Source organism: Callorhinchus milii, unplaced genomic scaffold (assembly GCF_018977255.1).
Source record: "Callorhinchus milii isolate IMCB2004 unplaced genomic scaffold, IMCB_Cmil_1.0 Scaffold1, whole genome shotgun sequence".
Classification (NCBI taxonomy): domain Eukaryota; kingdom Metazoa; phylum Chordata; class Chondrichthyes; order Chimaeriformes; family Callorhinchidae; genus Callorhinchus; species Callorhinchus milii.
In genome coordinates this window covers 14,845,661-14,989,839 of record NW_024704742.1, presented here as the reverse complement: position 1 = coordinate 14,989,839, position 144,179 = coordinate 14,845,661, and the positions used below count along the sequence as shown (strand labels likewise).

Below are 144,179 nucleotides of genomic sequence, written 5' to 3'. Positions count from 1 at the left end.
ATGAGCTTTTCAGGTTGTGTGTTCATTGAGCTATTGGTGCATTAGAAGTGAAAATTGACTCAATTTCCTGCATGGTTACAGTGTCTGTTTGTGTATGATAATAATGGGTGCTGGTTTTACACAGGAAATTAATGCCGATTGATGGATTCACTTATCAATAATTGCCATCAGTGAAAAGATTGCATGACATCTCTGTGAGTCTAAATAAATGAGCACAATAACCACAAGAGTAGGCAACAACTAGACAATGTGATATGGTCTGCATCTGAGGTGAGGACACTGATCGGAGAGCTGAACAGGATAGCCTTAGTTTTGTCAACATTTTTGTCAACTCATGCAGGAACAAGATGTCTGACAGGCTACTATCCCCCTACCTACCTGCCCGTACCCTCCGTTCCTCTGGCTCTGGTCTGCTCCACATCCCCCGCCCCAACCGCCCTACCATCGGTGGCCGGGCCTTCAGCCTCTCAGCCCCTAGGCTCTGGAACTCTATCCCCCAGTGCCTTCGCCGCCTCCTCCCTTTCCTCCTTCATGGCCGGTCTCAAGACCTTTCTCTTTGACCGTGCCTTCAGCTCCCCTCTCGACTCTCTACCCCCTCCTCGCTCCCTCCCTTCCCTCTCCTCACTCTGACCATTTCCCCTTTGCTCGGGTCCTGACACAACTGTACAGCGCCTTGGGACATCCTCCCGACGTGAAAGACACTCTATAAATGGAATCTTGTTGCTGTTGTCTGTTGGGTGTCATTTATGTAATGTATATCAGAGTAGAGTCAATAGCCCTAAAAGATTCCATTGGCTCCTAAATCAAGTCTGCATTTAAGAATTTGTCAAATTCTAGATGCTCTGAAGTTATGAGAAACTCGTGTTAGTCTTGACCAAGAATTTCAACCCATGTCTTCCACCTGTGTGCATGTTAGGCATGATGCAGAACACTCGAGGATCTGCCTTGGAAAGAGAAATAGTTAAAAATCTGCCAAGTAAAGTAATTAAACTAAGAAAGGAAAGTAAAGCCAAGAGAGGCGTGAAAGAAAAAGCAGCAAGCGAAAAAAGGCAAGGAAAAAACAGCAACAGAAGAGGCAATCTCAGCATAAACACATACAAACACACACACAGAAATTGAAAGCCAAGAGACATAAAAGTGAGGCACAAAAATGTGACATTATTGCATGTCAAGAATTCTTGTTTGTTAAATTATGCAACAAATGTCAGGAAATTCTCAACATCTAAGGAAGACATTTCTCTTACGGTAGTGATTTTAATGATGTGCATTTATTACAGGATTATAAACTCCTGTAAAAGTCACTGTACAAAGAAATTCCTGTCGTGTCTGTTCAAATGAGACTTTGTTCTAAATTACTTATAGATGTGGAAGCATGGATTAGTGATATAATGGAAAAGAGGAGCAGGTTGGCTGTGAATTTGTTAATCTAGCTTGAGGAGATGTAGGTCACCTTGTTGTGCGTATATCTCCAATAGTCCAGTATCTGGTGTTATTAAAATACCTGATGAAGGAGGAAAGTGAGGATGTGATGCTTACATATTGAACCAATCTCATATGAGCTTCTTAATGAAATCATGCATTTGTGCAATTCTCAGCAGTTTGGTTCAGAGACTCTTAAGCATGCACTTAGCTTCCAGCTCATGAACAGAGGCATTCAACTATTGGCCAATGGAAAATGGGTTTTTACTAAACAAAACCACAGAGCAAAGCTGGGTTCCTGTTAAGTGAGAACCAAAAGCTGCAATTGGGTTCATAGACATTGGCATTGAAAAAACAGTGTTAACAGAGTGATGGGGGAGGTGGGGGAGAGAAGTCTGCCTGTGGCAGATGCCAGCCATTCCTAATCGATACATTATGCATTTCTGAGTTTAAACTGCATGTTAAACTCTAATGTAATAGCAAATGTCAGCATCATTAACAATTTGCAAGGGGATGCAGCTCTCTGTCAGATGCCGATGACATGACCACATGACTCTACCTTTTCTCATTGGAGCAGATGGACAGTTTAAAGGTTGCAGCTGTGTTGAATTCTAAAGTTAGTTGAGGATTTTGATTAAAAAATGATGTTTGCAGTTTCTGGGTGAATTCCATGGCACCATCCACAAATGCTGATTTTTGTTAAAGTTACTGTGTAAGCCTGTTGCTTCTCAACCATGTAAATCAGTAGCATGCAATCCATTGTGTGTGGACTATTGTGCCTGTAGGAATGAGTACCAAACATAAGGGCGAAACATTGGGCAAGTTTCCTTACTCCACACACCTCTGTTTACCTAGCTTTAACCAGGAACTCGGTTGTTAGTCAATTGGCCGATTGCTTTTCCGGGGGTGATAATTTTATCAAAATAAATAGAAAATAATTTGGCCACTCAATCCATGACTGTTTGTGGGACAGTGCTGTGCTGCCGCGTTTCGCCTGCAAAATATACAGTCAATTCACTTTACAGTAAGTTCTGTGTAGCGCTTTGAGATATCTCGAAGATGTGATAAAGCACTATATCAAATGCAAGGATTATTATAACGTGAACGGACTACAAAGCTATTTGAGATTTATTTATAAACAAGATAAACTGGCCGAATCAGACAACTTAAATATCAGACACTTAGACAATTTTAGCACGCTACTCATGCTGAAATTGCAGTGAAACCTAAATGTGCATACAAGACAGCAGTTTGGTACCTTGCTATTGAAGTAACCATACTTACTGTCAATGAAGGAAGATAGCTTTGTACACTGTTGTGAGGACCTGAACCGTGGAGTGGTAAGAAGTTGGTTCATCAACATGGCTCTGAGATCACAGACAACTGACAGATCCATTTCCCTCTCACAGCTATTGGTGACAAACAGGGAACTGGAGGAGGGAGCCCTGTGGGTCAGGATGTTAACTATCGGTTAGAAAAAGATGAGTATTGAGGGTTGGAGAAAAAAGGAATAAAAACCTCATCCCTGATGGTTTACTAGGAAAAGATCACCGATTCTTAATATTTTAAGGGGTATCATCTCAATGTCCAGTGAGTCTTATAATGTACCGCTCATCGCTGCTGACATATCCCTTGCTGCCGATTATGACAGATGACAACTTGTCACAAGCGCTCTGAGGCACTACCCTGCATGGAGGGCACTATATAAATGCAAGTTGTTGTCCCTCAGAGTCTGAAAAGGCATGTCAATGTTTCCTTGCACTAATGTACTTAGTGCATGACAAATTTCATTTAATCTTAGCCTGAAATACTTCTCTGTGAAATTTAAGTCGAAATTTGGAAGCCTGTTTTCCACAGTTCTTAAAACGAATTTCAGAATTGTCCAGTTCTGTGTGATATTAAATGTTAAGGCAAAATGGTCTTACTGTCTAAGACTAGGTGAAATTCCAGTCCCATCTGATCCCTGGAAGTCTACTGGTGTTATACTCATAGCTTTAGACTCTGTAAAGACCAAAACTGAACCTGAATACTGCAGCAGCACGAACATCATTATCTATAGTTACTAATAGAGGCAGCTTGGCTGCCACTTGCCAGTCATATACAACAAGGTCAATGTAAATTCCAATCATTTGATGACAGATCATTTTTCCATTAGAAAAAGCATCAAATGTTGTGATCATATTACTCTGCAGCCATTAAAGCAGCTATAAAAAAAAGTCATATCATTACAAGTGTTGTCAAAAAAATAAATCTTGAAAACTACCAACGGGCTGTCAATAAACATATTAAGAGTTTATTGACCTGAAAATATTAGCTGCACAAAAGAGGCAAAGACAGGAAAAGCAAATCTAAATTGGCCCATGGGGTCTTATCAAAATTAACAGGATGGGAATTCTGAATGGCCCAACTATTCATGTTAGGTTAAGGAAAATGGGCTATGGGGCAGAGAACATGGAGAGTTGGAAAATATATGTATCAAAGGAGAAGGGCAGTACTTTGGACTTTTAAAGGATATAAAAAATAAATTCATTAGAATCTTATAAACTAAATCCCAGATGTTCATCTAAGAATTTATGGAATTCACTACCCCAGAAGGCTGTAGATGCTCAGTCCTTGAATATCTTCAAGGCTGAGACTGATAGATTTTTAAAAAAACAGAGGGATTAGGGGATATGGGGTTAGGGCAGGTAATTAGAGTTAGGTCTGAAGATCAGCCATGATCTTATCGAATGGCGGGGCAGGCTCGAGGGGCCGAATGGCCTACTCCTGCTCCTAATTCTTATGTTCTTATGTTCTTAACTCATTAATTGAGGTACAAATTGATTGGAGAAGAGAAGGTTACCTGCGTGAAGGTACTCACCCGCTCAATATAAAAGAAACAGGAGGAAAGGTCAGGAAGACAAGACATGGGAATGTTTAGATGACATCAACCAAGGAGAAGCCAAAGAAGGTTGCTGGAGGTCTTGGTTATCTACACATTGGTAACATAAGAATGGATGATATTTGGTAGCAATGTAATCATTGTTGATAACCATGCTTAATGAGGGCAGTTAAGAGCAAAATAAACATCTGGTCTCAGCTTCAGCCCACAGCTGACTATGGACTACCAGACTGTAAGAGAAACATATTAAATCCCTAGAATACAATGGTTGATCCAAGGATGCACACTCCACCTTGCTGAGTCAGTCCAGAACCTTGGCGTCTTGTTTGACACTCAACTATCCATCGGTGCCATGACCCACTCCGCCTTTCCCCACCTCCGCAACATCGTCCGGCTCAGCCACTGTCTCACACCGCAGGTCACTGAGACACTCATACAAGCATTCAGAACATCAAGGCTCAACTACGCAAACTCCCCGCTTTTCGGCCCCCCCAACTCCTCCCTCCATAGGCTGCAGATCATCCAGAACTCTCCTCTCCCGCACTCAGAACTGTCCTCTCCCGCACCACGCTCCATAACCCTATCACCCCCATCCTCGCCCAACTCCACTGGCTTCCCATCACACAGAGGATACAGTCTGTGATCCTGGTCCTCACCTTCAAAGCCCTCCATGACCTAGCTCCTCCCTACTTCTGCGACCTTCTAACCCCCTACCAACCTGCCTGCTCCGTCCGTCAGCGGGCTCCAGCCAGCTTCATGTCCCCCGCTTCACCTTCCCCACCATTGGGCGGGGCGAACATTTTGTCACTTCCCCACCCTCTGGAACTCCATCCCCACAGTCCCTCCGCCTCGCCCCCTCCCTTGCCTCCTTCAAGACCATCTCAAGACCTCCTCTTCGACCGTGCCTTCGGCCACCCTCCTTCCCCTGCTGCTCTCCACCCTCCGTCATCCCAACCCCAAGCTCGGGTCTGAAACACCTTGGAACATCCTCCCGACATGAAAGGGACTATATAAATATAATTTTGTTGTTGTTGTTGATCGACACTGAAACCGTTTACTGTTCACAATTAAGTTATTCAATTCTAACAGCTAGTCTTTCAATAAATGTGTTTTATTCTGATTGAAATGGAATGTAGCAGAGCTGACTACAGTTCCAGTCAGCTGCACAAAAACACCCCAGGGGCTGCACATAGGAATCAAAGATGCTGATTCTCAGTGTTGGAGGGATAAGCTATGAGGAATGACTACTTCTGCTGGGCTGGAAAAGTGATGTGGATTTTATTAAGATGGATAAGATGCTGACTGGAATAGAGAAAGTAAAGCCAGAACAATACTTTCAAGTCTGCCAAGCCAGTGAGACAAAAAGGCATAGGTTCTCCCACAAAATATACAGTCGATTCACTTTACAGTATATTCAGTGAAGTTCTTTGAGACGTCTCAACGATACGATAAGGCACTATATCAAATGCAAGGATTATTATTGTTATTTTAAAAAACAGCTTGATGCTGTAATGGAAAGATGGTATTCGGGAAAGATGAGGTTAGGTGAGTTGAAAAGTCTTTATCTACACCTCATCATCCTCTAAATATCCAAAGTACTTATATTCTCAAACAAAATCTTCTCTGAATTTACTGATGCATCTGTAATTTATTAATACAGCCACAGGTTTCAATAATTAAGAGAGAGGGTACTATATTAGTGATGAGGAAATGTTTTCCATTGCACATATACTGTTTCAATATACTGTAACAAAGGCATTGTTACAGAGATCTTTGAATTGAAATTTATGTTCTATTCTGCGTTGCATTATTTCCTATGACTCATATTTTATTCAAATATAATTTTAACCAGTACTCAATGTTTTTAAAAATCTAAAAAAAAAGGTTTGTAATGAGAACTAGCAAATGCTTCCTTTTCCAAATTATTCCTGGACAGAATATCAAGCTCCAGCATATATTTGATCTTGTCTAGGAATGAAGTGTTCAGTAACTGAACAGACTAGCTAGTTCTAAAAGTAAGTTCATACATTGTGATAAGACAATGTAAAGGCCCCTTTAGACTGTATTATTGATTTATGTTATGGCTTTATTAGGCGATTGTGTGTTTTGTTTGCACATTGGATGCCATAAGAACAGGGTCCAACTGGAGGTAAGTGTAACAACAACAAATAATATTTGTATAGCACGTTTCACGTCAGGAGTTACATCCCAAGGCCCTTGACAGTCAGGGATTTGGACCCAAGCAGGGAGTTGGGATTGGGAGGGGTGGCCCGTAAGGAGGGCAGGGAGGTTAGAGTTAGAGTTAGAGTTTGGAGCATGACCAAAGGCGCGGTCAAAGAGGAGGGTCTTGAGATGTGCCTTGAAGGAATTGAATGTGTATTTCACCCACAAAATATACAGTCAATTCACTTTACAGTGTGTTCTGTGAAAAGCTTTGAGACGTCTCGAAGACTTGATAAGGTGCATCAAATGCAAGGATTATTATTTATTATTTTGAAGGAGGCAAGGGAAGGAGCAAGGTGAAGGGACTGCGGGATGGAGTTACAAAGGATGGGGGCAGAGAGGCTGAAGGCCCACCTGCTGGTAGTGGGGCGGGCTGACGGGGCCTGCAGAGCAAGCCCGAGCCTGCTGAGAGGAAGGAGTGGACAAGTTGATAAGGCATTAGCAGATCACAGAGAGAGGAAGGAGCAAGTTCGTGGAGGGCTTTGAAGGTGAAGACTAGATGCCTCATGACCTTGACCCGGAATAACTGCCAGAGATTTTCCATAGCTCTTGTTTATCTCTGCACAAAAGGGATGGGTTTCTGGTCAGTGATACCTAGGAGGAAATTCCACAACCAGGAGAATTTGTGGGTGAAGCTTTGTCACTGGTGACCATATTGATCTTTTTGGGATTGATACTGAATGACAGCACTTGACAAGCATGTTGCATCATGATACATTTCATCTGTTTAGAACAAATCTAATCATCATTCCTTGTAGAGGGTCAGGTAACAATGCTTTGTTAACCATATGAAAAGTGAAACCTTGACTGTTACATTGGTGCAATGTGCTTTAAGCTGACAATCTAATAATAAGTCACAGCACTATCTTACAAAATAGGACATATAAAGGAACAAACAAGTTTAACTGTTTCCTATAAACCAGACAGTTTTGAATGAATGTATCCCTGAGTAATAATTCACTTCAAATCAACATTCCTGCTAACTGCATGTTTATCATTGGGTGTTGTAACTATAACACTGGGCATCTAACTCCTCACTTGGAGCTACAAGTTTAAATCATACGTTTCATTGATATGTCTGTATTTGAGCTTCCCTTCAAGGGGGAGATTTATCAGATTGTGTTACTTTTGAGTAAGAAGAAAGGAAAACTGGCCACAAGCCATGTTCCCTCTGTGTTGAGCCTTATTGCAGTAGAAATGGTATGTATGGATTCTATATTGTTCTTTGCTGCTAAGGATGGCAGTGCGGGGTAATGTGGATATTGAAAGATTACCATTGTAGGGAGAAAATAAGCAATAATTACAGACACCCACCCTCAGCTTACTGTTTGAATCAGACATCAAACTGTTCTTTGGGTGGATTTTAAAGCTTATTCAGCAGTGTCAGAAACTGAATTGAAACAGCAAAACAATATACTAAAATGAGAGGGAATGCAGACTTGCATTGTGATTATTAGGATTAGTCTGGACCTCAGTCTGATCAAGAATTAAATGACTACAGTTCCTCTGGGTTCATTGATAGTCCGCTTTGAAATCCATACTTACTAATCAATTTCACTATAATTTTATGGATATCTTGTTTTACATAGGGGCTGGTTGGAATGTGGAATTCTCTGCCGCAAGCTATTGCTGAAGCAGTCTATGAATCATTTTAAGAGGGAATCAGACAAACAGGTGACACGTGTGCAACTGAGCAGGAGAATGAGATCAGATTGTCTCACATGGAGGAAAATATCTGGACGGAGAGATGAGTGACCTACTTCTATGCTGTGTTTTACTATGAAACGTTAACCTGCATCAAATCAAACAAGGAAAGGAGCAATGATCAAGACAGCTGAGCAGGTATGAATACAAGAGGTATGCTAAAATAAAATTGGTTACTCATCCCATGGCTGTTTGTGGGATATTGCTGTGTGCTGCTGCTTTTCGCACACAAAACTCTGTGGAGCGCTTTGAGGCGTCTCAACGACGTGATAACAACATCGTTGAGACATCTCAAAGCACATCACAGAATATGATAAGGCGCTTTATCAAATGCAAGGATTATTATGATTATTAAGAGTAGTTTCTGAATAAGTTTGGCCCAGGTTGGATATGTTCTGAGCTTTCTAATTTGTTTGGGTTTGGGTCCATTTGGCATCTCCACTCCCCACCTCTGCCCCTCCCGCCCTCCTCTCCAGTCTGTCCATTCCACATACATCCAATGACAACAGCTGTTACAACAGATCACATGTGAAGTTGCATATGCAAACAATTACACCATCAAGAAATCACAATATTAATTCAAATTTTGCTTTTGATTAAAGGAGATCAGAATCCAAAGTAGGATTTGGATTGAAGCAGTTGAAGCACTCAGCCCTACAGCTGAGTCAATATCAAATAACATGCAATTCTGTTCATTCATCTCAAATAACATCACCATGTGGACATGTCAGGAGCAGTTGTGTGTGTGATGGAGATGTTGAGGATACTGGAAATAATCCCATATGTGCTGGAAGCATCTTAAGTTTACAGTCAAATCCTATTGGGCTTTTGTGCATCAAAATAAATTCCAAAACATTTCAAGTTTGGATATTCACAAATGTGTTTCAGGGCTTGTGAAGATTATTTGGGAAAACTCTTATAAATGTGACACATTGAGATATCAATAAGTAATCAACATCAAAAGGTCCAGGCTCCAGTTGAAGTATTGCACCAGTTAGTGTAATCCATTATAGAAGGGACATGAAGAGAGTTCAATGGATACTTACAGCATAGAAGAAGGCCCTTCGGCCATCATGACTGTTTAAGGCAAGCCCATAGCAATGACTTATAGAGAGGAATACTCATATTAAAGTGCATGGGGAAAGAGCAGGAAAATTGAATTATAGCTCCAGCAGGGGATCAACATCACTAACAATATTTTGTATTTGTACAGTGCCTTTCACATAGATGGCCTTAAAGCGTATTGCAAGGATGGAGGGAGCCTCAAGCTGGGAGGAAGATAGGAGTACAGGGAGGTGGCTGAAGGTGCGGTTGAAGAAATATATTTTTCGATGGGTTTTGAAAACAGAGAGGGAAGGAGCGAGGTAGTAGACTATCCGAAGAGCAAAGTTGCAGAAAATTCACATACTGAAGGTGGGGCAGAGCAGCTGAGGGACATGAAGTAGGCCATAGATTAGATGTTGGGGTGGAGGGGTGAACGGAGGAGTTGGACTGCAGGAGATCACAAAGTTAGGATATGGCCAGGGCACGGAGGCATTTGAAGGTAAGGTGAAAAATCTTTAAGTCAGTCTGCTGGGGGATAGGAATACAATGGAGCCAGGAGAGGATGGAGATGATGGGTTCGCAGAGCTTAGTGTGGAAGAGAATGTGAGCTGTTGAGTTCTTGATGATCTGGAGCTTGTGAAGAGCTCACCTCCGCTAAATCATTGTTCTACTCCAAGACAATCTTGGAGGCTAAGGACAACCCTAGGTTCATGAACTGACTCCTTCACCCACCCTCTCACGCCTCACCCATCCTCACCTCAAATGCCAACTGTGAGGCGATGTTGGACTTACTCGAATCCAAAGTCAACGGAATCCATTCAGCTGCCTCTGCCACTGCAACTATTACCCCTTCCCCATCTCCTCCCACCCCAGCCCGTACACATCCCTCCCGCCACATCTTTGATCCCGTATGAAACCCACTACCTGCTCTCTGGATACCATCCCTACTCCCTTCCTTACCTCCCAGCTCCACCTCCTTGCCTCTCTACTTACTAACATCGTTAACCTCTCCCTGTCCTCTGGTACTGTTCCCCCCCCTTAAAAAAATGCTGTCATCATTCCTATCCTTAAAAAACCCTCCCTGGACCCTTCTTTACTCCCTAACTACCGCTCCACCTCTAACCTCCCCTTCCTCTCCAAGGTCCTGGAACGAGTTGTTGCTTCTCAGCTTCGCTCCTTCCTCTCCCGCCAATCCCTTCTCAAATGACATTCTGTTCATCTGAGACCAGGGCTCCCTCTGCCTCCTCAACCTCCTTGACCTCTCTGCTGCTTTCAACACCGTCGACCACTCTATCCTCATCTACCACCTCTCTTCTTATCTCAACCTACTCGATGCTATCCTTGATTGGTTCAGATCGTACCTCTCACACCGCCTGCACTTCATCTCCTCAAATGGCTTCTCCTCTAGCCCCCGGACTGTCTCATGCGGCGTTCCTCAGGGCTCTGTCCTTGGTCCCCTCCTTTTCATCTATATGCTCCCTCTTGGTGACATCATCCGCAAACATGGGGTCAACTTCCACATGTGTGCAGATGACACCTAACTCTACCTCCACCCTTGACTCTAGGACCACTGCTGTGCTGACAGAATGTCCGTCAGACATCAAGTCCTGGATGAGAGCTAACTTTCTTCAGTTGAACGTCAACAAGACCAAGGCTCTCCTGATTGGCTCCCGTCAGCGCCTCCTTACCTTAGGCGCTGACAGTATCACCGTCCATAGTTACACACTCAACCTTGCTAAGCCAATCCCGAACTTTGGAGTCTTGTTCAACCCTGAACTATCCTTTCTACCCCATATTTGCGCCATGACCCACTCTGCCTTCCCCCACCTCCGCAACTTCGCTCGCCTCCGACACTGTCTTACACCGCAGACCCCCGAAGCCCTCATTCACGCTTTCATGACATTGAGGCTCGACTATGCAAACTCACTGCTTGTCGGCCTCCCACAACCCCTCCCTCCACAGGCTGCAGATCATCCAGAACTCTGCAGCCCGTGTCCTCTCCCGCACCAGGCTCCGTGGCCCTATCACCCCCATCCTTGCCCAACTCCATTGACTTCCCATCACACAGAGGATACAGTTCAAGATCCTGGTCCTCACCTTCAAATCCCTCCATGGTCTTGCTCATCCCTATCTCTCCGACCTCCTAACCTCGTACCTTCCTGTTCATTCCCTCCGCTCAGCGGGCTCCAGCCTACTTCATGTTCCTGCCTTGCTTGCCCCACTATCGCTACGCTGCACCCACCCTCTGGAACGCCATCCCACAGTCCCTCCGTCTCGTCCCCTCCCTTGCCTCCTTCAAGACCCATCTCAAGACCCTCCTCTTCGACCGAGCTTTCGATTTCCCTGCTTCCCCACCTGCCCTCCGCCCTCCCCAACCTCTACACTCAGCTCGGGTCTGAAACTCTGTCTGTTCACCGCCTTGGGATGTCCTCCCGACGTGAAAGGCGCTATATAAATGTAATTTTATTGTTGTTGTATAGATGAAGATTTCTGCTATGTTGAAAGTTAATGATGGAGGTGAATGATAGAAATGATAGATACCATAGACACCAATATATTCTTAGAACCTTCAAAATTTACAGCACAGAAAAAGACCATTTGGTCCATCGTGTCTCTGCTGGCTCCTTTAGCAGTAAACCTTTCAGCCCGATTTATCTACCTTTGCCCATATCCCTGTCGCTTACTCATAGAACATGATACACTACATTGCAGTTTTTATTTATTTAGCACCTTTCACTGCAAGAGGATATCTCATAGCTCTTCATAATGGGCTAATGGCTTCCTTTTGTTAAAAACATTTTGTGATTCAATCACCGTTTTTCTTGTGAGCATTTTCACCAGGATGAAAATGCTGGGCTTCATCCTTCTCTCCAAAAGCAAGGGCAAGTCTTTTTACGCATCTTTATTTCTCAAATCAACGCATTTGCTTGCAACTCCTTTAAACAACTCTTTTGATCCTGCTCTTTTCTTAAGCACGGTCACTGTTTTGCTAATTCCTTATGTCGCTATTGCACCGAGGGCAGGATTGTAATCTTGCCACAGCAACTATGCCAGTGTGTCTCCACCAACACACACCAACATTTGGTTTTCATGTAGCTACACATGTTGTGCATTGAGATATAGAGTGAACGGAATCATTTACTACATGGAGTTAATTAACCCTGTGCCTGATTTAATGAGACGTGGCTGATTATTTTAATTGTTGATTAGAATTGGGCCCCTGGATAGAATATTAAGAACCTACATAAGGAGCTTGACTAGCTTGTACTTAATGATCCAGGGCTTTGTCTTCAAAAGGAAATTCACTAATTGTGCAAGATATAAGCAATTAAATATGCAAACAGAATATGCAGAAAATTTCAAATGAGTTAGCTAAACCGAGCCAAAACTGCAGCACATCAAACTAAATTGAAGCCAAAATACAGAAACTGATGATCCCTTTGGATCTCTCATGAAGTTTGATAGGAAAGATGTGGATTGATCTATATAAACATAGTTACAGTCACGCTTTGGCTTATATTTCAAAGCTCCTTTTGATCTTTGATCAGTTGGAGAGTTTGTCAATTTTCAACAATTATATTGCGTTTTGTCACTGAAGTATTGAAAGTGTAATTTGAAACAACCAAAATCAAGTTACCATGAGGAGATCTTTCAAATGTGGCCAGCCTAGCAAAACTGTTATGGAGATAGAACGATCAGTAGAAATATTACAACGTCACTTATAATCCACCTTTAGTTGTGTGGCAGTTTTTGAGATGTACTCCCGATGTGAAAGGCGCTGTATAAATGTAAATTGTTGTTCTTTAACTGCTTCAAGGAAAGTAGATTGAATTTCTTCATTATTCAATTTTCAAAATGCATAGCTTCATGGCTTGGTCACGGCAAGGTCAGAATTGTGGTGTTTTAAAACACATTCCATTGCTTAAGTATCATCACCAACAATTAAAGAATGGAATGTGTTTTAATTAATCAATTTTGAACCCTATAAGTAAAGATTAATGAGGCAAATTTCATGATTTTCTTATGTCAATGTAACTGACTATGATAATTAGTTTTGTGCAAAACACATTTTTGGCAGTGGAAAACAAGATGATTTGAGAGACTAATCAAGGTGGACATTTTGAAATCAACACGTTATTGAATAATTGAATCACAAATCAATGATTAAAATTGCCTTCATTGAAACATTTAGGAGTTGAAAATCTATGTCCCAAACATAGATACTGTGAAGAGATCACAACTGTGGTGTTCGAAAAGCTTTTAGCGCCGAAACCTCAACGCAGGAAACTGTGGTTTGTGAGTGTTAGTCCAAATTTAATCTAAATTTGCTCTTTAAAATAAGTAGTACAGACATGAGCGGCCAAATGTGCTGCAGAACATTTCTGAAACTAACAACAATCCCATAGCATAAACCAACAAGGCTTTGGTTTAATATCCGAAGGACCTCCAACAATGCAGCACACTCCAAGCAATATATTGAAGAGTCAGCCCAGACTATTTGAATTCCAAGTCACGATATGCCACTTGAAACCACAAACTTCTGACTACCACATTATCCAGCTTGATACACTTAAAAAATAGTAAACTATAGGTAAATATTTATATATATATATAAACATCCCCATCAATGTGTATCCTATCAGTGAGCTTTGGTGTGTCTTCCTAGCTACCAAATGGTGTCTTCTCATTTGTGCTCATTCATTTGACTTAATCGCACATCACCATTTCAACAACAACAACAACAAGATTCCATTTATAGAGCGCCTTTCACGTCGGGAGGACATCCCAAGGTGCTGTACAGTTGGGTCAGGACCCGAGCAGGGGGGAAATGGTCAGGGTGAGGGGAGGGAAGGGAGAGAACGAGGAGGGGGTAGAGAGTCGAGAGGGGAGCTGAAGGCACAGTCAAAGAGAAAGGTCTTGAGACCGGCCTTGAAGGAGGAAAGGGAGGAGGCAAGGCGAAGGCACTGGGGGATAGAGTTCCAGAGCCTAGGGGCTGAGAGGCTGAAGGCCCGGCCACCGATTGTAGGGCGGTTGGGACGGGGGATGTGGAGCAGACCGGAGCCAGAGGAACGGAGGGTACGGGCAGGTAAGTAGGGGGATAGTAGGTCAGAGAGGTAGGAGGGAGCAAGGCTGTGAATGGCCTTGTAGGTGAGGATGAGGATCTTGAATTCGATCCTCTGGGGGATGGGGAGCCAGTGGAGGCGAGCGAGGGTGGGAGTGATGTGGTCCTGAAGCCTGGTGCGGGACAGTACATGAGCTGCAGAGTTCTGAATGACCTGCAGCTTGTGGAGGGAGGTGCCGGGAAGGCCGGCGAGGAGAGAGTTCCCATAGTCCAGCCTTGAGGTGATAAAGGCGTGGACCAGAGTTTCAGCAGCGTGAGGGGTGAGGTAGTGCCGTAGTCTGGCGATGTTCCAATGTGAAACAGCACCACACAAATAATGTATTTCAGTGGAACAAGTAGGATGTGGTGAGAGAAGCTGAGAAGCTGCGTACATTGGTGCTGTGATCGGTTCAGAACATGTAATGGCTTTCCAGCACAGTCTTTGTGGGGCCTGTGGCACTGTCCCAACATTTGAAGTCCTTTAGCTCAGTGGTTAGAGCACTCGCCTTGCAAGTGAGAGAACCTGGATTCGATTCCCGGCAGGGCAAAATGTTGAGCAAGTTTCCTTACTCCACAGTCTCTGTTTACCTAACAGAAAGTAGGAACCTGGTTATTAGTCGATTGGTGGATCGCTTTTTCAGTGGGTAATGATTCCTTCAAAAAATAATAATAACAATAAATTGGTCACTTCAATCCGTGACTGTTTGTGGGATACTGCCTTGCGCAATTGGCTGCCGCGTTTCGCCTACAAAATATACAGACAATTCACTTTGTAATATATTCTGTGAAATGCTTTGAAACATCTCGAAGACGTGATAAGGCTCTATATCAAATGCAAGAATTATTATTATGCCTTAGCCAGCTACTATGGGATGTAACAGTATAACATTCCAGTACCTCATCAAGTATTCAATTGCACCACACCACACCACACCAAACAGGTAAATGATGGGACCACACTTAGTGGTGCACTCAACATTGCAGAGTTGAGGAGGAATGAGGGTGAGAAATGTGGCTGGGAGAATGGGGATATGAGGGGTGACACCATGGACTTTTGCCTCCTCCTAGGTCTGCATCCTGTTTCTACTCTTTTTCCCGCGCACATAGGTTTCAGATGCATTAAGTCAGGTAAGTGAGCACAAAAGTGGAGTCCTGTAGCTCAGTGGTTAGAGCACTCGCTTTGCAAGTCAGAGACCTGAGTTCGATTCCCGGCATGGCGAAACCTTGGACAAGTTTCCTTACTCCACACGCCTAATAATAATCCCTCCAAAACAAAAAAAACAATAATAAATTGGTCATTTTCAATCCACGACTGTTTGTGGGACATTGCTGTGCGCAATTGGCTGCCGCGTTCGCCCACAAATATACAGTCAATTCACTTTACAGTGTGTTCTGTGAAGCGCTTTGGGACGTCCTCCCGACATGAAAAGCGCTATATCAAATGCAAGGATTATTATTATTATTAAAAGAGAAGTTACCAGTTCGGAGCTAGGAAGAAGGAATAGACAACAAAGCTCACTGATACTACTTATGTTGATAGCGATATATGTAAATATGTATCTTTATTTCATCACAAATATATTATTATTTGGATCATATCATTGTTGTCCTGATTTATTTTCTTAAATTGAACAAATATAACTTTTCCAGCTTCTGCGGCAGTCCCTCATCAAGAACATCATAGTACACATTGCTCAAAGAAGGCCTAAGACACGTGGTTTTGTCGCTGTCAAAATAACTCAATTTTTGATTCTTAACAAAAGTGATAGACATTTCAATAACTTTGCTGGCTGGATTCACTGGAGCTAATATATTCCCCAAAAAATCCATGTTTACTTTTCACAGGAATTTTGGATGTTATTTAACTATGATCATTCTAATTTAACTCTTCAAATCTCACATCTTAGTTGATCCAGCTGTCTTATATCATAGAATCATAGAATCGTACAGCACAAAAAGAGGCCATTCGGCCCATCAAATCTGTGCCAGCTCTTTGAAAAGAGCAATATAATGTCAAACCCACTCCCCAGACCTTTCCCCATAACCCTGAAAATCTGTTCTCCTCAAATACTCATTCACTGCGTTTTTAAAAGTTGTTATCCCAGAACTGGGCACAGTATTCCAACTGAGGCCTAACCAATGTTTTATATAGGTTAATCATAACCTCCTGACCCTTGTACTCTATGCCCCTATTTATGAAGACAAGTATCCCATATGCCCTTTTTACAGCTTTATCTACCTGTCCTGCCACCTTCAAGAACTAATTTACCTGAACCCCCAGGTCTCTTAGTTCTTTTACACCCCTTAAGATTGTATTACCAGCCTATATTGCCTCCCCTCATTCTTTCTACCAAAATGCATTACCTCGCATTTCTCCACATTGAAATTCATCTGCCATGTGTCTGCCCATTTTACCATTCTGTCTATGTCTTCCTGTAGTTGGCTGCTATCCTTCTCACTGTTTTCCACCCTACCTAACTTTGTGTCGTCTGCAAACTTGGAAATGGTACTTGCTATACCAAGTCCAGATCATTTATGTATATTAAGAAGAGCAGTGGTCCTAATACCGATCTCTGGGGAACACCACAGTACACTTCCCTCCAGTCAGAAAAGCAGCCATTCACCACAACTCTCTGCTTTCTGTCTCCCAGCCAGTTCTGGATCCATGCTGCCACTGTCCATTTATACCATGGGCTTCTATCTTTCTTACAAGTCTTTCATGTGGCACTTTGTCAAATGCCTTTTGAAAGTCCATATAAACTACATCAACTGCACTACCCTTATCCACCTTCTCCGTTACCTCATCGAAAAATTCTATTAGATTTGTTAAACAAGATTTGCCTTTAACAAATCCGTGTTGGCTGTCCCTAATTAACCCATATTCTTCTAAGTGAAGATTTATTCTGTCCCGGATTATAGTCTCCAGGAGTTTCCCCACTACTGATGTTAGGCTGACTGGCCTGTAGTTCCCAGGTTTGTCCTTCTGTCCCTTTTTGTACAGGGGAGTCACATTGGCCACTCTCCAGTCCTCTGGCACCAACCCTGTGTCCAATGAAGATTGAAAAATTGTAGCCAAAGCCTCCGCTATTTGTACCCTTGCCTCCCATAGTACCCTTGACTGCACCCCGTCCGGACCGAGCAACTTATCTACCTTCACCCCAGTCAACCTTTTCAGTACTACCTCTATGTTTATACTTATCCTATCCATTTCCTCTACCCTCTCCTCCGATACTGCAGCATTTGGTGCATCCACTTCTTTTGTGAAGACAGATGCAAAGTACTCATTCAGTACATAAGCCTTGCCCTCTGCCTCCACAATAAGATTTCTGCCTTGGTCCTTAATTGGCGCCCCCCTACCTTTGACTAACCTTTTTTTCTTGATATGTTTATAAAATATTTTAGAATTCCCTTTAATGTTACCCGCTATCCTTTTTTTGTATAATCTTTTTGCCCCTCTTATTTCCTTTTTCAGTTCTCTTCTGCACTTCCTATAATCTATTTGGTTGTCTTCTGTATCTTGGTTTGACATATAGTATTAAATAATTTCTAGGCTTCAGCCACTGTGGAAGAAACACAGTTGCTATTCACTATTGCAATAGCTAAGGTGCAATTTGAAGGTGCAATGAGACCTTTTGACAAACATATGCCAGGCAAATGCATGAAGTTCACATTAGAAAACCTGCCACTGTCCAATCACATCCTCCGCTGAGTTCCAAGTCCTGACCCACAGCCTGTAGGACTATCGTCCTAAACTTATCATCTATAATTTTAATGACCATAGGCCAAACAGCAGATCTGTGCAGTGGCCCTCAGATCAACAGAGGAACATAGCAATGTGCAGGACCAGAAAAGTTCATTACAGTTTATTTGGTTGGTCACAAAACAACAACATAATTCAAACATAAATTCTATCTTTTATGCCACTTGTTGGCCAAATAGCTATTTAATTCCTTCCTGAATATGCTGACTCAATCTGCTTCCACAGCCTCCCTGAGTAGTCCACTCAACACATTCACCACTCTTTATTTAAACAAAGAAAGCTAAACTATCTACTCACCTCCTCTCTTCTAAACGTAAGTTCATGTATTCTTGTTCTAGATTTGTTTTCTATGGTAAGTAAACATAGTATTAGAGTTCAACTTATCCATCCCTTTTAGAACCTTGAATACCTTAATAGGATTTCCCCTAAGCCTTCACTTCTCCAATTTGAACATTTCCAGCTTCTGCAGACACTCATTTATTTATTTGAGATTTTTTAGCCAAATGTCTGAAGAAGTGGCGTGACTCAATGAGATTTATGGCCCTCTAATATGGCTATATGTTACCAGATGCAAATTTTCTGCTCAGATCACTCTCACTGCAAGCTTTGGGGAGCTCCACCCATAACCACAAACTTTTGAAGTTCATTTTCTTTTAAGTTGAAAGTTTGCTTGAAATTGGCTGCAATGAGCTCCAATTCATTTCATGGCCAGGTTATCTATTTGTTTCATTCCAAAAACGTTTTGATTAAAATGTACTACTGTTTCCTTCGTGTTAAACCTCTTTACTTGGTTGCCTAATATCAAGGTGGTCAGCCCAGAGCAGTCTGAGGTGGCAAATGCCAACGATCAGATTCTCCCAGTGGTGAGTAAACTTAAATGCAACTTTTTTTTTAATTGTTTATTTTATTCTCCAGTGCTATATTTACAGGTTATTTGTACAATACTGCATTACTATTCCTTTAACCTGCTATTTATGAGCTAACTCAAACCAGCAAAAAGCCCTTTCCATCTGTCTCCTATCCCAGGTAGTACTTCCGTAGACATTACCCTCAACTGCCAAAGATATTGTTGATGAGATCCTGTCGGGTAGTCCAGTTCCTGAGTCAGCCAAGTCCACAGTACTACAGAGCACTGCTGCTGACAGACCAGCTAGTCTGACTGTTCGGCAGGACTAGGAACTAGGAGAGCACACCCAGTCACTAGGGGTAGGGATTCTTCCCACTCAGCTCTTGCAAGTCAGAACTGTAATGCATGGGATGGTCCTAGTGAACAGGCAGTGGGAAGCTTGCCAGTTAGTGCTCTCAATGACAAGCTGTGCGGTTTTAGTACCCAGGCACACATTTTGGAGGCCCCAAGCTTTGGCTCTTGCCAACCTTCTTTTTTTACCCTCCTTATTGGGTGCACATTCCATTCAACATGAAGGGAAAAGGCATCATGTGATGTAATAATTATCACGGTAATATTACCACTGCTGATAATTAGCACATCAACCAAAAATCCTGTCAAAAACAGTCAATAGTTATCAGTAGTCTCTGAGGTATTCCATGCATTCCACCTATATGTGGAAATCCCAGAGATAGATTGTTGTAATGGAATGCACACTCTCTCCCTGGAGGGAATCATCCTGTTTACCTAATTCCGGAAAGCATTAGACATAGGTTTGCAGGAGTCAAGGCTTGGGGATGCCAGAGTGTGCTTTGGAGTACTGCTGGAGTATAACTAAATAAAACTGCATAGCTTACCATTGTTTGGCAAATTTTCACACTGCTTGATCAGCTAGGATCACCCTACCAGTTAGGGCTTTGGCTTGCAGAGGTAATAGGAGCTGCGTGAGAGGATTCCCTCCCCAAAATGACTGCTCTGCCCTTCCAAGTCCTGCAACGAGCTAGGCTGGCTGTGCTGTCATCAGCAATGTCCTGGAGTATGGCAGACCCTCCTGGCTCAGGAACCAGACTATCGAAACTGCCGCAGAGGGCTGGCTCGATTCCGATATTCCAAACATGTCACTTTGGAGCTAGTTCAGATCCAAAGAGATCCCGCTTACCTCTTTATGAACATTTTACTTTGGAGAACCTGGTACAGACTGCTTTCTGAATGGTCTCATAATGCCCTGATGTTTATTGTGTGGATCAACATTTCCTTCTCCCCAGCTGAAATGCAGAGCTCCCTGGAGCTTACAGCCCTCAAAAGCTCCAGCAAGGTTCTCTGGAGCTACAGAACACTTGTAGCAATTCGATGGATTCACTTCACTTGGCACTGTTTTTTTTATCACTTTAACGCACCCCTCTTAACATCTTGAACTCCCAGGGTCTTTGTATATTTGATTTGTGAGAAGAAATTACAGCAGTTAATTAAAGGTTTCAGTCTTCAGTGACTCTGGCACTCAATGTTTATAGGTTCCTGATGTAGCCAGAGTGGTAAATGAAGTTGATTTGTACAACACGTGTTTGGATAAAACCACTTAATGCGAGGGGCTGGAACCTCTCTGGTTTAGCAAAAAATGTCACTTTGATGAAGGGGATTATTAGCTGCATTCTTCTTTGACTTTTTTGTATGAATTAGTAGCGGCTACCAAATCCTGTCTAATGTCCTTATGTGCCTGTCAAATGATAGTCCTTACAATTGATATAACGCCTTGTTACATCATTGAGACTTCTCAAAGCGTTTCACAGCATTTTACTATAAAGTGTAGTGACTGTGCGATTGCAGGCGAACACAGCAACCAATCTGCTCACATGGAATTTCTATGGCAATCATGAACTCTCAGTTTGCTTTGGATACTCTTAAGCAAGGCGATTGGTTTTCACATGTGTCAGACACTCAGCTGACCAAAAAAAGGATAGTAATCAGAGAAGGAACTATGGCTGATACTCTCCTAGCCTAGAAACACTGATGATAATTGTAGTGCCCACAGTTCTCCTGGCTAAGATCAGCTAACTCAGCAATTGGTGATACAACATGCATAAAAAAATGGACGGATGAGCGGGGCAGAATAAATAATATAATCCCTCCAAAAAAAGTAATAATTTGGGATTCAATCAATGACTGTTTGTGGGACACTGCCATGTGCAATTAGTTGCCGTGTTTCGCCCACAAAATATGCACTCAATGCACTTTACTTTACTCAACATACTTTACAATATATTCTGTGAGACACTTTGAGACATCTCAATGACCTGATAAAGCGCTACTAAATGCAAGGATTACTATTATTATTATTATTCAAAGCTGCAACCTTCTACCCTCTGGAGTAGAAATTCCACCTGGGTCCAGCATTCAGAATTGGCAAATTCGTAAATCCAATTTTAATTTTGAAACTGATTTTCTGTAAATTCATTTTAGAATTACAGAAAACTGACTGCAAACTGACTGCCTGAATTCAACAATTTTGCTGAATTATGGATGCCCTGAAATGCTATGTAAATAGAGTAAATCAAGTTGCACATTGTGCTTTTACACAATGGAGCGTAAGGGAACTATACAGTAAACTTTGTGGTATTCCTGACCACACTACCATTGGTAGAAACAACAACTTTAGCCCCTCCCTGTTGAACTCCTTCCCACAATCCCTCCACTTTCCTCTTCCCTCTCTGTTTTTAAATTTTATCAGAAGACCTATTTATTTGACCACCCACCTCCCTTCAGTTACCTCCCAGCTCGGGGTCCCTCTCAGTCTTTGTAAAGCACTTTGATGTAGCGCCTTATCCTATCGTCGAGACGTCTCAAAGTGCTGCAAAGCATAATGACTGTGTAACTTGTACACTAACTCAGCAGTCAATTTAGGCAATATATAAGTGTAAATTGTTGTTGTGTTAATTTCATAAATACATATGAATACTAGAAATTGTGTTCTTATGCATTACATTTCTGGTAGAGGTCTGTCACTGCTACATAAAATTGTACTTTGTCATGGATATTTCTGCTATGTTTACAGATTTATGGGTGTTGTACAGTGGCAATTCATAAATAAAATAAATCCTTACTTTTGATATTGCCCCTTTCAAGGCAGGAGGACACCCCAAAGTGCTGCACATGGTATATTGTAAAATACAGTGACTGTTTTGTGGGTGAATGCGGCAGCCAATTTGCACACAGCAATGTCCCCGAAACAGCTATGGAGTGAATAACCAATTTTATTCAGGGAATTGTTGGCCAGGCCACCAGGAGAAATTTGCTTCTCTTTTCAAATAGTGCCATGTTATTTTTAACATCCACCTGAACACGCAGGTAAGGACTCGGGTCAAGTCTCATCTGAAGGACGGCACCTCTAATAGTGCAGTGCAGCCCCCACCCAGTACTGCATTGGAGTGTCAGTTTAGGCTATATGAGTTCCAAGTGATCTCATTTTATTTCGGATATACTACATCATTGAACAAGTGCTCGGTTTGGAAGAGTGAATAAGGATTGTAAATATTAGGCAATACACATCTAAACTCTTTTTGGAAATCACTTGATCTTATCTTTGTTCTCTCACAGAAATTCAATTTCATTAATTAATGGAAAGCCATTTCCACCCACATTACTTCCTCCATTGTTTGTATATAGGGATGTTTGTGCTCAATGACAAGGTGAACACAGGCAATGCTTTCTGGTTTTGGCACCAATGTAGCACTGTAGAACAGCAAAGCTTCTTCTACTCAGCCCACAACAGAACACTTTAACCCCAACCTCGGAGCAACAGTACCCATCTGGACCAGTGTGAATGTTTCCACGTCCCACGTCAGCCATCCTCATGACCTCTCTGAATGAGATTACCAAATAAATGACAATTAGGGGCAGTGTGGGCTGTGGACCACCCATCTCCTACAATTATTTTAATTATGTTTTCTTGCTTTGCATTTTTGTTTGACAGGGTGTCTGGGATAGGACCGCAGTAAATTGTATCCCAATACAACTTGTATCAAAGCACCCTGCTCATTTAATCGCTGCATTATTATGCAATTTTTATTCATTTTCCAGTTGCCATCTGCATTCAATTGAACCTCAGAGGCCTGTGGTGTGATGCTTGCTGGTTGCTGTTTTCCTGGTTGTTAACCTGAGAAAGTTTCATTCCAAGCTGGATTACTTTATATGAAAACCTACCCTTGTTCTTTTTTATTGTCTGCAGAAAGGACTCAGGAGGGTTAGGAACAATTGGCTCAAAACTGCTTAGACTGCATAGACTCTTATTTTACACTTAATATCGCACAGAATTGAAGAAAATTCTTAAACTCAGTCTTAATTTGGATGTTGGTTTACTTTTAAGAAACCCAGCTTCAAAATTAAGACTGAATTTAAGAATTTTCTACATGCAATCTTAAATTTTAAGACAAAGTGGTCTGACAAGCTGACATTGTATGTGTATGTGTGCATGTATATATCGATATGGAAAAATCACTAAATTGTAAACACAAGTTTAAAATAAAATAATAATAATAATAATAATCCTTGCATTTGATATAGCGCTTTTCACGTCGGGAGGACGTCCCAAAGCGCTTCACAGATCACACTGTAAAGTGAATTGACTGTGTATTTGTGGGCAAACGCGGCAGCCAATTGTGCACAGCAATGTCCCACAAACAGTCGTAGATTGAAAATGACCAATTTATTATTGTTTTTGGTTTTGGAGGGATTATTATTAGGCGTGTGGAGTAAGGAAACTTGCCCAAGGTTTCGCCCTGCCTGGAATTGAACTCATAAAAATAAAACGTTAAGATTTTATAATTTAATTTAAAGATTAATTTTAATAAGAATAATCCTTGCATTTGATATAACACCTTATCACATCATTGAGACATCTCGAAGTGCTTCAATAATTATACTGTAAAGTGAATTGACTGTATATTTTGTGGGGGAAATGCCACATGAGGAGAAATTGCCAAAGTACCCTGTGCTTTTCTGCTCTGTTCACTGACCTCCTGATGTGAAAGGCACTATATCAAGATTTTTTTCAACTTTAAAAGCAATTTCAATGATACATAAAATTGGGAGTCCTGAAGCACATTGGTTAGAGGATTCGCTTTGCAAGCGAGAGGACCTGGGTTCGATTCCCGGGCAGGGCGAAATATTAGGCAAGTTTCCTTACTCAACACGTTTACCTAGGACTAATTAGGACCCTTTACTTGGCTGTCTACTTTCAAGGTGGTCAGCCCAGAGCAATCTGAGGTGGGAAATGTGAACTATTACATTCTCCCAGTGGTGAGCAAGCTTAAATGCAAGTTATTACTTTGGAGTTGTTTATTTTATTCTCCAGTGCTATATTTGCAGGTCATTTGTGCAATACTGCAGTACTATGCCCACAAAATATACGGTCAATTTACTTTACCTGGAGTCCTGTAGCTCAGTGGTTAGAGCACTCGCTTTGCAAGTGAGAGACCTGAGTTCAATTCCAGGCAGAGGGCGAAACCTTGGGCAAATTTTCTTACTCCACACGCCTAATAATAATCCCTCCAAAAAAAAAAAAACAATAATTAAATTGGTCATTTTCAATCTAGGACTGTTTGTGGGACATTGCTGTGCGCAATTGGCTGCCGCAGTCGCCCACAAATATACAATCCATCATGGACATTCACTTTGTGGCTGTGGGTGGGAGATTGCAATGTACAAATTGATTCACCTACAAAATACATAGTTATTATAATTTACACTAAAATCTGGGAAGTGCTTTGAGATGTCCTACCAATGTTAAAGTTGCTATATCAAATGTACAGACTATTATAAGGAATAATTAGTGGAGATAGCACCTGATCAGATTATTATCTTTTTCACAAACGTTTCAGCAATCACATGCTGTTAAGTGTGATGTGCATTGCTCAAAACAGTTTCACATGCAACAGTTTCTGCAAAATTGTGGTATAATTTGGCATCTTTTATAAACGGTGTAATTTTCAAGTGTTTTTTTAAAATAAAGGCATGGCAAAGAACAAATGTTGTCTTAAGTAGCGTTGAAATCTGAAGGACATCTTTATGCCCTGAAAATGTGATAGCCTGATTTCCTTTTTGTGCGTGCGTAAGGAAAGAGCTGATATTGATCTGTCCAGCATGTGCAAGTTGAATCAATGTAATATAAAGGACCCTTAAACTGGCTTACATACAGTGCAAAACCTTTTATCAAGCAGCTCCATCATCTATCACAACGCTGAGAACAAAGCTCAGTATACACAAGCTAACTGCTTGATTTCACATAAAAATATTCAGCTGAATTAATGTAAAATGAAAGGTGGTTAAATTGTTTCAAGGGCCTCTGCAACCTTTTAGATGAATGCTTGTACAATCCATCATCCTTTGAAGAAAGACGTTCTGTTTATGTTGTCATTGATTACAATTTTGTGCAGAAGAATAAAAATGTATAAATGTTGATTTTAACTTGCTAAATCACTGTAATGTTTTTAATTCACATATTCTTCTGGGTCTGATGTATGAGATTTGCAAAGGGTTTTGTAGTTCGATAATCCTTTGTTGGAGGCTGGCACATTGGAATTCCATTTGGATGCTGATCTCAGTCTTGGCAATTCTGGCTGAGCACAGAGGTTGAGGGCAGGAGATGAGGGGCGTGAGGAAGGGAAAGATAACTGCAAGCACTGTCAAAGAGGTACATTTTGAGAACTACCTTGAAAGAGGGGAGGGAAGGAGTCAGAGGGGACTTCAACACAGATCAAAGTTGAAAGAGCCTCTGAGGCTTCTGGTAAGAGATTATACACAAGAGTTTCAGATGAAGAAGGCTCTTCGATGTATTTGATCTCATCCTTCACAATTACCACTCCACCACCCTCTCATTACAACATTTTTTAAATTAGTCCAGCATCCTGGCTTCAAACAGCCTTCCTGGTAACTCATTCTATTCATTAATTATTTTGTGGGGAAAGTTATACTTCCTGGTGTCTGTCTGGAAATTGCCCTTTGAAACCCTAAACCTGTGTCTTCTGTTGTTCTGTTGGCTACATGCATTTTTGTTGGGCCATGTTAGAGCATTGCAGCAAATGATTATGTAAACATTTGGTACCAATCATCTCAGCTTGCTTTCAGGCAGATGAGAAATTGGAAGTTAAGCAGAAAGCTGGGTTGCTGATGAATTTCTCCCAGTTCATGTTTCACTGATGAAAAATCTTTCCCACACAGTTTAGCAATTTATCCATTGTTGAAGGTACATCAAATAAACCTGAGTCAGCTACTTGTTCTCCAGAATTACAGATATTCACAATGCACAAGATTTCAAACTATTCACAGTAGGTTTCTGAAAGTATAACTGTTTAGTACTACTCCTCTGCCTTTTGCCCATAACATTTTATATATGCTTGACTACAAATATACAGCCATTACATGTTAGAGTAAAATATTGTGAAGCGCAATGAGAACAACAACAATAACTTGCATTTATATAGCACCCTTCATATGGGGTAGCATCCCAGAGCACTTGAGATGATACAATGACATGATAAAGTAGCATGTCAAATGCAAGAATTATTATTATTTAATATTTCCTTTCGAATATTTGTCTCATCCCATTTTTAAAATTATGCTGGATTCTGCTTCAACCATAACTTTTCGTAGACTTTTTAAAAAAACGTACTCTAACCTCTCCCTTTATGTTTTTCTTTGGTAGTGATGGCAGCATGATTAAAAGAATACTATGATGTTGATTTTTACAAAATACCTTGTATCCATACGTTATCCCTTTAATCGGCACCCTTCATGTGCACCAGTAGGGAATTTACTCGTACACAACCAAAAATATGGGGTGAATCTTTGATTAATGTTGGGACTTTGAAGCTCATCAATCAAGCAGACTCGAGCAGTCAAACACATAATAGAATTGGGCCGATTGTGCAATCTGACTTTGGAATATGAAAGTGAAGATGGATAGAACATGTGAAGTTGTACAAATCCTCACTGTGTGGTGGATGATACGTACATCATTTCGAAAGAAGTAATATTCAGCTACAAATCTACAATTTTTTTTAGTCTGACACATGCAGAAACCCATCACCGTGCTTAAGAATTTGCAAACCAAACTGAGATTTCCACGCATCCCACCTACACATGGAAATTCCAGAGATAGATTGTTGGAATGGAATGTGGACTCTTTACCAGGAGGGACATTTCCTGCTTACCTAATTCCTGAAATTATTAAGCGCAGGTTGGCAAGAGCCAGGATTGGTGCTTCCAGAGTGTGCGTTGGGGTGCTGCCAGAGTTTAACCAGCTAAAACAGCATAGCTTGCCATTGATATTACCGTCTGGCAAGCTTTCCCAACGCTTGTCCCCTAGGACCACTCTACGTGTTGGAGTTTGGTTTGCAGGTTAACAGGAGTTGAGTCAGATGATTTTCTGCCGCAACAAGGAAAATTTAATCCAGTCCAGACTAAATTAGTTCAAAGTCCCAATGTGTGGCTTGAACCACAACCTTCTGACTCGGAAGCAAGAGTGCTTACCAATTGAGGCAGGCTGACAAATACATGGAGAAGGAGAGAACAAGGAGAAAAATAACATGCTCAAAAGGATGACATTCTGGCATTGACCAGAGATTTGTGTAATATAATTTTAGAGCAGGCTATTGAATCAACTCATCCTCTGATTTTTTTCCACATGTCTGATCCTTGTTAAATTGGAGCTGAATATTCCTTCTTCTTTTCAAGTTGTGTTTGGAGCAGGAGTACAATGGATACTATCTGTTCCATCGCGCTTTGTGTGTGTGCCAAGAAACAAAAGCTTCCACTGCTCCACCTCAGGATTCAGTATCAACACAAAGGTTCACATTGAATTCCAGCACATGTGAACCTTCATACCTTTGCAGTTGTTCTCTCATGTTCACACCTGGACCTCTGTCCATTGAACGGAGATGTTTAAATAAACAGGCAGGACAGTACTCAGACACAGTTTAGACATCATTTGCTGCATGTAGTTACTTGGAGTCTGAGTTTGTGAATGCACTGATACATCCAGGATTTGGTGCTTATCTTGATTAGCATGTAGTCTGGCCCATGGACTTGGAGAAACACACCATGACAGTAGGCTGGGATTTTTCCACACTTTGCTCCTGATAATTCTACAGGACAAAGTGTTTGCAAATAGGGTAGTAATAGCTGGGAAGCTTACTAGTCAACATCAACAACTTGCATTCATATAGCGCCCTCCACGCCGGGCGATGTTCAAGATCCTCATCCTCACCTACAAGGCCATTCACGGCCTTGCTCCCTCCTACCTCTCTGACCTACTATCCCCCTACTTATCTGCCCGTACCCTCCGTTCCTCTGGCTCCGGTCTGCTCCACATCCCGCGCCCCAACCGCCCTACCATCGGTGGCCGGGCCTTCAGTCTCTCAGCCCCTAGGCTCTGGAACTCTATCCCCCAGTGCCTTCGCCGCCTCCTCCCTTTCCTCCTTCAAGACCAGTCTCAAGACCCTTCTCTTTGACCATGTCTTCAGCTCTCCTCTCGACTCTCTACCCCCTCCTCGCTCCCTCCCTTCCCTCCATTCATCCTGACCATTTCCCCCCTGCTCGGGTCCTGACCCAACTGTATAGCGCCTTGGGACGTCCTCCCGATGTGAACGGTGCACTATAAATGGAATCTTGTTGTTGTTGTTGATGTATCAAAGTTTTAGCATTCGCCGGAGCCCAAAGCCAAGCCAGGGGGAGAGGGAAGGTGACATTATAATAATAATAATAATAATAATAATAATAATAATAATAATAATAGTAATCCTTGCATTTGATATAGCGCTCTTCACGTCAGGAGGAAGTCCCAAAGCGCTTCACAGAACACACTGTAAAGTGAATTGACTGTATATTTGTGGGCGACCGCGGCAGCCAATTGCGCACAGCAATGTCCCACAAACAGTCGTAGATTGAAAATGACCAATTTATTATTGTTTTTGGTTTTGGAGGGATTATTATTAGGCTCTGTGTGGAGTAAGGAAACTTGCCCAAGGTTTCGCCCTCTGCCTGGAATTGAACTCAGGTCTCTCACTTGCAAAGCGAGTGCTCTAACCATTGAGCTACAGGACTCCACTAGGCGCAGTTGAAGAGGAAAGTTTTCAGGCATGACCTGAGGATGGGGAAGGAGGGGGCAAGGTGAAGGGGTTGAGTTCCAAATTTTCAGGGCTTAGTGGCTGAAGGCACGGCCGCTGATAGTGGAGCGGAGGATTTGGGGATAAGGTGGAGGCTGGACCCTGTAAAGCGGAGGCAGCAGGTAATGCTGTGGAGAGAGAGGAATTGATAGAGATAGGGGGGTGCCAACGAATGGAGGAATTTAAACACCAGTCCTCTTCAATGGTAGCCTGAATGGGAATAGCAGGTTAAACTCCAGTATACCTGATATTCAACTCTGAGGTCTCCAATTCTTAGATCTTGCCAATATGCACTTAAATTCCTTGGGATTAGAAAACAGATTGTGTCTCTGGGGAGAGAGTATGCAGTCCATACTTGACAAGTAGAAATCAACCACATGTGGAACTCTCAGCAGTTTGGTTTGGAGATTTGTGTACATGGCGATGGATTTCCATGTATGGCAAATACAAATCTGACCAAAAGAAAATTGCTGCATGGATACAAGGCACTTGAACTACTCCAAAAGCATTCTGCAGTGAGCTTGTTAGAAGCTTTGATGAATTATGCTTGATTTCTATCCAAAAAAGTCAGGGATTTCAATGATTTACTCTGAGTAATCATAACTAATTTTGGTTGCTTGAAATTATGATTTGTTAGTAAACTTAGACTGCTGTTCCAGTACATTAGTTTTATTATGTCTGGAGTTCTTAAGTTACCATTTCTCTTGCATGAACATAGGGTAACTATTGAAAAATGAAGAACCAGGAAGCTTTTTAGAATGAAGAGTCACCCGAACATATCCACATAATAAACTTACTGAAAATCCATTTAGAATTTCTTACATTCTTGAAGATGAAAGCACAGATTTCACTGCTTCTGGCTGCTTTCTGGCAGTATAACTGAATATTATGTCTTACTGAGAAAAATCCCAAGGGGTATTGTAACTGTAAGACCTTTCGCCCACAAAATACACCGTCACTACACTTTACAGTATATCCTGTGAAGCACTTTGAGACATCTCAATGACATGATAAGGCGCTATATCAATTGCAAGGATTATTATTAAACACCAAAGAAGGTGTAAATACACTTTGTTAAATAGAATCTCAAATACACTAACCGAATATCTTCATTTTGACTCTGTTCCTTAGTATCTATTTCATTGCAGCATATCACTCTCTGGCCCTCCACATTCTAAGTATACGTCAGTCTTTTCTCTATCTGATACCACACAATATTTAACAAAAATACCCCTTGACATGTTACTGATTTTCTGGTACAGTAAAAGCCATAGTATTCAATTAAGGTGTCATGTGCTCATTTATCCTCACTGGCAGATGTGCTGCTAAGCTGAAGGCTCCTTGTTGCCTCTGCGTAAAAGAAATGCGGTGCACGTTTCACAGCTAGAAGCAATGAAAGATTGGAAAGGTGATCCAGCTTTAGTGAGCAGTGGCCTTACACACTGAAACGTAAATCAGACAACATGAGGCTCATAATATCGAGTGAGTAACAATGTGTTATAGAAGCATTACTCCTTCCACCCTTCCCCCACATCCTTTCAAATGGATTCTGCCTCTAATTCTATTATTACCTGACACTTAGTCAAGAAACTGAAAACTATCATTCATTACCTTCAGATTTAGGGTCTCTGGGTCTGTATAAGATGCAGCAATGCTTATGATTTGTTTAACCCTAGTGAAACCACCAGTCACTGATGGTGACCTTTTGGGTCAAATTGGACTCTGATCATAAGAGAGTTCAAATGTTAAAGAAAAAGGCAAGATCAGACCAGATCGCCTGAGTGTATTTTTTTTAACCCCTATCCCTTTGATTTTTTTTCTCTCTCCATAAGTATAAAAAGCAAGGACCATGCCACTTGTGACCCTATAACCACACGCCCTTTGAAAACTTTAGCTCCAAATGCCCACAGGATATTGTTCTCACTGACATTGCAGTTAACATGAAAAACTGAAAATCTTCATTATCAAAAGATCTAACACTGTGGAGGTCAAATCAATGTGATAATTATCATATTAAATGTATTGTAAAACATTGCTGAACAGACCCCTATGGTTAGATAGGGCTTGTTATTGTTAGAAGGAGTGGTATGGGCTTGATTTATTCATACAATATGATTATACAATTTACATTTATGTAGCGTCGTTCACATCAGAAGAACATCTCAAAAAACTTAACACAGCTGGATAGGTACCCGAGCCTGGGTGGGAGGGAGAGGGGGAAGAGCTGAAGAGGATGGGGGGAGAAGAAAGTGACCCACAGTGCAACAAAGAGGTAAACTAATATCGTGAATATGGAATGAGTTTCAATGGGCTGTAAAACTTCCTCTGCTGCTGTGCCATTCAGATTGTTCCTTACAGTAAATGCATGCATCCATTCTGTTGCTCTGCACAGATTTGGTTTAAAAGACAAAAAAGCAAACCATCACAAGTCTTTACTTTTAAGAGAAACTGCTTGCTATGGGTTCTAGATTTATGACACCCGTTTAATCATTTAAGGAGTCTTTCATCATGTTATCATTTACAGAGGTGCTGATATCTGGATCGCAGGCCTGGTGGCACCTGGGTCAACATACTTTTCTATTTGCAAAAGGCATGTTCTGCACTTACAGCACTAAAAATTGTGAATAATACCCTAAATGGCACTTATATTGCTGGCCATTCATCATAATTACTTACGATCCATAAAATCTGGTCTGAAGTAACAACAGTTTTTAAATCAGTTATTTCAATTCCTAATTAGCCAAGAAGCAAAGAAGCATCTCAACAGCAACTGGCAAAGGATCAATTTTCTAATGAGGTCCGAAAGTGTTCCGAGGTTAAAAAATCTATTGGTTATTTCTCTGGCTTAAATGTGTGAAATGGTAAATTTGCAGAAAAGACTTTCAAAGAGGTCACTCAGAGGACAAATGTCAAGGAGCAGTGCTTTATTGACAAGCCACTGACTAGTATCAGGAAGCACGTTAGACTCGGGGTTAGTTCTTTCCTTGTGCCATGGACAGTTCTACATTTTGGTAATACATTGTTCAGAATAATTTGCTTGATTTATAACCCATTATTAAGCATTAGGAACAAAGGTATTTCACTTTTATACATTTTAGATTTTAATTATTTTCATGACATCAGGTCACTTTGAGTCCTAGGACTCACTTCTGGGTGGGGAATAAATGACTATAAATAACCCAGCATCACATAAGTCATGGACCTGGTACAGGCAGCAGAGACCATGGTTTTAAGAAGCGTGGTGGACATCGGGGTCAATGTAAATCTGGAACTCTCTCTCCAAAAGACAGTGAATGCTGGATCTCTTCAAATTTTCAAGACTGAGTTGGATATATTTTTGTTAGGTCAGGGCATCAAAGGAAATGGGGCAAAGGTGGGTATTTGGAATTGAGGTACAGATAAGCCATGATCTAATAGAATGGCAGAACAGGGCTGAATAGCCACTCTTATGTTCCTATGTCCCCACTGTTAAAAACTTAACTTGTAGCCAAATTATTACAATTGACCTCAACCCATCCTGATCTGCAGAGGGGGAAAATCAGTCATGATTTTCAGTCATTAGTGATTTCTATCCAGTGACTCCCAAGAAAGTATGCATATGGGTGGCCATCTGAGACCTGACATTGCACCTAGTCAGCCTAGCTCCATTGGTTGTTGCACTCTCATCACTGAGCCAGAAGCTTGTGGGTTCAAGCCCTATGTCAGGACTTTGAATTCAAAGTCTACAGCTGCATTGTTGGAAGTGTCACCTTCTGGATGAGATGTTAAACTGAGATGAAGATTAAAGACACTACTCAAGAAGAGAAGGGGGTTTCTCTTGGAGTCCAGCCAACAATCCTGCAGATAAAATATTAATTTGTAGAACGTAATTGTGTTCAAATTATCTGCCATGTTCATCTGCAAATACACAGTAACTGCACTTTACAGTAAATCCTGTGAAGTGTTTTGAGATGTTTCAATGACATAATAAGGAACGATATCAAATACACAGATTATTATTATTGATGGTTGATGTTACTGTTCTAACATTTCTGTATCACTCCTGTGCTTCTTTTTGTTTAATGCTGTTGCAGAGTGTCCGTGTCTGGCACTAGTCATTTCAAGAGCTATTCCACCAATATTCTTTATCATTTGAAGATAATTATTATCAAAACAAAGGCCTACTAAATGCTTGAAATGGTTCTTAATGCACCAGTGGGAGGAGGAATCCCTTCCCTTCTCCTGTTGGCTTTCATATATTACACAGGAGTTTGCTGGTGTAGGGGATTTATTGCACTGTGTTTCAGTTCACTGTGATCTGATCCCTTGATGACTCATTTCATGCACAATACAGAATCGCTTGCCACACAGCCATGTTCAGCATTTGGATAGTATCACAACTCTAGTAGGCTGTACATAGAACAGCAACACCATCACAGACACATTACGGAGTGAAATTTGCAGCGTTTCATAGCAGATTCAATGTCTGATCACATCTAGTTCATTATGAATTCTGCAAGTAACAGTACCAGTGTCATTTTTGTGGACATAAAAACAGCCTTCTAGCCATTTTCACTGATAACACCAGTAACTGTGTAGGATCTAGTCAAAAGATGGACATATCACAAGCTGATCTGACTAGGTTGTTCTGGTTGGCAGAAAGCAAAACGATGCCCTTTGGTGTAATGCACCTCTTAGCATATTTCACTTCCAGTACTTGGTTTCATCGTTGAATATGTAAAAAATGTTGGAAATCCACAATAAAACCAGGAAATGCTGGAAATCTACAACTTAAACCACATCTAACAGAGAAAGACCGATCAAAGTTTTGGGTGGGATATTTTATCAGGAATCAGGGTCACAACCGAAACTGATTCCATTTCAATCAAGAACGTCCCTGTCCAAAAATGTTTGTATATTTTCAATATATGTTGTGCAAATCTTGTGGGTTGTTCTAATTTATCTTTACCTCATAATAGACTTTGATGTCCCTCAGTGTCATGGCAGATTATTCATTTGAAACAGTTCTGAAGCATTGTTTTATATGAATGGTTAATGGTGCTGGACTGCTGGCGTGACCTGTGACTGGCCAGGCTCCATGCAGCCATTTCACCCTCATGGCAAATTATTACCACACACCTCCTTCTTTCTGCTGGATCAAATAGATCATCTAGAGAATAATCCTTCTCAAATTAGACTTAAAGAGAGTGTGGGAATTGATTCATGTCAAAATGCCTCTCTGTGTCTGTGAAGCATCTGTTTCAGATTTTCCTTTGACATCTCAGGCGGTCTGAAGAGGCGAAGAAGTGAAATGTTATTGGCACCTAAGCAGGAACTTTTAGTAGATTACACAAGATTGAAACAATTTTCAACTCGAACACTGACAATGTAGAAGGCCAACGTCCCCCGGGTATTTAGATACCTCGATAATGATATGAATGTATTCAGATTTTTCTCCTTAAACACTTCAGCTGTTTTTTTAAGTTGTTTCACCAAGTATGTAAGTGGTGTGTTTTCGTTTAACAAAGTGACTCTGGTAATCTCATTTGGGAAATTTCTTTATTTTATTCCTAATGTTTCTCTATTGCCAGTCCTTTTACTGCTCCCAAGGCTTTACTAGAAACATATTAAAATGAATATTCTGGATAATAATAATAATAATAATCCTAGCAGTTGATATAAATAATAAATAATAATCATTGGAGTTGATATAGCGCCTTATCACGTCTTCGAGATGTCTCAAAGCACTTCAGAGAATATACTGAGTGCGTGAATTGACTGTATATTTTGTAGGCAAAATAGCGTTTTATCATAACTTTGATGCTAATCAAAGCATTTCACAAGAATCACTGCAGTGTTGGTGTATTTGTAGGTGAACAAGGGTGCCAATTTTCACACAGCAATGTCCCATAAACAACAGTGAAGTGAATGACCAATTTTATCTGGCAGATTGTTGTCTAGGTCACTGGGAGAAACTCCCTTCCCTTTACAAATAGTGCCACAGGATTTTTAACATTCACCTATAGTGTTTTTGGTTTTGGAAGGATTATTATTAGGCGTGTGGAGTAAGGAAACTTGCTCAAGGTTTCGCCCTGCCTGGAATTGAACTCAGGTCTCCCGCTTGCAAAGCGAGTGCTCTAACCACTGAGCTACAGGACTCAAGCAAGGCATTATAATTATGGAAATAAATGAAAGAGATCAAATGTTAAGTTTTCATGATAATCCCCAGTTTTCCTTCCTAAACATGTTTGGCTGTAACCTGTTAGGGTTTGGCTGCTCAAAATCAAAATCCCGTCTTAACCTTTTGTCAGCAGCAGCTAGAGAGTCCAATGGAAATTTAGTAGAAATTATTAACTTATTAATTATTATTACCTCTTTAACAACTGGAAATAAACACCTTGATCTACTGAGCACATTGTTAATTTCAAATCTAGCCACAGGCAAGCCCTGCTTCATGCATTTGTCAGCTCAGCATCAGAAGTGCCTGCTGCAGAAATCCAGTCAAAGACTCAGATATCACAGTGCATGAAAGTAATCCAATATATGCAGTTTTTGTGAAGCAGAGAATGGTCTTGACGGGACACTCAAAACCTTTTGACTGAAGAAAAGACCAGACACTTTGGCTATGTTTTGGTGAGGAAGACAGCTTCTCTGATACGTGCTTAAAGTTCTTACTGCACTGATCACTGCACATCAAAGAACAATGAGAATCCAACAATACGCGGGAAGTAAGTGAGCTGGCTGGGTGCAGGCACAGTGAACGAGGTCCACACTACAACTGGGATATAACCAAATGAGTTATAATGAAAAACATTATAATGGGGGCTGGCTGCACTACAGTATATTAAAGGGAATAGTAAATAAAGATTAGAATAGAATTTACATCAATAGCAAAGCACCAACACAGTCACTATGGTCTGAATGACTTTTGTAGTGCTGTAAACTTTCAATGATTCTACTTACTAATGCAGTTTCTACAAATCATCACCATTTAATGTAAACGCTCTGAATATGCACTTCCATTGCTGCTCGCTTTTGAAGCCAGTGATTCTCCATAGTATAAAACAGCAGGAAATTATACATGTTTTTACCATGTTCCAGTGAGGATCCCACACATGGTAAGACTTGGATTCAATAGACTGGGTTTGTCAAAAAGCTGTACTTGTTATCCATGCATAAGATCAATTGTGATATTCACAGCAATAAGGATGAACATACACAGGTCAAGAAAATTACTGCTCACGCTGGATAAGAATGCTTTGTGGCATAAAATTCTTCTCTTCTCAGGAGCCCCATGAACATCACACAGATCTGAGAGAAGTTGTCTTCATAATCCAAGAAAATAGTAGAGCAGTTTCAACTGCAAGTAGACTACTCCTGTTAAGACCATAAGACCATAAGACATAAGAGCAGGAGTTGGCCCCTCGAGCCTGCCCCGCCATTTAATAAAATCATGGCTGATCTTCTAATCTAATTCCATTTACCTGCCCTATCCCCATATCCTTTAATCCCTTATCCTTTAGAAATCTATTAACCTCTGTCTTGAATATGTTCAAGGACTGAGCATCCACAGCCTTATAGGGTAGAGAATTCCACAAATTCATTACCCTCTCAGTGAAGAAATGTTTCCTCAACTCAGTTCGAAAAGGCTGACCTTTAACCTTGTGACCCCTAATTTTAGATTCTCCAACCATGGGAAACAGTCTCACGGCATCTACCGTGTCAAGACCCTTAAGAATCTTATAAGTTTCTACAAGATAACTTCTAATTCTTCTATATTCTAGAGAATATAGGCCTAGTTTACTCAACCTATCCTCATAGGTCAACCCCCTCATCCCAGGAACTAACCTGGTGAATCTACGCTGCACCCCCTCTAAGGCAAGTATGTACTTTCTTAAATAAGGAGACCAAAATTCCACACAATATTCTAGGTGGGGTCCCACCAAAGCCTTATACAACTGCAGCAAAACTTCCCTACTTTTGTACTCTAACCCTTTTGCAATGAACCCCAACATGCCATTAGCCTTCCTAGTTAATTGGCTGCCGCGTTCGCCCACAAATATACAGTCAATTCACTTTACAGTGTGTTCTGTGAAGCGCTTTGGGACGTCCTCCCGACGTGAAAAGCGCTATATCAAATGCAAGGATTATTATTATTATTATTATTATTATTTATAGTTGCTTGCTGTATCTGCATTCTAACTTTTTGTGACTGGTGTACAAGGACACCCAAATCCCTCTGAACACTAACACTATCTAGTCTCTCCCCCTCTAGAAAATAATCTGCTTTTCTATTTTTACTTGCTAGGTGAATAACTTCACATTTCCCCACGTTATACTCCATCTGCCACCTTCTTGCCCACTCACCTAGCCTGTCCATTTCCCTTTGCATTCTTTGTGTGTCATCCTCACAGCTTACTCTCCCACCAATCTTTGTATTGTCCGCGAATTTAGATATGTTAAGTTCTATTTCCTCATCTAAATCATTGATATAGACTGTAAATAATTGAGGCCCAAACACTGATCCTTGTGGCACTCCATTAGTCATATCCTGCCAATCTGAGAAGATTTATCCCTACTCTCTGTTTTCTTCCTGTTAGCCACTCTCCAATACATGCTAATATATTACCTTTAAGTACTTTAAGATATTTGTTCCTATATCCCAAATATCACTCTTAGTCAGGTTCTTGCAGATCAGCCTGATGAAAGTGGGCTTTCTTGCAGAAGATACCTTCTATGAGGTACTTTTTCAGGTGTCCAGAAACCATTTACAATAATAATAATGATAATGATCCTTGCATTTGAAAAAGTGCCTTATCACATCTTCTAGACGTCCCAAAACGCTTCACAGAATATACTGTAAAGTGAATTGCCTGTATATTTTGTGGGCTACAACAAAAACAACAACAAATTACATGTGTAAAGCGCCTTTCATGTTGGGAGGATGTCCGAAGGCGTTGGAAAGGTTTACGCCACTTTTTCCCAGTCAATGTTTTTTAACCCCATTGAGGAAGTCAGAAATAACATCTGACAGTTACATATGAAGTAGTACACACTTGGAAACTTTGCACATATTCCTCAACTGTTCCCTCCTGGTGCTCTGTGACCTCTGAGGAAGACAGTAGGAATTCACACTGTGCACTTCCCCTTTCACCAGCAGAGATAAATATATCAAGAGAGAAATAAAAACACTTGCTGCTCTTGACACAACCGCATGGACCTAATTTCGAACTGACCACTTTCTGTAATTACTTTTGAGTTATTTCTTTTATATGAAAGGCACAATAAATGTAAGCATAGACTCAACATTTTCAGAATTTAACTAAAATAATAATAGTCCTTACATTTTATATGGCGCCTTTCATATTAGGAAGACATCTAAAAGTATTTCATTGGTTTTACTGGAAAATGTAGTGACTGTGTAAACTGTAATATAATCTTCATTGTATACCATGATACATAGAACATAGAAGTTTATTATTTTGTCAACAAATGTATTGTAGGTGTGCACGGCAAATATGTTTGATTGTTGTTGATACAGAAGGCGCGTTTCTGTGTCTTGGGATTATTTGCATTGCTTCCTTTCTTTTCCCTCTCTAGATTTCCTGGTTCCATTCATCACTCCCCATCCTATAAGACCTGCTCCTAGATGAAGTTCTGCTGAACAGTACAAGGGAGCAGTGTTGGACAACTCTCCATCCAATTTTCCCTTTGTTGCTGGGAAGAAATACTACATGCTTATTTGGCGCTTACCGAAAACAGTATTGCTGAGATCTGAATCTCACTGTACAGTATATTGAATTGCAGAGGAAACAATAGGTGGTACAGCACCATAGAGTTTAAACATGTTGCACTTTATATACAAAGGTGCCCTAAGCAATACATTTTCTATTCTACTGCCAGATGACTGAATAGATCCCAATTCTAAATAGACACTAATAAGTATAATAGACTTTGCCTAATGTGCCTTCCCCTGCAGTGCAGAATCCTTCAAATTACCTGGAATGTGAGTAAAGAAATCCAGCCTTTTTTTTGCGCAGAAAATTCTTCTTTGTCAAGCATCTTGTCACAAGATGCTAACAAATTCACTGCAGCCTGTCACGGTAATGTCCCAGTAATTGCAAGCCCTTGGGTGCAATTCAAGTCACCCCTTTGTGCACAAATCAAGATTGTATTTGGGTGTGGAGTTTGTGCCACCTGCTGGTATGTTAAAGGTATAGTTTGCACGAAGAATGTCTTTTCACCTTAACCAAGATTAAATGTGGAAAATTTCCACACTTAATCTATTATTCTAACCTCAGTAAATGGCTACATTAAACTCTAGCCACATTTTCACTGTAAAAATAATGTGTTTACCTTGCGGGTTATTGCAGAATTGGTTCAAATGAAAGTAGACTTCACAGTGCAATGCAGTATACTGAGGAAATGCTCCATTGTCAGAAGCGCAACTAGATGAAAGTAAATTAAGCGCTCATTCTGTCTGTTTTTCTGTTAAAACATAAGGAGTTTCTTGCAGAGTCTTGGCCACCAGAGAAATTGAACATTCTCTTCATGGCTGTTTGTGGGACCTAGCTATATGCAAAATAGCAGCAGCATTTGCCTACAAAGAACAGTCATTACACTTGAAGGTAATTACTATAAGATGTTTTGTGAAGTTTTAACATGATAAGGTGCTGTAGGAAAGTGCTGTAGGAAGAATTCTTTTGGAAGATACACATGCACATTTGTTTCCAGTCATAAATTGATTCTTTATCTTCTGCCTTCAGACATTCCCCCTTAAACTGCAGGGGCAGCCTGAGGGCACATCCCTTGAGATAAACACTGCTGCCGCCTGAAATGGAGAGAAGACCTGCCTCTGAGGTGATAAGTCAGCCTCACAGGTGGTGCGTCTCTCTGCCACATTCCCATTGCATCATTGCACAAAGCTTCCTGTTCAAATCTGGTCATGACAGCTGAATTTGACAAGTCATTAGTGGATTTTCCCTGCTTCTAGACAGTTTATCTAAAATCCATACTGTGTTCCTGACTTAGTTTTATAACCCGACTAATGATTGCTTGTACAGTAGATGTGGCCTCGAGAGCAAAGTGTTAACAACATTGTGATTGCATTTCTCCATCATACACCTTTGGACCATTTACAAGCTGCAGTATGTCACTGGCTATCACACTGTTGCTGTCACTCCACTCAAACTTCACCAGAAAAATAACACATGGGAAAAAATCTTAACTTAAAAAAAATACTTTGAAGCACTCCAAAAGTTCTTAAACATATGAAAGCATTTAAAAGATTTTAAACCCCTCAGAAATACTGAAAACCGCCCTTCACAATCCGCTACACATGATTCTCAGCACCACAAACCTGGATTAAAGGGCTTCTGATAATTTCATATTTCTGTTACCACAATAGAGAGCAAGTGAGAACCAGAAATAACATACACATATAGCAAACACAGCCATAAAATAAAACATAATCACGGTCCAGAATGGAATTGATCTTAAATTTTAATTTAAAATAGTCAATGCTTATTTGTTTCACGTCAGGGCTATTTGTGGGATATTGTTGTGCTCACATTAGATGTTGCATTTAGCTACAAAATGCACAGTCACTACACTTTATAGTAAATTCTGTGAAGTACTTTGAGGCATGATATGGCATGCCTTGCTTTCTGACAAGAAAGATGCCATGCCAAATGTAAGGATTTAGTATTTCTTGGACAATTGGTGTGGAGTAGTCAACCTGAACTAGCTTTAAATTTACTTTGTACTTTATTCAAAATAAATGTGTTTTTTTTTTCAAATGAGGATTTGAAATAGATAGTCTACTCAGATCCCTTTCCCCATCTTGTGGTTCAATAGAGAGGAAGGTCAAACATGCTTACAGGGCATCACCCCTGTGTGGTCATTGATCAAGTGTTTGTTTTCTCCAGGGAATCTCCTGTGTGGCATGCAGGGTCACAAGAGACTTCTGCCTGGTCCTGAGATCTCATTGATGCAAAAGTCTCGTGACTGCAAAACATACAGGGGATTATCTGGAGAAAATGCTGTGTGGGATTGTTGGCCAAGACAAGGCAAAACTCCCTTTTGTTTTCAAATAATGCCATCAGAAATGCCCATCAGAACATGCCGGTGAGCATGAAACGATCGTGCCTCTGGAAATAGTTTGCCTGCCATTGTACTGGTCTCGCACATCAAGGATTGTCACTCAGACAAGATGCTGAAGCCCTATAAAATCCATGTGTCAGGAGACGGTAAAAAGGAGTCAACAAATCATGGGAGACGAGGGGAGAAAATTGGAGGGAGAAATGAACAATTGTTGCAGAACACAGTTATTTACATCTGTAGCACTTCTCAAAAATAATTAACATATATTTATAAACAACATGTGATTTAATTTCTGATACACAATATTAATCTATGCATTTGATATTGTCCCTTATATCATTGAGATGTCTCAAAGCACTTTACACAATTTACTATGAACTGTAACGTCGCTATTATGTGGCCCCTTGGGAAAGACTGTGTTGGAGTGGGGCCCACACAATATGATAGTTGTTCTGCACTAGGATATTGTATTTGTCTAGATTGAAGAATGTAATATTTGTGGGTGAATGAAAATTCAGAGGGTCATTTATCCTGGATTCCTCCTATGCAATTGCTGGCAGCCACTTGGCAGGGGAATATTGTATGGTGCTAAGACAAGAACTTAAAACAAAACCTTGGCTGGGTAAGAGAACATTTCACGAATATCAACAGCGTAGCATTTTGCATTTCCTCCCCCTCCTTGCTCCCAATCTAATCCTCCTCATCAGGTGGGATGCATGGAATTCTCAGTTTGGTTTGGATACTCTTTAGTGTGAAGATAGGTTTCTGCATGTGTCAGACACCCCTCTGAGCAAAAAAATTATCAGAGGATAGCTCATGAAACCAAGGTGAAGGGATAAAGTACTTTGAAAAGAGTAGGAGAGAGTATGAGACAAAGAAAGAGAGTGGTGAGATGGCAACACGGGCGGGTTTGAACTTGGAGGTTATAGGAGGTAGGGAATACTAAAGGAGGAAAGGCATGTCATAGTTTTGAGGTATCTTGGAAAAGACTGTGTTAGAGTGGGGCCCACACAATTAAAACATAATAGGGATCTGTACAAACAGATTTAAAACAATAGGAATACATACACAATTACAAGTAACAAAACAAGAAAAAAGAGATCACTAAATGGGGTTGACTGTGTTAATAACACCCCAGAAAAGATTAACTTGAACCGCTTAGTTAATAATAATATAATAATAATAATCCTTGCATTTGATATAGCGCTTTTCACGTCGGGAGGACGTCCCAAAGCGCTTCACAGAACACACTGTAAAGTGAATTGACTGTATATTTGTGGGCGAACGCGGCAGCCAATTGCGCACAGCAGTTAAATGAAATTGTGACATTATTATCCATGTTGTGTTGGCAGAAGTCACTATAATTTCTCACAATTAGTCTCAGAGTAGTTATTACTCAGAGTGTATCCAGCTGGCTGATTACTTGGCTGTGAATTGGCAGCAGCCACTTCATGATCCCAGTGCTCCCCTTATCAGAACAATGATATTGTTCTTGGCTGTGATGGATGATTTCTTACCAGAACCCTAATCACTGCAGTTATCTCAGTGGAGTATGGAAAAAAGCATGAATACTGTACGTGATCGTGCCCCATTAATTCTGAGCCAAAGCAGTCTGGTAATCTGAGGCCCCAAAATCCTAATAGCTTCAAAGAAATCTTAAAAATGGTGTGCAGATTTTGGAATTGAGTCTAAATTTTGGACGCTATTATGCACAGCCTTTATTAATGCCTTTATTAAGAGTATCTTAGATATTTACAGATTCAGCAAGGTTTTCATAACTTGCAGATCCCCTCTTCAATGGGATCAGCAGCAAAGTAAATCTAGAGAAGAAATGCAATTGGGCCACTTTGCCAGATACCTGACTGACTCTTTGTGTTTCAGCTGTGGCTTCCATTTAAGAAAACAATGGTGTACCTGTAAGAGAAATATGTTGCCTTTCCCCTGCAAGTTGATTCATTAATTACAGCTCAAGTGCAAAGGAACATTGGTCTCTTTATGACTGGAGGTTAGCAATCTTGTTAAAAGCCTTAGAGTTCGTAGACTAGGCTGATACTCCCAGCAGAATTGCTGGGGGAGAGCTCCATTGGAGGCACTGTCCTTTTGATGAGAAAATAAACAGAGGTTTTCTCTACCTGTTCAGGTGGATGTTAAAGATTCCGAGGCACTATTCAAAATGAAAAGGGAGTTTTGCCTGGTGTCCTGTTCAAATATTTCTAACACTTTATTTTCACTCAGCTTCATTGGCTCCCCAAATCCCAGAGGATCCAGTTTAAGATCCTCATCCTGACTTTCAAAACCCTCCATGGTCTTGCTCTGCCTACATCTGAGACCTACGAGACATTCACCTGTCCACTGCCTCCACTCGGAAGGCACTTGCCTGCTCCACATCCCCCGCCATGCCCTCTCCACCAATGACAAGAAGGGAGTTAAGGAGTCAGTCTGCCACTGCTGGGCACCATCTATGATCAAAACTTAAAACTTTAGTGGTGATGTGTCCAGATTATAACTAAATCCACATGAGGTCACAAGCTGGTTTGGAAGGAGTGCAATACAGCTCGCTCAAAATGCATTTTGAGTTGTATCTTTTCCCTTGTCCTGAAAACCATTAATATTAAACATATTTTGGCAGCATCACTTTTTCTGAGATACAGTATTTAAGCGTTCATATACCTAGGAATAATTGAATCTATTTTTATTCTTTATTTATCATTATTATTATTTGCCATGAAGGTAAGTTTCAGTAAACCATTTCCTTCTGAAGCAGTCTGGGTAGCTGTAGATCTCCGCTGAGCTGGGATGCACAGGACTGACAATAAGCAGCTTTCAAATCTTTATTCACCTCTTCTCAATTTATACCACCATACATGGCTTTGCTTTTCCTTTGTTTTCACTATTGTCACGTAATTAAAGAAACAATTACAGATGCCTCAGTGATTTAAATTCAGAAATCAAACAGTCAGCTAAATATATGCTAAACAGAATTGTCCAGGTGCAGCTATCTGCTGCATCTGCCTAAATTATTTCGCCATTGTGAAGATGGGTCATATGTGAAGGATTTCTTTAACCATCCGCTGCAGATGGACAATTGAACTTTGGATGTTTCACTACAAATTTTAGTTACACCTTAAAATTAAACTCTTTTAGTGATTTCATATTCCCGTCCTGTTCTGCTGAAGGTGCTGGCTCATTCTGCTGTGTGATTCCAAGAGGCACCAGAATCCCTCCAATAACCTTTCAAAGTGACTGTTCTGCATCATAAGCCCAAACATGAGTAAAAGCTACTATGAGTTTCAGCTACTATGCTCCAAAACTCTGGAATGCTCTTCCTCTATCCTTCCTTCTTGTCACTTCCTTCCCATTTTAGGTCACGCCTGAAGACCTTCCTATTCAATTGTGCCTACGGTCACCTCCCACTGGCTTGGCGTGTGCTCCACCACTGTCAAACATTCTGGGACGCTACCCTTCATGAGGGGCACTATATAAATGCAAATTGCTGTTGTTCATTCAACAATACTAGTACTAATAATGCTTGCATTTGGTACAGCGTCTTATCATGTCTCAAAGCACTTCACAGAATGTACTGCAAAGTGGATTGATTGTGTATTTTGTGGGAGAAACACAGCAGCCAATTGCACACAGCAGTGTCCTATAAACAGCCATGGAGTGAGTGACCCCATTTTTTGGGGGGCAGGGGGATTAGTACTTCCGGGAAGCAATGGCCAATTGAGTAACAACCAGGTTCCTACTTACTGCTAAATAAATAGAAGGGTGTGGAATAAAGAAACTTGACCAAGGTTTTGCCCTGCCTGGGAATTGAATCCGGGTCGTCTTGCTTTAGAGGCAAGTGGGGTAACCACTATGCTGCGGGACACCACCTTAATCAATCCCACTGCCCCACCCTATCCCCATACCTCTTCAAGCCTTTATGCTATTGGGGCTACTTATCCACAGGGAGAGTCAATGTTAAACCTGATCCTGTCCTCACAAACATTGACATATTTCAGTTAGTTTGTATTAGGGACCACCAGATAGAGATCATAAGAGTGGAAGCTCCAGCTCATTTTCCCCTAGTCTAATGCTGTATGATGATTATTGTAGCATCCCCACTGCATCTTAGCTGAGATGAATGAATTCAGCAGGGATCCAACCTCAAAGCTGCCTGGTTACTATGACTAAATATCACACTGGGAAGTAACTTCACGAACTGAGCCATTAAAGAAGCAAATTGTTAAAATATCTACTGTAATGTCCTGTACTGTATAATAATAATAATCCTTGCATTTGATATAGCACCTCATCGCGTCTTTGAGATGTCTCAAAGCGCTTCACAGAATATACTGTAAAGTGAATTGACTGTATAGTTTGGGGGCTAAAAGCGGCAGCGAATTTCACACAGCAGTGTCTCACAGACAGTCGTGGATTGAAGAGACCAATGTATCATTGTTATTTTTTTGGAGGAATTATTACCCCCCGGAAAAGCGGGTAATAATTCCTTGAAAAAAATCATCCAATCGACTCACAACCGGGTTCCTACGTACTACTAGGTAAACAGAGTCGTGTGGAGTAAGGAAACTTGCCCAACATTTTGCCCTGCTGGGAATCGAACCAAGGTCTCTCATTTGCGAGGCGAGTGCTCCAACAATTGAGCTACAGGACTCTACAAATATCATTTGTTGGTGATCAATCAGGTATCTAACACATGCAAAAACCCATCACTATGCTTAAGAGTGTCCAAACTAGACTGAGAAGTTCACATAAGTATATCACCTACAGGTGGAAAATACAGTTCAGTCTGTATTGTTGACTATTATTGGCATAAAAACAGTTTCTCATAGAAATGCCCTCTTGTCCAAAATTCACAATATTAAATATCAGAGACAGAGAAAGGATATTCCTGAAATACTGAAGTTTCAATAGAAATGTCTACATTTTGCCAGCTTATGTGAATAGCCTTATACAGCTGTTTGAGATTGTCTTCAGCAGTCACATGCATTTCAATTAAGATACCAATAGAATTTGCTATTTTAATTGTATTTGTTATTTCAACCAAGATAGTTGTTAGCTTGGCTCAATCAGTAGCACCCTTGCCACTCAGTCAAAAAGTTATGGGATCAAGCCCCATGTGAGGACTTTGAACTCACAATTTAGGATGACATTCCCAATACAGTGCTGGTTGAGTGCTTCATTGTTGGAGGTGCCGTTTTTCAGATGAGACATTAAACTGAGGTCCTTTTTATCTGCTCAGGTGAACATTAGAGATCCTATAGGACTATTCAAAAAATGAGAGTTTCTCCCAGTGTCATGACCAACCATCCTCCAGATAAAGTTGGTCATTCATTTGATCGCTATGTGTGGGGCATTGCTGTGTGCGGATTGGCTGGTGTGTTCATATGAAACACTTTGAGACGTCCTCCTGACGTGAAAAGTGCTATCTAAAATGCAATGATAATTGTTAAAATCAAACATGCGAAAAAGCTTATTGTAAGAATGCTGTGCATACACTGAAATCTCTTAGCAGGTAGTAATGTGGTATTGAGACTGCAGGGTTTTACATAGAGCTGTGGGAGGAATGAAATTAGTGTGAAAACTCCTAGCACGGTTCTAAGTGTCTCCAAAGCCAATAGGGTCACCTCATTTATATTGTGTTGCTGCTGTCTGGACCTGCTCGGAAATATAAGCTCAATATTAAAAACAGCACCTCTTTAAACATAGATGCAATATGCATTCTGTAGTTAAAGTACCTCCCCTTTAATAACATAATGTGCTTTCCAGCAGTTAAATGACTTATGCAGTTCCCATCAAAAGGACTTCATACAAATCAGATGTTCAATTAAGAGGTCTATGTTTACCCTGGATCTAATTGGAGAAAAATCAAGAATTTATCCCCTTACACTCTTCAGAATTAAATACTTAAGTAGGAGGTACTGGAATCATAGCCAATAACCTATTATGTGCATTACTCAGCTGCTTCTGTCATTGGTGGGGTACAGTATCTTACTTACATGACTATTTGATCAGTCATTGTAACCATGCAGCATTAGATCATTTGGATCAACAATTGCATCAGAATCCAGAAACACTTCTGAGACTGGAAATGTAATCTGAAGCAGTGATACAATTGAAAAGGGAAATGAGACAATTAAGTAAAGGACACTGTGTGTGTGTGGGTGTGTTTGGAGACATTTATGGCCAGTTTAAACAATCTCTAAAATTAGCATTTTTTTGATGATAAGATTAGAAAGAAGTAATGAAAAATCACCGTTTTTATGATCGGCCTGTGGTAAACTCCCTTAACAAATCTAATTAAACGATAAGGTTCTCATTTACCCCCATATTACAATTAACACCAGTAAAAGCTAAAAGTTTGTTCATATTTGACATTCAAGTGACATGTTTCATATCAATTCCTGTGCATCCATTGTTGGATAAGATTGCATAAGATTGTTGAACATAGCTGGTATCTGAGAACAAGGCAAGCTGTGAACTTCATAGGATGCATTTGTCTGGTGCACAAATAGTGTAGCAGTGACAGCTTCCATATGATAAATGGTGCACATTTCACATAAAGCAGTGTATTGGTTACAATTCCCAAATGAAATGCATGCAACACATGTACAACAAACACACCAGCACTGCGTTTACAGTATTCATATCGAGATACTGTATTTTGTTCAGCGACAGCTAGGGTCTGGGAAGTCTTTCCTCCAACCCTGGAGCCATGTCTTAGCTCATGACTTAACATGAACCATTGCCTCCGTCAAGATTTGCTTCAGTTAGTTGGAATTTATTTATACTCAGGTAACATCAAAGTCACAAGCACATAGCTTACAGGCTGTTGGACATATGCTGACAAAAAAATGTTTCCTTCCATTTGAAAATTTATAACAGCCACGGTTTTGCTTCCTGATGGTTACAAATCAGCTACATTACGGAAACCACGTGTTCCCATAGCAGGAAACAGAAGCCATGGGTCATTGCTCAGAAGACATTACTACACTACAAGACTTAAATCAAATTCTGCTTCAATTTCTCCACCAGTCGCCTTCCATGACTGACTGACACATGTTCTATGGTTTATGTAAACGGGAAGAGCTGCTTCCTTCATGATGGTTTTAAATAACCAGGAAGTGGGCAACACTTCAGTGTCTCATGGGAAATGGCATGGCTGGCCAATCAGTCTTATGAACCAACACAGTGTCTTGCTTACTGAAGCCCCTAAATACAACACAGGTTTGCAACATTGCACCTCTGGGGTTGTTAAAGAAAAAAAAGGCACTATTTCAATCAAAACTAGAGCTTTTTTCTGGTGTTCCTGACAATATTTTTCCATCATTGAATTTCACCAGGAAAATGAAAATGAGCCACTCATCTCATTACAGTTTGTGGGAATTTGCTGGTATAAATGCGTTGCTGCATTTAGCTAGAAAACATGTCAAAATGTTCATGAAGTGTCTAAAATGCTTTCAGATGTTTTAGTGAAAATGAGATGCTGGAGCAAATGCAAATATAAAGCCAATAGCATCTACCTATGTTTCTGGAAATTCAAAAATGATGTTAATCTGAATTTCATCTTTTATATGGTAACATAAGTTAAAGATTGAACATAAATTATTCCTGTCTTCTAGTTAGTCTAGTGTAGTTTCGCTAAAAACAGTTCACGTTTCATAACATTTAATCTCATCAAACTTCATTACATCACCCACAAAGCAATACATTATTGCCAAGTGACAGATGTGCTCGTATTTTACATTTAGCCCAAACATGCTAGAAGTAAAGAACATAGGAGAACAGAAACAAGAGGAGGCCATTCAACCCATCGAGTTTGTCCGACAAGTTTATTAGATCTTTGCCAGATTATTCCCAATTTTTCACTCTTTTGCCATAATAATAATCCTTGGACTTAATATAGCACTTTATCACACCATTGAGATGTCTCAAACTCCTTCACAGGATATACTGTTATGTGGATTGTCTGTGTATTTTGTGAGCGAAATGCAGCAGCCAATTTTTGCACTGCAATAAACATCTACGGGGTGAATGACCTATGTTATTTGGGGGATTTATTGGCCAGGACACCAGGATATGAAAAACTCCCTGTTCTTTTCAAATGGTACCATGGGATATTTAATGTCCACCTGAACAGGCAGACTGGACCTTGGTTTAACGTCTCATCCAAACAACGGAAACTCTTACCAAGGTACATCCGTCTAAACGTCTTTTGAATATTCCTGTAGGTTGTAACTAATGCCACCATCCTTTCTTCTCTTACTGTGGTTACTGTTCAGAGCACTGCACATTCATGGAGGCTGAGATTACACAGTGCAACCGAAAGTTACATTTATACTGTGCCTTTCACTTAAAATAAAATCTGGAGATTCTAAACCTCTCACAGTATTTGGTGCAGTGCCCGACCACATTGAAGGCATCAGTTCAAGACATCATAATAAGAGCTTTGCAGTCTCACATTAACATGGCCTCATCTAGGCTAGTGCAAGTCATATATTTGGTTCAAAGGAGTTACTAATTAAGTTAAGTGGTACAAATTTAAATATAGTGTTTTTTATATTGGTTTTAAAAAAAGTGTACTTTCAAATAATAATAATAATAATCCTTGCATTTGATATAGTGCTTTTCACGTCGGGAGGACGTCCCAAAGCGCTTCACAGAATATACTGTAAAGTGAATTGACTGTATATTTGTGGGCGAACGCGGCAGCCAATTGCGCACAGCAGTGTCCCACAAACAGTCATGGATTCAAAATGACCAATTTATTATTGTTTTTTGTTTTTGAGGGATTATTATTAGGTGTGTGGAGTAAGGAAACTTGCCCAAGGTTTCGCCCTGCCTGGAATTGAACTCAGGTCTCTCACTTGCAAAGTGAGTGCTCTAACCACTGAGTTACAGGACTCCACAGTGATCATCACATGGCAGTGAGATGGGAGCCAACACCCTAATATCATCCAAGGTCAATAGTTCAGTCTCATCTTACTGCATTCAACACAACAAACATTTTCTGGTCAGGGAAATAAGATCATGCTGCTGAATGTCGGGGGACTGAGTGACAAAATGCTGCCCTCTCATTATTGTCACATTTGGAAGAATTGTAAACCTTACATTTTGTATTAAAAAAAGGTTAGTTTACACATTTTGTGAAAAAAAATCTGTATTGATGGTTTCTCAAAGAGTTTTCAATTCTCTGTTAACGCGGCCAGATACCTCAGCAAGTTAGCAAAATTTAGCTGAATTTTCACATTCTAATCACCTGACACAAGAGAATGAGGAATTGATCTGGACAGCACCTGACTTTACAATTAAGGCTGATGGAAGTTATCTGTTTGATACAACAATGGGGCCCTCTTCTGGCGAACTAGTGCCGATCAAATGCAACAAATCCTTCTGAATTTTTATACAGTACCCTTGAATGAATTCCTTGTTGTCACTTGAACGACTTCGCTATCCTTATGTTAAGTTAAATCTTATTTAAATTCTTATTACAGTCTCTTCATTTGGAATAGGAGCTACACTGGTCTAGAATGCCCTTTTCATCCAGAGTTGACTGAGGTAGACACACAGATGGAAAATAAAGGTATTGAATATCAAGGAAAAGAGGCAAATGAAGTTAAAAATCTAAAGAATTGCAGTGATCTGCTATAATTAATTGTCATAGGCCTCAGTTTCTCTTTTGAAGGTTTTTGACTCATTTTTCTCTTCTACTGAAGAACGATTCCACAAATGCCATTGAACTTCCTGTGCCTCGCTCAAGTGATCATTCTTTATGTATAAGCCTTAATAATGAGTATTGGTGGGCTTTCAAGGACATCTCAGCCAAAGCACAATTCTGTCTTTACAACGATTTACATAAATTGTACAACACAGAAACAATTTGTTTGGCCTAAACAGTCAGTTCCAGTGTTATACACCACAAGTCCCCCCTCACTTCTTACTCTCTCCCATAGCCTTCTATTCCCTTCTCCCTCATGTGAAGGTTTAGCTTCCTCTTTGAATGCTTCTACACTACTGATTCAACCAACAATGGTGGGAGTGATTTCCACAATCTCACTCCATTCTGCATGATGTAGTTCCTCCTAGATTCTCTTTTAGATCCCACAGTCACTATCTTATACTTGTGTCCCTTGGTTACAGACTCCCCTATTTATGACAATAGACAATCCAATTTATGCTAATCTTATCAACAATAATAATAATCCTTGCATTTGATATAGCACCTTATCACGTTTTCCGGACGTCTCAAAGCGCTTTACAGAATATACTGTAAAGTGAATTGACTGAATACTTTGTTGGCAAATCGTGGCAGCCAATTGTGCACAGTAGTGTCCCATAAACAGTCGTGGATTGAGTGACCAATTTTTTTTATCAAACCTTTTTATAATGCTAAACACCGCTATTAGGTCCCCTCTTAAATGTCTCCTATCTATCACAAAAGCCCATACTTGATGTCCACATACAAACATTTATACATGCATTGGATGGTCAGTCAAGGTTAATGCACTAGTAGTGTTGGGGGAGACCTGTATTGTTAAAAGTACCATTTGTCTGATGTGATGCTAAACTGAGATCATGGCTGTCTATTCAGGTGGACATGACACAATCCCATGACGACTTGCTTCTCCCTAATTTAGGGCACTGAAACAAACTGTAGTGCATGTTCTGCTGTCCCAGTGAGATCAGCTAATTTCCAGTCTCTAGAACTCAGCCTTATCCTTAGGTCAATTTACTGACCCATTGAGATCTATCACTTTTTTCAAATTTCTTGCTTCCTGTTCTTTTCTTCATAAAAGGCTTGGGAGGTATTGAACAACAGTGAATCCAGTGAATTTGTATAGATTTCTGAGGTTGTAGGAGTTATATAAAGTGCTGAAATATGCAACATGAATGAGATTTCTGGTGATTATGTAAAAACCAATAATTTAAATCAACGTAAAGCCTATTCCCCCGCTGAACTGAAAATGAATGGTTTCTGTCTGGAAATGATTTCACACAATTCATTCTATGTAAAAATAATCATGATGTATTTCAAAAGAAAAAAACAGGCTTAAGAAAAGACATGGTGACAGCACGGTTTGACATGTAACAGACTACCATGAAATGGTAAACCCTGGGATAGAAAGCACTGCTCCTCACATGGTGAAATTCAACTCTCAGTCAGAACTACAAGTGATGCTTTCCTCATGAGTAGGAAGAAATATAGGCGAGTTTTCAGTCCCTGGTCTGTGCTGAATTAGCAGAGCTTAGTTGATGCAACAGTAAAGCCACTACAACAGGTCCGATGGGTCCAATGACCTCCCTCTATGCTGTAAACCCCCTAAAGAGAGGAATCTCTTCTACTGTCCTGGCAACCAATCTTCCAAATAAATCGATGATTCATTGCATAGCTATTTGTGGGACTTTGCTGGGTGCTAAATGCCTGTTGAGTTTACCTACAAAATAATCACTACGCTTGACAGCAATTATCTGGGAAATATTTTGTGATTTTTTTTACATTATAAGTATCAAATGCAAGGATTATTATAACTATTTTCTGGTATCAGCCAGAATTGGAAGTACGGTAGTTTGAAAGATAGACCAATGTATACATCAATTTTTGTAATCCAGGAAGAAATTATTGAAAGCAGTCATTGAGGTTAAAAAGGCATAATAATAATGTATTTTAGACATCGCAAAGCGCTTCACAGAATATAGGGTAAAGTGAATTTGTGGGCAAAATGCTGCACACTGTCCAGCGCCTTGGGACGTCCTCCCGACGTGAAAGGCGCTATACAAATGTAATCTTGTTGCTGTTGTTGTTGAAACGCGGCAGCCGGTTGCACACAGCAGTGTCCCACAAACAATCGTGGATTGGAACAATTTTTTTTTCTTGAGGGCTTATCATCAGGCGTATGGAGTAAGGAAACTTGCCCAAAGTTTCACCCTGCCGGGAATCAAACCCAGGTCTCTCGCTTGGGAGGCTAGTGCACTAACCACTGAGCTACAGGACTCAATATTGTTTTTGCGGCATTGATTCTAAAATGGGAATTCTACTGGTAATCAAAAGGGCATCTCACAGAAAGGGGATCACAAAGTTTATAGAGGTCAGTTTGACATCATTTTGATTTTCACCGGGATCTCTTTTATTTAATGTATCCACATAGCATATACAGCATTTTAATCCGAATATCTCTGTTGTCAATTCAATTCTGAAGTATTGGAATTCATTTAATGCTTACTATTCTCTTTTCCTTTCTTCAAGATCCTGTCTCACACTGGGGTTCAGTACCACAGATGCAACTTACCTTCCACTAGCTCACTCAGGTAATCATTATCCACATGTGAGCCCTTCTGTCAGCAGGTCTAAGCAGCATCACAGCCGAGTTTGACTTTGACCTTACACTACCTTCATATGGGCACATTTTCAGCATGGATTGCTGAATCATGAGAAGAAGCAGGCACCGTGGCCAATTTTCCACTCCCTAACCCAAGGGCACTACGGCCCATTAATAACACCTCAATCTGGCTGAATCTCAAAAAATTTGACTCCTTGTCATCGTACAAATATCATGAGTGTTCTTAAAAATACATCTACTGCTGGCCATGCTATCAGTCAAAATGAGTGATGCTGTTGTTTATCACATACCAAACTCCCGAGACATGAACTTTATGTTATGGTAACTACACAGCTTATTCGTATGAAGCAATGCTAAGTTTTGTGGTACTTGTCCAACCACTATCACCCGACCCATTGGAGCTTTGGCATTCAGGGTTGAGGATACGCCTGCGCCTCTAGTTCACTTTGAAGAGCCTGCCAGGAGGTGTCTTAGATTACTGCAGACCTGTCTGGCTTTGTTAGGTATGTCTCCTCAGATCAAGTTCAACCCCAGGTCTCATATTCATGTCTCTGGGGATGTTCCATGCTCAGTTAAAGAACTTATATTAGTGTCACAAGGCTATAATGCAGTTAGGATGGGTAAAATCTCCCTGCATATAGATAATAGACCATCAATCAACAATCACTTACATTAGCTTTCTTTGTTATGTATTTAGAATGCAAGTCTTTAAAATCTTCTTTTTTGGATTTTTCTTGACAATTAGCCACAGAACTTTTTCCACTGAAAATATTTATAACAATACTTGCATCTGATAATAACGCTCAGCAGGCAAGATGGTTCTAGCTGAACAAGCAGCAGGAAGATTGCCAGACAGTGCTATCAATAGCAAACTATACAGTCAATCTGCTCCTAATATTCTCCAGGATTCAGTAAGCAAGGTGTATCCCTCCAGGGAGAGTGCACACTCCATTCCAGACACAAGGAAATTAACATGTGGAGGTACACATATGTAGAACTCTCAGTCTGGTTTGGATGCTTTTAAGTTTGATGACAGGTTTCCATATGTGTGACTGGCTGACCAAAAAAAGTACTTATAACATTGAAACATCTTAAAAGTATTTCACAAGCTGTCAAGCGCAGTGACTGTGCACCAATCAGTGTGAGCACAGCTATGTCCCACAAACTGTCATGAAGGCTGTGGAGGATTGTTGGCCAGGACACCAGAAGAAATTCCATTCTCCTTTAAGATAGTGCTATGGGATCTTTAACATCCACTTGAAGAAGCAGATGTGACCTCAGTTTAATGTCTCCCTTTATTGCATCTCCAATGACTCCTTTAGTTGCTGTAATAGCCTGGACTATGAGTTCAAGTCCTAAGGTGGAGCTTGATCCACAATCTCATGACCCAGAGGCAATAGTACTAGTAACTGAGCAAAGCTGAAATAAAGCACACTTGAATGTACATTAGGATTTCACACGATAGCTTAGTCTGGGGGAAACGCCTGAAGGCTAACTGACCATATAGAATTAAAGGAATTACAGCATGGAATGGAGCCTTTGCGGGTATCAATTGCTCTACCGGATATATGGTATATATCTAAAACCCGTGAAAAAATTTCAATCTTGTGATATTGCTCCGATTTATTTATTTGCACTAGTACAAAGTCGGAACATGCCATCCATCCAGGCATAGTAAAATGTTCAATTTCTGGCCGAATTGCATTAATAATAATAATAATAATAATCCTTGCATTTGATATAGCGCTTTTCACGTCGGGAGGACGTCCCAAAGCGCTTCACAGAACACACTGTAAAGTGAATTGACTGTATATTTGTGGGCGAACGCGGCAGCCAATTGCGCACAGCAATGTCCCACAAACAGTCGTAGATTGAAAATGACCAATTTAATTATTGTTTTTAGTTTTGGAGGGATTATTATTAGGCTCTGTGTGGAGTAAGGAAACTTGCCCAAGGTTTCTCCCTGCCTGGAATTGAACTCAGGTCTCTCACTTGCAAAGCGAGTGCTCTAACCACTGAGCTACAGGACTCCATTAGATGAGATGTTCCTGCAGCACAAACTTGGGAGAGAAAAAAAACAATTCTGGAAAAAGACCTGTCTTGTCTGCATTTGTTCAAAACACGTTGTGCTGACATCATTTGTCCTGATATCATGTGTTGCAAACATCACAGGTTTGCCGCACTAAAAGATACTCCAAACCTAATAACAAAACAACAAAATGACATGTGTAAAGCGCCATTCACATGGGGAGGACGACCCAAGGCGCTGGACAGACAGAGACAGAGTTACGGACCGGAGCTGAGCGTCGGGATGGGGGGAGGGGGAGGGGGGGAGATCGAAAGCACGGTTTTGAGGTGCGTCTTGAAGGTGGCGAAGCAGGGGGCGAGGGAGGGGGCGAGGGAGGGAGGAGGCGAGCGAGGGAGGGAGGGGGCGAGGGAGGAGGCGAGGGAGGGAGGGAGGGAGGAGGCGAGGGAGGGAGGGGGCGAGGGAGGGAGGGAGGGGGTGAGGGAGGAGGGACTGCGGGATGGAGTTCCAGAGGGTGGGGGCAGAGTGGAGGAAGCCCCCCCCCCGGCAATGGGGGTGCGGGCGAGGCGAGGCGAGGCGGGGGTGTGGTGTGGGCCGCAGCCTTGTGCTGTTGGCAGTCAGTATATGAACAGACTGAAGCAGCGCCATATGTTTTCCATCGCTCTCCGTGTGTGTGAAGTGCACTGACATCTGCAAAGCACCGGAGTGAGTGACCCCCCGAGCGGCCCCGCGCCGCCCCGGGACCAGCGCTCCAGCACACCGCGGCGGCTCGGAGGCCCAGCTGGCGCGCATGCCCAGTCCTGCTTGCGCTAATGCGGCTGCGCGGCAGCCGGGGCGCGTGCGCAGTGGCGAGCAGTTTGAACGTTGAGATGGCGGGTAAACAAGCGGCGCGAGAGGGCATCACCCTGAGGGGCAGCGCGGCCATTGTGTCTGAGTTCTTCAGTGAGTGTCTGTGTGTGTGTGTGTGTGGCGCGGGGTGAGAGGGGGAGTGTGGAGGGGAGAGGGGGAGAGAGGGAGGGAGAGTGGGGGTTGAGAGAGGGAGGGGGAGTGAAGGAGAGTGGGGGGAGTGAGAGGGAGAGTGGGAGGGAGTCAGAGTGGGGGGGGGGTCAGAGTGGGGGGGGGGCAGAGTGGGGGGGGTCAGAGTGGGGGGGGTCAGAGTGGGGGGGGGTGAGAGAGGGAAGGAGAGTGTGGGGGGGTTGAGAGAGGGAGAGTGTGGGGGGGTTGAGAGAGTGTAGGGGGGGTGTGAGCGAGAGAGGGAGTGGGTGGGGGGTGAGAGAGAGTGTGGGGGGGTTGAGAGAGGGAGCGTGTGGGTGGGGGGTGAGAGAGAGGGAGCGTGTGGGGGGGGTGAGAGGGGGAGAGAGAGAGTGGGTGGGGGTTGAGAGAAAGGGGGAGAGTGTGGGGGGGGTGTGAGAGAGAGGGGGAGAGGGTGGGGGGTGTGTGTAAGAGAGAGGGGGGGAGATTGTGTGGGTGGGTGGGTGTGAGAGAGGGGGGGAGAATATGTGGGGTGAGAGAAGGGGGGAGAATGTGTGGGGGGGTGTAAGAGGGAGGGGGAGAGTGTGGGGGTGGGGTGTGTGTAAGAGAGAGGGGGGAGATTGTGTGGTGTGAGAGAGGGGGGGAGAATGTGTGGGGGTGTGTGAGAGAGAGGGGGAGAGTGTGGGGGGGGGTGTGAGGGGGAGAGTGTGGGTGTGTGTAAGAGAGAGGGGGGGAGATTGTATGGGTGGGTGGGTGAGAGAGAGGGAGAGTGTGGGGTGGTGTGTGTGAGAGAGAAGGGGGGAAAGGTGTGGGGGGGTGTGAGGGGGAGAGTGTGTGGGTGGGTGTGAGAGAGAGGGAGAGTGTGGGGTGGTGTGTGGGTGTGTGAGAGAGAAGGGGGGAGAGGTGTGGGCTGCCAAACGCACTTGGCTCAAATCCGGCCTCATGGTCCACCGGCACATCTGGCCGGACCACATCAAAACCTACCACTCCGCTCTCGCCTCGGCCAAATCGTCCTTCTACTCCAGGTTAATCCTGGAGGCGAAGGGCAACTCCAGGCTCCTGTTCTCCACCCCCACCTGGCTTCTCCTCCCTCCCTGCCACGCCTCGCAGATTCTTTCCTCCGACTCCCACTGCGAGGAAATGCTGGAATTCCTCAAGTCCAAAATCAAGGGAATCTGTTCAGCTGCCACTGCCCCCCAACTTCCACCCCCTCCCTGCCCACACACTCTAACCTTCCTTCCACACCTTTGAATCTTCAGGCCCTCCTCTGTCATCACCACCATATCCTCCATGAAGCTCACCACCTGCATCCTGGACCCCATCCCCACCCCTCTCCTTAAATCCCAGCTTCACCTCCTTGTTCCACTGTTCACCGACATCATCAACCTCGCCCTGTCATCTGGCGCTGTTCTACCCCCCTTGAACCAGCCACTATCACCCCCACCTTGAAGAAACCTTCCCTTGACCCATCACAGTTATCCAGCTACCGGCCCATCTCCCACCTCCTTTTTCTGTCTAAGGTCCTTGAGAGCCGTAGTCTCCCAGCTTCGCTCTTTTCTCTCCTCCCACTCCCTCCGTGAGCCCCTCCAATCGGGTTTCCGTCCAGCCCACGGCACAGAAACTGCTCTGGTCAAGGTCACAAATAGCATCCTGACCATGTGTGACCAGAGCTCCTTCTGCCTCCTCGTCCTCCTCGACTTCTTCGCCGCCTTTGATACTGTGGACCACTCAATCCTCCACCGCCTCTCCTACCTCAGCCTTCAACGTTCTGTCCTTGACTGATTCAGGTCCTACCTTTCACACCGCCTCCACTTTGTCTCTGCAAACGGCTTCTCCAGTCCCCGCACTGTCTCGTGCGGTGTTCCTCAGGGCTCTGTTCTCGGTCCCTTCCTCTTCACTCTCTACATGCTCCCCCTTGGTGACATCATCCGCAGACATGGGGTAAATTTCCACATGTATGCGGATGACACCCAACTCTATCTCTCTGCCTCCACCCTGAACTCCAGGACTACTTGCGTCCTGACCGACTGCCTGTCCGACATCAAGTCCTGGACGAGGGCCAATTTTCTCCAACTCAACGTCAGCAAGACTGAGGCCCTCCTGATTGGCACCTCGGGCGCTGGCAGCATCAGCCTCCACCTCTGCTCACTCAACCTCACTAAGTCAGTCAGGAACCTGGGTGTCTTGTTTGACCCGGAACTTTCCTTTCTTCCCCACATCCGCGCCATGACCGGCACTGCCTACCACCAGCTTCGCAACATTGCCAGACCCCGCCACTGCCTCACCCCTCAGGCTACCAAAACCCTCACCCACGCATTCGTCACATCAAGGCTCGATTATAGAAACTTCCTCCTCATCGGCCTTCCCAACTCTTCCCTTCACAAGCTGCGTGCTTGTGGGGGAGTCCGTGTGGGGACGGGCGTGCGTGAGAGGGGGTGGGGTCAAGTGTGTGTGAGTGAGGGAGTGGGGTAGGGTGTGCGGGTGAGGGGAGGTTAGGGGGTGCATGCGTGGGGGGTAGTGGAGTAGGGTGTGGGGGCGGGGAGTGGGTGGGTGCGCGCGGAGATTGGTTGTGCGGGGGGTTGGGGCATGCAGGTTGGGGGTGGGGGGTTGAGTATGTGTGCGCGCGAGGGGTAGGGAGCGCGTGCGAGAGGGGCGGCAGGAGAGGGTAGGTGGGTGCGTGTGGGTGCTGTGGACACAAGGGAGCTGGGGGCTGCGGCGAGGTGGGGTTGAGGGATTCTTACGTGAGGAGGGAATGCGGGGTGCGCGATGGGGAATGGAGTGTGCGAGTGAGGTAGAAGGTGTGTGAGTGGCGGGTTGATTGTGAGTGAGGGGTAGAGTGTGTGAGTGAGGGGGAGTAGAGGGTGGGAAGAGTGTGATGGGGGAGAGAGTGAGAGGGGGGAGTGTCTGTGAGCGGGTGGGCGTGCGTACGGGCACAAGTGTGAGAGAGGATGTGGGTGAGAGTACAGGGATATACAGTGGAGCTATAAATGCAAAATTGCGTTTGGGTTTATGGATCTATTAGGTGGAAGGGGAAGGGCAATTGCTTGTGTTTGCTTAAAATTTGTCAGTTATTTGTAGAGAGCATGAGTTTAACCAGCTAAAATTGCATTGCTTGCTTTCAAGGGCACTGCCTGACAACCTTCCCGCTGCTGATCCAGCGAGGACCATCATAGCTGTTCGGGCTTCGGCTTGCACGGTTAGCAAGAACTGCATGGGAACTGTTCCTGCTCCCAGTCATTGGTGTGCCCATCCAAGTCTAGCCGATAATAATAATCCTTGCATTTGATATACCGCTTCTCACATCTTCTCGACGTCTCAAAACCCTTTGCAGAATATGCTGTAAAGTGAATTGACTATATTTGTGGGCGAAACGTGGCAGCCAATTGTGCACAGCAGTGTCCCACAAACAGTCGTGGATTGAAAATGACCAATTTATTATTGTTTTGGATGAGCCAGGCTGTTTGGTCTGTCGTCAGCAGTACTCTGGAGTACAGAGAACCCAATTGGCTCAGGAACTAGACTACAATTTGACAAAGTAAAAGTCCTGTTTACAGAGGGGGTGGAATTATACCCATCAAATTGAGGCACCCCAGTTCTGGGAATGACAGACTTTGGAGGTACAGTTAATTATTTCATGGAACAATCTTTCAAAATTTGTTCAACTTTCAATTTTTCAGGTTATGGAATCAACAGCATCTTATACCAACGTGGAATCTACCCAGCAGAATCCTTCAAACATTTACAGAAATATGGACTTACAATACTCGTCACTACAGATCCAGTTCTCAGCAACTATCTGAAAAATGTAGTCGAACAGTTGAAAGGTAGTGTTTACCAACCAATTAGAATTTTTGCATTATCATTGAGAAAGGAACATTCATCTTCTGTTGACCTCTCATACACTAACCCTCCCCCTCCCCCCCGTGGGAGGAAGAAGATCCGGTCCGGGAAGCCAGATTTTCGGGCTAAATGCTAATCTTATTCTGACATTTAATATAAGTAATGATAAATCCTCCCTCACATTTAAAATGAATAAAAATGCATTTTAAATCAATAAAATAGACAAAGAATAACAATAGTTCTGTATTCACAACCAATGCGATGTGGCTAAATCGATCAATAGTAATCTATGAGCATCATATGGCTGACCGGGGGAGTTTGAAAATGCAGGGGGGATTTTTTAAAGCACAAAATCACGGGTGGGTTTCGGGTCCAGTCTAGTTAATTCTGAATTCCAGATATGTGAGGTCTTAACAGTCAAGGAGTTAATATATATATATAATCATGTTGTGTCACTCACGTTCTGTATGATGCAACTTGTGTGGCGACAATTGTGTTAGAACCTGAATTGAACAAAGACCAAAGAAAATAAAGTAGTGGAAGCTGAGAATGTTGCTTGGTTGTTAGACTACTTCAGTTAATAATCTTTACATGTGATATAATCCCTTTCATATCGTTTGTGGGTGAAGGGGACAGCCAAATTGCACGCAGCAATATCCCACATACACCCATAAATTGAGTGAACATTGTTTATGTTGAGGGAATTGTTAGCCAGGACACCGGGAAAACTCCCTTTTCTTTTTGAATGATGTCATGGGATCTTCAACATCAACCTGATTGGGGTCTCGGTTTAATGTCACCCCAAAACTCTGGAACATTCTCCATCAGTCCATTCTCCATTCTCTGCTTTGTCCCCTCTTTCAAGTCTCGCCTGAAAAATGTCCTATTCGACCATGCTTACAGCCACCTCCCTCAGGTTCGGAGTCAAGCTCCACCACTGTTAAGTGCTCTGAGACGCTACCTTGTGTGGAGGACGCTATATAAGTGCAAGTTGTTGTTGTAATGTTTCATCCGAAGTACAGCAATGCAGTTCTGTGGCTTCCTGATATCTGATACCTTCATTTTACAATCCTGATTTTATGTAATTTCTAGCACAGAAATTATGTTTGTAGGTAGCTGTTTATGTCATGCAAAGTATGGTGACTTGCAGATGTTGCTCATGACATCCCTGTATAACCGCCAGGTTCAGTGTACATGTGGCCACTGCAGAAACCAATGCTTACGTACTTGGGAGACAAACCATCTAATTTACTTCATTTGTTGAAAGTAGTGTTGCTGCCAATAGAAAAATCGTAAGCTTAATTCAGTGTGATTTTCATTGAAAATTTCTGCTGTCACTAACAAAGCATTGACTTTTCAGAAGAATTATTTTACAGTTTTGCATCAAAATACTTAATACTTGAGGTTCTTTGTTACTCCCTAGTATCAAGCGCTTGGCTTTATAACTAGTCTAGATTCTTGAGCTATAGGACACAGATTATCTCTCCTCAGTCCCAGCTAGCCTGAAACTCCATTTGTTGTAGTGTACATTTCTAAAATTGCTATGCACAAACCTGAACTTTGCTCTCGTCCTATTGCCTCGGTGTATTTGAAAGAATTGTTCTGAGTTTACAAGACGCTTGGGCCTACAAAATCCCACCCCCGTTGACAAGTGAGGCTGTGCCGTGGAAGAATTGAAGTCCTTGATTGTGATCAAATTCGAGGGGATGTCAGCTGGAAACAATTTCTTGTGAACAACCGAGGCCTCATACAAAATTTCAAGTGTGGAGAAGAATCCCTAAGAGTAACCACTGCAAAGAAAACAATTGTACAACTTAAAAACAGGCAGTAGAAAATCAGACATCAATGAACAGCTAACGAATAATTGCATCTGGATTCTTCTTCCCCAAAGGCAGGCCGATCTGTTTATTTCTAAAGTTTCTTCCAGGTGATTTGCAGCTGTTTACCAGCTGTTCACAGAGAAAGTGATGGGACCCACTGCTTGCTATAAAATGGTTAGCAGTACTTGCACTCTGTACTTTCGTGACCCCAATGCCACATCGTATAAGGCAGTGGCACAACAACTGCTAATGATTCGGCAGCAGAAAGCATTAGTGAAGCCCACCAAATAGAAATGATTTAAATCTTTCTTAATAGACTTCTTATTTAATAAGCCAAACTAGTTACATTTTTGCAGTAGTGTTGACTTTATGAAAAGAACTGACTCAATAACCCGGATGGCATCTTGTTTCTCTGTACATGGGGGTTTTAATCAATGCTTGGTGCTAATTATATTGTTTATTTCAGATTGGTTATCCAACCACTCTGTGCAAAGGCTTGTGGTGGTAATTAACAGTATCGAAGCCAATGAGGTTCTGGAAAGATGGCAATTTGATATTGAGTGCGACAAAACCATGACTGATGACAGGTGAGTAGGAATGAAAAACAATCTCCTTGTTAATCAATCCAAACTATAGAGAGGCTGATTCCTCATAAAGCTCGTCTAGAGAGAGAAAGGTGGCCAGGAAGAAAAAGATGACGTGGTTTATTTTATTTGGGAAGAGTGAGGAGCCTGATCAAAGTCACAAATCACATACCATCTCTCTGCTTCCTTGTCCTTTTTTTGTGTCTTATATATGCAGAAACCAATTTGTTGTTGATTGCGAATTTCTAAATCCCCATTATATTCACAAATTTTGTATTAGTGGAATTATCAAATAATCTGGGAGAAACAAGAAAGGCTCTGAGTGTTTGGGTTGCAGTACCAATTGATTCCTGCTGATGGTGACATTGAATTGATAATGCTACAGAGGTATTTACAGGCAGAAACCGGCTTGGACTGTACTTTCTGATCTAGAAGTCAGGCTGTCATAAAAATTAGGGTTTGATACAAACCTGCAGAACATTTCATTTCATAGATATTTGTAGTAAATCAGTGGAATCTATTCAGTGACTAAGATTTTATGGTGGAGTCCTGCCCTTTGATTCATCTATGTACTTACACTTTTCATTTTTTATCATTAAAACCAAAATGCTGAGGAATATGGGAAGACTTAAATTGATTTCTTAACCAGTGCTAATGCAAACCTGTATTAAAATAAAATGCAGTCAGTCAAGTATGATAACACAAGCATATCATGTTGTAATTCATCCATTTGAGGATAAGGTATCTATGTCATGCTATTAAAGACCTTCTATTTTAATATCAGCTTGTTTTACTTAGTGAAAATGTATAATTAATTATTAAAGCTCTACAAACAGGCCATTGTCAAACTTTGCAAACATCTTTCCAACTGGTTGTGTCAAATAATGATTCTGCATTCCAGGGGTTGGTGCGAGAATTTCTGCATGATAGTCCCTTCCCCTCCCATAAAGTCTTTATTTTAAGAACCAACATTGTTTTTAGCATTCAACAAAAATAATTTAGGTTTATATAGCACCTTTCACTTTGGGAGGATGTTTTACACAGCTCGTTGGGACCCCAAGCTCCGGCTGGGGGAGCTGTGGGGATGGGAGGGGAGAATGACCGAAAGTGCAGTTGAAAAGGAGATCTTATGTCAGGCTATTAAGGTGGAGAAGGAAAATGTGCGACGGAGGAACTTTGGCTTGAAGTTCCATGGAGAAGAGGAAGAATGGCTGGTGGGGTGAGGCAAGGCCATGGAGGGATTTGAGGATTGGGGATCTTGAATTTGATCTGTGGGGGTGGGGGGGGGGGCGACAAGGATGATATTAGAATGTTAGTGGTCCTAAAATAAAGGGCAGAAGGGGAGAGGTAGTTGGGTGTCATCCGTGAAGTTGTGGAAATCGACCCCTATGTCTGATGTCACTTCACCCATGGGTGAGTGAAAAGGAGAAGACTGAGTATAGACCCTTTTGCAAGTGACTGCGAGGGTGGAAGGAAAAACCGTTTGAAAAGACAAAGAGAAAATATTGGGATAGGTAAGAGTGAAATCAGGAAAGGAGCAGGGAGGAGAGCAGACGAAGAAGGATAGAGTGGAGAACTGTGTTAAAGGCAACTGTTAAGAGCTGTTGGAACAGCTCGGTTTTCCCCGCCACCATCGCTCCTGGTTACCTCCCGTCCATCGGCCTCGAATCCGCTCCCAGCCGCTCTCCCCCGGTTTCTCTTCTCACCCCTGTCGTCAACCAAGCCTCCGTCCCTCACACCGGTCACTACCCGCGTGCTGCTTGTGTCTGCTCCGAATGATGGGAGGGGAAGGAGAAAAGCTGAGAGGTGACAACTGTTCCAACTTTGTTGCACTGGTAACCTAGAATAGAATTTCTCCCTCAGTTTAATTATCGTTTAAGAAAATGGTCAGTCCAGGGAACCTGCAACAAGTTAGAACTGCTGGCAGCCGAGATTAAAGAAAGAGTTATAAAGTTGTGAGTTTGTGTCTGTTGATCAAAATATTCAGTTTTTAATATTTGGAACACTTGGTATTCTAAGCCTTTAATGTTCATTTGCAAACCAATAAATATTGAGGCTAATGGTTCATATTTGGCCAGCACATTCCTTTACTTGTGATTGAATCAAAGTCTGATTGTCTCTTGACAGCCAACCAAGGGAGAAAACTGAGAAAGCGATTCAAAGTGAAATTCGATCTGTTATTAGACAGATTACTGCCACTGTGACTTTCTTGCCTTTGTTGGAAACTGCGTGTAAGTTGATCCTTTTCTTTACAGTTCTGTACAATTAAAACCTTTCCATTACAGCAAACTTTCCTCTTCCTATTATTGCTCCTGGTGATAGTACATAGGGAGAGAAAGCAGGTAGCTATACTGCTGCAGAGCCAATTTCAGTGCTGCTGTAAAACAAGTTGATGAGAGAATAATGGCTTATTTATTCTATATACTCACCTTTTGTGGAGAAATGTGAAACCACTACTTGGTCTTTTACCAGACAACTAAATAATGATTAGGATATTTTATGAGAAATTGTATTAGTTTGAACATTCACCCAAATGGTTACTATTCATATAGTCATTTGACTACAGAAGGCATCAATAGCTGAGCCTGGTGTTATTTGATTTATGTATGTACATTCCAGTGTGAAACCCTGGCCAACTCTGCTCTTTCCCTGGACCAGGGGTGGTGATTCTAGTTCTTATTGCTGCCCCATCTATCTCAGCATAAAGCAGAAAATGAATGTGAAGCCATCCATCTCAGCATAGCTTAGTTTCACAGAAGGCCAACTGAAATGAGAATAAATGTCTAGGAGTAGTACCTCTGCCAAATCCTCAACACACACAAAGGGTTCATCTTTAATACTAGCAGGAAATACATTCTCATTTGAAGCATCGCGATATGCTATCATCTACAATTATCAAACACTCCGATGATGTCACTGGCAGCAGGAGCCATACGGATTCTGGAGAAGGTTCATTTATTTGAAGAGTGATGGCCAAACCAGACTAATCTGGAAAAAACACTTATTTGATTAAGTGCACTAGTTCAAGAGTAAATATATTACTCCACCACAACCATTCATAAAGTGAATAGTATGCTTGCATACAAAAAAGATTCCTTCTAATGAGACGCAAGTGTTCAGAGTTCTTGGAAAGTAAACTGTCTAGTATACACTAGTATTATTGCCATTTGCAAGAGATATTGTGCAAGTTAACATTGCAATAAACTGATAGGTTAGGGTTCAAGCTTCTCTATGTCATGGGGTAATTTGAATTCAGCTGTGTAAAGTCAAAGGTAATTATTTAGTGAGTTGTTTTATTACTTGAGCTGCTATGAAATATTATGTCAATGGTAGAAATGAGTCCTGCACCACAATACTGAGAGATCCTACTCTTAACAAAAATGTGGTATGGAGTTGCTGCCAATATTTATTTTCTAAATTATTTTCAATATTGGTCCACGTTGTATTATTATTATTATTATTTATCAAGAAGAATTTGCAACATGTTTAAAAGCACTGCAAAACTGTTTGTGCTTAATTTTAATATGTTTTGGTTTCAGGTTCTTTTGATCTTTTGATCTACACAGACAAAGATTTGGTGGTGCCGGAGAAATGGGAAGAATCGGGACCACAGTTTATCAACAACTCAGAAGAAGTCCGGCTTCGATCTTTCACCACCACCATTCACAAAGTGAGCAGTATGGTTGCATACAAAAAAATAGATTCCTCTAATGGGACATAAGTGTTCAATGTTGTTCTTGTATAGTAAACTGTCTTGTAAGCATTTGAATTACTGCCATTTGATCATTGCAATACCTATAAGACTAAGTCTATAAAGTGTCTGGATTATATTTTCTCCTGTCCTTGTTTCATACCTTGATATCAGTTTTTATTTTTGTTTCTTTTCCCAATGAATAGTTGGAAAATGTTTGTCATGGCATATGTTCAAAAAATGTGTTGTGATAGAGTTTGGAAAAGCATACTGTTGTACCTGTACATGTGTATATGTTTACATATATACTGCTGACTAATCCTGATTCTGTTTGACTGCTTTTGGAGAAGAAATGTGGCAGAGCATAGGGCACAATTTACCGACCACCTACATTCAGTTCTGCTGGTTGGAAAGAGCTCTTAGGACATCTGGCTCTTTTCAATCAAAATAGAATGGTAGCACAGGAGGCTACTTTTATAACTTAAAGAAAGTAAAAGGTGGATTTTATACTCGCTGTGTTTATACTGAGACTGTTGTGAAGCAAAAGTGATCCAAAATTCTTCGAGATAATTTCACATTAATGTTCTTGGAATCGGGCTGGCACTGGCATTTGTACTGAACATTTTGACACTTGCATGTTGTATGTCACCAGTGCAACACTGGTGCCAAAGTGCAGAATAAAATGGGCAGATAAACATGCCTGTGAAATTGAGCTCCATTCTGATCAGCTAAATATATTTATTAGAGCTAATGTGGGAAAGAAACAATTTAACAGCTTTAGGTTTAGATTACTTATCAAAATATTTTAGCAACAACTGGGCTGCAGAAGCTTGAAATTCCTTTATTTTCTTTCAAACTGTTTTGAAATTAAATCTTGTCATTGTAGGATATAAGAATTTTTTTTAAAAAATAAAGATATTTCAAAGATTTTGTGACTTATTTTTTTCAGAGTTAAAACAAAGCCTATAGAAAAAATGGGCTAGCAATCGAACCTATTCAAAATAAGGGAGTGATCAAGTACTTTGCTGAATGAAATAAGACACTTAATATTGTTAGAAATTATGGAGTAAAGTTCCATTTGTGTGTATTGATTAGAGCACTCACCTCGTAAGTGAGAGGACCTGGGTTCAATTCCCGGGCAGGGCAAAGCATTGGGCAAGTTTCCTTACTCCACACGGCTTCATTTACCCAACAGTAAGTTGGAACACAGTTGCCAGGCAATTAGTGATTGTTTTTCTGTGAGTGATAATCACTTTACAAATAATAATAATTTAGTCACTCAATCCACGACTGTCATGGATACTCCTGCATGCAATTGGCTGTTGCGTTTTGCCCACAAAATATACATATAATTCACTTTGCATTATACTCTGTGAAGTGCTTTGAGACATCTAAATGTTGTGATAAGGTGCTATATCAAATGCAAGGTTATTATTATTTTTCATGTGATGTTGTCCAGAAGAGAGCAGTTTGCTTGATCAGCAACCCAACTACTTAATTCAACGTGTGCACTCTTTCTCCATGGACATACTGTGACTACATTGATTATTGTACTGCAGTCATAGTATGTCCAACAGCTCACCAACCATGCACCAACACCTACTGCTCTGCCATACAAAAGAGCAAGAGAACTGTCACCATTTCCACGCCACCATACCATTCTGATTTGGATGTATATTGCTGCTACTTCATCATTGACTGGTTGAGATCCTGCAATGCTATCAAACAACAATGTGGGGGAAGCATTGCCTCAAGAACCAAAAGAAGGTTTGCCAGAATCTCAGTACAGCCAAGTGAATACTGTCCAAGTGCCTATGTTCCCAAGTTAGAATTTGAAAAAAAGTTAAGAGTAATGGCTGTAAGAGATAACGTTGCATTTTAAGATGGTGGGAAATTAAGAAATCAGCAGCTAAGCTTAAAGGACATCTTCTGAATGAAGCCTTTGCTTATGTTAAACGCGTTGAAATTCTGTTGTTTTACAAATTAAGTTAGCTGGTGTTTTTTGGTCAAACCAGTCAGGAACCTCAGTGTCTTATTTGACCCTCAACTGTCTTTTCTCCCCCACATTCAAACCATGACGCGTTCCGCCTTCCTTCACCTCCATAACATCACCCGACTCCGCCACTACCTCACCCTTCAGGCCGCTGGAACTCTTGTTCATGCCTTCATCACCTCCAGGCTCGACTATGCAAACACCCTGCTTGTCGGCCTTCCCAACTCCTCCCTCCACAGGCTGCAGATAATCCAGAACTCTGCAGCCCGTGTCCTCTCCCGCACCAAACTCCGTGACCCCATCTCCCTCAATCCCGCCCGACTCCATTGGCTCCCTATCCTTCAGAGGATCCAGTTCAAGATCCTGGTCCTCACATAGAAAGCCCTCCGTGGCCTCGCCCCACCCTATCTCTGCAACCGCCTAACCCCCTACTAACCCGCGCACTCCCTCCGCTCAGCCGGCTCCGGTCTGCTCCACGTCCCCCGACCCACCCGCCCCACCATTGGCGGGAGAGCCTTCAGCCACTCTGCCCCCAATCTCAGGAATTCCATCACCCAATCACTCCCCCTCACTCCCTCCTTAGCCTCCTTCAAGTCCCGCCTCAAGACCCTCCTCTTCGACCATGTCATCGGCCACCCCACCTTCCCCTACCCTCCCTTACCCCCCCACACCCCAGCTCGGGTCTGAAATGCTGTACTCTGTCCAGCGCCTTGGGACGTCCTCCTGAACTGAAAGGCGCTATACAAATGTAATCTTGTTGTTGTTGGTCATAAGTGCTGTACCTGTTATTGCAGGCAGTTTATACACAAAAACAATTAAGTTTTTTTTCTCTCTATTGAGAACGGCTCAGATGGTGTAGATTAAATGCTCCATAATACTCTTCAATCAAGAGTGGGATGGTCAAACTTTTACCTTCAAAACCATTAGATATTTGGAAAGAAGCAACATTATGGTCTTCTCTGGATGGTGAAAAGTATTTGGGTCATGAAGTGGCAGAAAATGTTTTTCATTGGAGAGAATGTGAAAAAGATCTTGTTAGGCACAAATGTCATGTTTAACTCTGGAACTCCCTGCTTCAATCCCTCTGCCTTGCCGCCTCCATGCCTGTCTTCAGATCGACTTTCCTCTTCGAACATGCACCTCCTTCTCTCCCCGGCTCAACGTCAACCTCTGTCACTGTTAAGCACTCTGAGACACTTCCCTGCATAAAAGACGCTATATAAATGCAAGTTAAGTCAAGGCTGGACTATGGGAACACTCTCCTCGCCGGCCTTCCCGCCTCCTCCCTCCACAAGCTGCAGGTCATTCAGAACTCTGCAGCTCGTGTACTGTCCCGCACCAGGCTTCGGGACCACATCACTCCCACCCTCGCTCGCCTCCACTGGCTCCCCATCCCCCAGAGGATCGAATTCAAGATCCTCACCCTCACCTACAAGGCCATTCACAGCCTTGCTCCCTCCTACCTCTCCAACCTACTATCCCCCTACCTACCTGCCCGTACCCTCCGTTCCTCCGGCTCCGGTCTGCTCCACGTCCCCCGCCCCAATCGCCCTACCATTGGTGGTCGGGCCTTCAGCCTCTCAGCCCCGAGGCTCTGGAACTCTATCCCCCAGTGCCTTCGCCGCCTCCTCCCTTTCCTCCTTCAAGGCCGGTCTCAAGACCTTTCTCTTTGACCGAGCCTTCAGCTCCCCTCTCGACTCTCTTCCCCCTTCTCGCTCCCTCCCATCCCTCCCCTCACCCTGACCATTTCCCCCCTGCTCGGGTCATGACCCAACTGTGCAGCGCCTTGGGACGTCCTCCTGACGTGAAAGGCGCTTTATAAATGGAATCTTGTTGTTGTTGTTGTTGTTATTGCAACGTAAATCAATTGGAATCGTGCTTCTCACTCAAAAACGTAACAACTGTTTACTTCTGTTTTTCTGTACAGTCATAGGACTGTCGCTCATCATCTGAAGGGCCAAAGTATAGAAATATTTAATGTGGGGGTAGAAGAATGGGATAGCTGCATTCAGGTGATATTTGGCTTGTAGCTGTCTAGGTTTTCTGATCTCTCCAAAATCTTGTGAATCTTTCTGAAATTGGCAGTCACTCAGGATATAAAGCAAAACAGTCAATGGTTTTGTTGCTGCAGATATTTTCACAGATCCACTGATATAAATATATTTTGATACATTTTTAAGATATGCTCTGGATCTCAAGGATTCATGATTCCTTATATATCATTCCAGCAATTAAGCTATTCAGTTTCAATCATTCCTGAAATCTATCCAAGACGCCAGAAAGTAATCGTTCCATATCCTAAAACGTTGCTCAGGAAAGCAGCTTGTTAAGATGAATGTCTTCCCAGTTATTTATGTGCTACTGATTACTTCCCTGCAAAAGCCTTACATTTAAGTACCCTCCCCCCTTTTATTTAATAGGAAACTACTCCCTTAAATTAAACTCAGCATTATATTCAGAGAATATAATGAATGAGAAAATGAATTAACGGACAAATTGCTATGTCTTTTGGCCTTCGAGGTAATAATTCAAATGATTATTATTATAATAATCCTTGATTTGATATAGCGCCTTATCACTTCTTCAAGATGTCTCAAAACACTTCACAGAATATACTGTAAAGTTAATTAATTGACTGTATATTTTGGGTGAAACGCAGCAGCCAATTGTGCACAGCAGTGTCCCACAAACAATCATGGATTGAGTGACCAAATTATTATTCTTTTTGAAGGGATTATTACCCCCAGAAAAGCAATCCGCCAATCAACTAACAAGTGAGTTCCTACTTACTGCTAGGTAAACAGACTTGTGGAGTAAGGAAACTTGCTCAACGTTTCGCCCTGCTCGGGAATCGAATCCAGGTCCCCTCACTTGCGACACGAGTGGTCTAATCACTAAGCTACATGACTCACTTTTAAATACAACCTACAGTAAACATATATTTGCTGGCTGGACAAGCTTCATTTTCTTACGTAAAAGACACTGGTGGGTAGAAATTCCACTTGGGTTTCATGTTTAGTCTATTGTAGCTTTTCAGAGGCTGCAGAATTTGTCAAATTGTGGAGTCCTGTAGCTCAGTGGTTAGAGCACTCGCTTTGCAAGCGAGAGACCTGAGTTCAATTCCAGGCAGAGGGCGAAACCTTGGGCAAGTTTCCTTACTCCACACAGAGCCTAATAATAATCCCTCCAAAACCAAAAACAATAGTAAAAATTGGTCATTTTCAATCCACGACTGTTTGTGGGACATTGCTGTGCGCAATTGGCTGCCGCGTTCGCCCACAAATATACAGTCAATTCACTTTACAGTATATTCTGTGAAGCGCTTTGGGACGTCCTCTCGACGTGAAAAGCGCTATATCAAATGCAAGGATTATTATTATTATAAATTCAGTTTTAACTTGGAAGCCTGTTTTCTCTCATTCTTAAAAGGTTCAAATTAAAGATAGGGTTTAAGACTTTGATAAATTCTGGACACTGAAATGTTAGGTTAAAATAGTAAATATTCACCCAGGTGGATGTTCTGTCTGTATATGACTCATATAAGCACTACGTAAGTTTGTTGTTGCTGACAACCACAGTGGGTAGGTGGTCCCAATGTCACAGTAAATGAATTTGCGTTATAATACCATGGTTAGACCAAGTATTTGAGCACCTGTATCCTTTTTAATAAAGAAAAAGATCAAAAGCAGTGGGAAAACATTGAATTTTATACCAAAGGAAACTATTAGTTGAAGCATTAGTTGGTGCCATCATTGCTTTTTTTTGCAAACTGTTTACAATGAAATAAATAACTGATTCTTTTTCTTTTACATATTTTGTACATGTAATCAAAATAAGTACTGGACACGTACTGAGTGCAGCAAGTAGCATTATAGTATGTCTGCATCTCCAAGTCTCATTCAAGAGCCAGACAGGCTAGCCAGGTTTCAATGGTGTCTTGGGTTACTGCATATCACCTCGGGGTCAATTGAAACACAGAGATACTTCTGCTTACCTCATCCATCGCCCAGCTCTAGGAGAATATGTTTTTAGAGGTGCCATTTATTAATTTGACTGCAGAAAATGTGAAGGGCTGAGTGGACCCATTGGGATTTGAGCAAACCTTCTACTTCCAAATTGACTGACTGGGCTACCCAAGATTTAAAAATGGGAAAATAGCGTAGAAGATTGAACTGCTGAATTTTTTTGGGTGATGAATGTGTAATCACCATTCTCTTCAGCACATATTTGAGAAATTGGTCAAATGATTTAAGATAGAGATGGAAAGATACTTGGAGAATAGAAATATAAAAAAGTGTGGTGAGAAGGAGGGGAGGTTGGTCTAGAGCAGAACAATGTATTTAGGTTATGCATTGGTCTTTTAGTGATACAATGTCAATAGACTGAATAGCTTTTTCCTGTTTCTAGTTTCCTACATTCTTATGCAAGTCTAGCACTTGTAGGTGAGGTATTAGTACTGATGCAAGTATTAGTATTATATTCATTAGTATTATTGGTACTGAAGTAAAATTATTCAAGTCACAAATTACAATTAAAATGCCTGGATAGCATTTTCTGTGGCTTGGTCCTATTAAAATGCCTTTTCATGTGTTTGTGTTATTGAATCATTGTATTGGCCAACAAAATACTGTCTGTTAAATGTTTCAGTTACTCTACCCTCTATTTCACGGCAGATAAGAGAACCCTTGTGCTAGACTTATTCATTAATGTATTTTGTACAGATGGGGTTTCAGATCCTCCAGTACGCCAACACTGAGTGATTGTTTTGGTCTTCACAACCTCAAAGTCCTTAACTCCATATACCACTGCAGTCATAAAATCTGAGAAAGTTTGCAGCACAAATGGAGATGATTGAGCCCATTGCATCTGTGCTGGTGTTTCTTCCCTAACTGGAGCTATCTATTCTAATCCACTTTGACTGCATTTGGAGTCCTGTAGTGAATTGTTTAGAGCACTCGCCTCACAAGCGAGAGGACCGGGTTCGATTCCTGGGCAGGGTGAAACCTTAGGCAAGTTTCCTTACTCGATGCACGACTCTGTTTACCTAGCAGTAAGTGGGAACCCAGTTGTTAGTCAATTAGCAGCATAATAACTTCCCTCCCCTCCGTCAAGGTCCATCTAAAGACCATCCTTTTGACCGCACCTTTGGTTACATTGCCATCCCCACCCCCATTAGACTCCACCCATCCCGAATCTAACCTCCCCAGCTCAGGTGAAAACCCTCAACTGTCCCGCGCCTTGGGACATCCTCCCAGCACGAAAGATGCTATACAAATGCGGTTCATTGTTGTTGTTATTCTGCAATACAATTTCCTCTGAGGCTGCAGCTGATTTCTCCATAGATTTGCAGCAACAATGACAGGATCACAAATCCTTCAGTGTGACTGTCACTAGATATGAGCAGCAGGATGGTGTGAACTTACAGTGGATAAACACTGACAGCTGCTGATGGCACAAACCTGAAGGAGAAGATAATCAGCACACAAATGTATATGTTATGAGAACAACAAATCTCCTGGAATGATGTCAGGTCAGTAACCGCAGGATTCAGATGACAATTTTAAATCACTCTAGCTATAATCTCGCAGATTCCAATATCACCTAAGCCCCCTCAATGTCATTGCTGTCATTTAAACACTCCTAGGTGTCCATTAACGGGATCTCGGTTTTACATCTCATCCAAAGAAAAGATGGCGTCTCCCCCAGCACTCCATTAGAGATTCAGTCCCGTCTGCCTGTTCACGCGGATATTAAAGATCCTACAGCATTTGAAAAGAGAAGGGAGTTTCTCCCATTGTCCTGAAAAGAATCCCCCAATAAAATTGGTCATTTAATTCATGGCTGTTTGTGGGACATTGGTGCAAACTGGCTGTCGCAATTGCTTCCAAGTATGCAATCATCTTACTTTACTGCAGTGAAATGCTTTGAGGTGTTTTGATAACATCAAGAGGGATACAAAGTAGTAAAAATAGCTAAATAAAAAGAACAATTTCACTTATATAGCACCCGTAGAGCAGGAAAATGTCTCAAAGCGCTCCACAGAGAGGGAAGGGTGGAAGATAGGGGGTGGGATAGGGAAGAACAGGGCGGTTTCAGCCAGGCAGGGAGGGAGGGAGGGATGTGGAGGGATGTAGGAAGAGCGTTCCAGGGAGTCAGGGCAAAGTGGCTGAAAGCTCACTCACTGATGGTGGGGCATTGGAATGGGGAAACATGAAGTGAGCTGGACTGGCAGAGTGCAGAAAATAGCTGTGCTGCCAGGAACGCTGGAGAACACAGAGGGGAAAAAAGATGTCAATGCGACCGTATGAAACATTTAAAACTATTTTAGTTTTAAATTGTTTCTTGCATTTACTTTAGTAGCAAGAAACAATATAAAGTTATATTTCACAATAATTTACCCATCGTTCACCCACAATACACAGTCACTCCACTTTACAGTATATCCTGTGAAACGCTTTGAGATATCCTCCCGTGAAAGGCACAATACTGAACATAAGCATTATTATTGTTATTTTTGTGATGTTTAAGGCATTTTATTACAGTCATAGCGGCCGCTTGAGCCAAAAGCATACAGAACCATTCAGTAGCCAGAGACAGGTACCTCAATCTCTGGACAACCTAAGGCTTCAAATGTTCACCCACAAGGGAAACCTTTCCAAATGCTATAAACCAAATGTGAGAAGGATCAAAGGAAAGAAATAGAATAACAGCGGTATCTGTATTGAATGCCTTTGGAACCTTTATTGTACATGTGATGTCTTTCCAACAGAACCATGTAACTACATATTAGAAAAAGAGCACACAAGCCAATGAAGTCTAAAACACACATAACAGTGCTGTTTCAAGAAAACTAGCTGCTGTAATTGTTGTGATTATCAGGTATCTCAGGAGATTAATCAGAGATGTGCAAACACAATCCAGCTAATTTAAAAAATGAATCATCGAGGGGAGGGTGGTTTAGGTGTGTGTGCGTGAGTGCGTGCGTACGTGTGGGGGAAGGGAATCTTTGATCTTTGGTAAACTTGCGGAACTTCTTTTGTGATTGCACCTTTCTTTTTGATGGTTGTTTTTTTTTGTCAGCATGAAAATACATTGGATTTATGTTATTGTAAGTTAACCATGGTAGGTAAAAGTATCAATGGTTGGAAAATCATATCCTTGTGACTTCAACAGTTGGAACATACTTGCTATCGTTATATCAAAATTAATCAGGTGTTCACACAACCTGTTAAGAAGATGTTGTGGCACACATTTCACATCACTGAGGTTTCAGATTAGGCCTGACTGGCACTCCACCTTGCCTACTATACATGATGCATGTTTTTTATCAACCCGTCTTTAGAAATTCATTCTAAAGCACATTATTAATCGTGACTATATTGATCTACAGGTAAGTCAAAATGACTGTGAGAGAAAATCATCAGAACAGAAATATAAATATTCACAAGCTTGTGCTGTATCCTTATGAAAATATTACATGCCATTCGTGCACTTTATAAATAATTCTAAGACCTAGTGACATCTTATGTCCAGAAGCAGTACTGAAACTAAGTGCAAAACCAGAAAAGGCATCTCTGATATTGTTCCCATCCAAATCTTGGTATTGGATCCATTAATTACATTGGTTGACAATCTCCTCTGGAATGAGCTTGTGTTCTGGCCCTCATTTCCCAAAATGTTGCCTCAGTTCCTGACTGCATTTGAGACTAAGTAAAGTTGTCTTCCTCGTGTGATTTGAAGACATTTCATACATTTGGGTCTCTGGTTCAGATACCATCTCCACAATAATGCTCTGTAAAGTTATGGAGCTGGTTTCTGTCTGACTCTGGAGAGTAGTAAGTGACTAATGTAACAACTGGAAGGTCAACAGAGATGAGCCACATGTGAAGAAGGAGGGGTATAGCTGAGGAGGATAGTAGTCACAAAGTCTCACTGGTTATAGTAAGTTAGGCATCTCCTTCCCGAAATGGAAAGAACCATATCTTAGAAACTTTCCAGATATAGTTTTGTTCCAGAAATACAAATCTCATAGTGTCTCAAGTGTATTTTTTAAATCAAGTCTCACGTCAACATACACTACAGGTCACTAAATTATTTCACACATATTAAATTACTATTTTTAGCAAAGTTTTAGGGTGTTTTTTTTGTATTCCAGCTGAGAGATGTTATTGTGGAAAACAGAACATCCCCATTTCAGTTATCCAGTGACTCAAACCCTCCCAGATCAGAGGTGATAAAGAAACTACAGAATTAAGCTCCCAATAACATGTTTCAGTCCTATTTATCAGAAGAGCATTCATCCACTCCACTAGGCAACAATTTACTTTCCCACATCAGGGAACCTTATAAAATGAGTGAGATTCCTCTTTTAGAATAAAATTAGTAACAGTTCTGAATGGGACAACACCCACTGGGGATTGAGTTGACACTACCCAAACATATTTCACACAGGATATATAACCAAGGAGACATTCATCCCATCAATCTGGGCAGGATTCAAAACCCAGATACCAGAGGATGAGAGGACAGTGTGCCAACAGGTTGAAATCTAAAATCTAACATCAACAAAATTCTGTCACAATATGCTATATGTAAAAAAATGCAATAACCCGCAAGCAACATCTATTTTATACCCATTTGTAACAACAATATACGTCTGAAAGACTTGACACTGATGCTGCAGAAAATTGTGATGTTCCTGAAACTATTAACAGGAACCATATAACTTCAATGCTGGTAAACAGCTTTGTATCTTGTGGTGCTATTTGAGTTAAATAATATATATAATATATATATATAAAATAATATATATATTTGACATTTTACCAGTGGAAAACAGCTATTTGATCTGAAAACAAGATCAGGCCTGTGCTGGCCAAAGGGATTCAGTGTTTGCTGTGTGAGCTGGAGTGATAGCTGTAACAGATCAGAAAAACAAGGATGTGATTCACACAGAGACAGTGATTCACTTGTCAATAATGAGTTTTCTCCACAGCAGATTAAACAATTAACGTCAAATGAGGAATGAAATTCACATGAGGAATCTGAGGCCTGAAATTCCACATCGTTTTAGTCTATAATACCATTGAATTAAAATTTAAGACCGTACAGAATTAAGACTGAATTTTAGGGCAAAATTATTTGATAGATGAAGACGAGGTGGAATTCTGAGTCTCTGGTCTCAACCTTCAGGCTGACATTTTTACCCGCAACTCCCAATGTAACACAGCTAGTTATTGCTACTACTTAAACACACAAAAAATTCACTCACCAACATAAAACATGAAGAAACACAAAAAGCCAACAGCACTGTTACTTGCAGATCTTGGCATAATACCACACATGAAAATAGACATGGGGGCCAAACAGGGTAAAAACCATAAAGACTATTCCCATGTTATACATTAACTTGTTAGTATCTCACAGTACTATAGTACCCAATGTTCTAGCAGTCAACCTTGATATTTTTCATTACAACATCCACCAAGTATGGCAGGGGTCAGTCCAAATTGTGAAGAGGAAAGGGGATAGGGGAATTCACAAAAAATATATATCTTGGGTTAGACTTAAGTTCTTGGAGTAAGCCATAAATGTTCACAACATTTTTAGGGGGTGTGAGGGTGGGGGGTGGGTTGGTAATTAGGGCTGATCTACAGATGTACTCTCTCATTGCAAGTGTTTCATTTGTATCTAAACCCTGCTATTTGATTAATTTGCACTAGGGTTCCTCAGACCTTCTTCAGTGTTCCTCAATTGAAACTAAGATTTACTACTTGGTAACCTCTCAAATGAACTGGCCAAACTCGGATCCAATTTGCCTCTTGCCACCCCAGGTCCTTTTGCGGAAATCTGCGCTTAGTTACTGTTAAGATTCTTGCAAATGATTATATTTCATCTCTTCAGGGAAACTATTTCTGTGCATACTGGAGGAAGCAGTTATGAGGTGCAAGTTAGAAGGTTACACAAACACTGTTCCAAACATCACCAATGTCCCAAAGAGAATAAGCATTTATGATGTTCCCTGTAGATAATCTGGGCCAACTCTTTTGATTTGTGGAATTTTAAACAATCCGACAACATAGGGATAATCTAACTTTCTAAAACATACTCTGCATGCAAAGATAATGGCACACTATGGAAAGACCTTGGCAAAGCAGAAGCTATTACGAAGGTCACCTTGACCATACCAGCATGTACATCTAGTTACAATGATTAGAATTCGGCTTGTGCAAAAATAACTCAGGCAAGCTCACTGGCCACCGTTTACAAAATACAAACACTAAAATAAGTAGTTTTGGAGTGTGTTGTTCCTGATTTATATTGCTATCAACTGTGCACTGAAGAAACAAAGACTTTGAAATTTCAAACTGGTTGTTCTTTGTGAAGAAAAATTGTGATAAATGTGACAAAGTCTCTTAATTAGATGAGGCAGCAATGCTTGCTTATTGGGCAAGAATATTGCACACCAGACTTTATTTGAGGAAGAATTGATTTTTTTTGAAGAATAAATCTCAATGTCACATGGAAGTATTGTAATCCTGATTTTTTCCTAAAGCGTGAAGGGACTGAAAAGGCAGTCCGCTTGTGTCCAGGCAAAACATACATTTCAGTTCACGCTACAGCTTCTTTTCACTCTGATAGCGTGTGTGCAAGAACATTGGCATACCTGGGTTGTGCAATAAAGATGTCTCCACAGGGACTGCACAACAACATGCAGTCATGGCTTAATCGTCAAATCCCATAACAGAAGATGTTATGATATAGAACAGTACTTGCAGGACTAAGAATTAGTCAGAAAATACTGAAACACTTATTACAGTGAATATTGTAGAATAATTAATGACCATTGTATTTACATTTGACCTCCACATTGTATTTTTAAATGCACATAAATATCATGTCTTACTACAAAAAAAATGGGGTGAATGAGAAGCCATTGGATTCTTTATGGAGATGGGCCTCATTATTCTGTTTCTGCCATTAGGAAACAGCAGATACAATTTGAAAGGTTTGTTTTACGGAGTGTGAATGTGAAACAATTAGTAAACTGCACACAGAAAATGTCAACCTAGATAAAACCTCTATCAGCTTGGAGCTAATTGTTCTTGCTTTATGGAAGTATAAAAATGTGAACATGAGACAGCTCCAATGTCATCTAAAATGTCCAAAATTATTGACCAAATATCAGTTACTCTCCCCATTAAACAGTTGTTGTGAAATCAACATCTCCCAGTTCCTCCGATTATTCCTGCAGCCTTCCAGCAATGGGAAACATGGCTCAGATACAATTACTAGAGCCTAAAAGGAGAGAGAGAGAAAATTATAGAAGGCCAGTAATCTTACAAAATATCAATGCTTTTACAGAATTATTTAAATGGGTTCAAAATTAAGAGTATAGATTCTGTTTTAAAATAGTTTGCTTCAAATAATACATATTTGCTTCAAATAATACTGGTCACCTTTTATAATAAAAGGGTAGCTAAATATATGAACACTTAACAGATTCTAGCAGTCAGAAACTATGAAGAGCTGAACACTCTTGACTCTGAGTCAGAAGGTGATGGGTTCAAATCCCACATCGGGACTTTAAACTCACAGTCTAAGATGACACTCCTCCTGATGTGAAAGGCTCTATATCAACTGAAATTTTTATTATTATACAATAAGCTGCTCCAGTGTACAATATTTGAAATGGATGAAAATCTATCAATGGGAAATTTATTCTATTCTTGTATATCAAAAAGAGCAAGCTTCTATTAAATCCTTAAGTTTACACTTTAGATTGATATCCACAGATTTGTTCCCATGATACTTATGTGGACAAAATAAAGTGGTTGCTTTTTGAATTTTGACAGAGATGTTCATGGATCGAAAGTGTTAGCAGACTGTACCTCATAGAGCTGAATACAGATTGCATCGATGAACCCAACCTGCATGCTGGGGATCTGATCGCGCTTCTCTCGATTCATTAAATCCTGTGGAAAAAGTAATGCATAAGAGGTGAAAAAAATTGAAACTGAAAAAAAATTGAAATTGAAAAATCGCAACCCTACAAGCTTGGGTTCACTTATAGCACGGCAGCATTGGGAACCATGGAACTACAGTTCATTTCTAGCTACCAGTGTTGATTCAGTGGCTTCCTGTACAAAATGAGCAAGAAAACCACCTGGGGTTGCTGGCGTTCTAGCAACCACTCGAGAAAGGGCTTGGAATACATTAGAATATACAGCACAGAAACAGGCCATTCGGCCCAACTGGTCCATTCTGTTGTTTATCCTCCAAATGAGCCTCCTCCTGCTCTTCCTCAACTAAGCCTTCAAGCATAACTTTCTATTCGTTTCTCCATCATGTACCTATCTAGCTTTCCTTTAATACATCTAAGCTATTTACCTCAACAACAACTTATGGTAGCATGTTCCACATTCCCACTACTCTCTGTGTGAAGAAATGTCTTCTAACTTCCCCATTTGATCTATTTGTGACTATTTTATATTGATGGCCCCTGGTTTTGGTCTCCCCACCAGTGGAAACATCTTCCCTATATCTACCCTATCAAAAATCTTTCATAATTTTAAAGACCTCTATCAGGTCATCCCTTATTCTCCTCTTTTCAAAAGAAAACAGTCCAAGTATGTTCAGCCTTTCCTGATAGATATAACCTCTTAGTTCTGGGATCATCCTTGTGAATCTCCTTTGCATCTTCTCCAGTGCCTCTACATCCTTCTATAATGTGGGGACCAGAACTTCACACAGTATTCTAAGTGTGGTCTAACCAAAGTCCTATAGAGGTTTACCATAACTTCCCTGCTTTTCATTTCTATCCCTCTAGAAATGAACTCCAAAGCCTGGTTTGCTTTTTTATGGCCTTATTAACCTGCGTTGCTACTTTTAGTGAATTGTGTACATGTACCCCTAGGTCCCTTTGCTCCTCTACCCCATTTAGGTTTTTATTTTCCAGGATGTATGTGACTTTCTTAGTCCTTCTACCAAAATGTACCACCTCACACTTTTCTACATTGAAATGCATTTGCCATTTAAATGCCCACTCATCAAGTTTATTAATATCTTACTGTAATTTGTTGCAGTCCTCCTCTGTATTAACTACTCCCCCCAATTTGGTGTCATCCGCAAATTTTGAAATTGTACTGCTGATTCCTGAATCCAAATCATTAATATATATTGTGAACAACAGTGGTCACAATACCGATCCTTGTGGAACACCACTGCCCAACTCCTGCCAGTCTGAGTAGCTACCCTTTACCCCTACTCTGTTTTCTGTTTTGTGGCCAGCTTGCTATCCATTCGGCTATTTTGCCCCCGACACCACATGCTCTGACCTTATTCATTAGTCTATTGTGTGGTACCTTATCGAACGCCTTTTGGAAATCTAAATATATTACATCTATATATTTAGAGTGGTAGAACTTCTGAGAATGGAGAATGCATCCATGAGTGGAATGCTGGAAAGTCTCCTGGTATGTTTTCCTTACCCAGAGACTAATCACCGACTGGAACAAGTTGTCAGTAAAGATGGTAGAGGCCATGAAACTGGGCTCATTTAAAAAGCAGCTTGACGCAATTATGGGAGGACAGTTGGGTGGGTGTTCTGCGAGGATGAGATTGAATAGCTTCATGAAGACCAATCTTGTGATCTTGTGACCATTCTTGTGAATAATGACCTAATGGTGGAAGTCATTGTCTTTTTGTGTAGATTGTTATAAGAGGTTCGGAGTGTATGGACTGAAACCACTATGTTATAAGAGAGAGTGGAGGGGACGGGGGGTGGTCAACTGTATTTCCAATGAAACAGAAAAACAAATTTACATGAATAGCAGCAAAATATTAAGCTGTATGTATAATTTGTTGTGATCCTCTAAAACTAAAGTAAACGCAGCTCATAGACTCTGATACATACAATGGGTTCAATGTTCAGTTCCTCTCTCTCCTTGTCACCTTGCTCAAAAAATTCTGTTGCAACGAGTTCAGCGATCTGTAAAATACAGAATGGAAGCAACATGGACAGTTTTCCAATTTTCTTTGCAAACAATTACGGAAATGAGTTTGATTGATGGCTATGATATATAACGACACAGATGAGACAAGGAATACAGGAACAGACTCATTTTATTAGGTCATGGCAGATATTTATATTTTAAATCCAAATCCCCTGCTCTTTCTCCAAATCGTGGAGTCCTGTAGCTGAGTGGTTAGAGCACTCGCTTTGCAAGTGAGAGACCGGAGTTCAATTCCAGGCAGGGCGAAACCTTGGGCAAGTTTCCTTACTCCACACGCCTAATAATAATCCCTCCAAAACAAAAAACAATAATAAAAAAAATTGGTCATTTTCAATCTACGACTGTTTGTGGGACATTGCTGTGCGCAATTGGCTGCCGCGTTCGCCCACAAATATACAGTCAATTTACTTTACAGTGTGTTCTGTGAAGCGCTTTGGGACGTCCTCCCGACGTGAAAAGCGCTATACCAAATGCAAGGATTATTATTATTATTATTATAAATCCCTGTAACAACAACAAGATTACATTTGTATAGCGCCTTTCACGTCGGGAGGACTTCCCAAGGCGCTGGACAGTGTACAGCATTTCAGATAATACTTATAATACATATTTTCCTAAGTCCAATAATACATATTTTCCTAAGTGCTTATCTGTTTGTTTGATGCATTTATGGACTTCTGCATCCATTCTTTTGTCATTGGGGTCAACTTAGCTCTCTGCTTGATATTGATCATATCAGATGTACCCAAATGTGCCAGAGGCAGACTGCAGATGTTTTTAAAAGCAATAGCTGTGAAAGCCATGCGTGTCATTTGACTTACAGCTTGTGGATCTTTACTGGGATTTTGCCATTTTTTATATAAAAGCACGGTACCCTGGTTTGCCTAGTCAAATGCTGATTCATGAGCCAGAAGTCTAATTCCAGACTTTATAGACATCGCTACTGAGAATGACATAAAAGTAGATTAATCTCCAGTACATTCTATACCACTGGGTGCATTTGATGTGAAAAATATGGGAATACCAATGGCTAAATGTGGCCCATCCTCACAGCTCTTTATGCGAAGAAATGTCTTTTGGTTTAACGAGGTATTGGCTATACTACAATTAATTTGAGACATGATACAAATGTGCATATATGGGTGTTGGCACAGCACATTGGCACTCCACATGCACAGTGCATAATTTCTGAGCCAGTGAATTCCAGGGAGAGGTATTGAGCAAAACCAGAGCTTCCTCACAGTACGTTGGCCTGAGGAGTCTATTCCAAATGAGTACATGAAGTACATGAGCTATTACTGTCTGGACAAATAACTCTGGGCTTCTGATTGGATTCTTTCCAGTAAGGAAGCATGAGCTTTATATTAAAATAAACAAGCATACAAATTATTGTCAGCAGCAATCATGTGCTTTATGTCTCAGTTTCCCAGTGGATGAATTGTTAGGTTTCAACTGTGTCATTTTTTTTTTAAAAAAGTTAATTTAAGTAATTTAATTTTACAGAAAGTTAATTTAAATAACTTGGGAGTTCTTCTGCTCCATGCAGCAAATCCTGTGATGTGAACTAAGCAGTGCTATGTTTCATTAGGTTACGTTGAACTCCATATCGACCTATCCCCTCCCTCCACTCAGCAAGCTCCGGCCTGCTCCATGTCCCCCACCCGACCCGCCCCACCATCAGCGATCGGGCCTTCAACCTCTCAAGCCCCCACCCTTCGGAACTACATCCCACAATCCCTTTGCCATGCTCCCCCCCATGCTTCCTTGAAGGCACATTTCAGAACCCTCTTCTTTGATTGCTCCTTCGGTCACCCTCCTTCCCTTACCCTCCCTAGGCTCCACCCATCCTGATCCCAAACCCCCTGCTCGGGTCCAAATCCCTGATTGTCCAGCGCCTTGGGACGTCCTCCTGACATGAAAGATGCTATACAAATGTAATTCGTAATTTGTTGTTGTTGTTTCATAGATTTGCCTGTGTTCATTTATAAATAAATTGCAATTCATAATACATGCAAACTTAAATTATATATTTAAAACTACATTCTATTTATTTCTAAGGTGCATCATATTTACTGAATAGAGCAGAAGAGCACACATACCCCCCCCCCCCCCCCCCCCACACACACACACACACATCCACAACACCTTTGTTGCTGTGCAATGTTACATAGAAATAATTCTGCATGACAGTGCCGTAAACTTGTAGTGGGTAGCAATACCACAGGCCCATCTTGATGATTTTTCCACAAACCATTATTACAGTGATACTAGATTCGTTGTCTGATTTACCTTTCGCTGTATAGGCCAAGGCTTGGTTATTGCAGACACGTCACAAGCTGTCATTAACATTGACCTGTCAATCAACAGTAAAACCAGGAGTGAATTTAGTTAAATGCTGTACCAATATAGAAACCCAAGATTTTTTGTTGTAACTTTGACAAATGACTTGACAACGAAAAGGGTATACTAATTGGTGCAGGACAGCTTTCATGCAGGGGTCAGAATGCTGAATAGTAAGGATTAATCTCTGGAGGAATCCAGGTAGTTATTTTTGTAAAAAAAATTAGCTATGGAAATATTCCTCGCTCTAATTATTCTATAGAGCTTTGTCTTCTTCCATTTCAGCTGGTAAACAGTGAATGAAAGTGCTGAGGTGAAAAGATGATTCCCACAAGACAACTCTGGTGTCAACACAAATGTCTTTTCAAGTCCCTCCTCTTACGTTAGCAAAGTAGGTAATTCTCAGATGCCTGCAGCTGATATTCTGCCTGCTGTCAGCATGGCTCGGTTGGTAGCACGTCAGGAATTTGAGCTCATAGTCTATGAGCTGATACTCCACTGTGTTTCTGGGGGTGTGCTGCATTGTCGAATGTGGTGTCCATTGGATAAGATGAATCCAAGGTTCCATCTGTGTGTTTAGGTGGATGTTAGTGATACATAATTCGAAAAGAAAAGGGAATTTCTCCTTATACCCTGACCAACAATCTCCCGGAAAATGTAGTAGCAAATATTTGGTGACTGAAAGAAAGAACTGTATTTCTATCATGTCAAAATGTTTCATTATTATCAAGTTTAATGACTGGTTTTGAACACTAAATGTGTCTCAACAATCTATATTAAGCAGTGCACATGATTTAAGGTGGGGGAGGGACTGCTGTCATACAATGGACTGGGTTCCCTACTGCTGTAGCAGAACACATGTCAACAGGAACCAGGAACACTGAGAGAAAGAATAAATTGAAATAAATGGAAGCTACGCAACAAGCACCAATTACAGAAAATTAAATAACTCAAAAAAATTAAGTCCATAAGTTACAGAAAATTAACTTACTTATTGGATGATATTGCAATAAACTTTTATCAAAATCAAAAGCTGTGTTGGACATTTAGGTCTTAATTTATGTAATGCCAACATTATTAAAAGATAAGGTTACCTGCTTTTGATTTTTAACTTACAATAAAAGCTCCTTGTGATCTTTATCCTCCCAGTCAAATTGATTGTTTTTCACCAGCTCAAAAAATTCTTCTCTTCTCCTGAAAAAAAGTTTGTTTTTGACACTTAAAACTTTCACTTTGTAACCAGGGGAAGTTGGAAGGTGACCGTAAGCACGGTTGTAAGCAAAATCTTACAGGCTATGTACATAGCATCATCAATACCTACTTCATGTACAGCGCCAGGTCTGTGGCTAGAATAAACTGTTCAATCATCTTCAGAGTGGCTTTATATTCACCCAGAGAGAGGCCACTTAGAATCTGGTTTCCCTAGGGACAAAACAAATCCTTTCAAGTTGAACATTCTCCATAAGACTGAATATCAGGAAAGAGCATAAGAATATAAGAATTTGCTAGGCAAAAGAAGACCAAGGTCAATCCAGTTCACCTCCCTCCACCCTGGCAGTCGCATGACATGTCATGTCCCAAATTATACATGAAAGTAATCAATAAACCATGTCAAATGTTGTTTGGAGGAAATATTCATTGTATAATCCCTCAGCTGGAATATTGGGTCTAATTATATAAGGAAATCAAAGAGGGTGCAGAGGAGATTTACCAGAAGGGTACCAGGGATGAGAGACTTTAGTTAGGTGGAGACACAAGAGAAGCTGGGATTGTTCTCCTTAGAGCATAAAAAGTTAAGGCGACATTTAATAGAGGTGTTCAAAATTATGAGAGGTTTTGTTAGAGCAGATAGGGAGAAGCTTTTTCCACTGGCAGGTGGGTCAGTAACCAGAGTACATAGATTCAAGATAATTGGCAAAAGAACCAGAAGGAAGATAAGGAGACTTTTTTTTGTACACAGAGAACTGTTATGGTCTGGAATGCACTGCCTGAAAGGGTGATGGAAACAGATTAAATAACAACTTTCAAAAGCTACTTGAAAAGGAAACATTTGCAAAGATATGGGGAAAGAATGGGAGAGTGGGACTGATTGGGTAGCTCCTCCAAAGAGCCATCCCAGGCACGATGGGCCAAATGCCTCCTTCTGTGCTATAATATTCTATGATTCTATAGGTGAACTCTCCACAGGTTGTTGTGGGCTATGGGGGGTTATGCAATGTGTGATGTGCTAGTTATCAGCGGTGATAATTATCGCAAGGCAGAACATGTGATTGTTTTGCTGAGGGATCATATCAGGCCCACCATTGTAGTCAGCTGTGGAAGCAGAAATTCAACTTCCTAATTAAAGAACTTCTGTAATTTCCTCCCAGTCACACATGATAACCCTTTTAATCACATTTGCTTCTAGTACTTTTCTTCTGGCAGCTAGATTTAGTCTCCAAGTGTCCAGTTTAAACTGCTGAATGTGAAATGACATCACAGAAATCTTAATTTACATTCACCTCACCTTTATCCTAAAACACTGAGGACTAAGCAGAAATTAGCAAAAGGATTCCTGAATAAAGACTATGATTTTGAAATGGGGATTCCTTCTGGTAACTAGATGTAAGTCACACCAAATGACGAGACATGCACTTCAATAGGATCTACAGGCAGTAAAGATTGTTATCTGGCAAAATTGAATAAGAAAGGTAAATGTGTTTTGATAAACCGTTGTACTTAGTAAGGTGATAAGTATTAGCATTGATTGGGTGGAATGAAACATGTATTCCATTTTTTATGGCATGTTTCTGCAGCAAGCGATTGCGAAATGAAACATTCCGTGGCTTAGAGGTGCCTCGGATGCAAGTTACTCAGAGCACCTCAAGTGTGAGGAGACACCTCACAGAACTCACATCTGTAAATTACAATTAAAGGGAAAAGGTGAACATTCAGAAAGAGAGCTCTGGCCCTCACACCATTTGAAATATCATCAAGATAGGAAAGGCAGAAGCTGGCACTTACAGGGCTATTGAGTATCATCAGGCACTGGTTGAAGTGATGATGCTCCATCATAGAGTGACAGTAGAGCTGAGCGAGAGGGTGCTCAGTCCTGCACAAAATCAATCACACAGGAGAGTTCAATGTTAATAGCTTCACTGCATCCTTATGTTTTCACAAATGGAAAATATGATCACCAGAAATGACGAATGTTATACTTTCAAAACTTGTGCAGGATTTACAGTCTTTGGAGTTGAGGTTCATTATGGCTTACATGATAGCATTCAAGCCACAAGCTGCTTTCAGATACATTCCATGAGGGTCTTTCTTACATGGTTCAGTAACATTTAATGGCATGGATTGCTGGGTAGGATTGTCAGCAATATACAGTGTACTAATGATCATTATGACCATGTGTGTCAGTCTGACTCAGTGGTAGCACTCTCGCCTCTGAAGCAGAAGGTTGTGGGTTCAAGCCCCATGTCAGGACTTGGAATCACATAGTCTAAACTGACACTCCAATGTTAAACTGAGGTCCTGTCTGCCCATAGTACTTTTCAAAAACTGAAAGAAGATTCTACCGGTGTCCTGGCCAACAATCCTCCCAAATAATGTTCACTCTATGGCTGTTTGTGAGACTTTGCTGCGAGCAATTGAGCTGCTGTATTCACCTATAAACACACAGCCACTCCATTTCACAGTAAATCCTGTGAAGCATTTTGGATCCTCCTGACATGAAAGGTGTTATGCCAAATACAATGATTATTATTATTATTCATTATTGCAAAGCAAATGGACCCCAAACCAGACAAAAATACCAATGAGCTGTACACAGAACAAGTTCATTTTTTAAAAGGTACATTGAATGAGTTCAAGGCAGCAATCTCATCTCAGGTTGGCTTGAAATAGCCTTAATTTCATTTGGTTATCTGATGCCCTTGAAAGGATTCCTATGTATTAAACATTTCCTGGACTGTCATTGTTATAGAGTGTTTGACTTTTTTAATGCCATGGTTACAGTAGTTAAAACACAGCCTACCTCTTTATGAAGGAATTGTTCACCCCTCTGTGATCCAGGTCGTGGCAGAGTGTTGCTATGATCAGAGCTAAAACCTCCATGTCAGTCAGCTTGTTCTATAACCACAGAACAGAACAAATGGAAACAATGTAATTGTCAACAAACCAAACACTGGCATTACTCAATACCGTTGTGTGTACACAGAATCCAAGAGGTGGAGAGGTAAAATCCAGACGCCTTTTTGCTTGACTTTTAGAATACAATGTCAATGAAGAAAAGTGGCAATAGTCCTTCCTAATCCCAATTTTGAGACACCTAAGAGCCTGAAATTCAGATCTGCCAGGGTGCTGTCACAATGCCAGAATGCTCCATGGTATTGTACTTCTGGCCTGTGGATTGCACCATTGCAGTGTTGGTTAGTAGGATATTGCCTTCAGTTAGTTAAGTCAGTATCCTGCTAATCCGTAGTCCTATATGGGCCAGATGTCCAGGGTGGCCTGGCTGCAAACCCAACCGTTGCAGTGGATTCAATGGGAAGATCACACCTACTGGCAGACTTTTGTCATAGTGTCGTCTCCTTTACCCAAATAAGTGAAACTGCAAATAACACTGACAAACCTGAATCCTGCCAGACTTCAGCAAAGCAAACATGCACTGTGCTGTGTTAAAGGCATGCCTCCAATTGTGATAGACAACGTGTTTTCGATAATTCTTCTTTACACTTAAAATCCAACGGCAAAGAACCTACGGGTAAAAAACAACAAAGTGTTTATACAAGGGCTGTTTCATGTTGACAGTGAGAGCTGTTATAAAGGTCCAGTTTTAACTTATTTTCACATGATCAACTATCATGACTGTCTGATGAGATGTGCAGGTGTACTGTAACAATCAATAGTGCAGGAAGGGGTAAAAGTGCAGGAAGGGTTAAAATCTTTCAATTTTGTATTATGCCTTATCTCTCATAAAAAAAATTTAAAGGAGATTTTGTGTAAAGTGTAATGATTGCATTTATATGCAAACACAGCAGCCAATGTGTGCACAGAAATGTCCCCCAAAATAGCTATGAAGTGTTTGATCAATTGTAACTGGGAGATTGTTGGCCAGGAGGCTGGATAAACTCCCTTCTTTTTCTGAATAATGCCATGGGATCTTTAATCTCCACCTAAACAGACAAGCAGGACCTCGATTTAATGTTTCATCAAAAGAACAACACCTCCAAGTGTCAGACTAGACTGTGAGCTCAAATTCCTGGATGGGATTTCAGGTTTTTTTCTTTTTGCTCCTTCCTCTTTATGCATCTGTGTCGCTTACCCCCCAACAGTTTCGCCCACAAAATATACAATTAACTTTACAGTATATTCTGTGAAGTGCTTTGAAATGACTTGAAGAGTCATTTAAGGCGCTATATCAAATGCAAGGATTATTATTATAGAAGAGATGGCACACCAACCAGTAAACATCTGTGGATGTTAAGTAGGGCTCAAAACAACTGGATTAGTTTCAGGTGATCATTTTAGCAAAATGAGGCACAATGGAAGCTATATTTGAGTACCCTCAACAGCTTAAAAGTTTGTTATCAAATGTCAAACACTAATAACATCAGCTTGTTTCAGTCATAGAGAAGCTCACATTCTTTACCCACCTTATCAAATCAAAAAAAAATTATGTAATGATAAATATTACGGTGATAAAAATTACAGAATTGATCAGCTGCTAGGTTCTGAAGCCTATTGCACAATACCTCGTATTTCATTTGAAAATTCTGTAACAGATTGAGGTCAGTGAACATTCGGATAGTAGCCAACGTTGTTTCCATGTCCGACAGGTCAAAATCACTGAAGCTGAAATCTAACAGCTTGAGTGACTGTGCAGAAGGGATTGTCATGGCCTGTGAACAGAAATAAAGGTTAAAAGCTGTGAAAGCTTAAGTTGGGATAAAAGTATAGCAATTTCAAACGGAAACCTTAATTAAGGTAATACGTCACACTGACTTGTAAGAAGTCCTTACAATTTGATCTACCTCGAGAGCAGAGGTCCCATGAATCAGTATGACTTGTGAGATTTACTGTCTGTGGTTACTGGCGAGAATTCCCTTTTTGGTTGCTTTCATAACGAAAACTTCCAGTATAAACTCACTGTCCCTTAGCCCCCTTGGTCTACTGAATGGCATGGACTATCTGGTAAGCATTTATTTTTCCACTCTTTACTTCAGTTAGCCAAATGAATAAAAATAAATAATGTAACATCTTATTATATTGATACGTAGTCCTCAACAAAATACAGTCTAGTAACGTTGTATGCTGTGAATTGACAACTGCAATGATGGTTGCAGCTTCAGGCTTCAGGTAAACCAAAGTTGGAAATGCTTGGTAATGTGACAATTATCACCTGTGACATTTAACACATCACACCGTTAATCTTCTATCCTGATTTCTACTACAGCCCTTATGTTGAAAGTATGACTCTTTAGTCCTGCCTAAGATCTGCCTATTATTTATAAACCTTGTTTTGATGTATTTGCAGTAATAGCCAGTAATAGCCTGTAAGATTTCTCTGGTGCTAATGTGGTTATCTGACCAACCATCATAGGTGAAGGTGAGGTAAACAAATATCACAAAAGTTAAATGGATAAGTGGTTCCTCAATTAATTTTAAGTCTTTTCTCAACTCATGTTGTGGCTAGAATGTTATACAGAGTAGAAGTTAAATATGCTCCTTGATTTCTACCCAAATTTCTCAATACAGTGTGAATAGCAAGTGCTATTAGCAACATAGGCAAATGGTACTTTTTGTTCAGTAAGCCAAGTGTTTGGTACAGGGGTGTAGCCACTGGTGGGCATGGATAACCGTGGCCCATCCAATTAGCACCCTGGTCCACTTGTCACTCTCTGTGCTGCCTCATACCTCTCACTCTGCCTGTCTCTCTGTCACTCTATGCTGCAGAGAGGGATGGGAAGAGAACTATAGCAGAAGGTATGGTTATTGCCCATCCACCATAAGTTGGTGCCCACCCAAATTTCTATTCCTAGTTACGTCACTGGTCTGGTAATTGCAGACAACCATGAATCAATTTGCAAAATTACCCCCCTTATAATCTGAATTTGTATTTTGTATTTTATACCTGGATTTGAAGGACTGCAGTATCAGACTCTCCAAAATATAAACTTGCACCAAATTATGTTATTTTGTAGGATTATTTACATCATATTAAAATGATTCTATTCTCAATTCATTTGAAGGTAGGCGGTTATAGTGTTTGACACTTCAATGGGAATGATCTCATGCATAAAGATATAAGGTCCTCGGACATTTAATGCTCAGAAACAATTCACCCACAACTTAAAATTGCAATTCAGATACAGTATATCTATTTAACATTCATTTTGTTATTAAATTCCCCAAAAGAGATGTACTTGACATTTAACATGGAAAATAACGTTCAAGGAAATCCGCTTCCAAAATGCTTACTCTTTGAATTATTATATATTTGAATTCCGACAGCTAATACATCTATTAATATCCCTATTAATATCCAGCATTGAAAGGTTCAAAAATCTTTATCTGAACATTGAGTTGGCTTGCCAATAAAAACATCCTTCATTTCAGAGGAACTTATCCACTCAGTTTATATTGTGAGTTGAGCAGATAAAGTGAAGGGCATGGTTGAGGTTCAATCCATAACATTATCAGTGGAACTATTTGCTGTAATTGACCAGAGAAAGCAATATTATTTTGGCTCTCCTATATATCTTAAAATACGTTGCCCACATTCAAATCATGATTTGGAATGTCAATTATTTAAACTCCCTCATTTTAAAAATAGATTCATAATGTGTCAAAATTTCAAAAGCTTATAATTAAACATTTAGGTTGAGGAACTACTAGTGATGTGGCAAAAATAAAAAGATGTAAATTGTGCTGCTTCTTAACAGATTCAGCGGTAGAAATTTAATTTGGTTCTAGATTTTTTCTGTTAACACCATCCAGAATATGGCAAATTTGTAAGTGAAGCTTCAGGATATCAAGGCTTTAGAGCAGGTGCAGAGGAGATTTACTAGAATGGTACCAGGGATGAGGGACTTTAGTTATGTGGAGAGACTAGAGAAGCTGGGAATGTTCTCGTTAGAGCAGAGAAGGTTAAGGGGAGATTTAATAGAGGTGTTCAAAATTATGAGAGGTTTTGATAGAGTAGATAGGGAGAAACTGTTTCTACTGGCAGATAGGTGAGTAACCAGGTCATATATTTAAGATAATTGGTAAAAGAACCAGAGGGGAGATAAGCAGACTTTTTTTTTTACACAGAGAGTTGTTACGGTCTGGAATGCACTGCCTGAAAGGGTAATGGAAACAGATTAAATAACAACTTTCAAAAGGTACTTGAAAAGGAAAAAATTGCAGGTGTATGGGGAACGAGCAGGGGAGTGGGACTCACTGGGTAGCTCTTCCAAAGAGCTGGCACAGGGATGATGGGCTGAATGGCTTCCTTCTGTGCTGTATATTCTATGTTTCTGAGCCTCATTGTTGAAGCCACCTTCCGTAATTTTTTTTAAGTACTATATTAAAAAACGGGTTAAAAGTTAAGAGTAAATTCAGAAATTTATCAAATTCTGGAAGCTCTACAATGTTACATAAATAGAATAAACCTAGACTCCGGCGAAATTTCTTCCGATGTGAAAATTCACATAATTTCTGCTAACTTTGCAATTTTCACCTATGTATATTCACAGTTAAATGGGGGTAACAAAATAAATGTGATTGAACTAAAGAATGAAGAAAGAAAAGTGATTTTACCACTGTTACCTGCAGCTCCCTAGTCTCCTCTTCACCAGCAGATGCATGGTATGAAAGGACCTGCAACAACATAAAGACCCATTTGTGACAATTTACAATGACTTGGGTGCATTTGAATGATTAGTTCCTGTTTATGTTTGATGTACCACTTTATCATATTGAAACATCGCAAAGTGCTTCACAGTTTCCTGTGTATTTGTTGGTCCAATGAAGCTTCAGTATCATTTCGCCCACAAAATATACAGTCAATTCACTTTACAATATATTCTGTGAAGAGCTTTGAGACGTCTCGAAGACGTGATAAGGCGCTACATCAAATGGAAGGATTAATATTATTATTACTAGTTTTATATTCAATTGGTCCACGGTTTTCTCTGAAAAGTATTAAAGGCAAGTGATACGGGAGCTCTTATTTTCTTACTAACTGCATATATAATCTTCAAGTACCAAGAGCAATCAGAAATATGTCAAGAATCTTGTTAATACTGAAAATAGAATGCAAAACTAAAATGTTGCACCAAAAGGTTAATTTTTTTTAATGTAACTGGGAAGAAGATGCCAGCAGTAAAGCAAGAAGCCTGAGAAATATATCCTGATCCACATTTCATTGAAAGAGGCCATCCTTTTTCTGAGTAATGCACATGTGTAGCTTTGCATAAGCAGAGAACACTCCTTATGACACTGGGTGACAGATCCCAGTGGAGTCCTGTAGCTCAGTGGTTAGAGCACTCGTTTTGTAAGTGAGGGACCTGAGTTCAATTCCAGGCAGAGGGCGAAACCTTGGGCAAGTTTCCTTACTCCACACAGAGCCTAATAATAATCCCTCCAAAACCAAAAACAATAATAAATTGGTCATTTTCAATCTACGACTGTTTGTGGGACACTGCTGTGCGCAATTGGCTGCCGCGTTCACCCACAAATATACAGTTAATTCACTTTACAGTATATTCTGTGAAGCACTTTGGGATGTCTAGTAGACATGAAAAGCGCTATATCAAATGCAAGGATTATTTTTATTATTATCCCTGTACTTTACTGCAAAAAGGCTCTGATGAACACCAACAGGTTGCATTAAATGATTCATTTGAACGTTCCTGGGCGGTTAATTGTGGGTGGGGGAACAGAGATGAGCCACATGATGATTCCCGTTTATACCCATTTGTACCTCTTCCAAGTAATGATAGAAGTAGGGGTCCAATTGGATTTGGCACAAACTCCACCACCTGTCATACTGCACTTTTCACAATTAATTATTGCCAGTCTGCAGCAAATTGGCTCCAAACGTGCAGCATAATGGTAGCATTGAATTGACGGACAGTCAGAAGCTCTCCAGTGCATGGCTGTCATTATTTTGTTTGGCTGCTGGCTGCCTCACAGAGACTGGATACTTTCACAGAATGATCAGTGACTTTCCGTTCTTTCATCCTTTTCCATTTCCTCCTTTGCGAAAGGAAGTCCTTCACAGTGTTTATGCAATATATAACAATAATAATGTTATAGTTCCAATATTCATTACAACTACAATTCACATTTATATGACTCCCTTTCATGTCAGGAGGATGTTTCAAAATGCTTCACAGAGCTGACTGGGTATTACAACAACAACTTGCATTTATATAGCACCCTTCACGCGATACGAGGCAGTGTCTCAGAGTACAATATCATTATTCATATATATCTATCACTCCTTATACCATTTTCTAAATTGTTTGAAATCTCTCTTAATGTTATCATTCCCCTTTAAACTAACCAGCTGCCCACATAGCTTAGTGTCAATGGCAAATTTTGCATGAGTGCTCTCCTTCATATCTTCATGAATAGGGAGCCAGAAACAATTAGCAAATCACTGCACTCCTAAACAAGTTGTATATGGGAACATCCCTATACAACTTCACTCTACCAGGCTGATAAATTTACAGACCAGCACAGAATCAGATATACTTGATTCTTAAAATAGACCTGCAATCAGAATGTCGCTCCCTTTATTTTTATAATTCTTGCATTTGATATAGCCCCTTCTCGCTTCAAAGTGTCTCAAAACACTTCTCAGAGCTTTTTCTGCAAAATATAGTGTGTGTATCTGTAGGACAAAGTGGCAGCTCAATTTGCACACAGCAATGTCCCACAAACAGTTCATGAAGTGATATTACCATTCTTTTTTATCTGTGGGATTGTTAGACAGGACATTGGGAGAAACACCCTTCGCTATCACATGAATTTTAACGTCAACCTAAACAGTCAGATGGGATCTCAGTTTAATGTCTGACATGAAGAGTAGCACTTCCAACAATGCTGGGCTCCTCAACTACTACATTGGAATGTCAGTCTAGACCATGAGCTCAAAGTCCTGATGTGGGGCTTAAATCAACAATCTTCTGACTCAGAGGCAAGAGCGCAACCAACGTAGCTGGGCTGAAACCTATGTTTTCGCTCTCTGGGAGGCTACCCCCTTGAGGGGCGCTATATAAATACAAGTTGTTGCTGTTCGTTTGATAATATCATGTGAGCTATGTAAATCATTTGCAACACATATGTACATATGAAGGGAAGTACCTTTGTAATTAACAACCGATGAGAGGGTTAGAGTTGTTTCCAATACAAAGTACGAGACAATTTGCCACTTACCTCAAGAGTCACAACCTGCTTTGCCATGGCCCTTTCAACTGTTTCATACATCTGAGTGTTCTGGATTCCCAGCCCACAAAAAATAGCAAAGGCCTCCAGGAACTGCTCATCATTGTTATTGAAGGCCTTGATCACACCAGACCGTTCATCCATTTTGTTCACGAGCTGACAGACACCTGTTGTATACAAAGAACATAACTTGTGGCCAATAAAAAAAAAGTTAAAGTCCAGCTGCTTGCAGTTTAAATGTTTTCATCCTTGGCTAGATGGCCAATGGGACAACTATGGTGCATGTTCTGCATAAGATACGAACACACGAATGTATAGACTGGTAAAATAAAATGCAGTCCCTCTGGTCAGTCTCAAATTGAAAATCAATTGGGACCCTCTTCTATCTTTCATACCCCTGAAATTAATTTATTTGCCAAATGATTGTCTAATTCTGGTTGAATTTGCTGACACAATGAGTATCCACTATATGTCTCCCTGGGTAATTTACTCAACATAACCACCTCCTTTCACCTTCTCTTGAGTCTGTACCCATGTGTTATAGGGCCTGTGACTATACTGACCTCTTATTAGGGATCACTTCATCTGAGTTTCGTTTAAAATTTGAAATACTTCAACAAGGTCTCACTGAAGCTTCTCTTCTCTAGTGTGAACATTCATAGTGTGCTCTGCTGGTTGTGTGTGTATGTGTGTGTGTGTGTGCATGTCTATGTGTGGCAGCTGGATGAGGAGAGATGAGGCTGTGATGCCCTCTAAAGCCGAGTGGCCTGCCGACACTCACTTCCAAGGCTCACATGTTGGGGTATTGGAGGGAAAATGGGATCTGTTGAGCTGCATCCCAGCATGATAAGACTGGGACTAGGAGCAGAGGCTTATATCATTGGAAAATAATTATATAGCCGAAATAATCCCTTTTTACTATGCAGCCTAAGCTTGTTCTCTTTAAACTGTCTTGTAAATTTATAAAGGTCTTAACAATCTATGCACCAATACTCCCAAATCTCTCTTCCGCTTTGTGCTCACTAGACTAATTTAGGATCATAGATCGTGACCAGTATTCGAAGGGATAGCATGGCTAAATAAACCATGTGTGTGTAGTTTATGCTACTTACCTTATGTTATGTATTACCATCTTGAAATGTGCTCCAACCTCTGTTATTCTTTTGATAATATGTGCAAGTGAGATTTGTATGTGGGAAGAATTTTATCCTATTTTGGCAATTTTAGTTTGGCAGCTGTCTTATAAACAGTCATAGATAGACGTCTGTATTGTGAGCTGCATTGATATAATTTTAAAGTATTTATAAGGGAACTTAGTAATTTGGCAGGGAACTTGGCAACCAATTTCCACCAGCAATGTTCCACAAATTTCCATGACCAAATTTACCTCATATATTGGCCAGGACACCAGGAGAAACTTCCTTCTCTTTTGAAATAGTGTCATGGAATCCTTAAAATCCATTTGGTCCTGCACACAATAAATATTTCTAATTTGCTAATGAGCTTCCTTAATTAGAAATGCCAACCCGTGAAAATGTAGCTCCAATAATAATAATAATCCTTGCATTTGATATAGCACTTTTCACGTCTTCGAGACGTCCCAAAGCGCTTTACAGAATATACTGTAAAGTGAACTTACTGTATATTTGTGGGCAAACGCGGCAGCCAATTGCGCACAGCAATGTCCCACAAACAGTCGTAGATTGAAAATGACCAATTTATTATTGTTTTTGGTTTTGGAGGGATTATTATTAGGCTCTGTGTGGAGTAAGGAAACTTGCCCAAGGTTTCGCCCTGCCTGGAATTGAACTCAGGTCTCTCGCTTGCAAAGCGAGTGCTCTAACCACTGAGCCTCAGGACTCCAATGTGATCTACTATTGGTAACCTGAAAGAGTTTGCACTCGAATCCTTTGAAAGACATCCATTAGAAACTGTTATATATTAAACCTCAATTATAATAAGTATCAGCAGGTTTGTCCAGGAAATAGGCTCATGCATAAGGTCATCCTGTATCCTTCTTTCCTGATCAGATTGTGCTATCGTATATCAATGTAGTACATTCATGTGACACCATTCTTATAGCTTTGTTCAATTAACAAAGTATCAACAGAAAATTACTGAACAATCAGTAAGAACTACTGAAGTCGTTTTCTTTTAATTAATTTTCACCAATGTAAATATGTTTTATTCGGTGAACGTTTATCAGTAAGAATGGATTTTTACCCCAAGTTAAGTTAAAATCTGAATTTGACTATTCTTCCCGGAATCCGTTATTGCACATGTCACATCGAAACCCGCCTTGCTGCAATGATGGTCCTGGGAATATGCTCAAAAGCCAGTTCCTCAATACTGGAAACGTTTTTGGAGTGTATTCATGGAATCGGAGCAATTTTCACCACAATTTAGTTTTTTGTTGTTTATCCTTTCCCCATTTTTCACAGAAAAAATAGATCCTGAAAAAATGACTTTAATTGTCTTTATCTATAAGTATCCTGGTGCATTTCCAGCGCTGCCTTCGCCTGATGCTCACATTTCAGTGTGAAAACGTTTCAGGATGATACCTTTTGTCTTGATGTATCCAAATGAACACAATTTATAATTCTCACTCAAATAGAAACTGTTAATAAGATAGCTGTAATTACTACGTCATATTTATTCGGATGACACACCAAAAATATGATCAGCTTAGGTTTTACCAATGAGCTTAAAGTATCACTGGATACTGGAAGTAAGATGAGCTCGAACATAAATGTCATTCTGCCAAAGACTCACTACTATCAAACGTACTAGATTTCCTGTGATACCAGCTAGAGAGTTGTTCACTGATTAAATGGCACATCTTAACACAAGATAATGGTTTGCTTTGACTAACGCTTGCCATTCTGTAATAGACTGGTAATAACAGTAATAATAATCCTTTCATTATTTATAGCATCTCAAAGCAGTTAATAGGATTTAATGTAAAGGGTAGTGACTGTATTTTGTAGGTGAAGGTACAATACAATACAAAATTAAATTTGTATTGTGCCTTTCATATCGGGAGGACGTCCCAAGGAGCTGATTAGCAGGCAATTTGCACACAGCAATGTCTCACAAACAGCTATGAAGCAATTGACATTTTTTATTGGGGGATTGTTGGCCAGGACACTGGAGGAAATGCCTTTCTCTTTTCCAATAGTGCCATAGAATCTTTACTTCATCTGAACAGGCCTTGGTTTAATGTCTCATCCAAAGGACGTGAGACCCAACAATGCAGTTCCCCCAGTTCAAAATCCTGACGCGGGGCTTGAATCCTTTTGACTGAGAGGTAGGAGTGCTATCAAACTGAGCCAAGATGACCTAGATTTGAACAGTTGCTTATTAATATGTTTATTGTAAGATGATATCATGCTAACTGCACAGCTCTGGGTGCTGAACCAATAACATATACTCTGTTTACTAAAAGCATCCTTACAAGTGTTCTCTTCTTCAATTGGGCGGGGATACAAGGGGGAAGGAAGCTATTTTGCTCAGTGAGCTCCATTCAGTTTCTTGAGCATGGCTACATTATTATAAAATTTAAGATAAAATTATTCCAAGTAATCGTGATCAAACCAGCAATGTCAATGTCATCACTCAGATTAGATTCAGCAGGTTGCAGGCAGACAAAGACAACAACAACAATTTACATTTATATAGAGCCTATTTGCTAAGACAGACGTAAAACAAACTCTCAGAGCCACACAGACAGTCAGTGGCAGGGACGCTGCTGATTCACTGAGTACATTTTGTAACATGCACTAAAAAAAGGTTCAGCGAGGCACACATCTGTCAAAATATGGCAAACGTGTTATACATGTTGCTTGCAAGAATTATGAAAATCATATATTAATTATTGCATTGCAATGAAGTTATATCAACAATTATATCTGGTGCAGCAGAGGAATCTTATACATTTTCACATTACAATTTTTAGATCTTGTTGGATCACTTGGAATGAGCGTTGATTGAAGGAACCAGAAGTGCGGACATACACACAACCCTCACACATACAACCAACAGAAACACACATTAAAATATTCAGAGAAACTCCAATACCTATAACTTTATTCTTCTTTCCATTTTTAATTGGGGTGCAGAGCAAACTTTTTATTTGCTTGTTTGTATTTTCTGCATTTTCATTCTATCAAGCAAATAAAAATAAGGTTAAATACTGTCAGGAATTTCCAAACAGCACTAAGTAAGAAAATAAAATCAACATCCTTGGACTAAATCTATGCAAATGAGTTTGAGGTTCCAATGAGTTATGCACACTTACTGTCCACATGAAGCGTGTGTCCTTGCAGACATCTGTTATGTTCAGTGTTTCCATGGTATTTTTCGCATACTTTCCATACATGTAGTTCATTTTATTTACATCACAGCCCCTGTTGGAAAACAACAAATGCTGTGTCAACAGGTTCTGTGCTTCTGTGAGGTAACTGTTACACCCATCAAAAAAAAACCTGGACCAGCTGTTTTTGAATGGGTGTATAAAAGCACATCTTTTCTCCCAAACTGTGCCTAGTCCATCTTTTAAAAATATCTGTCAGTCAAGTTAAACTAAACTGTTGTTAAACTCCATTATGAGCTCATGAATCCAAAATCATCCAACTGTCCGATTCACTTTGACATTGGCCCATCAATAAATCGATTAAAGGAAAAGTTGCACGTTATAAATGGCCTGGTCAACTCAATGATGGTATGTTCAGAGAGAGAAAGCAGCATAGTTCAAAGAGATTTGCAACACAATCTCCATGGTGGGGGGGTTACAGTGATGAAGATGATATAAAACTTCTCCAGGAGCCAACAATTTGCAAAGAAGAAATTAAAATATCAACTGGACAGTTGGGTCGGGACTCGAGCGGGAGAGAAATGGTCAGGGTGAGGGGAGGGAAGGGAGGGAGTGAGGAGGGGGTAGAGAGTCGAGAGGGGAGGTGAAGGTGTGGTCGAAGAGAAAGGTCTTGAGACCGGCCCTGAAGGAGGAAAGGGAGGAGGCAAGGCAAAGGCACTGGGGGATAGAGTTCCAGAGCCTAGGGGCTGAGAGGCTGAAGGCCCGGCCACCGATGGTAGGGCGGTTGGGGCGGGGGATGTGGAGCAGACCGGAGCCAAAGCAACAGAGGGTATGGGCAGGTAAGTAGGGGGATAGTAGGTCGGAGAGGTAGGAGGGAGCGAGGCCGTGAATGGCCTTGTAGGTGAGGATGAGGATCTTGAATTCGATCCTCTGGGGATGGGGAGCCAGTGGAGGCGAGCGAGGGTGGGAGTGATGTGGTCCCGAAGCCTGGTGCGGGACAGTACACGAGCTGTAGAGTTCTGAATGACCTGCAGCTTGTGGAGGGAGGTGCCGTGAAGGCCGGCGAGGAGAGAGTTCCCATAGTCCAGCCTTGAGGTGATAAAGGCGTGGACCAGAGTTTCAGCAGCGTGAGGGGTGAGGTAGTGCCGTAGTCTGGCAATGTTCCGGAGGTGGTGGAAGGCGGTGCCAGTTGTGGCGCAGATGTGGGGAAGAAAGGACAGCTCAGGGTCGAACAGAACACCGAGGTTCCTGATTGGCTTTGAGAGGTGGAGAGTGCAGCCTTGGATGCTGATGCTGTCAGCGCCTGACGCGAGCCAATCCGCAGGGCCTCAGTTTTGCGCACGTTGAGCTGACGAATCAACACATCAAAGATTGGAATCAAACCTGTCACCTCTCAGATCTGCAAACCTTACTTTCACACCAGGTAGTGGCAAAAAATATAGTTTGCACTAACTGGGACTGTGTTGGCCCAAATCCATGTCCCACTCACTTGATCTCCCAGGAAATAATGATAATCCCTCCAAAAACCAAAAACAATAATTAAATTGGTCATTTTCAATCTACGACTGTTTGTGGGACATTGCTGTGCGCAATTGGCTGCCGCGTTCGCCCACAAATATACAGTCAATTCACTTTACAGTGTGTTCTGTGAAGTGCTTTGGGACGTCCTCCCGACGTGAAAAGCGCTATATCAAATGCAAGGATTATTATTATTATTATAAATAGGATAGATAGAAGCAAACACCTGGACGAGGTTGGATTTTACTTTGAAAATATCAACAAAAGGAATCATTTAGTAATTACTGGATGTTTTTGTCTGTTTGAAAATCTCTCTCATGTTACCTGCCCCGGAAGCTTGCAGCTCTCCAGCAAAGTAACAACATGTTTTTATTTTCCCTTTTATGAATTCCAAATCAGAATCTTTCATGTCAGGAGAGAAGCTCAAAGAGCTTCACAAGATTTATGGTAAAGTGTTGTGACTGTGAATTGTGTTGGAGAACACAGCAGCCAATTTGCGCATAGCAATATCCCACAAACAGCTACAAAATAAACATAAATTTTCTTGGGGGTGGGGAGGGGGGGTTGCTGGCCAGGACATGGGGAAAAACTAACACATCTCATTGAAGTACAGCACTTCCAACAATGCAATATTCTCCTATTGGGAAGGACAAATTTGCATGAATATGAGGGGAGCGCGGGGGAGTGGGATTGATTTGGATAGCTCTTTTAAAAGAGCCAGCACAGGCACGATGGACCGATGGCCCCCTTCTGTGCTGTATAATTCTATGATCACTGCATTGGATGTCAACTTAGATTATGAGTTCAAAGTCCTTATGTTGGGTTTGAACCCACAACCTTCTGACTCAGTGGTGGGAATGCTACCAACGAGAATGGGCCAAGATGACCCCAAAGCTTGACCTGAAGCTGGTTGTAATCTGAAATTCATTGCAGGAGTGAATTTCATTCATTTTAATGCAGTTACTGTGTTTCTCTGAAGGCTGATTGATGAGACATTGTTTTACCTCCTTGAGAAAACTGCAGGTTGCTCCAGCTCAGCAGAATTCATGTGAAAGACGCTGGAGAACGAATCCTGGGAAAGTAATTTAAGAAGATAATTTATTTATAATGTGGAGACAGACATTCAAGTAATTACAGTGACAGTGAGCATCTCAAAGATCTAATCAGTGATAACCTACATGATGTGATATATCCTGAGAATGTTAGTCTTTCTAGACCTATTTAAATCAATCAGTGTGAGATGGAATATTTCCAAAAAAAGGAAGAACAAAATATTTATCTGAACACTTTTAACAGATATGTTCCTCTGATTCATAACACAGGAACTAATTGTTCTTTCTATTTACCAAAATGGGAAACTGTTACTATTCATATTTCTTTTGTCAAATCTGATGGGTATTCAGTTGCCAATTGATTAATTTATTTCAGAGGATCAAAAAATATAGCTGCAACTATCTAAATAATGAAAGCCATTTGGGACAGAGGGGCCTCAGTGCCCTGAGGTGATGTGTACAGAAGTAGTTATTACTGTCATGCATGACAGTAAAAACACTTGTATGAACCATAAACTAAAAGCTACTGAACGTTTAGAACTACTGTTTTATACTGTAACCGGGCATCTGAGAGAAGCTGAAAAGATTTTACTCGATCAATTACAAAGATGACTTGAGCTACTTATCAAATCAATAGTAGACCAAATCCAGGAAATATGAAATAAAAATAAAAAAAAGCTGGCCAGTCAGGATGTGAAAGTAAAAGTTAATGTTTTAGGTATAGCCAATTTTAAGCCAATTGTAATGGAAGGTCATGTCTGAAATATTAACTGTTTCACTTTCAGACTCTTCTATGGGATGCAAGCAGGACGTTAAGAGTAGATAGCTCCAATTGGGGAACGACCAGAAGCTTAGGCTACATTGCTGAATAAATAATAATCAGCCTTACACTTGATATTTAGCTCCCTTCACGTAGAATAACGGTTCAAAGCGCTTTCACGTTGGGAGGACTTCTCAAAATGCTTCACAAGATTTACTGAAGTGTGGTGACTGCATATTTTGTAGGTGAATAGCCTCCTTCATATAAAATATTTTCAGCTTCTCCCGAATGGATGGTTAAAGTATAAAGGATGACCTTCTGGGAATCGATCTGTTGATTGATCCATTGGGCCTATCTATTATATTATTTTTGTAACATTAACAGTAGAACACAGTGATGTGAGAATATACCCAGAAGCCACATTAGATTTGCTTTTAAAATGGGACTAGCTCAGTTCATTCATCCACGAACATAACAGGCAGAACTGATGCAAACTGACAGCTCACAGCTCTTTCCCATTTGCTGCTAGAGCAGACCAATCGTTCTGGAGTTAATTGATGCTTGGGCCGTGGCCTCAAGCTTTAGAGTTTAGATTTCAATGCCCTTCATCCAAGCTCTTCCCCTCATGGGTTAGTTTTTTTGAATCGGGTGCCTCACTGACTAGAGCCTTGCAGTATTCCCTGACAATCTGACAGTTTTTTTTAAATGTTTGAATTAACCTTATTTTCCAACTTAAATATGAACTATTTTTATATTGCCCACTGTGTGCCACTGTGGTCAATGGCCATGGCATCACTAGCATATGTGATTTTGCTGCCTTCTCGTCTCATGTTGTGTTCAGTTTGTTCAAAAGCATGTTTTGAGGAGTCAGGTTTAAGGATGTACACTTTTTTTAAAAAAATAGTAAATGTCAGGTGTGTGTCAAAGTGCCCAATATGCTCTAATCTCTTTGTGAATACATACTGTTCCGATTTACATAATTGGTAAGGAAATATTCTATCAATTTATTTTTCCAGTGGGGCCCTGTGATTTTAACAAGCCAAGTTAAATACACAGTCACCTTATTAAACCACATCGAATACCCACAGAGGAATTTTCGTCCACAATGAAGATGGTGCAGCTCTGTGCCTGCATGAAGGACAGGATGGTAGCTGCAATCTTCTTCACGATTACATCCAGTGAGCGCTGCTCATCAAATATTACAGTGGCAAGATCAAGTAGAACCTTCGGGAGAGAAAGCATTCTGAAGCAAAGCAGCGATATTCATTCAACAATAGCAACTTGCAGTTATACAGCACGCTTGATGTAGGGTAATGCCTTGGAGCATTGTACAAAGAAGGGTCAGATGCCAAGTAAGGGAAAGAAAAGACGGGTTGGTGGCCATCACCATGTTCAAAGGAGTAGGTTTAAAGGCATGATTTAACGGCAGAGAGAGAGAGAGAGAGAGAGGCAGCAGGGTAGAGGGAGGGAGTTTCAGAGGTTAAGAGCATAGTATTTCAAGGCTCGGCCACAGATAGTGGCATGGAGAGGGACATGCAGCAAGTCTGAGTAAGGCGAACAAACAAATGGGGTAGGACTGGATCAGAGAGATAATGAGGTCCTGGCCAAAAATCTTCCAATTCAAATTGGTCATTAATTTCTTGACTGTTTGTGGGAAATTGCTGTGCACACATTGGCTGCTGAGTTCCCCTACAGTCATTGGACTTCACAATAAATCCTTTAAGATATTTCAATAACATGGTAAGTTGTTACATCAAATGGAAGCATTATTATTACTATTGTTACAAATGATGAGACATTATTATGGACCTTAAACGTTGTGTCCCTTGTTGAGGAGATCACTGTTCAGTGAACAGGACACAAGATCATGCTTTGCAGCAAAGATTTTCACACTCAAAAGCAAAAGCTCCAATATGAAAGGCGCTATACAAATCCAATTTTGTATTGTATTGTAAAGCTGAAAAAAACAAATGCTTCACAAAAAAGCGGGGGGGGGGGGGGGGGGGCGGCGATCCCATATCTTTGGCAATACCTGATTGCGCCTGTTTTCAAGTAGTGAGGTTTCGTACACTTGAGCGTTGTGGAGGACAATCCCACAGAACATTAAATAGGCTGCGAAATCCTAAAAAAAAGTTACATAATTAATATCAGATGACATCGCTCAACTTCACACAAAACTCAGAAATTCTGAATCAATGCAATTTCTCATTTTTCCTATTGTACAACATGAACCTTGAACCACTAAATGTGTTCAGAAAAGTGAGAAGTCCAAATAAATAAGGATATGCACTAAAATAGGTATATTGAGTGATCGGAAGCTCCATGATAGCATTATCTATTTTCTGCTGTGTAAAGGTTATCTGCAAAGAAGTTGGTAGCAACTTCAATGAATTGGGATCAATGTTGCAACATTCGATATTCTTAGCAAAAGAAGAATCCACACAATAGGTTTCATTTGTGATAAATATCTATCTGTGCCACTATTGGAATAGAGAAGGGAGTACAGTGTATCCCAGTGTCTTGGATAATAGTTCCCCAAATAATGTAGGATATTACTATGTACAAATTGTCTACTGCATTTGCCTACAAATACTGAGACACTACACTTTACAGTAAATCCTGTGACATTGAGCAACATTCAAAGAATACTATTATTATATTTACAGAAGGGAAAAAGTGGCCTGGGCTACTATTTAGTTACTTGAGTTGTTGAATGCCTGTGATGACCCTCAAATCAACAGTCCCCAGCAGTCAATGTCGAAGCTCAGACATGAAGGATGAATGACAGGTTCATTGCTGCTTGTGCAACTTTACCTCGGGATGAAGTAATGCTGTCAAGACAGGAGGGAAACAAGAACACTGGGGAGGGAAAACCAAAGGAATGTACTGATCCCAACACTAGCCTCTCCTTTGTTTCCTACAGAAACCAACACAGGTATCAGTCCTGTTGCTGAACCCAAATCAAAACTAATGGTGCTATAACAGCAAGTTCAGCGTAGTTCTCTTTTACTTATGTGTTGGAAAAAAAAACAGATGATTACAGACCTGTTTTTTTTCCTTTGAGACCAGCCCAAAAATAGTTTTTTTTGCAGTCCTGTACGTGCTTATAATCCCTTTAGAAGCAGGTTTACATCAACTCTTGATTATAGTACATGCAGTACATGTGATAGCTGGTAAATCAGACCAGCACACTAGACTGCTATCTGGGGGCTTCTCAAAGAACAGTACGTATTTAAAAAATTAATTCAAATTAAATATTAATCTACTTTGGCAAATAAAAACAACAGCACATTGAGTTCAAAGGGCTGAAGTTACATGTCTAAAATGATGGGGTGAAATATGCCTTCCTGAAATCATTATGACCACCGGTAGTAATTATCATATCATGGGAAAATTCCATCCCTGGAGATGTCCCAGTAATAGCTGCTACCGGAGAACATTTCCACCACATACACACACACAACACACAATGTTTTTTTTACACGTTTTAGTCTCAGTTACACAGAGAACACTGAAGAGGCCTTGGTGATATATATGACTTCTTCACAAGTAGAAACACGCAAACATAGTTTTGTTTTAATTATAAACATAGTTGACAACACACTGAACAGAAAGGGATGATAATCATCTTTAAAACCTTCCACTCGTTTCACCTTTTCATCATTTTCAGTGAATGTTCCACTTGTCCCACACTTCTTGTTGATCGCTTGGGCAACACCAACAACCTGATAGGACAGAACTGCATCAATAAAAAAAAATCGAACTGTGGATGGGTGTAGCGTAAAAGAAGTTTATCCACGTCAGATCTGAGAGATTCTAAACAAACTCCACAGATTAACGTAAAAGTACAAAAGTTACATTGAATGAAGAATTGACCTGCATCACTTAAGAATCATTGGGAAGTGTGTGTACAGCAGCTGGGTGGGCAGAGGTCAGTGTCCGCTCAGCTGTCATGCCCTCCACAGTCAAGTGGCCTTCTGACACTCACTGGCAGGGTTCACACATGAACAATAGTCACTTGGGCAGGGTACAGAAGGGCAACCAGCATCCATAAAAGCACACCCCAGCAAGAGGAATGCAGATCAAGAACAGAGCGGCATATGCTAGGGATACAAATTCGCAGAATAATCGGATGCACCAACACAGATAGATAAAAGGTCGTCAAAACAGACTGCTGCAGCAAATAGAAAAAAATGCCACATTACTAAGTTGTAATGAGGTGTGCTTTTGTCCTTTTCAAACAAAACGTGTTTGAAAATACTGCTCCCACCTTCTGAACAGTGATAGCACTCAAAGCCAATTGAAAATGCTTGGCTGCGCCATTTGTAATTTATGCTTAGCAGGGCCACTATTTTCAAAGCAAAAACAATGTTTCAAATGACGGTTTATAAGATTTCAATTCAATTCACAAGATCACAAAATAGGCTTGAAATGCAGAAGAACCTTCGGCCGAATTGATCTCATCCTTCCAGAATAACCACCCCATGATCTCAACTATCAGTTATGTCATTCAGCTGTCTCCGTCTCTCCCACCCCATCACTCTGCACTCACCCTTCCTTCCCCACCTAAAACCCATGGTCTCCCCCTCATCCCTCTCCTCCCTAATCTCTCACATGGAACGCAGCATCTGTTCCCCTTACCCCATCCCCACACAAGGGCAAAGCTGATAAGCTCATGAGTAGCACTTGGAAGCACAGACCAGTCACAAACTGACAAAGAGTGACAAACTGGCGGCTACATCACAATGAGTTAATGACAACTCTGAGGAGGATATTGAACTTAGGTAGGTCATATAGCATTGATGATCTTGCTAGCTTTAACCAGTGTGCTTATTCACCAAGCACGTCAGCCTGGCACAGTTGGTAGCACTTCCTCTCACCTCTGATTCAGACAGTTGTGTGTTCAAGCCCTAAGTTGGGATTTAGAAACTCACAAAGTCTATGTTGACACTTCACTGCAGTGCTGAGAATGGGCTGCATTGTCAAGAGGTGCCGTCCTTCAAATCAGATATGAAACTGATGTCCCGTCTGTCTGTTCAGGGGGACATTAACGATCCCATGGCACTATTCAAAAAGAGAAGGGAGTTTCTCCCGGTGTCCTGATTAACAACTGCCCCAAATAAAATAAGTCATTCACTTCATGGCTGTTTGTGGGACATTGTTGAGTGTATATGGGCTGCCATGTTTGCCTACAAATACACTTTGCAATCTATCCTGTCCTATGAAGGTTTTAAGATGCCCACTTGATGTGAAAGATGCAGGATTATTTTTATTATTAGATTGGAAGCAATCATGGAACTATGGTTCTTGATCTGGATTGAAGAAATGCAAGAGATCGCTGTCTGGGAGAAAGTTGCTTATGATATTCAAGGCAAACAAAGGCCTTCAGCGAAATCTATTTCCCTTCTGTGAAAATACAGTTCGGTACATTAAATTCTCCCTCTGTGCCACATCTTTACTATAATCTTCAACCAAATCTATTAAAAACAGCAGAAATGTCAGAAATGCATAGAAGGTCAATGAACATCTGAAAGAGGAAGATATTTTAACCTTTTAAGCTATCAGTTCATCAGAAATGAGATAAAGCTTCTTGAATATCCAATGCCTTAGGAAAACAAATGTAAAATTATATTTTCTGAATAGATTTATTCTGTGCAAATAGACAGAAGCATATATAAGGTTTACCTTTAATATGTTATCAATTATTACCAAACCCTGTAAAATAAAATCTTCAGGCCCTTTGATTGTACTGAATGGAGGTTTTGCAATCCCCTTCTAATTATAATAAGTTTAATATTACATTAAACCAGTTCTGTGTCTTATTTACTTGATTTCCCTTCAATTGTGCAGTGTTTCCTCTGGAACTTCTCCAAAAGCCCTCTGTGCCATTTCATCCCTCTGTGGTTTCAAAACCCATTTAACAGATCTTTTTGACCATGATCTTTTTGGTCATGTTCCTTAAACCCAACTCGACTCCATCCTCATATAAAGTTTTGAGACATTTTCCTATGTGAAAGGCACTATCTAAGTGCAATTTGTTATTGCTTTTATTTCAGACTCACTACATGACCTTCAACTCTGCTTAATAGATGCGTCTTAGCAGTTTATTTATCATTGACCATGCAGTGTGAGTTTCTGGTTGTAATGGTGAACAGACATTTCCTTGATTGTTTCATATATAAATGCTTTGAGGAAGTGACTGGCTCTTCAGAGATTTGTTTTTGATCGATCAGAAATTGACATGTGCAGAAATGTCTTGCTGTGTCTAGTTGCTGAGAACGCACAAAATCAGAGCTTCTGTTTGCTGCTCTGGAATGTGCTCCCTATCTCCTGGAGAGGAGGGGAAAGGTTAAATACACCAATTTCTGTAGAACACAAGTGCAGGTTGGCAGAAAGCCTTGTCACTGGGGACCATAAAGTCCACTAGGTATTGTCAGTTCTCCCACAAAATATACAGTTATGCCACTTTACTGATGTCCTCCCAATGTGAAAGATGTTATATCAAAGGATTATTATTGCTAAAATTGAACCATACTCCACTATTTATTTGCAATTTATATTTTTAAATTATTTTTCTAATGTTTTAGTTCTGGGATCTCTTGGAAAGGGAATGATGAAATTCCTCATTATCTGCATAGCAGAAGAGAAAGATACTTTAAAATTTTTGGCCGTGACGTTCATCAGATATGAGATATGTATCTAAAACCTCTCGAATATCCAAAGCCTTACAAAAGCAAATTTAAAATTCTACTTGAATATATGTATTCTGTGCAAATAGACAGACAGAATATAATAAATAATAATAATCGTTGCATTTGATATAGCATTTTTCATGTCTTCTAGACATCTCAAAGCGCTTCACGGAATATACTGTAAAGTGAATTGACAGTATATTTGTGGGCAAAACGCGGCAGCCAATTGCGCACAGCAGTGTCCCACAAACAGTCATGGATTGAGTGACCAAATTATTATTCCTTTTTTTCTTGAGGGATTATTATCAGGCGTGTGGAGTAAGGAGACTTTTGCCCTACCAGGAATCGAACCCAGCTCTCTCGCTTGCAAGGGGAGCGCTCTAATCACTGAGCTACAGGACTCCGCCTAACAACAACAATTTGCATTTATAAATATGGTTCAATGTTAATATGTTAATGAATTATTATAACTATACGCTGTTGGCAGAAGCCTAGTGATCGATTTGAAATGTGGTTATTTCACCATTGGTATATGACTCTGCTCCTGTCCCCAGCCTACTACTAACTACTACTAATAATAATAATCCTTGTATAATAATCCTAGTGATATGGCACCTTATTACATCTTCGAGACATCACAAAGTGCTTCACAGAATATACTGTAAAGTGAATTGACTGCATATTTTGTAGGCAAAATGCGGCAACCAATTGCGCACAGCAGTGTCCCACAAACAGTCGTGGATTGAATGACCACCTTTTTCTTTGGAGGAATTATTATCCCTGGAAAAGTGATCCGCCAATCAACTAACAACCGGGTTCATACTTACTTCTAGGTAAACAGTGGCAGGTGGAGTAAGGAAACTTGCCCAAACTTTTGCCCTGCTGGGAATCGAACCCAGGTCCTCTCGCTTGTGAGGCGAGTGCTCTAACCACTAAGCTACAGGCCTCTACTAATGCCCACTTGTGATTCCACGGATTATGGGTGCCTTGCCCAAGAAGCAGTTGTTAATGTGTTGAGCTTTGGCAGTGGGTGTCGGCAGCCACTTGACTGTAAAGGGTATCACAACCGTGCCTTTCCTCTCCCGACCCAGTCGCCACACATGGGCACTACCAATAGATGGTGCTAAGGAGGGAACAGGACCGTTAAATCCATCTGATTTTAACCTCTCCTTGAGGGAAGATCAGGGTTGACTGAACCTTCCCAAGCAGCCCTGGCTGAGACAACAACAACAAATTACATTTGTACAGCGCCTTTCACACCAGGAGGACGTCTCAAGGCGCTGGACAGTCAGGGATCCGCACACATTTTTAGGTGGTTAGGTGGTTGGGATCAGGATGGGTCAAGGACGGGGAGGGTAGGAGTAGGAGGGTGACCGAAGACAAGGACGAAGAGGAAGGTCTTGAGACAGGTCTTGAAGGAGGCAAGAGAGAGGGCGAGGTGCAGGGTCTGTGGGATGGAGTTCCAGAGGCTGAAGACCAAAGAACACGGCACAGCATTTGACCCGGTGAGTTGTAGGTCTCTAAGGTGCAACTCTATTCAATGTAAGATGCGCCTCTACCTCAGTTAGGGCTGCCCATTCGCAGCATTTTATGTTTGAATTCTCTCCGCTCCACTATTTTGACATTTGTAAAATAATGGCTTGGACTGCACTGAGCTTTGCAGAAATGCAGTGGACATTGACAGACAGGCAAAAGGCTGACAGGAAAACACCAGAAAAATTAGAGGGTTGGCGAAACACATAACAAAAGGCAATTGGGTCCAATTTGCAGGTATTCATAATAGGATTAAGAAGTGTTAATTGTTACTTCTGAAAGCTGTCTAATTTGAGATACTCACAAAGCACAACTTTATAGACAGTTTGAAAGCAGATTTTCAACACATTGTAAAATCCTGGCAGCACACTTCAGCCGTGAGTTACAGAAAAGGACAATCACCTCATCTTCGTGGTTCTTTATTGGCATGGACAGAATACTCTGTGTCTTGTACCCGGTGATGTGGTCGATTTCTGCATTGAACCTGGGATCCTGTGGAGGGTCACACAACAGATCTATAATACAATAGCGACAGTCCACACAATTAATACTTTATACTGCAAAACTGAACTGAAATTAAACAGGCAAATACACCCAGCTGGGATTTGGGGTCGATTATCTATGTACTACGAGGTCGTTGTGGTCCACTACTTGAGAAATGAGGAGCAGTGGAAGATACATTAGCAATGATTGCCCCCTCCCAACACCTCCCCACCCCCCCCATACACACACACATATTGATTTATTTTGTGGAGTCCTGTAGTTCAGTGGTCGGAGCACTCGCCTCGCAAGCGAGAGATCTGGCTTCAATTCCCAGCAGGGCAAAGCCTTGGGAAAGCTTCCTTACTCCACATGCCTCATAATAATTCCTCAAGAAAACAACAATAATAATTTGGTCACTCAATACACGACTGTTTGTGGGAGACTGCTGTGCGCAATTGGCTGCTGCGTTTCGCCCACAAATATAGAGTCAATTCACTTTACAATATATTCTGTGAAGCGCTTTGAGACGTCTAGAAGACGTGAAAAGCGCTATATCAAATGCAAGGATTATTATTATTATATTCCATTTTACAGGTAACATCCTATGATTCGGTGACCATGATTACAGCTGTGATCATGCGCCAGCAAAATGAATACAGTAATAGCAAGATGGCGTTATTAGCCATCAATTTTCGTACATTGTCATCACATTGTCTTTCTCAATGTACTTCAATGTTCAGTGGCATATGTTAATAGTAAAATGCATAATAGCAAAAGTAAAGATTTTTGCAAAGGAATTTTCAGCAACAAATCCAAGATCAGTTTCTCATAGTCTCACTTTTCGAAGACCATTGTCTCATATTTAAGATTTTGCAGAGTTTGGGAAATTACTTAAATTCATATTCAATTTTGAAGTCAGTTTTCCTTCACCTGTTGTTAAAAATGTTAAGACTGTCTGTAAATTGACAAAAGCTTCTCCATCTGTTGCCCCTATCCCGCCCGCCCCTACCACCACCATTGTAACTGGCATCAATAAACAGTTAAGCAATATTTTTCCTTCCTCTGGTTAATACTGTAGGATGAAATGTTCTGACAAACAATTTAAGTGAGCTTCAATACAATAAAACAAGCCCGTTTCTTGAAATCATCATTGTTAACAGACTTGCCCATTGGAGATAAGCTGTTGCTAAGGAGGTAAATGTTTCCATGATTCAGTTTGCCAAAAATATATTTTTGTAAAGGCTGCTGAACTGTAAAGGGAGTTTACAAGTGAATTTATCAAAGATACATCTCTTTTAATGACTTGGACTAGCTTCAGTTTTCTTTGAAGACGATTTAAAGTCGGAATAATTTGTTTATTTCTGGCTGTGCCATTTTCCGTTGACTATAAACAGATGGCTGGCTGCGTTGTATTGTTGAATGCTAACCCCTTGAGGACAGTTCTGCACTAAAGATTGTGAGTTTACTTTAACTGTACAGCTTACCTATACAAAGTTCTGGCACATTTCACAGTATGTGTTCAAATAGGATCACCTTAGCTGTTATGAGTATGGCCTTAGCAAATATTCACACTTGCAATACTTATTGATAAACCAGGCAGGTTGAATTGGTGTGAAGCTGCCTAACTATACTCGACATGTCTTCTCACAACCTCAGACCCTGCATACCCACATACAGAGAGGGTATCTGTACGCATGATACTCATTTGATCAACCTTGAAAGGGTGCAGGGCATCTCATCTCACCTACCCAAGATGTTTTCCCAATGCTCCAAATGCATCTAATTCCACTTTGCAAAATAAATATAGAAAATTATTCTGACTGACATCACATGAGAGAAATTAGATTTCATTGTATTTTTTCCAAATTACAATTATATTGTCAAGCCCGGGAGATTAAGTCCAAACAGGAAGAGTGGTCCTACTAGTTGCAGAGCGTTACATAAAGCGATACAGTTGGAAACAGGCCATTAGGCTTAATTAGTCCTCACCAACTCTTCATCTATGTTTAACTCTCACCTTTAAGACCTACCTCTTCAACTCCACCCACGATCACCTCTCCCTCCTCCTTGCACTTTATTCAACTCCCACTGTTCAGTGCTCTGAGACTCTATCCTGCGTGAAGGGCACTATATAAATGCAGGTTGTTGTTGTCGCTGTTGCCAGTATTTATACTCCACACAAGTCTCCATCCCTCTTTTTCTCCTCTATTCTCCCTTAAAGTATACCTCAAGTTTTCTCTTAAATATATTGCTTCAACCAGTTTCCCATTGTCATGACCCTCTGCATGAAGAAGTTCCTCTTTAGATCTACCCCTTAGATCTACTAATAATTATCCTATATTTATGCCCTCTAGTTTTGGACTCACCAACAAGTTGAATGAGCCTTAGCAACAAGAGCATCTGCATTGTTTAAGAGAGGAACAGTGGGTAGTTCTGAGCTCAGCATGAAGCTGTGTCCATGACATACCTCATATGCATTCTTGATATTCAACGGCTGGCCTGTAGCTGCCACACAACCGACAATTCCTTTGTTCCACTCCAACCGAATACAGTTGTTCGAGGTTTCTTCAGGGGTGGAACCTTCTGCAACATCAAAGAGATGGCTCACGAGAAACTTCTCATTGGAGCTGTCCTCATGCACCAGGAAGAGTGAATACCTGTCAGCTTCAATGACTTTGTTGATGTGGAGAAAGATCTTGTGGCATAGCGTGGTGACGTCCAGATGACTGGAAATATCTTTGACAAGTTCTAAAAGTCTGGAGCACTGATCACTGACCGGCATGGCCTCACAGTCAACTTTGTGCACTTTTGAAGGCAGCTGCTCCTTTTTATCCGAATCAAAGACGAACGTTAACCCCCCGATGGAGTCTTTAACAAGAATAGGTCTGAGGGGCCGGTCAAATTCTGAAGCAGAGATTTTCCTGGTGGGAATTCCGGGGGCTGTGTTCTCAACTCGGGCCAACTGATATGATGGGCTGGTTTCTCTCGCAGTCTCCCTTGTAGTGGGAATAGTGTGAACTCGCTCTGCAAACCATGCATTGACCATCTCCCTGTGAAATATAAACACATGACTTCATGGAAAGCTAGAATGATGTTTATTGCTGTCACTGCTCATTCCCCTGGGGCTGTGGCGAGAGGCTATAAGTAGAAAATGGTTTACTAATTTATGAGTTAGACATCCTGCGCACTATTGCTTAGAAAAAAAATGCTCAATCTAACTGTTTTATTTTCAGTTTTCACATAACTTAGCACCACACACTGTCTGTGAAAGGATTGTGTGTCAGCTAAATATGCACAAAGCAGGCATCAATCCTGGCTCTGCTCGGGAAATAAAATAAAAGCGTCCGAGAGAACACAGCCCAACATTGTACGCTTTGTGCACTAGCATGTGTCCTCATGCCAAGTGCTATTATAATATAGGGGTCAGTTAATACTGTATTACATCCCACAAGAGCTTTATTTCTGTGTCTCATGGACAGAAGGAGTCTACACTGTAAGGTGAAAGCACCTTACTCCACTCAATGCCTGCTCACGTTACGGTAGATATTATTAAATCAATGTACGAGATACTGGGTTTATGTCTATAAACCTAGATTTCACCACTCTGGTCCACAACATGAGGAGGAGAACATTTAACACTACATAAAGCTCTCAGCAGAACTTTAAGAGTTATCTTTCGTTAGTTAACAAATTGAATCAATTGAGTGCAATTTTCCAAAAGAAAATCTTATCTTTAATCTTTTTTTCAGCATTTAGATTTAAAGCTATTTGTTCTCAGTTTGCTCTATTTAGGATATGTTTTTTTAATGTTCCAAGCAAGAGGTAATAGGAAATTCTATAGACGCATCAGGGGGGATCAAATGTCATGAGAAACACAAACACACACAACACAAGATTTTAGGAAAATATATCAGTGAAAATCAATAGCAAAATACTCCAAACACTCAAGAATCGTACAAATGAACTAGGACTGGGAGTAACAATTGAGAGAGTATGTATCCTGAAACTGAAATTGCTGAGAACTGGTACTGTCACTCCACAGACAATACCCCAAAAGGAAACTTTAACCTACACTGAACTGGAAAAAAAAATTCAACATGTTTCTTATAACCTGAAAATATAGTTGGTTAAAACAAGGCCTTCTTTGTCAATAGAGCACAATCTTTAAGGGCCTTTAAAAAACAAAAAATCTTGTATTTGAAATAGCACTTTTCACATCTTCTAGATGTCTCAAAGCGCTTCACAGAATATACTGTAAAGTGAATTGACTGTATATTTGTGGGCGAACGCGGCAGCCAATTGCACACAGCAGTGTCCCACAAACAGTCGTGTATTTTATTTTCATTCATTTTCATTATCATTCAGAACTCTGCAGCTCGTGTACTGTCCCGCACCAGGCTTCGGGACCACATCACTCCCACCCTCGCTCGCCTCCACTGGCTCCCCATCCCCCAGAGGATTGATTTCAAGATCCTCATCCTCACCTACAAGGCCATTCACGGCCTCGCTCCCTCCTACCTCTCCAACCTACTATCCCCCTACCTACCTGCCCGTACCCTCCGTTCCTCTGGCTCTGGTCTGCTCCACGTTCCCCGCCCCAACCGCCCTACCATCGGTGGTCGGGCCTTCAGCCTCTCAGCCCCCAGGCTCTGGAACTCCATCCCCCAGTGCCTTCGCCGCCTCCTCCCTTTCCTCCTTCAAGGCCGGTCTCAAAACCTTTCTCTTTGACCGTGCCTTCAGCTCCCCTCTCGACTCTCTTCCCCCTCCTCGCTCCCTCCCTTCCCTCCCCTCACCCTGACCATTTCCCCCCTCCCTGCTCCCTCCCTTCCCTCCCCTCACCCTGACCATTTCCCCCCCTGCTCGGGTCATGACCCAACTGTGCAGCGCCTTGGGACGTCCTCCTGACGTGAAAGGCGCTTTATAAATGGAATCTTGTTGTTGTTGTTGTATTGTTGTTGTATTGAGCAAATTTTTTTTCGAAGGATTATTATCCCCGGAAAAGCGATCCGTCAATTGACTAACAACCAGGTTCCTACTTACTACTAGGTAAACAGAGTTGTGTTTCATAATTCAAGCAGATAGGGTGCAGATTTAATATAGAACACCTGATATTCGACAAACTTTTAACTTTTTTCTTAATGGTTTGTTCCCTACAAATGTTGCATCCTTCAAATTGTCCCTTTTAACTGTTAAGTGTCACATTTTTCATCGGTGACTTATTAAGTAAAATCAATGGTTCTGATTAGCTGAGCAGTGGTTATTAAGTCCTGGATAGATATATTTGCCTAGCGTTGATAATGAAGGTTTCTTTGTCAACAAGATCAAATTGAATCAATAAGGCAGCACAATAATGTTCTCACCCATGTAAATACAGCTGATGTTTAGTCAATTTGTTTTGTGCCATCAAAAGATACATTGACATTTGGCCTCAATTCTTGGGAAGTTGACTAATTTTGCATTTTGCGACATCAGAAGAATGATTCTCGACTGCTTTGGTGTATTTCCTGACCAGCAGAGACCATGGTCAATAAACTGTAGAATGTTTGGAGAGGTGCTCCCTGACAGATACATTAATTTAGTCAGAAAGGTTGCCAATGCACATCTATCACCAACATAATCTGATGACTCCTCTCATCAGTGTCTCCTTTACAGGTCTATCAGCACCATGTGAACAGGACAGGCTATTACTTGGGCTTTGTCGAGTTAATTTGTTAATTCAAAACTGTTCATGGTTTCTCAACAAGTTTCCTCAATTTTGCTGGTTAAATTGGAAAAAAGCAACCGCTCTGTATTCATATTATATCATTTAGAGAATTAAAACAAGGAAAGGATTCAATGTGTTTTGCACATGATCTTGTGTAAAAAGGAAATTCCTAAACTGTTAAAAACACACACACACAAAAATTGGTAATTTCTGGGAAGATTGATATCAGGGAAAAGATGAATGTAAATGTGTCCTGTATTGGCTCACTGTGTGGGCTGACACTCTAATATCATTGTGGGATCCCTGCATTGTCAGAGGTGCCGTCCTTTGGAAGAGACGTTAAGCCATAGATTCTGTCTGCCTGTTCAGGTGGATAAATGTTGTCAGGGGAACATTGAAGATCCCATGGACACTACTAAAAAAGAGAAAGGTTTCTTTCGGTGTCCTGATTAATAATCCCTCAGATAAAATTGAACATTCACTTCATGGCTGTTTGCGGAACACTGCTGTTCTCTGCGCCTAAATATACACTAAATCCTGTGGAGCTTTTTTTTTAATTTTTATGTGAAAAGCACCATACCAAATGCAAGGATTATTATAATCTATGACCCAAAGGATAGAGATGAGTACTGAATTAGATTTATAATCCACAATTATCAAACATAGATAATTTAACATTTATTGTTCTCACTTTGATTTTGGTATACATGTGCTAAAGGTCTCCCAATAGCGTTTTATTACATATTGTGTAATAAAATCCTTTCCAATATATTGAACAATATGCAACACCAGAAATTGTGATCAAGGACGGTATTTTGCTTTCAGGGCTTTTTCAAGCTATGAAGAGGCTTCAAGAGTCTGACAAACAGCAGAAAAAAGTGCCACACCATTTTTGACCTTTGTTGACTTTAGGAATACAAACATTTTAATCTTGCCACCTTCAGTCAATTGGAATTAATGCAAAAAATCCAGTTTACAAATATCATATTTTCATCGTCCAATATATAACTAAATATACAATTCTGTTTTGATGATAAAGGCTTCCACTGACTAAATATATCCAGTGAATAGTTAACAATACATTTCAATTCCTTTCCCTTCTCCTTTGGTACCTGATACCCCTCATCAAGTACACATTTTGCTGTTGCAATTCCAATTACACTCAAATCCAGCTTCACTTCCTTGTCCCTGCATAATCAATCTAGGTCTTTTTCAATGCTGATATTTACAACCTGGCACATAAATAATTTGGTAACATAAGCACGCTTACAATATGACAAGAAATATTCTCCTGCAAGTAATTTATTAACATTATGAAGAGCAAAATATGCAAAAACAGATCATTATAAAACCTCCCAGCTCCACAGGCAAAGCTTTTCGATTTATCATCACCTTCTGCTTCCAAATGCCAAGGCAGTTTTCAGTCCAGTTAGTTGGCTTCCCACAAGTTTCCAGTAAAATGCCTTTTCAAAATCAAAATCAAAATAAATAATGTTCACCGTTTATCACCCATTCATTAGTTTAGTTAATGCTTCAGAAAAATATTTTTTATATACCGTGCACCTTGATATTGTTATTTTTGGTCATGTCCTTTAATACAACATCAAACAGAACTATACCTTAATTACTGGTCCCAGCAGTGTTCATTCACTACTGGTGGTCTGCGAAACATTGAATCTAATACTGTAGAACAGCTGCTCTGGTGCGTTGCTATATACGTCATGTCACGAAGCAGAAATTGATGGCTTCTATGAAATTTCTTGTACACTCGGCTCTCCCTTCTGGTTGACCCACATTTGTCTACTTGTGGGATGTTAAAATTCCCCTGATTATCACATTACAGTTTCCTCCAGCTATCTATCTACTTGTTCAGCTTGAGCAGTTCCAATTTGTGCCAGCAAATTCAAGCAGGAATTGGATAGTTATTTGAGAAATAAATCAATTGAGAAGTATGAGAGTTAGAAACAGTGTTTGATTTATTGTTTTAGAATAATAATAATCCTTGCATTTGGTATAGGACCTTATCACTTTACTGAGATGTTTCAATGTGCTTCACAAGATTTTACTTTGAAGTGCAGTATTTCCTGTAGCAGCTAATTTGCACACAGCCAGGTCAGACAAATAGTTATGAAATGGGATTGAGACACCAAGCGTGTCAGCCTGGCGCAGTGGTAACACTCTCGCATCTGAGTCAGATGGTTGTGGGTTCAAGCTCCACATTTGCATTTGGAATCAGTGTAAGATGATACTCCAATGGAGTGCTGGGTGGTGGGGTGCTGCATTGCCGGAGATGTGGCCCTTCAGATAAACCAAGATCTCATCAGCCTGGTAGAAGAATGTAATCCTGCACTTTGCACCAGAGGTTTAGTCATAGGTATTTGAAAGAACAAACACATACTTCAGAAAACAATTAGGATTCCCCCTTTTTCCCACATGGGAGGATCAGGGTTCTGAAAGGTGATACTTTACCTACAAATATGCAGTCACTACACTTTTCGCTCCACATTACCTCTGTGACTTCTTTCAAACCGATCGACTCAACTGCTCTCCTAGCTCAGCAAACACTGGCCTGTATTACATCCCCCACCTTATCCACCCACCATCGGCGGGCGGGCTTTCAGCCATTCTGCCCCCTCTCTCTGGAACTCCATCTCAGAGTCCCTCTGACTCCCTCCCTCCCTCACTTCATTCAAGGTCTGTCCCAAGACCTTCCCCTTCATCTATGCTTCCATTCATCCTTCCATCTCCACTCCTCTCGACTCCTATCCCCACCTTGAGTGCCCAGCCAGCAGTGCCAAGCACTTTGGGGTATCCGATGTGAAAGGCGTCATACAAATGTAAATTTGTGCTGTATTGTGTAAATCCTGTTAAGTGTTTTGAGACATTTCAACGATGTGATGAGATATTATTTCAATGCAGGATACTTTAAAGGCTTTATATTCCCAGTACAACTTTTTCACAAGGGATGAACTTTCATTGTGTATTTCCTTACAAACGTCATTTACTTTACCTTATTTTGATGCATTAAGATTCATCACTTTCTTCTATTATCTGTCTGTGTTGACACCAGCCACTTGAACTTTAATTACACATAAAAGGAATGACTATTCTAGCACTGACTAAATGAATCCTGTGATACCAGAATAACAATAAATCACATTTTCATTCCACAGTACTATTCAAGTATAAATGTCTGTTAATATTAGCAAACTCTGATTTTTATATATTTGCCATTTTACTTTATTTTTCAAGCAAATCTCTTCCATCTTTAGTGAGAGCATGTCCTGGCCCCTCAGGCTGAAAGCATTACACAAAGCTCTTGCTCTGGATTTTATTAAAGTTTACAATTAAAAATCCAATAGTCTCATCACTGGAATATGGGACATAATGTCAATTATACCCATGTGTATTGCCCTAAGTGTGGTATGATTCTGCTTGTGTGGAATCGACTTCTATTACACCATGACAGCGCAAATATAATGTGTGCTGCCTCATGTTATACTTCCCCCACTGAATAACGTGAGGTAGTGCAATGTCTGATACTTTATTCACCAGCGTTTGCAAAAAGAACAACTTAAGCTAGTCCTTCTTTTCATTCTATGTTGGTCTGACTGAAAAGAGTTGACGCTTGCATTAGGTCTGGTGGTCAAGGAGGCTGGTAAATCCCCTTCATGTATACACGCCTGAGCACACATGAGCTGAGCAACACAAATGTAGGGTTTTGCCCTGCACGGCAATGTAATATCATAGAATAAAGCAGTTGAACATGAAGGTTTATATTAGCTCCAGGCTCCCTGTTTCAGCACAAAACCTCAGGATCATGCACTAAATCTATAATAATAATCCTTGTATTTGATACAGCACCTTATCACACCATCTCAAAGTGCTTCACAGGATATAGTGTAAAATGGGGTAACTGTGTGTAATTTGTGGGTGATAAGCTGGTGATACATAGTGAAAGAAAATTTCCTTTTGTAGATAAGGGGTAAAAATTTGTGATTATTATCACACCAAATGTGTTATGGAATTTAACTCCACAATGTTACTTTTTCTTCTTGTCCCCAGTTTCTCTTTCATCACTCCCCCCCCCCCTTTCCCAATCCCCCAAAAGCAGTGGGATCTACTTCCACAGAGACAATCTGCCCTCCTGTATCTCATCCATAAAGTCAATCCGCTTTATATTATATCCTGTGAAGCAGTTTGAGATGTCCCAAAAACCTGTTAAAGTGCTATATCAAATGCAAGGATTATTATCTATCCAAGTGGCTCCTCTGAAATTCTTAGTGTTGGCAAACTATTCAATCAAGGGAGAGCAAGGGGAAGGGTGGGTGAATGAAAGAGGGGAATGCTACATTTGCATTGGAAATGCAATTGAAAGGAAAACAAGAAGGCAAACAAAGTCTTGTTCTCACACACTGCCATACTCCAGCATATAATCCAATGACACCAGTAAAACAATAAATCAGATTTTCATTCCACAGTAATATTCAAGAGCATCATATGAATAGTAAAGACAAAGGAAACAAAACACTAGCCTCTGGTACTGACAGAAGCTCAGTCCAACAAGCACATGTTTATGTGTTGCTGTGTAACCAGCTGCTCCCACTAGAGAAAGGAGCTTTCATAACAGACCACAGATAATTTAAATATTTTTATTGCAACTACTGATGATGGTTCAAGCTTTGCAAACTACATTATTTCTCCTTTTATGAAGTGTAAATTAACCCAGTTTGTGCAACCACTTGAGTCTAATTTTACTCTATGTAGCTTGATGCCGTAACCTTCTGACTGAAAGCAACAGTCCGAAAATGCTACCAACTGAGCCAATCTGACACTAATTGTCACAATCTTTGCCACACATTAGATCCCATTGAATCCTTTTAATTGGGAGGGTGAGGAGATTTTCATCCCATCAATGTAAACTGAATTTGAATAAAATAAAAGATTATGGGGGAAATCCAGATTGAGATGAAATACTCTAGAGAAACAGGATAATTCATCTGATGTTGATATTGAATGAGATGTGGTATCAGTAACTGGCTTAATGAATGGAGGGAATATAATGGAGTTCTGTGCAGCTACCTTTCAGAGTTGAATCAAATGTGTTGCTGAACTTTCCTTCAGGTGATTCAACAAACAAGCAGACTGCTAATGTGGAGACAGTGGAATTCATGGAACAAAAGATCGTACAATGAACTCATTGTGAAACTCCATAAATATCAGCCGAATGTGTAGTTGCGCACACTCACTACACATCACAGAAAGCCTGTGAAGTGCTTTGAGACATTTTGACAACAAATAAGGCATTGTATGAAATGCCATTCTTTGGATGAGATGTTACATTGAGGGCCCTTCAGCCTTTTCAGATGGATCTTAAATATTCCATGGCACAATTCAAAAAGAGGCTGTTTGTGGGACATTGCTGTGAGAAAATTAGCTGCCACATTCACCTACAAAATACACAGTCACTGCACTTTACAGTATATCCCCGTGAAGTGCTTTGAGATGTCCTGCTGACTTAAAAGGTGCTATAATTATGCAAGGCTTATTATTACAGGAAAGGACTGAGCCTAATAAAGTCCTTTCATTGTAATTGTAACTGATGAAAATAATGCATTCTTACCTGTTCTGGGGTCCAATTATAACAAGCAAAGGCTGATGACAAAGACCGCTTCAATCTCTTTTGTGCTGACAAAGTGAGACACTTGAGCAGTTTACTCAGTTCCGTGCATGTGAGTGCCCCCAGGCATGAACTGCTGTGCAAAGCATAATTACAGCAATTCAGGGTCAGGTGGCACTGACTGAGGAGGTGAATAAGGTTCAAGACAACAAGAAAGGGCTGCTCCATATTTCTGATTATAAAACCTACAGCCCAGAGTAATCATAATGTGCTGGAAGGTAAATAAATATTCATCATTTTAAGAAAAGATTTACAGAAACTGTTAAGTCACAGTCAGTGAAATAGCACTATTTTGTTCCAGACTTCCACTAGTTGGTTTTGTTTTACATTTACATGAAAGCATATAAAATTGTGCCAACACACTGCAGTTCATCCATCAGACTGTAAAAGCTATACTGAAGATGACAGAATGTGGGCACAGTGCAAGCCAAACAAAAGGCAGCTTCATATTTGCTTGCCAGTCTAACATAAAAATATATGAACATAAGAAATGCTGGATGGAAAAAAGATCCATCTAGTTCGCCTTCCAGTTTTCTGGTGGTCGCATGCACATTCGTTCCGAATTACCTATGTAATATCTAACATGTACAAAAAACAACCAAGCATAAAAGAAAATGAGAATTTATTCAAAAAATCCCCATCAAATCAAAAGGGTCACCGTGCAGGAGACAGAATATCTGTCACTGCAACTTCTAGTGAGGAATCTGTGTGAAACATTTGCAAGAATTCTACAATCTCTCGTTTAATTTCAGCCCACTTATTTTAGTTCAATTTTGGAGAGACTGAAGGATCAAAAGCAACAAAGGCATTCAACATCCTTCTTAGTAAAATATCACTATAGTGGATAGAGCTGCAGTTTGCTAATCCGAGTTTGTGCAGAATATCGTGGGAGCCAGGCAGGATTGTATAGGAAGGCTAACATTGCTCCAGCTTTCTCAGTGTTAGGAGGGGAAAACCTGCTCCTGCAACTTAGGGTTAGGGTTAAAAAGCATGGAGTAAAAATAGGGGAGTTCTGGAACAATAAAGTATAAGTTACAGCAAACATTTTATGAAATGTTAAATATTCTGAAGCCTGCAATAATGAAGCATGCTGAAGGACAATCATTATCCATTCACATAATAGGAAGAATATTGCAATGTTCTGATTTGTTAATTAATATGTGCATTATGACAGCAGACTGACTTGTTAGGAGGATGGTGGCTGAGCTAAGAAAAAAAGGATTAGAATTAACAACTGTAACTTGCATTTATATAGTGCCTTTCACACGAGGTAGCATCCCAGTTCACTTCACAGTGGTGGAGTCTGAAAACGAGCCAAGGGGAGAGGGAGGGGGAGGTGACCGTAAGCACGACCAAAACGGAAGGTCTCTAGGTGGGATTTGAAGGTAGGGAGGGAAGGGGCAAGCTGAAGGGATTGAGGGAGAGAATTCCAGACTTTCGAGGCGTAGTGGCTGAAGGCACGGCCGCTGATGATGGAATGGAGAGCACGAGGGACAAATAGGAGGCCGGAGCCAACCGAGCAGAGGCAGCGGGTGGTGGAGTGGGGGGTAAGCAGGTCAGATAGGTAGGGAGATGTGAGGGAATTAAGTGATTTGAAAAGTGAGAGGATTTGAAGTTGATCCGTTCAGTGATTGAGAGCCAGTGGAGGTTCGTGCAGGTGAGTATCAGGGGGGTGGAGTTTTGAATTAATTGGATTAATCTAGTATCCCTCAAACTGACCAGTACATGGCTGAGATCCGCAAGCCAGAGGGTCAATGTATTGTGCTTCCAACCTCTCATTACAACTAATGTCATGGAAAGGGATTGTCTGCCTTCAGCACACCCGGCAACCAGTGTTAACCAGTGTTAAATATTATAAGATCGATAAATTCAATGCATATGTTAATTGGTGCCCTTGGTGTTAAACATTGCAATTTGCACCCCATAGTGGCTAAACATGTACTTAATTCATTAAGTTATTGAAATGAATTAACTGTGATGCCTAACATTCATTAAATATTCATAATGTATGAATAACAAAGAGAATCAAAATAAAGAGAGAAATAAAGGTGAGGATTTTATATGGGAGATAGAAATATTAACAGGTTTGAATAATTAAGTTACGTTTTCAACAAAATCTGAAGAAAAGGACATGAAAATAATGTTACAGAAAGGCAGAAAACAGACGGTAATGAGTGCTTAAGGTGGTAATCTATTCTACAGCTTCAGGTGACTGCATAACATTTATAGCAATAATGGGACCATTAAGAATAAATTATCTTTAAAAAACTTCCAGGGTAATTTTTCATAATGTTTTAATAATATTTTCATAATTTTTCATAATATTTATGGGATACTTGGGACCTGTGGTTGCGGACAGTGACTGTGCAGACATTAGCTACCAGAGCACTCCACTCTGGTTACAAATTCAGGAAGGGAAAGATAAAAATACAAGCTGCATGTGTGGGCGTTGCATTTGTATGTATATATTATATGTAGATGTGTGGATATTAAATATGCATGTAAATATAATATATACAAATAAGATTGATCTTTCCATTGTGACACTCGAATCCCCAGCTGCAGCCTGTCACACTAGTGCAGCATTTGTCTGCTACAAAGGTATGACAATCTAGGATTTGTGCTCTGACACTAAAAATTATCATCAATATTTTAAAATAATAGATTTCCCTCTTTTGGACTGCCACTCTGACAGCCACACTGTCCCTACAGTCGCACTCAGTTTAGATGCAAATTAGTTTTACATTTCAAATCAGACCAGGTCTTGAGTTGCATTGAAGAACTGAGACAATGCAGTTTGATTTAAAGGACTGTCATGGTATCCTCAGTGGAATACAAAAGATCATAGGTTATTATTATTATAATCCATCAAACTGTGTGCCACTCTTAGTACTGTTGCTTTACTTCATTGGTCCTTTGGAAGCCTTCAGAGGATATTCTGCCCAGATGAAGGATTGATGCTCCATCACATATTGCATTGTACAATCCAAACAAAACATTATAATATTGGTATATCAAATACAAAATAACACAATTTGTGGAACATTGCTGTGCACAAATTGGCTGTTGCATGTTCATACAGACACACAGTCACTACACTTTACAGCAATAACCTGAGAAGTGGTTTGAGATGATTCAATGTTTTTGATGCTATAGCAAATGCAAGGATATTATCAAATCTTCACCACTAGGTGTCAGCCTGTAAGTAAACAGTTTCATTCTATAATACATTAATAATAACCTTGCATTTCATATATCATCTTATCATGTTGTTGAGACGTCTCAAACCGTTATGCAGGATATATAGTAAATTAGATTGACTGTATTTTGTGGGTGAACGCATGGAGCATCTGGACAGTAATAAAATCATAAGTGATAGCCAATATGGATTCATGAAGAGAAGGTTTTGCCAATCTAATTTACTGGTTTTATTGACGGTGTGACAAGGGAGCTTGATAGGGGTAAGGTTGTGGATGTTGTATATCTGGATTTCAGCAAGGCCTTTGATACAGTTCCTCTTGAGAAGCTGGTACTGGAAGTAAAGAAAGCGGGAATCAGTGGAGGTATATTATAATGGATACGCAATTGGTTGACCAGAAGAACCCAGACAGTGGTGGTACAGGAAATGTCATCAGATTGGAAAAATGTTACCAGTAGAGTTCCACAAGGATCTGTTTTGGGACCTCTTTTGTTTAAATTTTTATAAATGATTTGGAATTAGGAGTCGCAAGCACAATTGCTAAGCTTGCAGATGACACCAAGCTAATGAAGGTGAGATTGCGAAGCTGAACAAGATAGGTTACAGGAGGATTTGAACATACTTGGGAATTGGGCAGATCGGTGGCAGATGAAATTCAATGTGAAGAAATGTAAAGTACTTCACATGGGGACAAAAAGTCCTGGAAGGGACTATTATTTGAATGGAAGGAAAATAATATGTAAGGAAAATGAAAAGCGCCTAGGGGACCTGATTGACAATAAATTGAAGCTCTCCCAGCAATGCTCTGTGTTAGTGAGTAAAGCAAACCAGATTTTGGTATGTATCAAAAGATCAATAGCAAGACGAAATAGTGGGGTAATACTGCCACTGTATAAATCATTGGTGAGACCATACTTAGAGTACTGTGTACAGTTCTGGTCGCCGTAGTACAAAAAGGATATTGGAGAAATCGAGAAGATACAGAAGAGGGCAACCAAAATGATTGAGGGAATGGAAGGGCCGGACTATGAGGAGCAACTAAGTAAATTGGGCTTGTTCACACTGGAAAAGAAAAGATTGAGAGGTGACATAATCGCTGTCATTATAATAATAATATATAATAATAATCCTTGCATTTGATATAGTGCTTTTCACGTCTTCTAGATGTCTCAAAGCGCTTCACAGAATATACTGTAAAGTGAATTGACTGTATATTTGTGGGCGAAGGCGGCAGCCAATCTGATGACAGGAAATGTCATCAGATTGGAAAAATGTTACCAGTAGAGTTCCACAAGGATCTGTTTTGGGACCTCTTTTGTTTAAAATTTTTATAAATGATTCCTACAAACAGTCGTAGATTGAAAATGACCAATTTATTATTGTTTTTTGCTTTGGAGGTATTATTATTAGGCGTGTGGAGTAAGGAAACTTGTCTAAGGTTTCGCCCTCTGCCTGGAATTGAACTCAGGTCTCTCGCTTGCAAAGCGAGTGGTCTAACCACTGAGCTACAGGACTCCATTAAGATTCTAAAGGGGCTAGACAATATGACAGGCTGTTTCAACTTATCCAAAATAGTAGAACCAGAGGACACGGTCTGTGATTGAAGGGGGCTAAATTCAGAACGGATCTACGCAAACACTATTTCAGTGAGTGAATAGTGAACCTGTGGAACAGGCTCCTTAGGGAGATGGGTGAAGCAGGAATTCAATTCTTTCAAACACAGATTAGATAGTTTTCTTTTAGGAAATAACATTATAGGATATGGTACATAGGTAGTTTGGGACATATATGCATGCGAATGCCAGGAAGGTGGAAGGCGAACTAGATGGACCTTGGTCTTTTTCATCCAGCATTTCTTATGTTCTTACGAAAATTCTCCTACTCCTTAACATAGGAGGGCAGCAAAGCCAATTCTAACACCCAAACTGCTTCCCATGGTGTAGTCAGCTAACTCATTTGCAGACTAGATCAGACTGAAGATATTATTTAACTATTCCCTTTGTATCCAGTTGCAAATTTACTTCCACTTTCACCAACAAAACAAGCACTGTTGCTGAACGAACCTAGTCACTTGACACTCCAGCAGTATGCAAACATTTTCTTATGCAAAGTCCAAGTGATTTTTTCACTGTGGAGCAGGAAGTGCTAATTATTAAAAGTAACACCTAGCTCAGATGTATTGTGTGCACAATTACTGGGAACAGAATCCAGACAGAATGGGCTGAAACAAAATAATATTTTTTGCCAGTAAACACAAGACCAATTTTTATCTGGCCGAACTTCATCAGGTCATGATTGTTAACGTGAATTAAAAACAAATGATTGAAACATAATTTGAACCAACCCACCTCTCCACCCCCGTTATAGACTAATCTTATTTCGCTAAACTAAGAAACAAATAAGCCATACATGGCGATGTGGGAGTATCAGAACTCTGGGTACAACCAATTTTTAGAGGAAGGAGATCTTGGAGCACAAAGACTTCAGAGGTTCACAGATCGTCTGGAACCAATGGAGGGATATTATACACATCGAAGCACGGTTCCCAGAGAATTTCACGATTCAATTATTCTGCTGGCAACAACTGTCACACATTTGATAGAAACTGAAGGACAGAGGGCTTCGGGAAGAGATGGACCACTTGATGAGATTCTGGCTTCTAACACCATTGCATAACCTCTCTACCCTGCAGAAAACCAATACACGGTACCACATAGACTAACCCACTCTGACAGAGTGGTACTGTGGGTTGAATGACCCATTTCTGTTAGGAGCCTCTATTTACAGCTTCCTGTTACCTTGTTTTCAGTGCCATTGTTGTTGACTTCATGTCTATATCCTGGGTGTTGCTTTCCCCTCCCCTAAAAATGTACAGAACTCAACCATCACTGTGTCCACAAAGATTTGCAGGGCCTCATCTGAATACTTTCCTTTCTGTTAACATTATCATCAGAAATTCCGCACTTCGCACCTATATTCATGGATGTTCTGCATTATGTCTACATTGGATCATTAAGGTACTTTAACAGTCTAACATACTTAACATTGTCATTATCTTCCCATTATATGCTAATTTTCTGTCATCAGTAATGTGTCAGGCTGGCTCAGTTGGTAGCACTCGTGCCTGTGAGTCACAAGGTTGTGTGTTCAAGCCCCACATCAGGACTTTGAACTCACACATTCTAGGTTGACACTCCAATGCAGTGCGGACAGGGGGCCACTGCATTGTCAGAGGTGCCGCCCTTTGAATGAAACATTAAACCAGAGGAATAGAGGAATATAAAACATCCCATGACACTACATGAAACGAGAAGGGAGTTTCTATCAGTGTCCTGGTCAGCAATTCCCCAGATAAAATTGGTCATTCACTTTGCAGCAGTCTGTGGGACATTGCTCTGCACATATTGGCTGCTGCCTTCGCCTACAAATAGTCACTATACTTTACAGTAAATCCTGTGAAGCACTTTGACCTAAATTCTAAATGCAGGTTTTTTTTAATATAAATTCCATTATGAAATGGGATGAACTCAATTTCATTCTCATTAGTTTGTTAAATGGGCTTCACATTTGTTTTTAATGAGCAAAAGAAATTTCAGGCCTTAGGTGTTTAGCTCAAAAACACGCTGCACTCAAAAAGCACGAAGTCACTTTGTCTATCTTCAGGAACACCCACGCACATAATGTATCATTGAACCAACTCCCCTAAAAATTGTAGTGTCTGCTATGACAAATAATATTCTTCTCACGTATTGCACGCTGACTAAGCAGCCTTCAAAGCAATAATATACAAGGATCTCCAAGGAAATAGATTCTCTATTATTCCTCATCTTGAAGGTTTCCTTTGGCAAACTGTTTTGTTCAGCTGATGATTTGTTAAAGTGTCCTCCATTTGAAGATAAGCACATTTTTTTCAACAAACACACCAAAGGAATATTTTTGCACAGATCAGGCAGATGTGGGCGTAAATATTTTGGTCCCTCAGCAATGCATTACAGGGAGTCACTTTTACCAATGTATAATTTTAATATCACAAGAAAATACAACTAAAACTGCACAAGTAGAGAACAGAACAAAAATTGATTATTTTGACTATAAATCGATACCTTTAAAGGTGAAAGTTTCTGGGAGGGATTAATTAGCTGTCAATAACCAATCGTGATCATATCTTCTAAGAACCATGGGGTGAGAAATATGATATAACAATAACAATCTGCACTTATATCCCGCCTTTCAGATTGAGAGAATGTTTCTAAGAGCTTTATAAAGAATGGAGTAGGGGGAAGCTCAGGTGGGGGAAGGTGCCCAAAAGTGCAGTTGAAGAGATTGTCCTTCAGCCAGGATACAACAGAGAGGTATGGGATAAGGTGGAGGGATTTCAGGAAAGAGTTCATGAGGGAAGGGACAAAGAAGCTGAATGCTTGGTCAATAATGGAGCGGAGCAGGAAAGTGGAACAGGCCAGAATAGAATAGAATGGTTAGGGGATTAGAGTCACAGAAAATTTCAGAGATAGGATGGTGCAAGGCTATGCAGGTATTTGAAAATTAACAGCTTTTAAGTGATTATTATGAGACACTGCATTTTTCACCCTTAAATGGCTAATAATTAACTCAGAGAACAAAAGGATCTGTTAACCTAATGATTGGATTGTCCACTTATGGCTTGAATTCATTTTATTTTTCAGATATTCAATTACTGATCCAAACAATCACTTTTCATTCTGCTCCTTTGTTTCGAAACAGAAAGCACAGAGCAAGTTGGTGGCAGGTTGGAGTGTAACAATTATTATTTAAAGTCATTATGTAGTGGTTTACATATTGAATAGCAAAGGTGGAAACCCCATTTAAAGTCTGGTATCTGCTCATAGTTTGTTATCAGTGATCAAACTGTCCGTCATTCTACCCCCTCTCTCTGGAACTTTATCCCAGAGCACACCAACTCACCCACTCCCTCCTTACTGTCAAAGCTCACATCATGGATTACTCCCTTGACCCCACTTTCAGTCACCTTTCCACTTCCTACCCTCCTCAGCCCCACTCTTGGCCTGATTGCCCACCCAGCACTGTGAAGCACTTTAAGACATCCTCCCAGTGTGGAAGGCATTATATAAATGTAAATTGTATTGGTTGCTGCTTGCAAACTCAAGTACAATTATAGGTGTCAAGGATCAAAACTGTGATGTTCAGGTAAGATTCCAGCATTAAACATAGTTAGTGGTTTACATATTGAACAGCAAAGGTGGAAACCCCACTAACCTTTATACTGGGTTCCTAAAAGTACTACAACAACAACAAAACAATTACATTTGTATGCTCCTTTCACATCGGGAGGACGTCCCAAGGTGCTGACAACAACAACTTTAGTGCCTTTCTTGCCAGCCGGTGGCCCGGACTGCTTAGGAACAATAGTCATTAACAATTAATGCTCTGTATGGAAATACTGGTTATTCGGTCATTATCAAAAGCAGAGACGAGAGTGTCAACTTTGCCTCAGGCAATGGCACTGGCATTGCTTAATGTACTTCTGTACTAAATATCAGGCATGGCCAATACCTCAGTGTATTCTACCTCACCTGCCCCAGTCAAGGAAAATAGATGTTATGATACTCAATCTCTGGTGGAGAAAGCCACATGTTCTTCTGAATCTGATGAAGAGGAGAAGGATGAAGGTGCAGAGAATCCTCATTCTTGCTATACAGACCTAGATCCTTTGAAAATCTTTTTGCATCAAACCTGCAGTCTATTTACTGCATTTTTTATTTTTATTTCAGATTTCCAGCATTTGCAGTTTTTTTTTACTATCTCCACAAATATATGTCTGATCTATTTGAACAGATTATTTTGTATGACCATAGGATAGTACGCCATCGTTTCTGTTCCACCAGTTTATTAGATCATGCCAGTTCTATTAATCTATACTCTTACTTTCTAAGTATCTATCTCCCTTTTAAACATCCCAGTTGAATCTGCTTTAATGGGCAGCTGGAGCAGTGCCATCCCTCTATGTGAAGAAACTTAACACTTTAAAAATTATCATACTTATTCCTCCTATTTCTGCACACTGAGTAAAATGAACTTCATGCTTTGGTGGTTAAGTCATCGCTTTGTGTTTATCACCCAGAGATGGATGCACCACTACTAAATCAATGTTTGCCTTAAACTGAATTATCAGTTGAATTACCTTGCTGAATTATCTTTCCTCCAAGGATTATGGTTCTCAATTGTTATATACCACTGAATGCACGTTATCAAGATTGAATGTCTATCTGTACTTGAGCTTGGTATTTTGTATCAATGGACTGAAGGATACCTCTCAGTTCATGTAATTACTAGCTTTATTTGGAAAACCTTAGGTGATTAATTCCAATCAATAGATGTCTAAAGTGGATTACTGGAATACATGACCTTGTGTCATGATTAAACCAGTACCAATCTAACTGGTAGAACTAAGGGTTTTGGTGCTTCTGCTATGCTCATTACTTTGGGGGCAATACTTAAGAGAAATCTTTATGCTTTCATAAACCACTATTGTCTTGATCTGATGGGTAGGGTGGTCCTAACTGGACAAGCATCAGGAAGCTTGCCAGACAAGGCAAAGGGGTTTTATCTGGTTAAACTCCAGCAGTACCTCTACGCACACCCTGGATCCCCGAACCTTGGTTTTCACCAATCTGCACCTAAGCAGAATGCATCCCTCCAGTCCTTTCCAGGCACAGGGAAATTTCCATGTTTAAGTGGCACATTAAGTATTTTGATATTGTTGTACTCTAAGATGGCCTTATAATTATAACACAGCTTTTCACCTCAGCACAAAACTTTGATCAAATATGTCTACAGAGACTGAATGAATAACCAATTGGAGCTTACAAACTTCTGTTTTGCCTCATTGTAGATAGTTCTGTGGCTCTCATCAAATAGAATTGAAGATTATTATATCTAGAATTGATTATTATCAAATAGAATTGAAGATTATTATATCTAGAATTGATTATTATCAAATAGAATTGAAGATTATTATATCTAGAATTGATTATTATCAAATAGAATTGAAGATTATTATATCTAGAATTGAAACTCGACAATCTACTAACATTGTCCCTATTTTGTTCCATGACGAATTGAAAATCTGTCCTCTTCCCTGTTTAACAACTGTGCCAATATTTATTCCATTAAATGACAGTCTATTCTAAACATTACTAACTTTTAAATGTCAAGAAATTTTTCCACAAATAAAGCCACAATTGTTGCTTAATTTGGTTATATCATACTCTTGGTTTGTTCTTTCTCTATTTGGCACTGCTAATGACAGACCATTCAGCCTGGTTTGTCAGCGGGACTTGGGCAGACCATTCAATGAGGCAAGGATTCTTCCCTCTCATCTCCTATTAACCCCGCAAGCCAAAGTCCTAATGGATAGGGTGGTCCTAACTGGACAATCTGTGCCTAATACTCTCTGGAATTAGGTAAGCAGAATGCATCCCTCCATTCCTTTCCAGGCACAGGGAAATTTCCATGTGTAAGTGGCACATGAAGAACTCTTAAGTCTGGTTTGGATACTCTTAAGCCCGGTGATGGCTTTCTGCATGTGTCATACATCCGGCTGACCAAAAAAGGAAAAGAACATTTTCTCTATATGCTATATTATTTTAAAAACATGGGTAATGTCTATCTAGCCTTCTCAAAGAAAATAAATACTGTGTGTTACCAGTCAAACAACATTTCTCATGTTCATGACACAGTCAGCAGTAAATTCTCTTATCCTTTTTCCCCTTTCTGTTGGTTTCTCTCTCTCTCTCTCTCTCTCTCTGTATACACATGCATACACAGTACTTTTGCTTAGTTGAGGAATATGGATGAAACCATTAAATGTACAGGCTTAGCGGTATTGATGAGCCTGATAGGGCAAGTAAGCTGGATTGACATGAAAAGCAGCATAGCCATTCACTTTGTGGTAATTCCGCTCCAAGCTGTGTAGGTTACCTCAACTCAATCATTGCATTGTACTCTCCAGTGCCAGAACTCTCATGCTATTTGCATAAGTATTGGCAAAAGAAAAATGTGAAAATTTACAGCCTTCGTAGCTGGTTATGAAAAGCAGGACTTTTTGTTCCTTAAACCTGGTCATGGATGATTCGTGGAACTACACTAAATTCTGCTCCTTAATAAGCCACTGGTTACGCCAGTAAATCACTAAGTTTTCCCACACTTTTCTAAAATGCAAGTTGAATTTCGTCCAATTTTACAAATGCAGGCTGATTGTGAATTGAAACTGTGACGATGACAGTGCAAACAAAAGTGCAAGTTAATTTATCTTACAACACAGTTAGTTTGCAGATTTGAGGCAACACATGACTTGAAAGTGCACTTTTTTAATGTAATTTCCTTTAAAAATCAGTAAAAGTAAATTGTAGACGTCAAATCAATATCGGCTACAAGATACTCAACTGGAAGAGGACAAATTTCAGTGAGTTAAAAAGGGACCTAGCCAAGGTGGACTGGAAAGAAAGATTGGCAGGTAAAACAACTGAAGAGCAGTGGGAAGTCTACAAGGATGAGATAGCTCGGGGACAGAATGAATACATTCCCACAAAAGGGAAAAGTAGGGCATCCAAACCTCCCTGGATGACGAAGGTAATTGTATCTAGAATGAAGCAGCAAAAGGAGGTGTATGACAAATGTCAAACCCAAGATACAGGAGACAACCAAATAGAATATAGGAAGTGCAGAAAAGGTTTGAAAAAGGAAATAAGAGGGGCAAAAAGATTATACGAAAAAAGTTAGCGGGTAACATTAAAGGGAATTCTAAAATACTTTACAAACATATCAAGAAAAAAAGGTTAGACAAAGGTAGGGTGGGGCCAATTAAGGACCAAGGCAGAAATCTTATTGTGGAGGCAGAGGGTGATGTACTGAATGAGTACTTTGCATCCGTCTTCACAAAAGAAGTGGATGCACCAAATGCCGCAGTATCGGAGGAGAGGGTAGAGGAAATGGATAGGATAAGTATAAACATAGAGGTAGTACTGAAAAGGTTGACTGGGCTGAAGGTAGATAAGTTGCCCGTTCCGGACGGGATGCAGTCAAGGTTACTATGGGAGGCAAGGGTACAAATAGCAGAGGCTTTGGCTACAATTTTTTAATCATCGTTGGACACAGGGTTGGTGCCAGAGGACTGGAGAGTGGCCAATGTGACTCCCCTGTACAAAAAGGGACAGAAGGACAAACCTGGGAACTACAGGCCAGTAAGCCTAACATCAGTAGTGGGGAAACTCCTGGAGACTATAATCCGGGACAGAATAATTCTTCACTTAGAAGAATATGGGTTAATTAGGGACAGCCAACACGGATTTGTTAAAGGCAAATCTTGTCTAACAAATCTAATAGAATTTTTCGATGAGATAATGGAGAGGGTGGATAAGGGTAGTGCAGTTGATGTAGTTTATATGGACTTTCAAAAGGCATTTGACAAAGTGCCACATGAAAGACTTGTAAGAAAGATAGAAGCCCATGGTATCCAGAACTGGCTGGGAGACAGAAAGCAGAGAGTTGTGGTGAACAGCTGCTTTTCTGACTGAAGGGAAGTGCACAGTGGCGTCCCCCAGGGATCGGTATTAGGACCACTGCTCTTCTTAATATGCATAAATGATCTGGACTTGGTATAGCAAGTACCATTTCCAAGTTTGCGGACGACACAAAGTTAGGTAGTGTGGAAAACAGTTAGAAGGATAGTAGCCAACTGCAGGAAGACATAGACAGAATGGTAAAATGGGCAGACACATGGCAGATGAATTTCAATGTGGAGAAATGCGAGGTAATGCATTTTGGTAGAAAGAATGAGGGGAGGCAATATAGGCTGGTAATACAATCTTAAGGGGGGTAAAAGAACAGAGAGACCTGGGGATGCAAGTAAATGAATCCTTGAAGGTGGCAGGACAGGTAGATAAAGCTGTAAAAAGGGCATATGGGATACTAGGCTTTATAAATAGGGGCATAGAGTACAAGAGTCAGGAGGTTATGATTAACTTATATAAAACACTGGTTAGGCCTCAGTTAGAATATTGCGCCCAGTTCTGGGCACCACACTGTAGGAAGGATGTTAAGGCATTGGAAAGAATGCAGAGGAGATTTACGAGGATGGTACCAGGAATGAGGGATGATTATGAGGAAAGGCTGGAGAGGCTGGGATTGTTCTCATTGGAGCAGAGAAGGTTACGAGGAGATATAATAGAGGTCTTCAAAATCATGAGGGGATTTGATAGGTTAGAAAGGGAAAAACTGTTTCCACTGGGGGGTGTGTCGGTGACTCGAGATCACAGATTTAAAATAGTCTCTAAAAGAAGCAGAGGGGAGGTGAGAAGAAATTTTTTCACGCAGCGAGTTGTTCGAATCTGGAACGCATTGCCTGAAAGGGTGGTGGAGGCCGATTCGATAACTACTTTTAAAAATGAAAGTAGTTTTTCGGGTGTTCGGGTATTTGAGGAGGACGGGTTTGTAGGGTTATGGGGAAAGGGCTGAGGTGTGGGATTGACATTACATTGCTCTTTTCAAAGAGCCGACACAAACTCGATGGGCCAAATGGCCTCTTTTTGTGCTGTACGATTCTATGATTCTGTGATTCTATACAAATTGTCTGTGTAGACAAAAGAGAAGAACAGTGCTTGGTTCACCAAGAGGATAATTAACCACTAGAACAGGTTGCTAAGAAGGGTGGTTGCAGGTAGTTTCATGTAAAACACAGCTTGATGCTGTGTTGGGAGGGTGAGAAGGTGGATATTCTGGAAAGATGAGATCAAATGATTTGAAGGGTCACGTCCTCTCATAATCTGTGAATTTGTTAAAAGGATATATTTTTCTACAAACAAGCACATTTTGGTACGAATTGATTTTAAAAATGACTAAAAGCTTAATAAAATAGCAAAGGATCATAACATTTGAAAAGGTTATGAATCCATGGCAAAAAATATAAGATTTTGACTGGAGCTTTCTATTTAAATTATTCAGATTTACCAGAATGACATATGTTATTCATTAGTATTACACTTGGAATGCATATAGTTGCATGAACCTTTCTTCACTAATTTAGTAATTAAATTGTTTATAAGGATGGTTGCTATGACTGCGACAGTATCAACATTGCATATTAGAGATGGCATGACATGAAAAAATGGGATTGAAAAATGTGGAATTTCATAACAGATGTTTTAATCATCAGTGATAATGACTACCATATCACATTAAGTCCATTATGAAATGCCACATCTTCACCTACAAAACAACAATTTGCATTTATATAACACCCTTCACACCAGAAGCATCTCGGAATGCATGGTTTGATGCTGAGCTGGAAAGAGAGGAAGTGACTGAAGGCACAGTTGAAGCAATAAGTCTTCAGGTGTGATTTGAACACTTGGAAAGAAGGGGTAACATGGAAAGATTTGGGCGGGATAATGTACTTTACAGTAAATCCTGTGAATTGAAAGGTACTACATCAAATGAAATGTTTTTTAGGATGATTATTATTTTTTCTCACCCACTGATAACTGTGACAGCTAAAGCCAGCAATAATGTTGTTTCCACACCTTTAGCATTGAAAAGGGAGGATAGTGATAGTTATCAGAATAAATTAACAGGGGGTAAAAAAAAGCCTTTAGAATTCACTCTTTTGTTATTTAATTAAAGGGAAATGTAAAACTTAATTTTAAAAGATAATTATGTGTTAAATGAATTGCAGCACAAAATCTGCGGTTGGAAAATAAAAGTAACCTCATCTTATTTTTATATGCAAAAACATCAGTTTAACATTACGAGGAACCCGTTGCTATTTTAAATGAATCGACTCAAGCCGGTGGAAAGTGAATATTTGGGCAATTGCTATATATTTTTTAAACCAACGTTTATAAAATACATAGGAGAAAGAGGAGTTCAGCCCATCGAGCCTGTTTCATGAATTTATTAGGTCATAGCAGATCTTTAAAACCAGGATTAAAAAAAACACAAAATAAAGTCCAAAGCAAAATGAATTGAAAGACAACAAAACATATAATAATAATAATAATCCTTGCATTTGATATAGCGCTTTTCGTGGTTTGAACCTTTCTTTTTTAATCCATCTCTTCCTGTCAGAAACCATGTGAATAGTATAGGAGCTGATATGTCCCAGTTGTTATGATTATATTAGGAATTCATGACATACAGTTGTTATGATGATATTAGGAATTCATGGCATAATTGTCTTGTTTGCTGTGTGCAGTACACATTGCAGTGTTGTGCAGCACAGCAGTGTAGCACTATATCTTATGTGATCCCAGATGTTGGGTGTGATGAGGTTTGTGTTTAATTGTGTTGATTTGCTGCTTTACCCCTCACCCCCAGGGCGAGCAATCGTATTGCAAAACCTCCCTTCGATTCTGTTGGCTGCATATCGCACGATAGCGAAAGGCTGAGCATTTCTCCCAATATCAGCCGGAATCGTGGATTCCTCACAGCCTCGAGTGTTATGCAGTGATATATATATATACACACACACACACGTCAGCCTTCAGTAGCCGACACTCATTGAAGATCCTGTGTGCAATGCCCAGGATAAGGGGAGAGCAGAACCAGTCTCGGTCACACCTCGGGCTCTCCTCCTCTATTATGAAGGATCTGAACCACCACAACCACAGCCCTCGACTGACACGAGTCGCCTCTTTGGAGCATCAAAACAAAACCCGATGTCAACTTTCCAGACGTGTGGTCCACACCACATCGAGATGTCAATCACTCCCCCCCCCCACCCCCCACCCCCCCCCTCCCCCCCCCCACCCCCACAGCCTCCCGGCGATTCATTGCTTTTAAATACATTGACAACAGACCATCTGCCAATGATGTGGGGAGAGTGTGGGGGGAGAGAGAGAGGGGAGAGCCCTGGTTTGTGCACAGTGTTTAATTTCCAATGCATGTCCCCCCCCCCCTGGTCACTGCCTTACCTGGTGGCTTTCCGGATGAAGTATGAATGTGCAAAGTCTAAGTGATCATCAAGCCAAGCCTCCATAGCCTCGCACTCCCCGGGGCTGGCAGGAGCCATGGTCCTGGTGGCAGTAGCCATGGTCCTGGTGGCAGCAGCTGCTGCCTCTGCGCTTTGCTGCTCGCACTGAGCTCGGAGTCTCTGCTCTGCTCTGCTCTGGGCTGTGTGTGTGTGTGTGTGTCAGTCCCCACAGGGCTGTCACTCTCCTCTCGATCTTCCCGGGGCTGTCACTCACTCACTCACTCCCCTCTCTCTGTTCAGAGCGGCTGTGACGGTCTCCGCTGCTCCGGTGCAGACATGTGTTTGTTGTTAATGTACTCTCTCCCCCGAGTCCCAGCGCAGCGAAGAGAGACGCGGAAGAGGGCAAAGCCACCAGCGGCAGAGGACAGCCCAGCACAGCCCAGCACAGCACAGCCCAGCCCAGCACAGCCCAGCCCAGCCCAGCCCAGCCCAGCACAGCCCAACACAGCACAGCCCAACACAGCCCAGCCCAGCACAGCACAGCACAGCCCAGCCCAGCCCAGCCCAGCCCAGCCCAGCCCAGCACAGCACAGCCCAGCCCAGCACAGCCCAGCACAGCCCAGCACAGCACAGCCCAACACAGCCCAGCCCAGCACAGCACAGCACAGCCCAGCCCAGCCCAGCCAGCCCAGCCCAGCCACAGCCCAGCCCAGCCCAGCACAGCCCAACACAGCACAGCCCAACACAGCCCAGCCCAGCACAGCACAGCACAGCCCAGCCCAGCCCAGCCCAGCCCAGCCCAGCCCAGCACAGCACAGCCCAGCCCAGCACAGCCCAGCCCAGCCCAGCACAGCACAGCCCAGCACAGCACAGCCCAGCCCAGCCCAGCACAGCACAGCCCAGCCCAGCACAACCCAGCCCAGCCCAGCCCAGCCCAGCCCAGCACAGCACAGCCCAACACAGCACAGCCCAGCCCAGCCCAGCCCAGCCCAGCACAGCACAGCACAACCCAGCACAGCCCAGCACAGCACAGCACAGCCCAGCCCAGCCCAGCACAGCCCAGCCCAGCCCAGCCCAGCACAGCCCAGCACAGCCCAGCCCAGCCCAGCACAGCACAGCACAGCCCAGCCCAGCCCAGCACAGCACAGCCCAACACAGCCCAGCCCAGCCCAGCACAGCCCAGCACAGCCCAGCCCAGCACAGCACAGCACAGCCCTAACCCCAGCCCAGCACAGCCCAGCACAGCCCAGCCCAGCACAGCCCAGCCCAGCCACCAGCACAGCACAGCACAGCACAGCCCAGCACAGCCCAGCTCAGCACAGCACAACCCAGCACAGCACAGCACAACCCAGCACAGCACAGCCCAGCACAGCCCAGCACAGCCCAGCCCAGCTCAGCCCAGCCTAGCACAGCCCAGCTCAGCACAGCACAACCAAGCACAGCACAGCACAACCCAGCACAGCCCAGCACAACACAGCCCAGCACAGCACAGCTCAGCCCAGCCTAACTCAGCCCAGCACAGCACAGTCCAGCACAGCTCAGCCCAGCCTAACTCAGCCCAGCCTAGCCCAGCACAGTCCAGTCCAGCCTAGCACAGCTCAGCCCAGCACAGCACAGCCTAGCACAGCTCAGCCTAACTCAGCCCAGCCTAGCCCAGCACAGCCCAACATAGCCCAGCACAGCCCAACCTAGTCTAGCACAGCCCAACACAGCCTAGCCCAGCAAAACACAGCCTAGCCCAGGGCAGCCCAGCCTAGCCCAGCCCAGGCTAACCCAGCCCAGCCTAGCCCCAGCTCAGCCCAGCACAGCTTAGCCCAGCACAGCCAAGCCCAGCACAATCTAGCCCAGCACGGCACAGACTAGCTCAGCCTAGCCCAGCACAGCTCAGCCTAGCCTAGCCCAGCACAGCACAGCCTAGTCCAGCCTAGCCCAGTGCCACCTAGCACAGCACAGCCCAACCTAGCCAAGCACAGCCCAGCACAGCACAGTCTGGCCCAGCACAGCACAGACAGCCTAGTCCAGTACAGCCCAGCCCAGCATAGCCCAGCACAGCCCAGCACAGCTTAGCCCAGCCCAGCACAGTCCAACCTAACCCAGCACAGCACAGCCTAGCCCAGGCCACCACAGTCTAGCCCAGTCCAGCACAGCACAGCCCAGCACAGCATAGCACAGCCCAGCGCAGCCTAGCCCAGCACCGCCTCACACAGCCCAACCTAGCCCAGTACAGCCTAACCCAGCACAGCACAGCCTAGCCCAGCACAGCCTAGCCCAGCATAGCCCAGCCCAGCCTAGCCCAGCACAGCCCAGCCTAGCCTGTCCAGCCCAGTCCAGCACAGCACAGCACAGTCTAGCCTAGTCCAGCCCAGCCCAGCCTAGCCCAGTCCACCATAGCATAGCACAGTCCAGCACAGCACCGCCTAGCACAGCACAGCACAGCACAGCCTAGCTCAGCTCAGCACAGCATAGCCTAGCCCAGCACAGCCCAGCCCAGCACAGTTCAGCCTAACCCAGCCCAATCCAGCACAGCCCAGCCTAGCCTAGTCCAGCACAGCACAGCTGAGCCCAGTCCACCATAGCCTAGTGCAGTCCAGCACAGCCTAGCCCAGCCCAGCACAGCCTAGCCTAGCATAGCCCACCACAGCACAGCCCAGCCTAGCCCAGCACAGCCTAGCACAGCCTAGCCCAGCATAGCCCAGCACAGCCTAGCCCAGTCCAGCCTAGCCCAGTCCAGTCCACCACAGCCTAGCCCAGTCCAGCACAGCACAGTCTAGCCCAGGACAGCACAGCACAGCCTAGCTCAGCCCAGCACAGCCTAGCTCAGCCCGGCACAGCCTAGCCCAGCCCAGCACAGTCCAGCACAGTTTAGCCTAACCCGGCCCAGCCGAATCCAGCACAGCATAGCCCAGCGCAGCACAGCACAGCCTAGCCCAGCACAGCACAGCACAGCCCAGCCAAGCTCAGCCTAGCCCAGCACAGCAGAGCCTAGCACAGCCTAGCCCAGCACAGCCTAGCCCAGCATAGCCTAGCCCAGCACAGCCTAGCACAGCCTAGCCCAGCATTGCCCAGCACAGCCTAGCCTAGTCCAGCACATCTTAGCACAGTCCAGCACAGCAGAGCCCAGCACAGCACAGCACAGCCTAGCTCAGCCCAGCCCAGACAAGCTCAGCCTAGCCCAGCACAGCCCAGACCAGCACAGCCTAGCCCAGCACAGCAGAGCCTAGCACAGCCTAGCCCAGCACAGCCTAGCCCAGCACAGCCTAGCCCAGCACAGCCTAGCCCAGCATTGCCCAGCACAGCCTATTGCCCAGCACAGCCCAGCACAGCCCAGCCCAGCCCAGCTTAGCCCAGCACAGTCCAGCCTAGCCCAGCACAGCCCAGCCCAGTCTAGCCCAGCCTAGCACAGCCTAACCCAGCACAGCCCAGCCCAGTCTAGCCCAGCCTAGCACAGCCTAGCCCAGCCTAGCACAGCACACCTAGCCCAGCCTAGCCCAGCACAGCCCAGTCCAGCCTAACCCAGCACAGCCCAGCCCAGCACAGTCAGCTGGGTGTCTCCAAGCTTCCCTGAGACTTGTGCAGTGAACTGCTCTTACCTCAGAGCTACTGAGGAGTTTCCCTTCAAAAGCCACAAGCACTCAACGAGGAGGCAAGAAACATCTTCAAAACATGGATCGGGATTTGCCAACACTTTCGACTGGCTTTCAGCCTCACACACACAAACATATAAATACACAAAATATTTATGCAGCGTCTTTGGCTTGGTCTTTCATCATTTGCTGCAAACTGCTCACTCCCAGGATGTAAATGTACACGTGTTTTTTTTTCTAACTGATATCTCATTAGCCGTGTTAGATAATTGTCCAGAATTGTTCTTCAGGTTTGCTTTGACCAGATCTTTTATTTGATATCGTTGTTGGTTTATAAGGCAAAAAAACCAAGAGTTTCACTTGCCATGCCCCATAGTGGTCATTTTATAAAATAATGTT

The 144,179-nt window shown here is 41.3% G+C and overlaps 2 protein-coding genes and 1 non-coding gene across 4 annotated transcripts; 1 reads left to right on the top strand and 2 right to left on the bottom strand.

The window, feature by feature from the left end:
- The first annotated feature begins 56,460 nt into the window (after nucleotides 1–56,460).
- On the top strand, nucleotides 56,461–67,457 carry mad2l1 (MAD2 mitotic arrest deficient-like 1 (yeast)). Its single transcript, XM_007891494.2, has 5 exons — nucleotides 56,461–56,565; nucleotides 60,273–60,419; nucleotides 62,722–62,842; nucleotides 64,967–65,070; nucleotides 66,379–67,457. Exons 1-5 carry the CDS (start codon nucleotides 56,493–56,495, stop codon nucleotides 66,558–66,560), a joined length of 627 nt encoding a protein of 208 aa, XP_007889685.1. The 5' UTR covers nucleotides 56,461–56,492; the 3' UTR covers nucleotides 66,561–67,457.
- A 9,825-nt stretch (nucleotides 67,458–77,282) lies between these two features.
- On the bottom strand, nucleotides 77,283–140,656 carry pde5ab (phosphodiesterase 5A, cGMP-specific, b). 2 transcript variants are annotated; one of them, XM_042337424.1, is made up of 21 exons: nucleotides 140,198–140,656; nucleotides 115,117–115,699; nucleotides 112,569–112,658; nucleotides 107,595–107,666; nucleotides 105,974–106,063; nucleotides 105,028–105,165; nucleotides 103,134–103,201; nucleotides 100,597–100,705; nucleotides 100,377–100,461; nucleotides 96,291–96,466; nucleotides 93,666–93,725; nucleotides 90,617–90,763; nucleotides 89,494–89,619; nucleotides 88,897–88,991; nucleotides 87,882–87,969; nucleotides 86,200–86,300; nucleotides 85,995–86,072; nucleotides 84,828–84,891; nucleotides 82,439–82,513; nucleotides 80,415–80,498; nucleotides 77,283–79,821 (listed from the first exon to the last, which is right to left on the bottom strand). In XM_042337424.1, exons 1-21 carry the CDS (start codon nucleotides 140,314–140,316, stop codon nucleotides 79,708–79,710), a joined length of 2,562 nt encoding a protein of 853 aa, XP_042193358.1. In that variant the 5' UTR covers nucleotides 140,317–140,656; the 3' UTR covers nucleotides 77,283–79,707. The 2 variants fall into 2 exon arrangements, with proteins under 2 accessions (XP_042193358.1, XP_042193367.1); XM_042337433.1 differs by having other exon boundaries at nucleotides 93,675–93,725.
- Nucleotides 111,508–111,580, bottom strand: trnav-cac. The gene has a single exon. It is a non-coding gene; the product is annotated as a tRNA-Val (tRNA).
- Nucleotides 140,657–144,179: the final 3,523 nt, after the last annotated feature.

Bases quoted from the DNA above. Each gene is read 5' to 3' on its own strand.
- mad2l1 (XM_007891494.2), top strand. From the start codon at position 56,493: ATGGCGGGTAAACAAGCGGCGCGAGAGGGCATCACCCTGAGGGGCAGC. The intron at 60,420-62,721 runs GTAGTGTTTACC...TGTTTATTTCAG, and splicing joins TGTAGTCGAACAGTTGAAAG to ATTGGTTATCCAACCACTCT. The intron at 62,843-64,966 runs GTGAGTAGGAAT...GTCTCTTGACAG, and splicing joins AAAACCATGACTGATGACAG to CCAACCAAGGGAGAAAACTG.
- pde5ab (XM_042337424.1), bottom strand. From the start codon at position 140,316: ATGGCTACTGCCACCAGGACCATGGCTCCTGCCAGCCCCGGGGAGTGC. The intron at 115,700-140,197 runs GTAAGGCAGTGA...TATATTTCACAG, and splicing joins TTCATCCGGAAAGCCACCAG to GGAGATGGTCAATGCATGGT. The intron at 88,992-89,493 runs GTTTGTCAGTGT...CTGTGGTTATAG, and splicing joins TGAAGTCTGGCAGGATTCAG to AACAAGCTGACTGACATGGA.